This window comes from Hevea brasiliensis, chromosome 6 (assembly GCF_030052815.1).
Source record: "Hevea brasiliensis isolate MT/VB/25A 57/8 chromosome 6, ASM3005281v1, whole genome shotgun sequence".
Taxonomy (NCBI): domain Eukaryota; kingdom Viridiplantae; phylum Streptophyta; class Magnoliopsida; order Malpighiales; family Euphorbiaceae; genus Hevea; species Hevea brasiliensis.
In genome coordinates this window covers 5093829-5238007 of record NC_079498.1, presented here as the reverse complement: position 1 = coordinate 5238007, position 144179 = coordinate 5093829, and the positions used below count along the sequence as shown (strand labels likewise).

At 32.3% G+C, this 144179-nt stretch overlaps 10 protein-coding genes across 21 annotated transcripts; 3 read left to right on the top strand and 7 right to left on the bottom strand.

Annotated features, from left to right (window-relative positions):
- Positions 1 to 4152: 4152 nt before the first annotated feature.
- Positions 4153 to 6923, top strand: LOC110654449 (laccase-17). Its single transcript, XM_021810441.2, has 6 exons — positions 4153 to 4490; positions 4612 to 4763; positions 4882 to 5126; positions 5209 to 5337; positions 5417 to 6388; positions 6565 to 6923. Exons 1-6 carry the CDS (start codon positions 4374 to 4376, stop codon positions 6693 to 6695), a joined length of 1746 nt encoding a protein of 581 aa, XP_021666133.2. The 5' UTR covers positions 4153 to 4373; the 3' UTR covers positions 6696 to 6923.
- A 2271-nt stretch (positions 6924 to 9194) lies between these two features.
- Positions 9195 to 10560, top strand: LOC110654451 (chitinase 2-like). Its single transcript, XM_021810444.2, has one exon. The coding sequence runs from the start codon at positions 9328 to 9330 to the stop codon at positions 10369 to 10371; it is 1044 nt and encodes a 347-aa protein (XP_021666136.2). The 5' UTR covers positions 9195 to 9327; the 3' UTR covers positions 10372 to 10560.
- LOC110654450 (BTB/POZ domain-containing protein At5g60050) lies at positions 10439 to 14237 on the bottom strand. 2 transcript variants are annotated; one of them, XM_021810443.2, is made up of 3 exons: positions 13404 to 14237; positions 11399 to 12354; positions 10439 to 11120 (listed from the first exon to the last, which is right to left on the bottom strand). In XM_021810443.2, the coding sequence occupies exons 1-2, from the start codon at positions 13983 to 13985 to the stop codon at positions 11401 to 11403; spliced, it is 1536 nt and encodes a 511-aa protein (XP_021666135.2). In that variant the 5' UTR covers positions 13986 to 14237; the 3' UTR covers positions 10439 to 11120; positions 11399 to 11400. The 2 variants fall into 2 exon arrangements, with proteins under 2 accessions (XP_021666135.2, XP_021666134.2); XM_021810442.2 differs by lacking the exon at positions 10439 to 11120 and having other exon boundaries at positions 11178 to 12354.
- A 3714-nt stretch (positions 14238 to 17951) lies between these two features.
- On the bottom strand, positions 17952 to 27626 carry LOC110654453 (phototropin-1). Of its 2 annotated transcripts, none has more exons than XM_058148291.1 (24): positions 27030 to 27626; positions 25574 to 26282; positions 25306 to 25488; positions 24154 to 24245; positions 23292 to 23568; positions 22947 to 23172; positions 22783 to 22853; positions 22341 to 22447; positions 22051 to 22100; positions 21829 to 21933; positions 21651 to 21710; positions 21483 to 21572; positions 21202 to 21278; positions 20866 to 20950; positions 20627 to 20707; positions 20345 to 20448; positions 19990 to 20039; positions 19637 to 19743; positions 19397 to 19522; positions 18954 to 19005; positions 18716 to 18828; positions 18484 to 18624; positions 18306 to 18411; positions 17952 to 18218 (listed from the first exon to the last, which is right to left on the bottom strand). In XM_058148291.1, exons 2-23 carry the CDS (start codon positions 26278 to 26280, stop codon positions 18310 to 18312), a joined length of 3006 nt encoding a protein of 1001 aa, XP_058004274.1. In that variant the 5' UTR covers positions 26281 to 26282; positions 27030 to 27626; the 3' UTR covers positions 17952 to 18218; positions 18306 to 18309. The 2 variants fall into 2 exon arrangements, with proteins under 2 accessions (XP_058004274.1, XP_058004275.1); XM_058148292.1 differs by having other exon boundaries at positions 27012 to 27588.
- Positions 27627 to 36385: 8759 nt separating this feature from the next.
- LOC110654456 (probable serine/threonine-protein kinase PBL5) lies at positions 36386 to 39877 on the bottom strand. The gene is made up of 5 exons (XM_021810458.2): positions 39578 to 39877; positions 38609 to 38862; positions 38197 to 38386; positions 37706 to 38097; positions 36386 to 36947 (listed from the first exon to the last, which is right to left on the bottom strand). Exons 1-5 carry the CDS (start codon positions 39672 to 39674, stop codon positions 36717 to 36719), a joined length of 1164 nt encoding a protein of 387 aa, XP_021666150.2. The 5' UTR covers positions 39675 to 39877; the 3' UTR covers positions 36386 to 36716.
- Positions 39878 to 50731: 10854 nt separating this feature from the next.
- LOC110654455 (two-component response regulator-like APRR3) lies at positions 50732 to 67968 on the bottom strand. 9 transcript variants are annotated; one of them, XM_021810450.2, is made up of 12 exons: positions 67657 to 67967; positions 67465 to 67505; positions 65740 to 66208; positions 64457 to 64618; positions 64203 to 64336; positions 63540 to 63704; positions 53583 to 53766; positions 53038 to 53473; positions 52907 to 52961; positions 51544 to 52332; positions 51244 to 51317; positions 50732 to 51152 (listed from the first exon to the last, which is right to left on the bottom strand). In XM_021810450.2, the coding sequence occupies exons 3-12, from the start codon at positions 66098 to 66100 to the stop codon at positions 51074 to 51076; spliced, it is 2439 nt and encodes an 812-aa protein (XP_021666142.2). In that variant the 5' UTR covers positions 66101 to 66208; positions 67465 to 67505; positions 67657 to 67967; the 3' UTR covers positions 50732 to 51073. The 9 variants fall into 9 exon arrangements, with proteins under 9 accessions (XP_021666142.2, XP_021666146.2, XP_021666148.2 ...); XM_021810454.2 differs by having other exon boundaries at positions 51544 to 52218; XM_021810456.2 differs by having other exon boundaries at positions 51544 to 52089.
- A 15064-nt stretch (positions 67969 to 83032) lies between these two features.
- LOC110654459 (enoyl-[acyl-carrier-protein] reductase, mitochondrial) lies at positions 83033 to 87641 on the top strand. The gene is made up of 10 exons (XM_058148288.1): positions 83033 to 83311; positions 83407 to 83504; positions 83614 to 83745; positions 84126 to 84269; positions 84342 to 84444; positions 85981 to 86080; positions 86248 to 86324; positions 86420 to 86498; positions 87092 to 87210; positions 87334 to 87641. The coding sequence occupies exons 1-10, from the start codon at positions 83106 to 83108 to the stop codon at positions 87425 to 87427; spliced, it is 1152 nt and encodes a 383-aa protein (XP_058004271.1). The 5' UTR covers positions 83033 to 83105; the 3' UTR covers positions 87428 to 87641.
- Positions 87642 to 87814: 173 nt separating this feature from the next.
- On the bottom strand, positions 87815 to 92929 carry LOC110654458 (uncharacterized protein YKR070W). Its single transcript, XM_021810459.2, has 12 exons — positions 92701 to 92929; positions 92469 to 92572; positions 92319 to 92354; positions 92019 to 92092; positions 91878 to 91918; positions 91047 to 91118; positions 90724 to 90925; positions 89676 to 89771; positions 89515 to 89582; positions 89009 to 89216; positions 88831 to 88914; positions 87815 to 88253 (listed from the first exon to the last, which is right to left on the bottom strand). Exons 1-12 carry the CDS (start codon positions 92817 to 92819, stop codon positions 88197 to 88199), a joined length of 1161 nt encoding a protein of 386 aa, XP_021666151.2. The 5' UTR covers positions 92820 to 92929; the 3' UTR covers positions 87815 to 88196.
- Positions 92930 to 101660: 8731 nt separating this feature from the next.
- LOC110654460 (mitogen-activated protein kinase homolog NTF6) lies at positions 101661 to 104692 on the bottom strand. 2 transcript variants are annotated; one of them, XM_021810463.2, is made up of 6 exons: positions 104442 to 104692; positions 103577 to 103706; positions 103254 to 103391; positions 102603 to 102935; positions 102269 to 102452; positions 101661 to 102177 (listed from the first exon to the last, which is right to left on the bottom strand). In XM_021810463.2, exons 1-6 carry the CDS (start codon positions 104594 to 104596, stop codon positions 102002 to 102004), a joined length of 1116 nt encoding a protein of 371 aa, XP_021666155.2. In that variant the 5' UTR covers positions 104597 to 104692; the 3' UTR covers positions 101661 to 102001. The 2 variants fall into 2 exon arrangements, with proteins under 2 accessions (XP_021666155.2, XP_058004272.1); XM_058148289.1 differs by lacking the exon at positions 104442 to 104692 and adding an exon at positions 104232 to 104422.
- A 15358-nt stretch (positions 104693 to 120050) lies between these two features.
- On the bottom strand, positions 120051 to 122712 carry LOC110654454 (receptor-like kinase TMK4). The gene is made up of 2 exons (XM_058149258.1): positions 120606 to 122712; positions 120051 to 120516 (listed from the first exon to the last, which is right to left on the bottom strand). Exons 1-2 carry the CDS (start codon positions 122710 to 122712, stop codon positions 120161 to 120163), a joined length of 2463 nt encoding a protein of 820 aa, XP_058005241.1. The 3' UTR covers positions 120051 to 120160.
- Between the last annotated feature and the right edge of the window lie 21467 nt (positions 122713 to 144179).

Sequence of the window (144179 nt, the reverse complement as noted above, 5' to 3'; positions counted from 1 at the left end):
TGGCCTCTGATGCATTATACTTATGATACGACTAATCTGGCTATAGGACTACTCAAAATTTGGATTATGGCTCTTTCCCGAGTAGGAATGGAAGTACAACTTACATGAAGACACATGGGATAAATAAAGGTAGTCGGACGGTTTATAAAGTATTGCTATCTTTGTACTATATCAGAGTAGTATATTTTATATGATTCCATATTCAAGAATACATGGTAATTATTAAAATAGTCCAATAATTTATATTGTGTGCAATTTTCTGACAGAAAAATGGGTGCTTAATGGGCTTCCATTGGTGTTCAATTGGAAGTGTGCCATCTAAACGTGCAGGATCCTCCTCTCTCTTTTGAATTTGTCCTTAAAGCAATTTGTTTTGTGTTTCTGCACTCTAACCACATCTAGATTATGAATTATAAAAGTCAATTTATTTAAGGTAATTATACTTTGGATTGGTAATAGAAATTTGGGGTAAAAATTATACATTCATATATTTTAATTTTCTAAAAATAATTAATAAATATATATTTAGTTTCTAGTTCTTTATACAAATTATAAAGTTTTTAATATTTTAAATTATACTTTTGATAAATGAAGAGATATGCAAAATTAAAAAGAGAAAAATAGCTAGTGATCATCATAGAGACCAAGAAACACCAATTAAGTCATTTTTCAGCAACATTACCAACTCAATTGGATATATATATATATATATAAATAAAGCTGAAATTTCTGATAAAAACATCGATAAAAAATGATTTATATCGAGATAACATCACTAAAGATCAACAAACATAGCATTTTAAAGGAAACTCAATTCACATCACATTTAATACAAAAGTGTATAACCCAATTTCTTCAATTTCTATCAAAAGAACCAACACCCTTAAAGTAACACTATCCCCCATAACCATGTCCACGGTCATGGCCACCATTGTAATCTTCACCGTTATATTTGTTGCCACTTTAATCTCTCTTAATTTTTAAATTTTAATTACACTTAAGTTTATGAATTATTATATTATATTATTAGAAAAGCATGTAATTCACAAAACTATATATTTTTTTATTGACCATAGTGTATGACTATAAATTTACTAATTTTAAAATAATAGTCGAAGTGTATTTAATTTGAGATATAACTTTTATTATAAAGCAAAATTAAACAAGCAAAGCCTAATTTAATTAACGTGCATATGGAGAAGGTTTTCGGGCAGAAAGCTGTTTTCAGAAGCAGCTGTTTTCACCGTGCAACAACCTACTACTTGTTGACATGTAGCTTTTCCCAATGCGCAAATTTCCATCTGCTTTAATTAAAACTTCATTAAATGTCTGCCTTAAAATATCACCAATGCAATATAAATGACTAAAGGTGTGATAGAAAATTAAAATATGTGTATCTAATATAAATTTAAATTTATATAAGAATGAATTTAATAATTGTTGGTTTATAGATTTATAATAGGATATGTATAGAATTATTTAAAGTGTATATATAGAGTATAAGAATTTATATGTAAAAATTTAATTTAACTATTAATATATTCATCCTCATATGAGTTCGAGTTCTCTATAATACCTTCATTTAAAAAATAAAAAATCAAATGTTAATAGTTGGAGGGTAATTATTAACTTAATTTTCAAAGATTAATATTAATCCTTCAAAGGGTATAAATATTAATAAAATAAAAAATTAATTTAATTCTTTTAAGTATCTAAACAATATTAATAATAAATTAAAAGTTATAAAAGTAATAATTACTACTTTTAATATTGCACCAAATGCCTTTTAAGTGTCAATTTAACATTGAGATTAAAATTGGAGAACTAAAACTGTATTTAAGAAAAAAAAAAAAGAAATTTTAGATGTTATTAAAAAATTATTATTTTAATATTCTTATCAATAAAACTTATTATATTTAATTTTAAATTTTCTTTCAATACTTTTTAATTAATATATTTTTAAAAAAAAAATTCTCAATTGCAACTTGAACGGTTGTGCTAAACAAACCTCAAATTTAGCCATGGTTAAGCAAAGTTATGGATATTGCATGAAGGTGCAATTTTTGTTCTTGACTTCAAGACTCAATGTGACTTGTAAAATACTTAAACTTGCACTTAATTTAAAATTAATTATTCATATTTAAATTATAAATTAATTTAACGACTTATATTAAAAAATAGTTGGAAAATGAATTTAATTCAAACAAATATGAGAATTAAATAAATAAACTTCAATTTAATTTTTTTTAAAAAAATTCTAATTTAAAATGACTCATGACATGCTAATTACAACTTGAATTTCATTCCATATGTGATTCAGGGGTTAATATCCTGATATTTACTCTTAACTAAAATATTGTAAAAATTAATCATAATTGTTATATACTCGTTACCAATAATTTGGTAAAAAAGTACATATTAATCATAAGAAGTTAATCTTAATATTTTGCAATGGATTGGAAATGGATGTGACCACAATTGAAAATAAGATAGAAAGACTTGTGATGCTAACCCATTAACCCAAAAGGTCAAAACTTGCATGAGCTTGCAGCTGATAAGCATTTATAGTTGGTGGAACTACTTTCTCAGAATGGCACATACATAAAAGTCTAAATTCTAGATAAAACTGTAGAGAAAATAAATAGAGTTTAATTCCATCAAATAAGTTAGCTTAAGAGAAAGAAGTTTGTCCAAATATTATATATAGTATAAATGTCTTATTCCAAACTAATGTGGCATAACACACTCCTCTCACGTACAAACATGAACATAATGCATTTGTGAGTGGCTCAATATTGAAGCAGAATAGACTTTAATACCATGTTGAGTTAGTTTTTAGGATAGAATTAGACCTAATTCATTATCTACAAAAGCTGCTCTAACACAACACATATTTCTTTATAAATAAGCTATATAGCATGTGTTAGCTTGAGAGAAAATTGCTTCAATTGGGGTTCCCCCACTATTCATCAATATAGCCTTTATAATTCTTCATGAATAGTAAAATCACACATCTAATTATAAAACGACTTCTTGATAGCAACCCTTTATATATATTTGCTTTATCACTAAGTATTACAGTCATAAGAATGAATTTTCACATGTGTTGGTTATTTTATTATGGTTAACACTCCAAATCTTAGTCTTTAACACAAAGCCGTGCACAAAGTCGATAGGGTGAAACCTCACTTTCATTAAATATTTACCAACTTTATGTTATCTTTGTGTGCATTATCAAGAATTCCTTTTAAGGGCACTGGTCAATTTTTTGCTTAGCGTATTGATGCAATCAAGAAAAAAACTAGCTAGCTAGATGATACACAAATTAAAAAAAAAAAAAAACCCTCTCTTTGTAGGTTTTCTTTGGAAAAAAATTGTTTGTAAGAAAAAAATTTAAATAAATTTTTACACAATTATATTACTTTTAGTATGATTTTTATTTTTTTAAATAATTTTTTTAATTTAAAAAATTGAATTCTTTCATCTATTTAGATCTCTAAACATTAGAATTGACAAAAAAAAAAATCAATTAAATTAAATTCTTGCAAATTTTTAGTTTTCAAATAGGCTGATAAAAATTTGAGCTCGAGATGAACTAAAACTTCAATCAATAAGATAGAGTAAATCTATTTACCAACTAAATAAGTAATCTTCAGTTTGCCAATATTACTTTTGATTTCTTTTCGAAAATATAGGTTTGTAATATCTCAATCCGAAATCATTTATAGAAAAAAAATTTTGCTCTACAATATCCCTTTATTTGAAATGTAGAATTTTACAAGAATTCAATATAATTTATTTTTTTGCTAACTCTCATGTTTAAAATGGAAAATTTTAATTTTTTTTAACCTAAAAAAATTATTTTAAAAAAAATAGAAATAAGCATAATTTGGTAAAAATTCAATTAAATTTTTTTCTTATAAATGATTTACTTCAAAGGAAGTCTATATATTTTACCAGAAAAAAATATGAAAAAAATGCATGGAAGCAATATATATATATATATGATTTGAGGAAGAATATACAGTATAGTAATTCTATAGGCCAGGAAGATGAAAGTTTGACTTGGAAAGAAAGAAGGTCAAAAGAAATTGTCTTTGACTACACTCTTGAGTTGTTCCAACAACTGCTGGTTAGCGGTCTCCTTTAATAATAATACCCAAAAGGCCAATTCCATGAAACTAATATTCTGGTTTCATCTCCAGTTTGAACTAATTACAACAATTTTTATAATCCAATCAACCAAACCCCATTCCCTCTCTTCTATATATAGACAAGATTACAAGCATTGATCAATACTCACTTACAGAGAAGCATTTTCTTGCACCATCCACTTGCTCTTTTCTAGACTCTCTTCTCTGAAAGATAAAGAAATGGGTGCTTCTCTTCTTCCAAAACCAGCATTTCTTGGAGTTTTTCTTTTCTCATTCGTCACTTTCTGTCTCCTTCTTGAGCCTGCCCTTTGCATTACTAGGCACTACAAGTTTGATGTATGTGTCAAATTATTCATTTGAAAATGATAATTTGTCAAGCTACTTATTACAGTTTAGTTGAACTTTCTTTGTTTTTTGATTTTGTCCATTATCAATTCATTATTGAAATATTTTGTAGATCAAGTTGCAAAACGTGACTCGATTGTGCCACACCAAGAGCATGGCAACTGTAAATGGAAAGTTTCCTGGACCTCGCATTGTAGCTAGGGAGGGTGACCAACTTCTTATAAAAGTGGTGAACCATGTCCAAAACAACATCTCCCTCCATTGGTAAATCAGCAGATTTAATTAAACTCAACCATCTGATCAGATATTTTACGCTTAAATTGATCATCATTAGCCTAATTAGATTGCAAGTTAAGTATGTGGTTTGGTTTCATTGAAACAGGCATGGAATTAGACAACTTCAAAGTGGGTGGGCTGATGGACCAGCATACATAACACAATGCCCCATCCAAACTGGGCATAGCTATGTATACAACTATACAATTACTGGGCAAAGAGGCACCCTTTGGTGGCATGCCCATATTTCCTGGCTAAGATCAACTGTTTATGGTCCTATTGTAATTCTCCCCAAGCTTGGTGTTCCTTACCCATTTGCTAAGCCTTACAAGGAAGTTCCCATCATTTTTGGTAAGGATCCATCTAATGACAAGTCAATTGAGATTTATTTATCCATGCCAATATAAAGCAAATAATTGCTTTTGATTTGCAGGTGAGTGGTTTAATGCAGATACTGAAGCAATCATTAAACAGGCCTTACAAACAGGTGGAGGTCCAAATGTTTCTGAGGCCTACACGATCAATGGGCTTCCAGGGCCATTATACAACTGCTCTGCCAAAGGTATATTTCATTTCTTTCACATTTGAATCTGTATATATTTTCCCAAGGATGATGATGTGTTTACCCTTTAATTTTGCAGATACATTTAAGCTCAAGGTGAAGCCTGGCAAGACTTACATGCTTAGGATGATCAATGCTGCACTCAACGATGAGCTTTTCTTCAGTATAGCAAACCACACACTCACAGTTGTTGAAGTTGATGCTATTTATGTTAAACCTTTTGAAACTGAGATTTTGCTGATTACTCCAGGACAAACCACTAATGTTCTTCTTAAGACCAAACCCCAATTCCCTAACGCCACATTTTTCATGACTGCTAGACCTTATGTGACTGGGCTAGGCACTTTTGACAATTCTACTGTGGCAGGTATTTTAGAATATGAAGCATCCCCAAAAACAATCCATTCAAGCCTTTCTATTAAAAAGTTTCCACTCTATAAACCAGCTCTGCCTCCTCTCAATGACACTGCCTATGCCACTAACTTCACAAATAAACTCCGTAGCTTGGCAAGTGCAGAATTCCCTGCCAATGTGCCTCAGAAGGTTGATAGGCAATTTTTCTTCACAGTAGGCTTAGGGACAAATCCTTGCCCAAAGAACAAAACCTGCCAGGGACCAAATGGAACCATGTTTGCTGCTTCAGTTAATAATGTATCTTTTGCAATGCCAACCACAGCTCTACTCCAATCGCACTTTTTTGGTCAATCAAAGGGTGTTTATACTCCTGATTTTCCAATTAGTCCAATAATACCCTTTAACTACACTGGTAACCCACCAAATAATACAATGGTCAACAATGGCACCAAGCTAGTAGTTCTTCCTTTTAACACTAGTGTGGAGCTAATTATGCAGGACACTAGCATTCTTGGTGCTGAGAGTCACCCTCTTCACTTGCATGGATTCAATTTCTTTGTTGTTGGTCAAGGTTTTGGGAATTTTGATCCAAATAAAGACCCTGCAAAGTTCAATCTTGTTGATCCTGTTGAGAGGAACACTGCAGGTGTCCCCTCTGGTGGGTGGGTTGCAATAAGGTTCCTTGCAGATAACCCAGGTTGGTATAAATGAGCAACTCAATTTTAAGCAATGAATAAAAGTATCTAGATTACAATTTGAACCTCCAAATCTGCAGATAACCTAGATTAGGAATGGAGAAATAAACTAAATTGGGATTTGTTTATCTGATTTTTTTTCCTTCAAAGTTAATGATGATGGTAATGATGTTAACAGGGGTATGGTTCATGCATTGCCATCTGGAAGTGCACACAAGCTGGGGTTTGAAGATGGCTTGGGTTGTCTTGGATGGAAAGCTTCCCAATCAGAAGTTACTTCCTCCACCAGCTGATCTTCCCAAGTGTTGACATTTGAGCTGCCTATGAAATATCTTCTAACTGCTCATGATTTTTCACCATTTGTTTGACCCAGTTTTATGTACTCTTTGGCCCTTTTGTCATTGTTTTTCCATTAAGCAAATTCTTGTTCAATAACTATTTCATTATCCATGTGGAGTTGAGGAAAGGAGTGAACAATTTTTGTAACATAATTTATATTGTGAGACATCTCAATAATATTTTCATATTGTTCCTTAATTTTCTTTTTATTCAGATTGTTTCATAGATAATTCATAACCCAGGTTAACACAAATGATGGCTCAACGATTTTAACAGCTAAATTTACCTAAGGGGAATTACAGTTTGATCCCTAGTTTTTGCCTTATATTACACTTTAGTATCTGGATTTTGAGAAATTGATTATTAAGTCTCTGAATTTTGCATTATATTCCACTTTAGTCCCTAGATTTTGAAAAATAAATTATTTAATCTCTTTAATTTTAATATATAGAACAAGTTAATCACTATAATTTTAATGTTTACAATAATTTCATCCACCGACAGAAGGTTTAAATTGTTCTATATATTAAAATTGCAAAGACTAAAGTATTATTTAGTGCAAAATTCAAGGACTAAAGTGTGATATAGTGTAAAATTTATTGACTAAATAATAAATTTCTAAAAATTCAAAAATTAAAATGTCATATAGTGTAAAATTTAGAGATTAAATAATTAATTTCTTAAAATTCGGAAACTAAAATATAATGTAAAACAAAATTCATAGAATTAGCATATTGGAGTTGCCAAGTCAGTGTTGTGCACAAATCAATGGTTAAGATTGAATAATTATCTTCTTAAAAGAAATCCTAAATAAAATTAAAGGTTAAGATTGAAATTTTACAAAATTAGTCTCTTATTATTTTTTAGAAACTCCAAATTTGAAGGCTAAAATTAAGTCTAATGAAAATAAAGGGCTAAGATTTAATACAAATAATTTGTCTTTTTCACTTTTAAAAATCTTAAATCTAAAAAATCTTGAGATCAAATAAAAACAACTTGTTGTTCTTCTTTTTCCAAATCTTGAATCCAATGGCTACAACTAAATCCTTAAAATTCATGGTTAAAGATCAAGTGAAACTAAGAAGAACCTTAAATTAAAGTCAAATTTTAAAATTAAAACAGATCTTAAAATTCAAAAATTGAAAATTAAGATGATAATTGAGATTAAAATTAAAAACAAAATTTGATTGAAATTGAAAATTTAAAATTCAAATTCAAATTAGAATTTGATGAAATTTGTGTTAAAATTGGAATTGAAAATACAATCTAAATCCGATTAACTTTTAAGACTGAAATGTTAAAGCTGAAATCAAGATTAAATTAAAATTGGATTACAAACGAGATTTAATTAAAAAAAAATTAATAACCCGAATAAAAATATGGTGTCTACAAAGTCATTCTGATTATGATTAAGAAAAATAGAAAATATAAAATGCCACACAAGTAAAAGAAAACAATTTTTTAAAAAGTTTTAAACTCCATTTGTTTCACGAAAAATAACTAGTATGTGGAAAATATATATTTATAAAAATTCATAAAAATATTTTTCATTATTTTGTTATAATATTAAATTAATGATATATATATATATATAAAGTATTTTTACATTTTAATAAGATCATTAAAATCTAAAAAATGAATAAAAAATCCTTTTTTGAAAAAAAATTCCTAAATACCCTAAACGCTGGAAAACGTAAAATAATATTTTACATGAAACAAATGGAGCCTTAATTTAATGCATATTCCTTAGATTTTAGATATATTATGTAGAAATGAAATTACCAAACTAGCCCAACACTTTTTGGTTTAGTTGACAAATTAGTATTTGGCTTCATCTTGCATGTGTTTTTGTCTCTTTCTCTTAGAATGTGAATTCTCCTGTTAGATGCAGTGCAGGCTGAGGATAAATTCACATAGTATATTATGTTGTTCAAACTTGGAAGTATAAATTAATGCAGGCATAATTCAGATAGTATTTTATGTGCCTCTCATATGCCTCCGGCCGCTTTGTCTTTATTCCTTGGCATTATTCACAGGACTTGGAATCTGCCGAGTCAAATCCATCAGACAATATTTGGCCCTGCCTCAATGATCCTGGAATAATATAGTGTATTTACCTGTTTGGTTCACTGGAAAATGCTAAAAGATCATTAGATTACTGCTGATCTTTGTTTAAGTATCATGATTGAGTTCCTATGATCCTGTCTCCTTACAAGCAAAATGGTTAAATGAAATGGTTATAGAAAATTTTCGAGCTAGCTGAATTTGGTTTGCATTTCCACCATATGATGAAATCCCAACAAAGAATTCAATGATCTGATAGCTGATATGATCAACAAGAAACAGATAACAGATAACCACAAATCCAATAAATACATCTGATTTGGATGCTACAGTCACAAACTCACAGAGCATGAACTGCCAAAAATAAATAAAATGATCTTTGTAAACAAATTGCAAAGTAGGTGATTCTGCTATGAGCCAAAAATACAAAGAGATGCACAGGAATAGATTCTTTGTTTTCATGAATTAAACTAAATATTCAAATGTATCATTCAGTCTACCTCTTCTTTAGAATATCAACTCTGCATAAAATATTGTAATGGACTGCAAAAACAAGAATCAGATACCTGCAAAAAAAAAAAAAAACTACTTGGTAAACAAAGACTTCAAAGTAATCATCATCCATTCTATAAATTCCTACCCAGGAAAGGTATTTTCTGCTCAATTTCTGACAACCATGGCTGCAATATTTCCTATCCTCCTAGTTCTTGTCACCTCATTTTCATTATCCCAAGCAACCCCAACAAATTCTAGGCTCTTTAGGGAATACATTGGAGCCGAAGGAAAGGGTGTCAGGTTTTCAGATGTACCTGTTAATCCCAATATCGAGATTCACTACATCCTGTCTTTTGCCATTGACTATAATACTTCTTCATCCAATCCTTCCCCAACCAACGGATACTTCAGTGTGTATTGGGACACGGACAACCTTACTCCTTCGGCTGTTTCCTCCTTTAAAGCCCACCATGGAAATGTCAAGGTGGCTATGAGTCTTGGAGGTGACACCATAAACGACCAGTTTGTGTACTTCAATCCAAAATCGATCAATTCTTGGGTTAGTAATGCTATTCATTCAATATCAGATATAGCAAGCAATTATAGCTTGGATGGTATTGATATTGACTACGAACACTTCAGCACAGATCCTGATACATTTGCTGAATGCATTGGGAGGCTTATCTTCTATCTAAAACAACAAAGAATAGTATCATTTGCATCAATAGCACCATATGATAATGCTACCGTGCAACCTCATTACTTGGCCCTGTGGAAGAAATATGGACACCTTATTGACTATGTAAACTTTCAGTTCTATGCATATCCCAAAGGGACAAGCGTTTCTCAGTTCTTGAAATATTTTGAGATTCAGAACTCTAATTATGGAGGTGGAAAGGTGTTGGTGAGCTTTGGAACAGATGAAAGCGGAGGTCTGTCTCCTCAGAATGGATTCTTTGATGCTTGCATTAGTCTTAGAAGAATCAACAAGCTTCATGGCATTTTCATATGGTCTGCAGATGACTCCAAGAAGGATGGTTTTCCTTATGAAAAGCGGTCACAGAACTTTTTGGCCAACTCAAAATGATCTGATCTCTCTCTCCATTCTTCAATAGGAGAATTTTCTTAATGATTATTCCATAGCTGTGTTAACACATTTGAATCCTGAGCTTCTGTATTAACAAATAGGAATTCAACTATTGAGCTAATAGTTCAATAACAGTATTTTCATGATACATTTCTACATAGATGTGAAATTTATCCTTTCAACCACTGAAATAATAGCCCAATAATAATAAATTTTTACAGTATATGCATCTGTAGTTTGCGTAAGTTACTACTATTATTATTGTTATTATTATTATTATGATTTTGGTTTGGTTGCTTTATGATTCTCTGCAGCAGCAGTGTTGATCAAAGATGCAGAACAGGCCAAATAAACCAGAAGACGCGGTCTACAAGAAGCAGCCTTACATCAAGAATATAGGCCACTCAGAATGTTATTGTCATTTCCTTGTCTGATGAATCCTTGCATAAATTTATATCATCTGCTTTGTGTTCAACTATGTTCTGTTGCTCTTCTTCTATATTGTATTGGATTGGATTATGAGCTGCTTCTGTGTGCAAAACGTATGCAATTCTCCATGATGTCTGCAGCGGAGACTGTAGCCATTCATCACCAACCTCCAAATATCCAGAGTGAGCCCTTCCATTAGTGTGCTGCATATAGCTTTTCTCACATCTAAACATCCAGTGCAACCTGGGCAATAACTAGGTTTGTATGCAGAATCCATCTCATTATGAAAGGACTTGAGAGACTAGAGCACTGCTCCAATCCTACAACATAATTTTCGTTAGATTGGTAGTGCAAGACTAATTGTTTCATCCAAGGACTTCAGAGATGACATTCTTTAGTATTCATGCATAGATGTCATACAAATTCTTTTATTTCTCAATGTTGCTATGACTAGATCCTTCTCATTACAATGCTTCCAACATTCCAGAGAAAAAAATTGCATATTCATAGGGATTGACTGAAAGTATTAGAAAGTTGAATGGAAAAGAATATTACTAAATATGTACATGTGGTTTGGACTTTATATGACTTGGTGTACCTTCAGTTCGGATAATCACAAACTGTTATTTGCAACTGGGAATTATCCTGTTCACCCGCATATTGTCTGATAAAAGCTCTTCTCCACCAAACCTCAAATGCTCTTTGAATATTGGGGCAGTCATCCCCCTTGTTAAGGAATCGATCAAACCATTTCAGCATAATAGCCTGTTGTTGCAGCAATGGTAAGGTAAGAATTGTCCGCCCTAGTCCATCCTCAACTAGTTTCTTATCAACAGATTTACAAGCCCTCCTTATCCATCCAAAGTCTTCATAAAGAGCTTCCAACCAGGTTGACAACAAGGAAAACCGAGTTTCTTTTGGTACCAAGATTTGTCCTCTCCCAATGGCAATGCATAGTTGTGCAGTAATCTTGCTGATTTCATGTCGGTAAATGGTAGGAATCTTTGAATGGAGAACTGCAAGCTCCTTCTGATCTGCCCATAATTTCACGAACTCATCTGCTGCTTGTTTATCAATTAAAATATCAACAATCCACTGCAAATTTTCAGCTTCTCGAGCTATTTCACTCATTAAACCACCTCGGTCATGCCTGGTATCATCCATGCATGTAGCCTCAGATAAGCATAGGACAAGCGAACTGAGACATCCATGGCAGAGAGAATAAAGTGTATCTTTAGAAACATCAAGCCTATTATCATGATCTGATGAATCTTCTCTAAATAACCTAGAAATTACAGTTTTCATCTCTCGACGAGCCTTGTCATCTTTGGCTTGTAGAACACCATTCAGCAATTTCAGGAAGATGTCATCAGCTCTAGGAGAAGTAGATAGTTCGGTTGACACTCTTTGGAGAACTTCAGTTGCTGAGTCATGAAGCTGAAGTTGACTAAGATGAAAGATGACCTTTTCCTCTTCATCCTCAGACCATGGTACAGCTTCCAAGTATTCTAAGCATGACATAATCCCTGCATCAAACATGATAGCTGCAGATACCTACAACCAAGCAATGATATTATGAATACTTCACTACAGTAAAACCTAGCATGAAAAACCAACAAGAAAAATAAATCATTTCATATTTAAATGATAAGAGAGCAATTTGAAGGACCAAGGTAAAAATGAAGAAACAGAAGATATTTTATTTTATTTTCTTAACTACTTTTGTCTTGCTTTTTTTAGAAATCACCCGGATAAAACAAAAATGTTATTATAATTTGCACCTCTTATGTTGCACAAGTTGTCAACAATGACAGATTCAATACTGCTAAGCCAAAAAGTATTATCATTTCCTCCAAAGAAGGGCTTTTCTATTGTCCAAAACAAGAAATAGAACAAGAAGGTTTGAAATTATAAGTCCACTTGAACTACATTCTTCTAGTAGCTAAACCCACTAATATCATGACAACAAAATCACATTGTATGCCACTACTGAAGTGTAGCACCCGGAAAACAAATTTTCCATGAAACCAAAACAATAGAAATCAAAACACATAATTTTTGGTTCTATCCATGTTCTATCCTTCAAATGTTAAAATAATGTGATCAAATCGATGTTCTATCCATCAATTGAAACCCAAAGACAAAACTCTCCGTCCCCAATCTACCTCTCTTCCACTCAACACAGACTGTTTTCATTCTTCCAATGAGAATGTTTAGGTTTTCTCTTAAGTGCATTTTATCCCATTTTCCTCAACATCCTTCTTGGCAACCAAAAACATGTACAGAGGAACTGGACGACATGATAATGCATTAATCCCAACACAAAAGACAAAAAGACAAAAATATAACTCAATATAATTAGCATAATAACAACATATACAACAACAAAACATAAAACATCAACTTGCAACTTCATTCTCCTTCTGCTATCCAAAGAATACATAGAACATTTCAAAGCAAGCAAACAGTACCTTATGGCACGCATAAAAAACCAATCCAAGTAGACCAGAGGAAGACAGATAATTAAAAAAAAAAAAAAAAAAAGGATACCGAAAATCACACATGGCCATACATAAACATAGATGTTATATAATGCATCATACCTTAAGCAATGCCAAGACTTTATAGACCTCCTCACCCATCAATCTCTTCTTCAAATCATCACAATACATCAATACCAGAGTCTCCAGGTACACCTCTACATCATCACACTCACTTATCTCCACTGTATGCATAACTCCCTTCTCTCTGTCTCGTAACTTCTCCCTGAAGAATCCACTTTTCTCTATCAAAACCCACTTATGCGCATCAAATGAAACCCTATACCCATCTCTCCCAATCACAGTAAGCCTCACATCACCCAATCCCAACCCACAATTATTCAAATTGTCAAATTCTTTTAATATTTTTGATACTTTTGATTGGGATCTTTGGCGGTTCTGTTCAAGGGCTTGCTCCTCAGACATCATTTGAAACAGAGTTGGGTGGTGACCCGGGCGAGTTGGCGGTTGAGTCGACTCATTGGAGTTGAAGTGGGGTGGAGAGAGTACGGTTTTTGAGTTAGGAGAGTTTAAAACCCTAGAGAGTGTTGCAGTTGAGGAAGCTCTTGAAGGTGAAAAAGAAAGTGTTGGGTCTGAGATAAACCCTTGCTTTATCATCGTTGACACTTCTCTTGATGCTGTCATTTCAATTCAATTCAACTCGCGTTAAGAGCATAGAAAGAGAGATGCTAGTGAGATGAGTATCAACCAAATGCAGGAACCCTCTACTACTCGGAATCTTTTCCCGGGAAAATGAGCAAATGGGTTTTTCCGCGAAAATGTTTTAGGCAATAGAAAGAGGAAGAATCCAAGAAAGAAAGCAGAAAGGCGAGGGCTTTGGATCCGCTGTCGAACAACAGCGCACTAGTGCTGCCTACTGATGGCAATTATTATGGCGTTTCTTTACAAACCTAAAAAAACGGTTTATTGGAAGAAAAGAGAACGCTATTATTTTTGCTTGCACGTGCAGTCACGTGACTCTCTGCCACTGAATAATGTTGATAATCATGGAAATTAGCTGGTACAACAAACCCTAAACAGAAAAATAAATAAATTATTAATCTTTGATTTGGTGTATTTTGTCCCTATCAAATGTCACTCAAAATCAAATATATCTTATCATTAAAAAAATTAGAAGGAATTTTGTTCTTGAAGGATACTCCATAGAGTAAAGTTGAAATTATTGTAAAATTTTCATATTAAATTATAACTTTAAGATTAGAAAATTTATATCACAACAACTAAACCTTAATTTTAAATTAATTGAAGTTAGTTATATAATTAATTTTAAATTAATTGAAGTTAGTTATATAATCATTTTTTAAATCATATCATATTACTTAAAAAAATTTACTTGATGACAGCTTTTAAAATAATATTTAATAAATATTATTTTTTTATTATTTGATAATATAATATTTATATTAATATTTAAAGGTTGAGTGAGTATTTTGATTAAAATTAATAAAATAATATCATTATTTACTACTATTTTAATATTTAACGGCTAATCTAATAATTATTTTTATTAAATATTTTTACTTTAAATTATTATATAAATAATTAACTACTATCAGTCAATATTTAATAACTAATGACTAATAAAATAATTGATAATTATTAAATAATTAATAACTACTAAAATAGTTAATATTATGACTAAAGTAATCTTGATCTAACTTTTTCCTTCTCACTCTTCTCTCTTATCGAACAAATAGAAAAAAAAATAATAAAAATAAAACCTTATCTACCCTTATAATTAATACTGCCATCAACATCCTAGAGGTTGCTGGTGTGGGAATTATTTCCTTGGACATGGATGAAACAACTGAATAGACAGAATTGGCATATTGGGCTAATGGGAATGGGGCATGTGAGTGCCATTGGTGTGCACTCTTATGAAAGTGTCATGGATATGACTTACCAATGTTTGCTTCTGCTGCTCGAACCAGCATCTAGGATCTATCTATCCCTTAATTTTGTGGTCTGTTTTATTTTGACTAACTGTTTACAAGTACATGATTGCTTCTTACAAGGGAGGCATGAGGGAATGGGGATATTGGTAATGGCAAATGGCAGATCCTATCCTTCTTGAATTGCCTGAAATGACTTGCTCATGCTATGCTAGACCTAATATAGCATATGATCTTATATATTTAATGGAATGAACACCAGAAGATTATTTTCTATAAGAAACCCAAATACCCCATTTCATTTTAAGTTCGGAAATTGTCCATAACAGCTGCAAACAAGTGTAATTATATTGTGGGCAACTTTTGGGGCCACACAATTAATTCTTGTAGGTATAAGGTAGGGCAATTGACCGTACATGGGCAATTTAAAAAATAATATACTGAAACGGGGTAGAATTTTGGAAAATTACGGGAAAGGGGTGAGGAAAGCAAAAAACGTTGATAAAAATAGCGTCCCAACACATAAATGCTATTTAAAATAGCGTGCCAAAGAAAACGCTATTCAAAATAGCGTCCTCACGTAAAAACGCTATTCAAAATAGCGTTTTTACGTGAGGACGCTATTTTGAATAGTGTCCCCACGACAGCACCATGCCAGTAGCGTCCCAGCGAGCAAAACGCTACTATAAGTAGCGTCCCAAAGCGCCTCTCCGCCATGCACCCCATGCAGCGTCCCAAAGTAGAAACACGCTAATCATATTAGCGTCCCAAAGCAAAAAACGCTAATCATATTAGTGTCCCAAACCAGTACAATTTTTATATTTTATTTATTTAATTGATTTTATAAAATATATTAAATTTATAATATTTTGATCATTTAATTATATCCTTCTTGAATTGCCTGAAATGACTTGCTCATGCTATGCTAGACCTAATATAGCATATGATGTTATATATTTAATGGAATGAACACCAGAAGATTATTTTCTATAAGAAACCCAAATACCCCATTTCATTTTAAGTTCGGAAATTGTCCATAACAGCTGCAAACAAGTGTAATTATATTGTGGGCAACTTTTGGGGCCACACAATTAATTCTTGTAGGTATAAGGTAACACTCATTGGGTTATTTCAACATCTAATTGCTATGGCATCAAGGGCCTTTTAACTATTGGATATAGCTTATAATTAATACCGATAGTTATTTCTATTAGTTGATAACTGATAATTAATGATACTGATTTATATTAAATATTTGATAAAATTTTGTCAACCGCTAATGTTGGTATGTAATATATATATACATTAAAATAAATATATAATTATTAATTTATTATATCATATCATTTATTTTATTATTCAACTAAATATATAGCTTTTTATTTGCTATATTATATTTATTTTATTATTAAAATAGATAAATAAAAATTAAATAATATAAGAAAATATGAGTAATATACATTCCTAATAATATAGAAATATATTACGAGAGAGGATAAAGTAAATTTTTCACCTTAAATAGCTTTTTGAAATGCAGCAATTCAAGAAATATATCAGCTGAATAGTAATTGTTCGGTACATTTACCAAATGGGTTCGAAGTAATTATTGAATATGAAACTTCCATCGGCTACCTCAAACTTTTAATCCAAACACCACTTAAATTTTATGTAAAAAAAGTTTCAATTTTATCAAAAGAGTACTATGAGGTATCATACGGTTAAAATGTCATATATCATATGCATTAGCATGTATTGCTATGTCAATATTTTGTTAATGGATCCAAGGACAATGTAATCGCGTTAAACCATAAGATATCAATTTATCGAATAATAATGTGCTATACTACATTGTAGGTGTGCAGTTTTGATTTCGGTTTAGGGTTTGTTTAGGAATTAGAATTGAATTGAAATTTTGATACAGTTTCGGTTCAGTTTTTTATTATTTTGGCTTCGATTCGATACGGTTTTCGATTCTTAGGTTCCTATTCGGCTTAATACGGTTTTGATTTAATTCTCAGTTCTTAAAATAATTTTATATCATTATTTCTATGAAAAGTCACATTTGAATTAATACTAAAGTACATAATATATCATATAATATATCTTTTAATTATTTTTAAATTATAAAATTTTTACCTATACGGTTCATATATAATTTAATATTAGATATATTACATAATATAATAGTAAAAATATATTATATAATATACCTTTTAGCTATTTATTCATTATAAATTGAGCATATATATAGTATAATAGTACACTTATAATTAAAAATTATAAAATAATTTAATATATTTATAACTAAAATTATTATAAAAAATTAGAGAAACAAAATATAATATTATATTGTATTTAGTTTATAATTATACATATATATATATATAATATATATAATTATATTGAAAGTGTACAATACATCTAAACAATTATAAAAAAAAATACATATATAACATTGATTCTAGGTTCGATACGGTTCCATTCGATTTCGATATAATTTTGATTCGATTTTTAGTGAAAAACTAAAACCGAATCAAAGCATCAAAACAAGTTCAGTTCAATACGATTCTTGTCAATTCAAGACTCCGAAAACTGTGCACAGTCCTACTTGTACATTCTTGAAATTAGCCCTTTTTAAAACCCTCCAAAGTGAAGGATTGGATTCTCATATCTAGGGACCCACATGAGAGACTAAAAAGAAGAGAGAAAAGATGTTAAATAAATTAATTCAAATACCAAAAATTCCAAGTACTAATAGACATGGATTACAGAACATTACAGCAAACATGCATATTATTAAACAAGGCACCAACAGAAACCTCAGTTTCCTGCCTCCATTCCAGAGGTCAAACACAAGCAAAAGCAATCAGAACATCATTTACAGGACAAATTAGATGATCCTCAGAGCCTATCAGTGTCTTCTCCCAAATGCAATGCATCTGACATCCTTAAAAAATAAAAAATTCTGCAGCAGAGAACGTGAAACTACATTTAAGAATATTATCCAAAGACTGAAGTTTTGTTACGTAAACAATAAACAAAAGAAAGTTACCTCTTCAGAAAACATTGGTTTGTAAATCGAGGAGGTCAGGATCAACGACTTTCTCTTCCTTTTCTGCTTCAATCTCGAAAAGAGGAGCATCAAGCTCAGGGGGATTCTGTTACAATGATAAATATGTCAGTAACTAAGCAAATCCAAAGGAACGAAGTAGGAATGGAATTATTCTCACCAAGCAGCGAACTAAAGCCCAATTGATACCCTTGAAGAATGGATGCCTCTTAATCTCATTTGCTCCTTCGTATGAACCTAATCTTTCCTTGGGATCTCTGTGCAACAACCTGTACATTAACTGTTTTGCATTGAGACTAACCTGCACCCATCAAGATTAATTAACATCCTACATTGACTTTAAGGTATTGGTGTACATGAATAGATGCAGAGTGAGAGAAAGAGAATGTCACCTGTTTACTCCTTGGAAATTTAAGATCTTTGCGAAGAATATTAGCAAATGTTTTTTGCCTTGTCTTTCCCCTAAATGGTGTATATCCATAAAGCATTTCGTATAGAAGGACACCTGAAGGAGAAAGAATATGAAGACAAGCAGAAAAGCTATTAGGCAATTTTGTCAACTTCACACTCAATTGATGCATAAATGATGCCAAGCCAATTCAGAAAAGATCAGAAGATAAAAGTGATTACCAAGAGCCCACCAGTCCACTGCACTGGTATGGCCTGCCCCAGTTATAATTTCCTGATAAAGAATATAATGGAAATTTAGAATCACTAAACGAAATTGAAGAAGCAAAGTCATGAGAAGATACATGCAGCTTAACCCCAAGAAGAAAAAATGAAAAATGAGGGTGGCTGGAAAGTTTTAAATTTGAACCTTCCAAAATTATGTTTGGCATTTTTTTTTAACTCGATCAAGAATTATCACCTTCAGCATGGCTCAGACCAACTTGGAATATGAAAATCTTGAATTTGGAATTTCTATTATATACTTAAAGATTGACAGATGAATGACTCTTAGCCAGTAGGTGAACCTCTAGGTGTATATTGTCAGATAATGATACATGCAATCACTTTGCTGCTTGGATGACTAAGGATTATTTACAGAATAGGCAGATTGAAATAAAACGAACCGGGGCTATATACTCTTCAGTGCCAACAAAAGAATTTGAAGCTCTGATGGGTTCAGCCATAAATACTGGAGGTTGCTGCTGACGTTTATGGCGCTTTTTCTTTTCATTTATACTTGGAATCAAAAGCTGCAAGAGAAAAACAAATTTGTTGCATTTTGAGTCATTATTGACTTAATACAAACTCCAATTAGAGGAAAAGAAGATTCCAACAGAAAAATAGAGGTAAGATAGATGAAATACCTGTGGTTTGCATGATGTCAAACATGATAGATCAAAATCTGTTAAGGACACATGTCCATTACTCTGAAGTAAAACGTTTTCAGGCTTTAAATCCCTGTATATTATCCCTGCGAGAAAAACAATAGAAAGACTCAATAAAGAAATCAGTTCATTATATTCACTTGTTATTAAAATAGCAAATATTAAATAGCAAAATGCATAATTCAGTAGCAAGTATTAAATAGAAAAAATTTCCTTTACTAGACCCTTGTTATTAAAGAGTACGGATTTGAATCATCAATTGGTAGAGCAAAAAAAATACACAAATCATCATTTAATTAAATAACAGATTGATAATTTAACTCAATTTCTACCTTGACAGTGAAGGTACTCCAATGCAACAACTACCTCTGCAGCATAAAATCTGCAATGATCCAACATTTATGTCAGGGATGTAGGAAGGTCATGACATATGAGTCGAAGGACTAACTAGATCCCTCATACAGAGACCAAAAATATTTTTGAAAATAATTTGTCCTTTAACAGGATCAGAATCACATTTTGTAGGACCAAATCCAAAGAATGGTGGATATCAGAAAAACTTGAATTAAAGAACAACTTGAAAAAAGAATTAAAACGAAAACCTTATTGTAACTATTAATATTCTTTTTATTTTTTCACTCTTCATAGTGAACCTTTTAACATTTTGTTATTATGCACTTCCTTTACCTCACAGCATCCTCCTTCAGTACTTTTGTTGGTTGTCTGTCCAGAAGCATGAAGAGCTCTCCACCAGGGAAGTAATCAGTTATCAGACAAATATGTGTTTTGGTCTGAAAAGTAAGAGAACATTAGAATTTGAAGCCTGTAAATATTTCAAGTCAATGAGAGTAACTTCAGAATTGGAAACAATCACAGAACCAAGCATCTAAACTTGTCTTCACATTGCAAAGACTACAGATTCTTGATTAATAGCATCCACTATCAACCTAGCTGATGCCAGTATCTAACCTGAAATGAAGCATATAATGCAGGCAGGAAAGGGTGATCCAACATATCAAGAATTTCTCTCTCTGCACAAGCTCTATGCACCTGCATCAAAGAGAAGAAGTCATGTGAAATCTAAATTTGGATTATCCAATAACTATCTAATCCTTACACTTCGTAATCATATTCTAATTGATTGTTCTAAGTTATCAATAAGACCATCGGAGAGAATAGATGAAGTTATGATAACTCAATTCTTATACCTTATTGCGGTTGAGCATAACATTCTTATCCATAGCTTTCATGGCAAAAAACTGACCAGTTCCACACAATTCTACCAAATGCACACTGTCATGCCAATTGACAAGTCAGATAGAATATCTAAGAGACGGTAAAATATAAGAAATGGAGGGTTATTGAAAAATTCTCAGATGCATTCTATATTCTTTGTTACCACTGCATTGGAATAAAACCAATGCCACGTTTTCCGCAAATTTGAATCAGTTCTACAGAAAAATCCAAAATTACTTGATTGTGATTTACATTGTTTCAGATACACAAAACTGAAAAAGGATACAGGAAAAAGAAGAAAGACAAACCTGCCAGTGTCACCAGAACCCAAGGGTTTTATTGGCCTAAAATGTTTCAGTCCTATTTGTTCTCCATTGTCTAAGATCTGCAGGGTTATGTATATGAACCAATGAGATTAAACAGGAAAAACAAGTCCATTGGAGAACAAATTCTTTTAATGATTATGGTCATTTAGAAATATCAGAAAGATATTTTTAGGACTTATAATGCTGATGCAGTAAGATCACAAATATCAAACCACCTATGAAGCTTTCCAGGAGAAGCATCAGAAACACTGAAAGATTAATACCGTTTGAATTGCTTTCCAAGAGGGGGTATCCTTCCTATGAGGCTTTGGAATAACAACCTTTGAATGGTTTGCCCACAAATCTTCTGGTTTCTGCAGAAAGAAATACTGTTGTCACAATGATATCACAAAAAGACTTCTAAAAATATTTACTGGTATTCAGGCATTTACCAAATTGGCATCTGGAAGTTCTCTCACTGCTTCATCAACATTTTCTGCAGTTTGTTTCACCTGATAGGGGACATCAAATCAACACCTTAGCAAAAACTACTTGGGGTGCTATATGTATCTCAACCATAACTGGGGAAGTCAGTTTCAAAAGAAGCTAAAATAAGGTGGGAACTTAGACCAAATTTTCACTCTCTTGTGCAGTTTGCTCTGCAATACGGTTGGTGCGAGGCTCAACATGCTCGCTGCCATCTAGTTGTACTCCAATAAAATACTGTACTTCTCCCTGTTCACAAAAAGCTAAAATTCATAAGGAAAATTTTCCTTTTTATGGAAAAATTTGATCATCTGCCTAGGATAGAAGTCACATAACCAAACTGAGAGATTTGAATAGGCATATTACCTTCTGATCACGCATAGGCTGCAGGTGGAACAGGTTCCAGAACTTCTTGCCTGGATTAAGTGCAAAAGGAGTTAATTAACTTAAGGGGAATGAAAACTGAATAAGTTTCCACCTTCCACAAATACCATTAAATGTTTTATGTTATTCCCCATGAATTAGGCTCAGAATGTACACAGTTACAAACTGCTATGAGCAACTTAGAAATATATCCAATCGTCTATTATAATTTGATTAGGATATTAACTATGAAATTCCACACAAAATTCATAATAATTCATAAGTAAGCATACCACTCTTAGTGTAGTTAATAAGCTGCACAGTAACATCTGTCTGGCTATCAATTGCCTCTCTTATTTTCCTCACAGTAGCTGGATCAGTTTCAGGCCCTTGCAAAAATCTACATCCAAGCATCAAAAAGATTTCAAAGGATTAATTGCATCCCTGAGTTTTTATGATCTTTAAAGAATGTTTACTACACAAAATGTCTTTCTCTTTCATGTCTCGTGCAAACAGATTCAGGGATATTGATGCCAGATATTCACAAGATCTACTGAATTCACTAATAAATTATCTGAACCAATTTTTTTCAACCAGAAAGCATAAATAAAACCCTTAATATTTAACACCATATTAAAAATAAACTTGAGTGTAGATTTAGTCAATTAGGCTAAAAGTATCAGTGGATTCAGGGAAATACAAAGCCATCGTAGTTGCATGAACTCTGCAGGTTACCTGCAATTTCTTCCCAAGATTTCTTCACGACTGTACTCTGTCAGTTCTAAGAAGCTATCAGAGGCAAATATCTGAAATTTAATCAATCAAAAACATTATACATTCTTATTCCTCCAACGTCAATTTTAAAGCAAATAGATTAAATGACCAAGTAGAGTTCTGACAATGGGATTATCTGGCAGCCTCGGATCAGTAATGACAAAGTTTTTCTCTATACGTTCAAGCGTTGTAGCTAGATCGATACCCTTTCTCATTTCCTTCTTCCTTTCTTTGTCATCAACACTATCATCCCTTGAATCATCATCACTCATCTCCTCATCATCATCATCGTTGAAAAGAACGGCATCATCGAAGCTCTCATCTTTGGATTGTGTGCTTTTCCTCATGAGCCTAAACAGCAAAGACAATTTAATGCATGTCAAATAGAAGCATGTTAAGTGAAATGATTGAAAATAAAATGTATGCCTGCTTTTATAGATATAGAAGGGAGTTGAAAGAAGAAGCTATACCCCATGAAAGAGAGGCGGATAGATTTTCTTTGTTTCTTCTCTGGCAACTCGCTGATACACTGCATTGAGCTACGAGTTCCACCAAGTGAACTCCGTCTACTTGAAGAAGGTACATTGTCTGAGTTTCTCCATGCCATAGCTCCTTTTCTTTCTTCTTCTCCACCACCTTCAGATTTTCTCATCAAGGGGCGACTAGTAGATTCACTAAGCGAACGAGGTCTCTTCACTGCTTGAACAAGTTCAGTTACTGAACTTGTAGCCATCTCCCTTTGTCGTGCTGCAGAAGCGAAAGATTATGTATTGCATGTATTTGCAATAATTTTCACCAATATACATCAACAACCAAGAAACATCAAGAAATTTAACAGAATCAAAATGTTCTGAAACTGAATTCTTCTTTTCCGCTATCAAACGGACGACCAAAATAGACTATTCTGGAAGAGTACCATTCTTGTTAATTTGGTTGAATGGTTCAGATAATTCAATCTAGGTTCAAATCAATATAGATGCCACATTTCTTGATCAATGCTAACAAGGCTTGCAATTTTTTTCTTCTCTCTTTGTTCAAATAATCATCAACCTATACTTAGAGCTATTATTATTTATCAATCATGCATAAATTATATTCAAACTCTTGGCTGCCTGCACTAAAGATAACCTGTTAATGATGGGCTTTGGTTTAGTAAAACTGAAATATTTATGAGGTCTCTATTTAAACCTTACTTTTAACCTGAAAAGATAAATAGGTCTATTCATGCAACCTATAAAAAATCCTGGAGTAACAGAACGAGAAATAGACAGTAACAGACTATAAGCCCAATCAATAATCATGGAAAAGAATAAACTATGATATACATAGTACCATCATATCGGATCAAAGATTCAGACAATCCATTAGGACGCAATGTCTTATCCTTGGACCCCTCAGTATGCTTGCTAACCTCCACCTGCATTCTGCCAAATGAGCAGACAAAGAAAAGAAAATAAATAAAACAAAAGATAAAAATTGATTTCCTTATTGTGACATATTCCTAATTCCAAATAATAATTCATTGTAAAAATATTCCTGTTCTTGCCTATATGTTCATACCACATGTTAAGGAGTCAAGGTCCACAGACCATCTGTATCAAGGCATTGAATCTTTTAGCAAGTGACAAAGGATGTGGGTAACCCAGTTGGCAAAAAAGTTAAAACTATTTGCTTGATGTGGGACAATGGGGCATTTCTTGGTGTGATCAGCTTTTTCATGCGGTGTGTTTTAGGACATATGTATCTGATCACTAACACCAAGATTGCTGGATTGTTAATCACATGATATTCATCAGTGTTTTCTTTTTGCAATCATATGTTTATATATGCTTTTAAGTTGTGCATAAATTCATAAAAATAAGTGATGAAATAAGAAAAAGCAATAGGTGAATTAAGTTAGAAAATTTTTAGTAGTTCTTGGGATGATCCTGTCTGTAAGTTCCATCAAAGAATCAATCATTTTGAAAAGATCAAACTAATGGCTCCTAAAACCAAATTAATTTCCAAGTGTCCCACCATTGATGTTGTAATTTGTCATATTTTTTCATTGTTGTCACATAAAAAATTATTTGGGTAAATTATTATCAGGCTCTATATTTTGTGAAATTAACTATTTGGTCTCTATTTTTTTAAAACCCAATTAAAACATTTCTATATTTCATAAAATTAACCTCTTTAGCCATACTGACAAAAAAATGTCAGTCAACATGCTTTAGCCTTGAATATTTACACCGTTTAGTCTCTCTAATTTTAACTATCCATATTACTTAATCTCCCTGATCAAAGCGAAAACAAGTTGACTAACATTTTCTTTGACAAAAATCTAACAAAAGGACTGAAGACTTTGGTTTTACAAAATATAAGGACCTTTTAATTAATTTTTTAAAAAAAGGGACTAAATAGTTAACTTTAATAAACTACAGGGAGCTGATAATAATTTACCCAATTTATGGTATAATTCTTTGAGTAAATTAAGAAACTAACCCAATATATTTAAGGACTTTCCCAGATTCGTCCTTGATAGGAGCAATAGTAAGCAGGTTCCAAAATGGCGTCCCATCTTTCTTATAATTCAGCAGTCTCCCACAGTAACTATTCCCTGCCCGTAGGGCCTCCCTTATTTTAGCTACATCTTCTGGGTCCGTACCAGCACCCTGTAAAAACCGACTGCAAAACATGTTTCTGTTAACAAAATACCCTTTCTGTTAAAGTTTATCGTCGACCATAAATCAAATAGCGATAATAATATTACCAATTCCTGCCTATGACTTCCTTAGAGGTATATCCTGTCATTTTAAAGAAGCCAGCACTTGCATACATTATTGGGTAGTCTGGCTTTGTAGCATCTGATACCACAAATGTTTGTTGGAAGGAGGATAATGCATCTTTGATGTCTTCAGATATTCTTGGAATTCCTTTATAATCTTTCCCTCCATCATCTGATAAGTCTCCGGAACTCCGAACCGAATTATTCGAATTTCTCCGAGAAGTACCCGTTTTGTTTTCATCCCCTCCCGAAGTCCTCACCCCAACCCTTTGCGGTTTACCCGTTTCAGTGTCGGTTTCCAGCACTAAGCCCCACTCGGCCGCCCTTTTTGCTGCCAGACCCACTTCCCCAGATAATTTTGGGGTTGATTTTTCGTCATGGTCAGATGGTGACGAAAATAATGGCAGTGAAGGTGGTGGGGTAGAGTCTTTGAGAGCCATCCATGATGTGATTTCTTCGGTTCGATCTGACTTGGAAGATAAATTGGAATATGGTTCAAATTTTGGGTTGTCATGTGGCTGCTCAACAACCCAACTTTGCCAAGTGGGGTTGGAGCCAAAGGCTGGGTTAGTGGGTCGGGTCGAATAGGTAGAGGAAGGATTGAATACTTCAAGTGATCCACGAGAGTCCCTCTGCAAGGGAGGCATCACAGATGATGACTGCTTGTTGGGTGAGTTTCCAGTTGGCTCCATATCTGCACATAATACAAATAAATACAACAATGTAGCATGAACACCCACACACATATATATATAGTCTGGCTTGACACAACATGTAAGTTTCACTTTCAGTGAACACACTGGGACGGTGATATGAACTGGACTGGCACACACAGAGGATGATATTTTGGAACACTGAATATGTGGTGAGGATTGAGCAGGAAACATATAGAAGTCAATGGATGCATTATGGAGGGGCGTGAAGGTTAGGACTTTGAGCAGCTGTGACCACCTCATATCATTTAAGGGCATTTTGGTCCATAAAAGTATTCCCACTTAACCCAACTTTAACTCTATCAGGCAAGTAATATGTCTTCGGCCGACTCTGTCAAATGGTTAGGTAGGTCACTATAATTAATTAAAGCTGCACACACAGCTCTTTATTGCCCATGACCATGAGAGTGAGTGATAACAGTACACAACATAACAGAAACAAAAGTTTTCAGTTCTGCATATCATAGAAATTTAGAACCACAAAAATTACATTTAGAAAAGAAAATAATAAGTAAAAATGATAAATATACATAGTTTTGAGTAGATTAAGGATTAAAATTCAAAAAGATGAAACTTCATGATTAAGGTATGAGCCAAGAGAAACATAACTCCAGATAAGCTTTTAACTCGGTGATACTGAATTATGGAGAATTCGAGATTTCGAGTTTTTAAAATAAGAAAAAGAAACAGAATTCAATGAAGGAAAGTACCTGTGAATCAAGATATACCTCAGAGTGAAGCTAGCCGTTGTCTTATGCTGATTCAGGAGTTATCTTCTGGTCTGCAAAAGGAAGCCTTTAATGGAAGGAAGTTGACAGAAACAAAACTGAACCTGAAGGCTTAATTATATGTACACCTTGAAGAGAGAGAGAGAAAGAAAGAGAGGGAGCAGAAAGAAACGAGAAGATATGGAACACAAAGTACTTTTGATTGCAAGAAAGACTAGCCCAAAAAGGAAGAAAGCATTAAAGAATGATTGTCGAAAAAGGTTTGGAAATCTTCCATGCCTCTACCCATAAAATTCACATGGCACCATCTCCTATCCCTATGTCATGATGAAACTCTCAGCTCTGGAAATGGGTTGGCAACAAGAAAAGCAACAAAAACCGAAGCAGAATTATAAGAAGAAGATATTGGAGAGGTGATGAGTGTGTGTGTGTGTGTGTGTATCTTATCTCCACGTTGGGTGTTTCAGGCTCTACAGACCGTGATCTTTGCAGACAATGCTGCTTCTGTTTCTGTGTCTTCACTAGTGGCAAAAATTTTGGGGGATAATCTCATATATCAAACAGAGTATGTCTTCTGTGCATCCATTTGATTACATTCAGCTGAGAAGTCATGCTCACTCACTCAATTTAAAATAATTAAGTCTATCAAATTTTATTTTGTTAACAAAATAGTCCCTTTTATTTTTAAATAATTATATACTTTATATTTAAAATACAATATATACATATATTGTGTTTAGAATATAAATAGTTGTGCTAAAATATTTTCATTGTACTATAAATGTATTTTTTATCAGTGTTTATAATTTATAAATTCATGAAAAAAAATGCATATTAAAAATAAGAGGGTCGAAATAATTTTATTGCATTAATTTTCATGATTTATAAAAAAAAATAATAATCTTATATATAAATAATATATTAACTAAATTTATAAATTGCACCAATTTGATAACTTTTACTTGTATAATTTTGTAGGAAAATGGTCTAATGGCATTAAATTTTTCTATAATGCCAATTACATTAATTTTAATATAATTACGATAAAATTATGTTAATTCTCTAAATTTTAAATATTTCTTATCACACTCATATTTTTATACACACAATAAAATTATTTTTAAAAAAGACAAGGATTATATTAATAAAAATTTGTATTTTTAGATATAATATATATTATATTTAAAAGTAAATTATATAATTATTTAAATATAAAAATTGGATGGAATGGTTATTTTGTTAAATTTAAATTAAAAAATAGGTTAAAAGTATTTTCTCATTTAGCTGGTAATTAACAGTTAATTTAGATAAAAAAATTATTTTATTAATCTAAATCAAATTTCAAAAATTAATTTATTTTATTTTAAAAAATAAAAAAATTGATTCATAATTTTTAATATATCTCAAAAATTAAATATTCATGTTTATGGCGCACCCTTCATGCTTTATTATGCATTATCAAAATTATCAAAATTACCACGCAAGTATTGATAGAAGATACTCAAATTCACGAGAAATTTTTATTAAAACTCGGTTTATTATTGATTTAATATATAAATATATGAGACTCATATATTTAATAAGTGAATTTCATTATATACAGATATGGCAACAGGTTAAATTTTTTTGAGTCCTAACCCAACCGAACCCTAATAAAACGAATTTAAATAGTATATAATCAGGTTAGCGAGGGGTTTAGATTTGAAATTTAATACTCATATCGGATTCGAGTTTTACATCATTGTCATTCCTAACTATATATCTTATATCTTAAATTCATAATAGATCAAATTAGACAAAAAAAAATCTCAAATATATGTACTATATAGTATGATAAACTAGAAGGAAAAATCAACAATTCTTTTGGAAATTTATTTTTCTAAATTTAGATGGATATATACTAAAATTAATAGCATATTAGGAGTGGACACGTGGCCAAGGAGACTTGTCCTGGATTGGGAGTTGCCCTATTATTATCATCATGACATGAACCGATGTTATTGTTAGCTACAAACGAAAATCAAATTTCATTTATTTGGAGAAAGGGGAAAGTTTCCCTTTGAATTCACAAATGTCCTCTCGAAAGGAAAGATTCGAAACGGCGAAGGAAGGAAAATACTCTGTCCTTGTAACATGGTCTCTCTTTATTTCCAAGATTTCATTGAAAAAAAAAAAAAACCCTTATGGTCATCTCAATTAATACACATCGCCACTACGGCGTCAGGCATCTACCACCAGTAGGGAGAGGATAACCTGAAGTATAAGGCTAGGCCCTTGCATAGCACATTGCCTAAAAGAAGAGGACCCTAGCTAGCACAACAAACTCACATGGGAACAACGAAGTCACAGGCTTCAATCCAAATAGAGATAGCACACCATTATGGCTCCAAGAATCCTACGACACAAAGGAACATAAAAAGAGAAGGAAGAGAGAGTGCCCTTATATCATCTCATTCCCTTTTAGCCAGAGGGAGAGGCAATGATATAGGACAATACATCCCAATCGTAAAGATAATACATAAATGTTATAATAAAAATATATTTTATATTAAATTAATTATTTATATAAAAAGTTAATATAATAAATATTATCTTTAATAAAAAAAAAAAGATATTGTATATTAAATAAATAAATAGAGTTTTAATCGGATGAAGTATCGGAAAACACCATGCTGGCTAAAAGAGATTGGAAATTAAAACAGTGATTAAGATAAGCAGAGAGGATATGAAAGGTCCCACAGCCACGTGAAATAACTTTTACAGAAATCATCTTATCTGGAGATGCCATGATAGGTCACATCTTGCAGTCTCTTTGCATGATAGGCTCATCCCTCTCCTCCTCTCACAAGGAAGATTGTAACTCGTGGTGGTCCCACTCGCTCTCTCATTCAACGACAACATATCTTCCCTGTACAATTTTTTTTTTTTAATTCTAAAAATATATTTTTCATTTTTATGATTTTCTTTTTCCCGATAAATTAAGGTGTCGTTTTATTCAAAACGATCATTTTTAAAAATTCACTTTTCGAAAATTATATTTTTAAGAATTTTATTATTTTTTAAAAATATAATTTAAATACATTTAATATATAAATTAATTTTTTAAAAAGTAAATTTATTTTTAAATTGTAAAAGTAAATTATTTATTATCTAAACACTCAATTCACATAAGAATCAATATATAATTTTCTTATGACATAATAATAAAAAAAAAAAATTCTTGAATTTAATTTAAATAAATTTGTTATTTATGCAAATGCATATTGAATACAATATAACACCATAAAAATTTGTTTTCATGCAATGATATAGAGAAGTAAGAGATGTAAAGTTGGAAATAAGAGAATTTGATGCTAAGTAGGTTGAAGTTCCTTGGATTAGGCAGCGGAATTGACTTCCTCTACAAAAAATAAGTGCAACCCATCAAATTCTTGGAAAGTTAAATAATCATGGCAACCAAACAAGTTAATCTTTCATATTTTTGGGAACTTGGATCCTTTTAGCTAGTTACCTCCAATCAAATAAGCTCTTAGTCTATTTATCCCAACCAAACAAGACGTACTTAATTTGAATTAAATATAGTTACAAATAAAAATAAATTATTAAATATATTAAGAGTTTTAAATAAGTATTTTATTTTTAATTTTGACTTTGAAATAAATTATTAAGAAAAAGAATACCTTATTGTTTGAACTTCCCAACAATATAAACTTTGAAATTCTTTTTACTGTGCTCAATGATAAAAGCTTAACGGATCACGGCCTTGTATACTATGGCTGACAAATGACATGACCTCAAAGGGGCCCGTGCGATTCTGCTGCTGCGATGCCTGGTTATTTTCAGTTTCGGCCTTGAGGTTTGAAGACAAGGGAAGGAATTTCAGGTAGGCCCCTGGAGGCCCAGCTGCACCATGTTCATGAACTTGCTAGTGCTGAGAAGTTGCCGGTGAGAAGGGCTTTAAAAAGAAAATATTTGTTGTTCCCATTGCACTCATGTCGATATGCTGGTATCGATATTTTGATTGGCTGAGTTCTCTTGAAATTCAAACTTTAACATGAAGATAATTTCATTATTATTGAATCCAAATTTATTAATTATGTGGCTTAAAAGTTTGCTGATTTCCACATATCAGAGTTTGGATAAATTTAGCCTTAATTTCATTCTCAATTTTGAGATTATTTTATTATCATCTTTTAATTTTAATTTATATTAAAAATATTTAAAATTTAAATATTTAGATGAAATTAATTTAGATATATTGCAACAATCTTGTTCCTTTCCTCCTTTATTATTATTAATTTTTTTTTGAAATCAGAAAATATATATTGTCCTGAACTTTTTTCCATCAAGATAATTCATATGGATAATTTAGTGATAATTTATTTCGCATGTAATATGAGAAATCCATAATTCTAATTTTAAAAAAAATTTCCCTAAAAAATGTTAAACTGGCTTTAATAACTAAATTAACTGAGATGGTTAATTGAATTAATTAATTTCAACAGATAAATTTCAAATAATAGTGAAACACTGAGTTGAAGCGCTTAGTCTGGTTTATTTATTAATTAAAGGTACATCACTCAGTTAATAGATTCAGATTTGAATCTCTATTCTTTCAATTCTCTAGTAAAAATAAAAAATTAAATTATTTTATGTCTGAGTTCAATTATCAATTATGTTTAGGATAAGTGTAAGGAAGTAAGATAAGGTAATATAAATTAAAATAAATTTTATTTAATCATACTTTTTTAAATAAAATTTAAGAAATAAACATAAAAAAATTAATGTAATCTAACAAATGCAACGAGAAGTGCAATAACCCAATAAATTAAAAATTAATATTTATTAAAAAAAAGAAAAAGAAATGATATCAATGATTGATCCTTTGAATATGTTAACATTAGCACTATTGGAAATTATTATTTATTAAAATTTTGAAATCTACTATTTTAATGGGTGGAAAAAATAACCATCAAATCCACACCTTACCTCCAAAAATCTAAATCGTAGAAGTCATTCAAATTCAAATCATTTCAAATTTTTGTATACTCTAAATTAAGTGAATTTTGATAAATTAAAATTTGACACCTCTTTCTTCAAATAATTACAGAAGAAATTTATAAAATTCTTGAAATGTTGAATGGGTAACTTTGGTATTAACCCCTGTCCATCCAATTAAAAAAAAGGTGATTTTTTTTTTAATTTTTCTTCTAAATTTTATATAACAAAAAAATATTTTTAATCACCACATGTTGTTATAGATAAAGTTTGAAAGTTGATGGGGACAAAACACATAGTAGAAGCCTTTGTGGTCACATAAATTTATTGAAGCATCATGTTCTTGAATCCACAAATTAAGAAGACACCAAAAAGAACTTTGACTGAACTTGTTCTTGATTGCTCCAACTCTGCCCATTCCCATTTGGACTTTAACTATCATATTTGGACACTACGTCGATATGCCCTTTTCTTTCTTATCATACGTGTAAAAATAATTTTTATTGTTTAAATTTGATCTATTATAAATTTAATATATAAAATATATGGTGAAACTTATTTATTAAATACATATATATTCTACTCTCCATACTAGACTAGATAAAGTCCGTAATGAGAGTATTAGAGAAAAGGTAGGAGTGGTGCCAATTGAAGATAAGTTGAGAGAAGGGAGATTGAGGTGGTTTGGTCATGTGAAGCGTAGACATACGGAGGCTCCAGTTAGACAAGTAGAGCACATTAGGTTAGAGGATAGAAAGAAAAAAAGGGGTAGACCTAAATTGACTTGGAGGAGAGTAGTACAACATGACCTAGAAGCGTTACACATTTCTGAGGATTTAACCCAAAATCGTTCAGAGTGGAGAAAGCGAATCCATATAACCGCCCCCAAATTTTTAGAATAAAGGCTTAGTTGAATTGATTTGAGTTGAGTTGTATATATATTCTACTCTGCCGATTTCCATTTGGACTGAACTATCATATTTGGACACCATGGCAATATGCCCTTTTTTTTTCTTATCATATGTATAAAAAAAATTTTCTTGCATAATCCGGTCTACTATAGACTAAAGCCACAAAATATATGACGAGTCTCACTTATTAAATATAAATAGATTTTACATATTTATTTTTTAAATTTATACTGACAAAAATTTTCAGTGTAAAAAGAAAATCGTTGCATTTGGTAAATGAGCCCTTTGCTATATATTATAGGTAAAATTAATAAAAAAAAAATCAAATATTTATGTATATTATTAATTTTAAATAAAAATTTAGAATTTTATTAATTTCAACCTTAAATTTTAATATTAATTTTAGTTTTAGCATTGAAATCACTAGTATGCAAAATTAATTAAGTTGGACTGAATTTTTTAATTCATAAAAATATTTTCAGTAAAAATAAAATAGAAAAAATTATTACAATCAATATTTTGTGGTAGTGATTTCACATAGTTTAATTTATTAGTAAATTTAATTATATTAAAATTAAAAATCAAACTAATAAAATTTAGATTTTTCAATCATTAATTCAATATTTTGGTGTTGGAGCAACCCATGTTGTTCATAATGAAGGGCTAGAGCAGTGTAATGAAAATCCTTTTCAAATCCATGGGCCGGATTGTCCAATCAGTAAAATTAGAGTTCTGAGTTATTATTATTATTATTATTATTATTATTATTATTATTATTTCAGGATGAAATCAAACTGCTAGGAATTCTAAAAATAATTTTGAAATAATAAAAAAATTATATAATTCATAAATTCCCTCATGTTACGTTCGGAGTGTTAAATTTAAAAATTTTTATAGAATTTTAATTGTTTAAGGATAAATTTTAATTTTAATTTTAATTTATAATAAAAAAATAAAGATTACATCAGAGTGATGATTTTAAAATTAAAAGAGAATGGTGATTTTAGAAGTAAAACAAACTGAAATTAATTCAATTAAGCTGAGGAAACCATCCAAACCACTCATACTGTATCGCCAACCGTTTAAAGGAGTTGATGCAAAGTTTGAAGCTCCTAGTTGCCTATCCATCTAAATTAAAGACTCAAACTTTGCACCAGACCACCCACCCAAACAAGCTCAGAATACATAACTAGAAAACGAAAGAGAAAGTAAGCTCTTAACACCAAAATCTAAGGTATTTTAGTCTCACAATAGTCTTGGGCCAACCTTAAGACACTCTTGCCGGCTGACTCCTCAGCAACTGCACTCTCCCCTTGAGCCGGCCCACTCCATGCCAGAATTTTAACCCCACACGGGTTTAAATTAAAGCACTCTTCTAGATTGCCTAACCCACAAAAACCAACATGCAAAACATCTGTACACCCAACACAGGTGAGGGAGAGCAACCTCAGCCTAGCCAGAGAAGACCACCCAAAGGCAAGGAAAGTAACAGGGAAATGCTCGGTCAGATGCTCAATAGCATCTGGAACCAACACACCTTCACGTTGTACACATCCTGCAATTTCTGTAACTTCTCCTGCAACTACTTGTAACTTTTCTATGACTTGAACAACTTCTTTATAGTAGTTAACTTCTCCATTCTATTACTTAATTAACTTTTAATAACCATCAAAATAATATCCAGATATATGGTGGAGTTATGAACATAAAAATTCATAAATAATGCTTTCAATTTTGTAAATACACAATTTTGCAGTTCAAAGGAAAACCCAATATTGCCTTAAAAAGTTAGGAGGAAAAGTTAGAAGGAAAAGAGATAGGATAAGAATATTAAAGATTTAGTTTATGTTGATTTCATGAAAAATATTTTATATGTAAAAAATGTTTTTTTTATAAAAATTATTTTTAAGAAAAAATTTTTCATGAAAATTTTTTTTATTATTTAATTATAATATTAAATTAATAATATGTATTTATATAATACATATATAAATATTTTTATATTTTAATAAGATTATTAAAATAAAAAAATTAATTTCTCTTTTAAAAAGAGAATTTTTTTTACAAACGACTTAATTTTTATTTTAATCAGAAAAATATTATTTATTTATTTTATGAGTATTTTAAATATTAAAAAATATAAAAATATATATTTTTTAGAAATATATTTTTCATAAAAAACTTAATTACCCAATGTTCCATTAGGTTTGGTGGTCCTTAACAATGTTTCTATTGGATAGTGATTTGCTTTTCATCAACTTTTTGTCTCATTTGTCGTTAAGTTAAAATTTATTGTGTGGCACCAATCAAATATCCCCACCATTGATTTTTTTTTTTATTTAAATTCGATCTTATATAATCATATTATCTGAAAATTCAAAATTCATTTAAAATTATATGTTAAATAAAAAAAAATTAAAAGTAATAAATCTTAAAATAATAAATAAAAAAATGTTGAATGCAAAATCTCACTTTTTTGCATTTTTAAATATTTGACTCTATAAATAAAATTAAATCCATACATAAATTAGAAATCTTCGAATACATTTAATTTAATTATTTAATAATTGTGTTAAATCAATATATAAAATAGAGAGAATTAATTCTTAGTTATTTAAATATTATTAAGAGCATAACGTTGCATTTAACATAACTTTTGTTGCGAAAGAAAATAGCAAAAAATAATTAAAAGTTATTTTTTAATTTTTATTTAAAGTTTGAAAATTAAAAGATTAAAGAATTGAGTTTTCAATTCTCTACTTATAAATATATGTGAATGTGAAACTCTATTTTTTAGTGTTCTTATAAAATATTTCTAATATTCTCATAAAATTTTTCAAAATTTTCATAAATGAATAGACCTTTAATTTTCATTAAAATGAAACTAATTTTAAAAAAAATTAAATCTCTCCTTTTATCCAAATAAAAAATTCAAAATTTTCTTCACTTTTCTTTGCAATTGAACACTAAGCCCAAAAGAAGAAGAGAGAAAACGAGAAGAAGCAAAAAAAAAAAAAAAAAATTTGAGTTCGGATTATTAATCCTTCAATTCTTCATCTATCTAAGAACGTTTAGATCAAATATACTGTTATGAACTATTGAGCTCCACCATCTAATACCAATTGATATAAACTATTGAGTAGCACGTCGCTAAAATTGCATCACGTGAGAACAGACACCCAGGTAAAACTCACCCACTCACAAGAATGTTCCTTAGCAATGTGGCCGTGTGAGATTGTAACATATATTGATGTTTGGTGTCTATGGTGTATTAACAAGAAGCACCAAAAGTATGATTTTCAAAGTACCCAAGCCAAAAGTCCCATGGCAAAAGGCTGTTGTTCTCATGCTAAAATTGGAAGAATTTTCCCATTTGGACGGGCATATCATGCTTAACATACAGAATAACAAAGGAAAATTTTAAACACCAGGCAAGAGGATGGAAAATATCAAGAACCAGAAAAGGGGACTTGTTGCTATGAATAATCAAGGCTAGTCTATTGATTTTCGAAATGGTTCCTAAAGATACTAGAATCCCACCTCACATGTACACCAGAAGAGGGAAAAAAAAAAAAAAAAGGCAGAAATTTCCTGTATAAGAGGTCCAAGGATGGAACTATTGCCTGCTATCTCCATGATACAAAATTGATACCAAGAACCTTGTATATAAACACTAAAAAGCTATCAACCATTTTATTGGTTGCCCCCATTAGCCTCTGGAGAAACATTGCCCGTACTTCTATCATTATCTTTCTTCAGTCCAGAACGAGATGATGTCTTATGAGTGAGAGCCTTGTACTGGATCTACTTGGGGATCATATTTTTGGGTAGCCAGAAAATTCAGAGCCATAACCACATCCGATACATCAGGCCGCATATTAGGCTGCTCCTGAACACACATTGCAGCAATTGCTAGAGCTTGGTACAATCCTCTCACAGGATACAGACCTTGAAGTAAAGGGTCAACCATGCGTGAAAAATTCTTCCGGTCTTTGAACATAGGTCGTGCCTGCAAAGAATCCAATAGATTTCATAAGCCTCATCAGTGATGCTACTCTCAGTTAATTATAATTCCTTTGTATCTACTTCAATTCTTAATCAGATAATTCCAGAACAGACCCTCCACTAGCCAACAGATCTAAATTATCAGGAAAAAGAATTAACAATCTTCTCAAACTCCATGAAAATCTACATTTCCATGAACTCTTAGCCTATAACCTTTTTAAAAGCTTTCTATAACAAAATATCATTTTAAATGTAAAATTACAGATTCATGAATAAACATGAAAAAATTGTAAAGCAACAGACTATGGAAACAAAGTAACAAAGTAAAAGATCTTACTTTTGAAAAAAATTACTATGCATGGCACATTGTAAAGATGCTCTATCATTATCTACTCATAGAATGATCAGGTTCAGTAGTTTATAATGGAAGTCAAAAAATATTACTAACATAAGACAGAAAAGCAACCACAACTGAAAAAATAAAAATCAGTCAGCTACTTTCAACACAGTTGGAGGTCATCAGAAAGGAACCAGTTAACAAGTAGAACCATTTTGAATCAACCAACTGCACATAAATTTTATCACATAACTGGGCCACTCAATTGTAGGACACCCATATGGACTTGAAAATTGATATTTCAAGGGTTGATCTTTTGACTGACTGCTATGATGCTGGTGACGTTTAATCACGTACCACAAAATTTCACCTAGTACAACAAAGACCTTAGACTAGTATAAATAATGAGCCAGAAACTCTCTTACCCAAGCAACAAGATTCTGCTCACTACGATCCCTAGTTTGATCAATTGCTTTCCTGCCTGTGACGAGCTCCAAAAGAACTACCCCAAAGCTATAAATATCTGATTTAAATGTCAGTTGACCTGTCATTGCATAGTCGGGAGCACAATATCCATATGTGCCCATAACCCTTGTAGAAACATGGGTCTTATCCCCACTGGGTCCCACTTTGGCCAAGCCAAAATCAGATAGCTTTGGATCGTAGCCCTCACCAAGCAAAATGTTTGAGCATTTCAGATCACGATATATAACAGGAGGTTTCATTTTTTTGTGTAAGTACTCTAAGCCCTTTGCTGCACCAGCAGCTATTTTCATTCTTGTGTTCCAATCAAGTGGTTGCCTATTAGGTGGAAGATCTGCAAAAGGAAAAATATTAAAAGAAAATAAAATAGAAAATGGTAAGGTAAGAAATGAGCAATCAACACAAGGATGAGATGGTAAGGTGACTTACATACCATGCAAATGGTTTTCTAGGGATCCTAATGGCATGTACTCATACACCAGTAGCCTCTGATCCCCCTCAGCACAGTATCCAATCAACTTGACAAGATTGGGATGATCTGCTAGACTTAATGTTAATACCTCAATTACGAACTCCCTAGTCCCTTGAAGGCCATTTCGATCAAGTTGCTTAATAGCAACTACCTATATCAAATAAAAGAGCATAATTCAACTCTTAACACTAATTAAAAGCAAATCATGCATGTAGATAGACTGTAAAAGGAACTTTACAGCAAATGCTTTGAGAGAATATTAAAAGGGCACCCAATATTGTATAGTATCTACTATATTGAGCTGATTATCGATCATGGCATATAGCTATGGCATTTTTTTTATTTTGGTATCAATGAGCTGATTTGTAATGACCTGGTTGATTCTATCCAAGTGCCCCTTGTAAACTTTGCCAAAACCTCCTCCACCCAAGAAACAATCTGACAGGAAATTGCCTGTTGCGGCTGCAAGTTCCTCGAAGGTAAATGTTTGGGCGAGCTTCCCATTATTTCTCGCACCCTTAGAAACTTCATCCATCAAATCTGAATTCTTTACATCCAATGATAATTGATCATCATTAGAAGTCTCCTCTTTCTTTACATTTGCAAATGGCTTTACTTTCAATTGTCCTGTTGACACAAACGAAAGCACAAACAAGAAAATGTTAAAAATGCATGATAAAGGTAATAAGTAACAAAAAAAAATCCTAAGGTAAGGCAAATGGAGAGAAAAAGCCAAATTTAAAAAAAAAAAAAAAAAACAGATTTATATATAAGGGCATTATAGAAAAGCCAAAGCCATCAAATTTGAAAGCAAACAAAGAACATGCTAAGGACAAAATATTGAACACCCAAAGGAGGGTTTTGGACGATGGGTTGGATTTTACCAAACATTAAAAGAAAAAAAAAATAAAAGCAAAAACAAAGGGGCCATTAATATAACATCAACACCACCAACATAAACTCCAAACCAACGAACCAGAAGTAGAAATGCCTCTTCTTGAGAGAGACAATATTGAGAAAGACAGAAATATTAAACTTTAAGCTATTGATCATTTCAACCCATTTCAGCAAGAATCGAATTTAGCATTCCCTAATCATTCAGCTGACAATCTATTATTGATATCGAAAAGACCTGAAATTAACAGGGAGAAAAATCATCCCAAGAGTCCATTTGATCAATTTTCAAAGATGAAGAAAAGAGGCCCCACACTTAAAGAGAAAGACGAACCCAGAATTCACACACAAAAAAAAAAACCCATAAAACAGTGGTTACATTTCAAAATTCAAAAACAAAACATAAAAAAAAGAAAAAAGAAATGATCATCAAGCATTAGATAGATACCTGAAGCGGGTCGTGTTTGATCGTTGCGTTTAATGCTATTACTGTTGCTCCTCTCTGATCGCTTGCTTGATTGCCCAGTACAGCGAAAACACCCCATCTTGTGATTGTTGACTATTATTGTTTCTTGTTTATTATTATTACTATTACCAATTTCAACCAAAAACCCAAAAATCAAACATAAATTCTCCCACTCTCTCTCTTTCTTCCTTATTTTCCTCCTTTCTTTCTTGTCTATCCATACAGAGAGAGAAAGAGAGAGAGAGAGACAGACAGAAGAAGAGAGAGCTGCAAGAGCTAGCTTCTTTAGCGGTTTTTATATGTTTTTTATTTTTTTAATTTCTTTCTCGGCTCTGTTCCAGTGCAAACCAACGTAACTATTTTGTTAAAATACAACGAACCAGAAAATTCCACGTAACCAAAACAATAACTTTGAAAACTAATATATTTACTTAAGCAAATAAGAATCTGGCACGTAAAAGTAAGAAGCTGTTTGGTCAAAGAAGTTCAAGTAGTTCTTCTCTTTGTCTCGTCGGTTTCTGTAATGACGTGATGACGTGGAGCGTGGTTAGCAGTATAAGAGTGATTTGGTTTCGGTACACCAACGGATCTTTGTCATTTTTCCTGAAGCAAAATAATTATATAAATTAATTTTTTGTAATGTGTTACCTGCCCGTGACGTACGAAAGTCACAGCTGCCATTAATCGCCGTCCGATTTTGAAGCGAGTGAGAAGTCAAATGCTTTTTTTTTAAATTTTTTGAAAAAAGAAAAATATAATAAAGAAAGGGACCCACCCTCGATTCGCGCACCTCATGGCTGAGTAGGAAACCACATAGACATCAAAAACGCGGTTTTCTCATTTAAACTCGTTTAAACGGTGGTGATCAGATACTCGTCCAATCAGGTGCTTGAAATTTTCGTGGAGATGCGATGCAGCTGATCACATATTGGATGAGTGATTTTACCATTTTGTCCGTACAATAATAATAATTATTATTATAATAAAAATTTTTCTTTTAGTGGTCAATTTTAAGGAAAATAAATAATTGTCTTTTTTTGTCAAAATGTAGATAACTTTAAAAGAAAAATTAAAACAAGTTAATGTCTCAACTCAAATCGAATTAAAAATAAATAAATCTAAAAAAAATAAAATTAAAATCTGAAATCAGATTTAAGACCAAACCAATCTCCTGTAAATCAATTCAAGTTCATTTCATCTACAAACTGAAATTAGTCTACAGCTTTGATTAAAAAAAACTGGGCTTAAAACTCAATTATACTATTATATTTATTAGAAAATTTTAATTTAACTTATTTTTAATTTTTTATTCAAATTTAATTTAGTGCAAACATAAAAAAAATTAATAAATTAAGCTTTTTAATTTGTAAACTTAAATTAAAAAATTAAAATTTTTTATTTTTTATTTAAATCAATAAATTTAGATCATAAATTTTAATTTTTAGACTAAATTATGTTTAAATTAAAATTTCTAAACTAATTTAGATAAAAAATTAAAAATATACTAAATTAAATTTTTTCAATAAATATAAAAACTAAATTAAATATTTTGCCAAAAAATCAGTCTATAACACAGACTACACAACATATTAAACATAAATTTGCGATTCCGATCTCCATTGTTTATTTATTTATTTTTGAGTAAGAGAATTACGAGAATGAATCTCAGATTTGGGTCTTTCAGATTAGTAATATACTTTTAACTATTAAACTAAATCAGGCTAAATATCTCTACTATTTATTGTTAGAGGGCATTTAGTGCAACATTAACAAAAACTAATTGTTACCATACCACTTTTTAACCTATATTAATATTATTTGAATACTTAGATTATATTAATTTTTAATATTATTAATATTTATATTTTTTTAGAGATTAAATATTAATCTTAAAAAGAGTAAATTAATAATTACTCTCAGATTAAAATTTACAATATTAACATTTAACGATTGATTTTTTTAATTTTCTATCAAACACATCTTAAAACCATATTACGTTTTCATTTTTTTTTTTTCCTTTTTTTCATGGTATATAGTTGTAACAGTTTGATTATCACGTTTTCTTTATTTTTTTTATTTTTCATGCCATAATAAATAAATATATATATATATATATATATATATATATATATATATATATATATATATATATATATTATAATTTTTCATACAAAATAGTTTTTTTTTCCTTCCAATTTATTGAGCTTGGACATGGAGGATATGGGAAATGTTTAATATATATATATATATATAATTTTATTATAATGATTGATTATGATGAGTTTCATGTGAATTTTATTATGATCAATAATTATAATTAATTATATTTACAACAATTACCCCAAATAAAAATTCATTTTATAGTCCAATTCTCTAATTTAGCTTATAAAGCTGAATTTCTTTCCCCAAATTAACTACTGATCTAAATAATTCCTAGTTGATTAATTTTCCAACTTAAATTACTCATAAGAAATAATAAAATTAAATGGTCATCAATATATATATATATATATATATATATATATATATATTATTTTTTTTATCAAGAATCTCTTATGATTAAATTAAATTACTTTTTGTCTTTATGATTTTTGTAAATTTAAGTATTTAATAAGTTATAATCTGAATTTAGAGTGTTTAATTAATTAATTAATTATAAATAATACAGAGGTTTAAGTATATATTTGACTTTAAATTAAATTAATTTTTGAAAATTTTAAAATAATACACACACTATCATAAAATATAAACAAAATGAGGCCTTAATCACTATAGAGAAATATTTCAAGAAAAAAAAAAACCAAGATTTGACAAGTGGAATCACCTTTCCTTGTTTGTGATATAAGAAACTTAGAAACTTATTATAAATTTGGTAAACAATTTGGCCAGTGCAAAAGCAATAATATTACAATTTTTTTGGAAAAATAAAAAATAAAAAATGAGCATGATTATCTAGAAAATTTCATATATAGTACCCAAATGGATAAGAGAAAATTACAATTTGGCTCTTAAATTTTGCTTTACATTACACTTTAGTCTTTAAATTAAAAAAAAAAAATTTAGTCTCTGAGTTTTGCACTATATTACACTTTAGTAATCTAAATTTTGAGAAATAAATTTTTTAGTTTATTTAATTTTAATATATATAATAACTTAGTCCCTATAATTTTAATATTTATAATAATTTCATCTATTATTAAAAGACTAAATTATTCTATATATTAAAGTATGTTATACTACTAAATCTAGACTAAATTATTCTATCTATTAAAGTGTATTATAGTACAAAATCTAAGGGCTAAATGATTATTTTTTAAAAATTTAGAGATTAAAATGCAATATAATACAAAACGCAATGATTAAATAATTGATTTTTCAAAATTTTGAGATTAAAATATAATAAAAAATAAAATCTAAGGACTAAATTGTAAATTTCCTAATAGATAAAATTCTCACACATGGAATGCTTTGATTAGCAAATAATAAAGGGTCTAATTAAATCACTAAATTAAAATAAGCACTTGTCAAAAAAGTTAGTGATATTTATGTCATTATAAGAAAGGACTTAAAAGTATAATATGTGGCTTTGAGTGAGACACTTGAGAAAGGATTAGGTTAGTTGATAATCCACGCATGAGATTAAGCTAAATTACAACCAAAGATTTTTGTGTGTCTTTTAAGTCTTAATAAGGACACGTGCCCTAAACTCGTCCTCAATCTTGGATTAGTGTTGGAGAGTTATCTTTGAAAGACACACTCCAATCTTTTGGAGTATGGAACAATTGAAAATGGCTAATCATCTCATTTGCTTGGCTTCATTAGGAAGAAAAAAAAAAAAAAAGGTTAATCATCTTTGCAAATTATGATATCAATGATTTTAATTAAATATGTGAACCCACTTTATTTATTTATTTTTTTTACATGAGAGTCCATTCATAAAATAATTTTATTCATTTAATGTATATTACCTCCATTGATTTTTATATGTTATATTTAGATTTTTTTTATTTAAAATTATTTATCATATTTAAAAAATTAAAAAATATTAACTATTTTTATTTAATTTTACTCTTTATTTTAATTAAATATAATCAATATTTATATAATTTTTAAAATGAGATAAATTGTAATTTAATTATAAAAATAAGGCTATTTAATAATTTTTTTAATTACTTAAATGCGACATATAAACATAATAAATGAATAAATAAAAATCACTAGAACTAAAAAAATAAAGGGATAGATCCTTTTTGTGATAGGTAATCAACAAAATTTTTTAATGGTTTAAAGATAATTTATATATATATATATATATATATATATATATATATATATATATATATATTTGTTAAAAAATTAGTGTAATTTTATTTAATTTTATTAATAGAATCTTTAACTCTATTCATCAACAACTATTTTTAAGGATTGAACTTCACAGCTATTATTATTATTATTATTATTATTATTATTATTATTATTATTATTATTATTATTTCCTTTTTCAGTAGTTTAAATGATTGAATGGGCATGGTTCTGTTTGAAAGTTAATGAGAAATAATTGGTCCAGTAAAATCAAATGATTGTCCCGGGTAAATTATATACAGTATCTCAATTTAAATATATATAATTATAAAATATTTAAATAGTAATTAATTTTTAAATTATTTATATTAACATGTTATTTATTAAATTAGAAAATATATATTTTTTCAAGAATTGTTATTTTTAATATTGATCAGCGTAATTTGAATAGTCAAAATTATTAGTAGAAAAAAAATAATTAATTTTGTTTTTCTTGATAAATGTCAAGCAATAGGCAAAAAATATAATTTTATAATTTAACAAGTATCATGTCAGTAAAAATAACTTAGAAATTAGCTATTAAACGTCACAAAAGAAAGTTACTTGAATTAAAAATTATGGGGTTTATGTTATTTAAATTAAAAATTTTTAAAATTTATGTTATAAATTAAAGTTCAAATACTTTATTATTAAACATTCATAAATTGAAGTACTATCTATGTAATTTACCTGATTAGATAGGAAAATTTTTACTTAGACTAATCTACTATAAATTTAAGATATAAATACATATGACTTATATATTTAATAAGTAAGTCTCATTATACATCTTATATATATTTATAGTATATCAAATCTTAGTAAGAAAAATTATTTAAAAATTTTTTATTTAAATCTAATTTATAAATTTTAAATATAAAAATATAAAATTTAATATATTTAATCGATAAGTCTCATTACACGCCTTCTATAGTTTTCAATTACATGATTATTACAGTTACAGTGAAATTACCTAAAGAATACAATTTAAAAACTAAATTACCAAAAGGTGTTGGGGAAAAAATATTTACCGAAATGGGCATTTTCGATGACGTGGAGGAGAGAGACAGACAGACTCAATCATAAGTAGCGACTAAGGATTAATTTATAATAATAAACTTTCTTTTGGACTGAAATGTAAAAAAAAAAAAAATTAAAATAGCTGAGTGTTACCCATAGTAAAGTCTAGCTGATGATAATAGTACATATTTTCTCGTTTTACGAAAAAGCGTCTTGTTAGGCGCTGCTTATTTTTCACATACAGTGCAGATTATGTACTTACAACAGCAGCTAGATGCTACTATGGTAGCACCCAGCTGTCCTCTTGTAAAAAGAGAGAATATTCTGTACTTGCAACAGCAGGTGGGTGCTACCATCAGCTGCTCTTGTATAAAGAGAGAATTTGCATTGTTGATAGCAGTTAGACTCAACTATAGGTAGCACCCAGCGGCCCACTTTCACACAAAATGAGATATTTTTTTCAAAACAAGAGGATATGTATTATTGTCGCCAGCTAGATTCTACTATGGGTAACACCTAGCTATTTTAATTTTTTTTTTTTTACATTTCAATCCAAATGAAAGTTTATTATTACAAATTAGTCCTTAGTCGCTACTAATGATTGAGTCTGTCTCTCTTCTCCACGTTATCGAAAATGCCCTCTTTTAGTAAATATTTTTTTTTCACCCCTTTTGTTAATTTAGTTTTTAAATTATATTCTTTATGTAATTTCCCCTACACTTACATCTGCACATCAGTAACATTATGTATATAGCTAAGCTATTTATGTAATTTATCAGTTGAAATTAGGCAGTTTAATCCATTAATTGCTTGTCAACATAACAACTTTTTGTGTTTTTATAGCGTCAATTGTGTGCTGGCTTCAACCTTATGATTAAATAATTAAAAATTAATAATTTAAATTTTTAATAATATTATTATAATTTTAAATTATTAATTTTAAAATTAATCTAAAAATTATAATTTTATTTATAAAATATTTCAAATTCACCGACTAAAAGTTTATCAATAGCATTTAACTCTCAGTTGTTCAACTAAATAAATATTAAATTGAAAATTCTAAATTATCAATCTAATTTAATATTGAGTATATATTTTATGATCTTAATAATTAAATTGAGTGAAATTATCGTAAGTTTAATTTTATATAAAATTAATTTAATAATTATTAAATTAAATATTTAAATTTAAATTCATGTATTTATCATACTTATTAAAAATGTGCCTATTATAAGCTCAATTACATATAAAAATGTAATTAATAATTATTAGATTAAATATTTATATTTAAATTTATGTATTCATTAGATACATTTTTATTAATTTTGTATAACTTTCAATATAAATATTTAATATAATAATGTTTTAATTGATTATGCATAAATATTAATATTTAAGATAAATTTCTTACATCAATTCCAAGGATAAAGTGCCCAAACTAACAAACATGGATCCCTAAACTAAACGTGTATGATCCGAAAGCCACCTTTAGTAGCAGCCGACGTCAACTACTCCTTCACCAGCAGCACTTCATTGGCCTCCCAAGGGAACTCTATAAGGCAATGTGAAACTCAAACATCCAAGGGAGAATAATCATCAATAGCAAAGGGAGTGTATAAGTGCCCTACTCAAATCAAAGGTCTCCCTTGGTCAACACTTTCAAGCCCAAAGGAAATAGGAGATAAGCAAGTCGCAACAAACGTCAAAAGAGAAATAGGGATTAGGACCAATGCCGGATGAACTAAGAAATCTCTTGGAAAAACCTTGAGTCTTTCATTCTTATGTAGCCTTGACACAAGTAATAACCAAATCGATACCAAACCTCTGAAGCTGCCAGTCGTCGATTTGCTCTAAAAAGCTTCACAATAAACAGTAGGGGAAGCTGACTGTAACATACAGAGCAACCCCACAGAAACCCTATAATAAAAAGCTCCATCCAAAAGAGTGTTATTAAGACTCCAAAGCTAGAGACTAAAACTAGGAAAAATGAGAAGCGCAACGTCTAAGAAACTAAAAAATTGCAACCTAAAGAAAAGGGGTAGGGGAGAGCCGACGCTCAAACCACTAGACCTCCCCTAAGACTACATTGTGTTTAAAGCCTTAAGAGAAAGGGGGAGAAACTTATGGTTAAGCTAACAAAGAAAGATATTTCTCAATCCTTATTCTATTTTTTGTAATAGAGTTGTTAAGGGTAAAGTCTAAAGGTAAAAAGGAAGAAGAGAGAGTTCTCCTCTGTTTTTTAGGGTTTCTATCTGGGAGCGTTGTCCCCCTCACCTTTGTCATTCAAGCGGCCTCCTCTACCCCTTTGGGCAAAGGGGGCTCCCTCCTTCCTTGCCTAGTAATGGGTTAGCTCTCACCACTGCTGGATGGATTTTCGTAAGGTTTCTGGCAACTTGAATTTTAAAGAGAGAGCTTTCTTTGGTGTTGTCTAAAGGTTGCTTTGCATGGTGTTTTTGTGGTTTTGTTTGGGAAGGATGGATATTGGGATTTGTTAATCGGTGTTTCATTGAATTGATTCTCCTCATGGTTAACTAGACTAGCAGATCTCCTTTCCCCTTCATTCCTCTGTTGATTGGCTTCTGGATTGTGGGTTTCATCCTTTTCATCTAAGCTTTCCCTGTTCTTCTACTACTTTCCCTTTAGCCTCTATGTGTTTGGCTTCCATGGTCTTATTGTTTGTTGTTGTTGATTGAGTTTAAGTTCCGTTACTTAGGTTGTAAGGGTGTTGTTGTGCCTTGGGTTCTCGAGAAGGCTTATAGCCATGTGTAGCTCTAGTGTTAAGCTTCAGTTTGTTGCAACTCCCTCCTGGTGAAAGATGGTTGGCGATGAGCAGTGACGGTTGTCACTCATTTATTCTGTTGGGTTTTGAATTTAGACACATAACCCGACCCAGCTAGAATTTGTGCTTATGAAAATATTAACATCTATCTTAAATAATAATAATAATAATAATAATAGAGTTGTTGAAGCGCATTGATCATATTGTTGATTCATGTTAGTACGGTGGGCAATTAATTAGCCTTCCGACATTGCAATGATGCTTATCCATTCTCAATGTTGAAGAAGAAGAAGCTGGCCTAATGTTTGTGGTTTAAATAAAAGTTGATAAGGTCCATTATTTTAAAAGAAAGAAAAAAAAATAGTGCAGACAGATTAGACCTTCAATGGAAGTACACTTTTTGACCTTTTGGGCCTATGTTAGAGGTTGCTTGTTTCATGCAAAAACATCTCCACCGACATTTGAAAGAAAGATTACCCAAAACAACGTATATGAATTGGAAGCCAATTGGAATATGACATGTGATTGGTAATAACCTTATGATGCAACTTAGATATTCCTGTAGTGGCAACTCTTACACAGCTCCTATGGATGATGGATTCAATTTTTTGGTTGTTTTTATTTTAATTTGAATATTTAATATTTCGATTTCAATTCAATACTATATAATTTTAATTTTAATTTGAGTCTTAATTATTATTATTATATAGGATAAAAATCTGAATAATTATTTTAATTTTAAATAATTTTTTTATTAAAATTACATTTTTTATTTTTTTTCACAATATGTATAAAATAAATTATTAAATTAATATAAAATATATCAAAATTACTTCTTCTATTAATTTAAATTATATTGAATTAATCTAAAATAATTAATAACTATTAATTAAGGTCTCTACTTACACTACAAATCTACTCCATGAAATTAAATTGAATATTAACATTCATTCATAAAAAATGTACCTTTATTATTAAAATAAAATATTAATTATAGTTATTTTTTTATAATTATATATAAGATATATATTTTTAATTACACATAAATATATAGAAATTTCTTAGATACATTATATAATACAATTACCATACTTTGTAGTAATCGGCCACAATTTTAATGATTATGTCAGTTGTTAATTAGATAGATGTATACACCTTGAGATAAATAAGAAAGACTCATAATTATATACTTCCTCCATCCCATAAATATGGATTTTCTTTGCTTTTTTATCTGTCCCAAATTATAATCTACTTTTCTCTTTGAAATAGTAATTTATTTATTAATTTCTTAATATGCTCCTATTTAATATGTATTGAAAAATAAAAATTTATTAGCCTCAATAATAGTTTAGTAACATGATTTATTTAATTTTGAATAATGCTACTTAGCCCAACAATAAAATGTCCTAATTGCTCCAACTAACCCTAACAATTTAAATCCTAAAAAGCTAAATTCTAAACCTTAAAGACCTAAATTTAAAAAATCTAAGCCTAAAAAACTTAAACTTTAACCCCTAAAAACCTAAATTCTAAAAATCTAAACCTAATTTTAGAATTTTACGGTTTAAATTTTAAAGTTTAAAAGTTTGGGATTTAAATTTTTAGAATTTACATTTCCATTGTTTAGATTTTAGGTTTAAGATTTTGAGTTTAAAATTTTAATTCTAGAATTTCAAGATTTAGGTTTTTAAGATTTAAAATTTAGAGCTTCCGGTTTTAGATTATTAGAATTTAAGTTTTTATAATTGTTGGGACACAATTAAGACATGTTATTGTTGGGTCAAATTACGAGTAGAGGATACATTAAAAAAAATAAACAAAATTTATTACTTTAATTACGTTAATTAATTTTTTTAATTAATGTAAAAACAAAACTATAAATGAGATGCGAGGAGTTAATAGAAAGATAAAGTTTTGGAGAAGTACTCTAGAGTTAAAGAGCTTTAAATTAAGTAAAATGAAGACAGAATACATGCATTGCAAATTCAGTGAAGACCAAACTGGTGATAGGAAAGAAGTTAGTGTGGATAGAGTGGTACTGTCTCAAAGTAATCACTTTAAATATCTCGATTCAGTCCTTCAAGTAGATGAGGGATGTGAGGGAGGGTTAGTCAAGAGAAATTAAAAGAGATGGTTAAAGAGACGTAGCGTGAGTTGAGTTTTTTTATGATGTCAGATTATTCCAAAAGGAAAAAAAAATTTAATTTTTATAATGATGATATGTTATATATATATATGATGATGAGTGTTGGGCAGTCGTATAAATGCAGATAAGATAGATAAGCAGAATATTAGATGTTATGAGAAAAGTGGTAAATGTAAAGTAAGATAAAAGTATAATAAGTAGAAAAAGTAAAAAGAAAAGGGTGGTGAAGAGAGAAGAGAAAGAGAGAGAAGAGAGTTTGAGATTGAAGAGCGTGTAAAAAGAAGCGTACATGAGACACATAAACACAACAGACAAAACAAACAAAAAAGAAAAAAAGATAAAAAAGAAAAAAAAAAAAATGAGAGAATAAGAGAGAATAATACATATTACACATTTAGCAGGATTTTATTATTTATTATTTAACTCAAAAAAAAAAATAATAAATATAATATATCAAATAATTTTTTTTTAATTAAAAAAAAAAAAAAAAAGTTAAAAAAAAAAAAAAAAATAAAATAAAAGTATATCTATATCTACTAAGTGGATGCTCCTAATAAACTTCTGCTCAAATATCAGACAGCTGTCAAAACATGTTTGCGACCACAATAGCTTTACCAATCACTACCACTTCATGAAAATGAGAAGACAAAACTATTATTCCTGACTCCGGAGAAACAGAACCGTCTTCAGAAATCTGTTTGATTTATTGGGATTCCACGTTCACAGAAGCTATCATATCAGAATTCGGTTGATCCCAAATGCAAAACACATATTAGTGGTTGTTATTTAAGTATGAAATATCAACCATTTAGTTAAAAATTCAATAGTTGTATATAGTTAAACATGAAACTTGAGAGAATCTCAATCCATTTCATTTACTAGACAGAGAAACGAATTGACGACGCAACCAACATGAGAGTTTTTGTTCAGAAGTCACCCCATTTCTGGGAAGTTTACAAATTCATGGTAGTTTACAAGCACAAAACAGGCGAACAAAGTATCTTTTGAAGTATCATAACCATAATAAAACAAATGTTTCTTGTGTAAGGTAAAGACCCCTACCTGAAAATCTCCTCTAGTACAAACCTGGAACCCATTCCCCTTGTGCACGGCTACTTCTAGTCTAATGTTTACAAACTCACATGTGCTACAGGGACAAGGGTTGGGTTAGCAATGTACATATGTTCTGCTGCTATCTTACAAGGTCACAAGAGTTGTCTTCAGAAGTGACGTCATTGCTCTGGCAATCTCTTCCTAATATTGATTCAGACCTGAGAAACACGAAACAACACCTCCAAGTCACTAAGAAGTATAAAATGATGCAACTTAACACAATTTTCATTCCAATTTGTTGTTTCATACATCGTCTGTCGAACAAATTGTCCCTTGACACGAGGTCGCTGTTCTGCCAATTTTTTCCTGCTTTGATATCGGACCTGAAAACAAGACAGGTATCACACACTCAAGGATGTAATTCAGAATAAAATTCATAAAATAAGCACACAGAAATAGGTCAACCACAAAATCTCATTTTTAGTTATCAGTGAGCCAGCCAAGGCCTCCTTGCTATATTTGCTTATGGCAGAAAGATCACAGAGAAATTCAATAGATAACAGGGTAACTAAGCCAGCAGAATTACAGACAATAACAAAAATGGGTTACCCTTTTCTCAAAACATCTTTCTTTCCTCTTTTGGCGAAACTTGGACAATGCAGCCACTCTCTGTGCAACTCGATCTTCATCTAATGCATTCCCGCTGTTTCTCCCACTTATGCCACCTGCTCCATTATTTCCAGCTTCCCTATTGTCACTTTCCATGTATGTCAGTCCATTATTCAAAGCAGTGCTGCTTCCATTTTGCCCATTACTTCCATGGTTACTCCCTGAGACACTCCCATTCATACTGTAGTTTCCAGTATTGTCTTTGGTTCTCCCACCAAGCACATTTGACGATCCACATTGTGGAGCAACTGCTGCCATGTTCTTCAGTGAAATATCATCATGGTCTGGCAATGATTGATGCTGCTGAATATTGTGGACATGATGGTGATAATGGTGGTGGTGGTGGTGGTGGTGATGGTGCTGGTGCTGGACTTCAACTTGCTGTTTGGTATCCATAAATGGTGCATGAACAGTGTTAGACCCTACATCCTCCACCTTACCAGGTATCACTTGCTGAGGAGAACAAATACGACCATTCTGCACAGGCTGAAAGGCAGAAGACTGAAATGATTTGAAAGCTGATGTGGACACTGACTTGTCATTAAAAGCTTCGGGCTTAGGGGTGACATTTTTAGCTGTGGAAGCCATGTCATTGTTGTTGCTACTACCATTAGACTGCTGATTGAGAACATCAGTTAAATGAAATGGAATATTATGCATAGTCTCTGTCTTCATTGCAACTGAACTATTATCAAGTGGAGAAAAACTTCCTACATTCCCTATGGGACCCTGGTTGACAGCAAGAATAACATCAGGCCTGCAAAGAAACTGGGGCTTGGGCTTTTCATACTTACTTTATTGGTAGTTCTAGGAAGACCATTTTTTACCCACTTCATTCGCATTCTGCTTTCTCCACCATAAATTGAAGTTTTATTAAACCATCCAAAGGTAGTTATCAACAAACTATTTTCACTTTCTTAAGAACAAAATCACCTTAGAATTTCCCTACTCCATTTATTGTTATCAGAAGCTATGCCAATCACGTAAACTACATTACAATACAACATAGAAAAAGGATGTCACCAACATCTCTATCAAAATGATGGAGAGCCATCATTCACAGATCTTGTGATGTGAATTCAAGGGAAATGACCAATTTGCAGTGAAGACTTTTTATTGAATTCTACCTTTGCCCATGATGAAGGGTTTAAAGGATGTAGGGAGATGTCCACTACAGAGGGTAGCTCAGCTTCCCTTTATCTTGGGTGGGTGGAAAGCCCAGTCATAAAAGGGGGAATAAGAAAAGTACAAAAGGCAAATAATTAACAAAAGTTAAATATTTGAGCTGCTATAGATAATTTACCTGATTAGCAGAAGAGGCAGTATTATATCTGCAAAATATGTATACATATATAATACTAATAAGCTTAAATTTGACAGGAATGTGTTAAAAGGAACAAAATTTGTAAATTTAATCTCAAAAACTCATCTTACTTTGAGAATGGTGACAAATCTGAATGTCTTAAAACATTGCGATCATCATTCACAGCATTTCCACAGTCTCTCACTCCTTTCAGCCTTTTTAAAGTTAATTCAAGAGATGGCAACTCTCCAGAATCACAGCATGATTTATCTTTGAGTTGAGAGACGTCAATACCAGAACTACCAAATTTTTTGCTTTCAACATGTGGGTTGATAGAATTGGCATCTGTACTAGCTGTCTTTGGAGTTTGGTCCTTCAGCTTGGTGAATATATTTTCATTGTTAGGTTCCGACTTCCCATTCTCAAGTGGCTTAACATACATCTCAGAAATTTCGCTTTGCCTTATGCTTTTGGGGTAGGGAGAGAAATTCTCACATTGACAGTCATGTTGTAAACCTGGATTGCTAGATGCTCCAATTTCCAGGTCTTTACCCATTGCAATATCATCTTAAAAGTGAAATGCACAAATTATTTTTTTATTCTTTTAGAGCAAAAAAGATGCCAGGAAAACAATGATTGAACTGAGAAAAAAGAGGGAGAGGGCATTGAAGCATACCATGTTTGTCGTCCTTTTGCTGGCATTCTTTTGCTTCAGTGACATGCACCCATCTGTTACTAAATGTTTCAGGCTTTGTATGGATCACCTGTGCACAAGTGCTATCAGGAGCATCAGCTAATTGAAATGACGGTGATATTGGTCGAGGGCTGTCAAATTCAGCTGTCCTTTTGGTCCATGAACTCTGCAAGATATAAGAATTGTTAAGGAATAGATTCTATTAGCACCAGGCATTCAGATAGTTTGGTTCTTAATATATTTCAAATTTTAATTTTGGATGTAGATAAAAATAAAAAATGACTTTTTTAAACTTGTATCATGCATAAGAGCCCAACTAAGAATTGATACGTACACAGAAACACAAGAAAGATCACTGAAGATACTGCATGACATTTAGAGGTAGAACAATATTATCCACTAGCATTAGAATGCTATTTCATCATTAAGCCACTTAAACACCAAGGGAAGTGACTAGGATAGACCAGTTCCAATCCTCCATTACTAGGCGCCCCTTGAATTAGTAAGAAAAATTGGCACATGAATCATGGATCATGCAATTGAAGGTATTTTTTCACATATTCAAAGGTGTTAACACAGCTAAATATATATACAATTATCTCCTATTCTACATGGACTGAAATTTTACTTCTACATTGATTGGGAATCCTTTTCTAACAGGGATATCCTTTAATTGTCAACTTCTAATGGGAAAAGACTTCTATAACACTCCCTGGTATTGGAGAGACGATCCACTACTACAAGTATACAGTCCCCCCCATTTGATTGATCGAGACCTGTTACAAAGTCAATGAGACATCTTCCTTCCTGTTTACTATTGTTGGAAGAGGAGAAAAAAACTGTAGGAGCGGAGAGTGAGTGTTGTATTGTCGACAAATTACAAATTAGACAAGAGGCTACATAAAGTTTTATTTCATTCATTCCTCAAAAATTATCTATAAGTGCGGAATGCCCCAGCCCTCCCTCTGGTGTGGTGGAAATGAACTCGCAATAAGTTTTGATATCATCAGATTGAGCTGTAAAACATTGAGCAGTAGATTTATTGGATATTGCCTTGCTGAAATATAGGCATCGATCGGTCTTTTGCAAAAAAAAAAACTCCAACACCCTTCTGCATCACACTCTCTACAAAAAAAAAAAAAAAAAAATTAGGCATGGTTAGAAGTGAGGATAATTGCCTTCTTCTTTTAATCAAATCAAAGAATGTTGTGTTCCATTTCCATTGACTTGAAAAGAGCCTTTTTTTTTAAGTTTTGCTCAGAGGAGGTGCCCATAATTATAATCTTGGGCTGAAGAAGGATCTAACTAGGAGATAAATATAAAAGAAAGCATTTCAGATACTAGTCTCTTCATCTTCATCTTTCAATGCCATACATGCCCATCGTCGCGGACGATGCGCGGTTGCGGTGGTAAAGAACAATTTTTGGGTGGGTCCTTGTTTTGAGGTGGCAAGTTTTTTTTTTTTAAAGAAAGAGATCAGCAAATTGAGAAGCATTTTTTGTGCACTGCCCACTGGTTTTGTTATTTTTTATTTGTTACTTTATTCCCCCCCCCGAGCCGAGCAAAAGCCAAAAAAAAAAAAAAATCTTGACATCCTTAGGTTTTTTTCAAAAAAGAAAAAAAAGTAAGAGACTCAAGATGAATGGATAATAAACAGATTGGAATAGGGTTGTTTACATCTGAAGCATAACCCTTTTTGCTAAGTTCTTGATACTCTAATGTGAATACTACCTACTACCTCCTCTCTTTTTTTTTTGAGTGTTTTGAAGATTTGAGGAGAGCTAGAATATAGCTTTTTTTTTTTGGTTTGGTTATGGTATTATCCCCATCTAATTTTTTTGAACTTGGGCCCAAAAATGGGTCCGTGAAAAAGAAATTCAGACTTTTGATCCTAACCCATGTGAGGGATACTCTTCATCTCATCGGAGAAATTTATTATGCTACCTTATCTTTGGGAAGAAATGCCAACCTTGTCTCTCTCTTTCATTGTTTAAAATACTGCTTCGTTTTGCCACCCATCCTGTCCTGTCCACCCCAGCAAGCGCATTTGATCTTTCTTCTCTTCTTTAGACAAACATCCGCCAAAAAGCAATGCTCTACGTTAGACTTGGTGACTTAGGTATCCCTGATGATGATGATGGAGAGAAGATGGAGTAGATGTACCCTCCATTTTACTTTACTTTACCCTGCGCAATCATATTTTCCAATCCAATCTACCTTTTTGTTCTCGATGTTCTCGATCGATCCTCTTTCGATCAAGATTCAACCTGGCATGGTTTTCTTCTTCCAAGACCTTATCTCCCCTCAAGTTGGAGTATAGATGTTAATCATGCCTAACTTGTTACAAATGTAGTCAACCCAAGCTCCATTTAAAACTTTTGTAAACATATCTCTTAATTGCTCTCCAATTTTGATGTGTTGTGTTGAAATGATCCCTTCTTGAAGCTTTTCACAGACAAAATGACAATCAATTTCAATATGCTTGGTCCGTTCATGGAACACAGGGTTAGAAGCAATATGAAAAATGGCTTAATTATCACATTAAAATTGCGCAGGCAGAGAGCTCTTAAGGCCAACCTCATCTAATAATTGAAGTATCCACATTATTTCACATATTAATTGTGTTATAGCTCTGTATTCTGATTCAGCACTAGATCGAGAGACTACGCTTTGCTTCTTACTTTTCCAAGACACTAAATTACATCCAACAAAGACATAATATCTGGTAGTTGACCTTCTATTAGTCTTAGAACTTGCCCAATTTGCATTTGAAAAACATTCAACATTCAAATATCCATGATTAGTATATAATAAGCCTCACCCTGGAGCTCCCTTCAAAGAATACAAAATTTGTACCAAAGCTTCTCAATGAGCAATAGTTAGGAAAGACATAAACTGACTTACTACACTGACTGGGTATGCAATATCAAGACGAGTTATTGTAAAATAGTTTAATTTACCTACCAACCTCCTGCATTTTTCTGGATCTTCAAATAGCTTACCATCCTTTGCTCCAAGTTGCAAGTTTGGGGTCATTGGTACACTGCAAGGCTTAGCACCTAATTCCCAGTTTCTATCAGTAGATCAAGAACATACTTCCACTGAGACAAGAAGATACCTTTCTTACTTCTCATAACTTCAATACCCAAGAAATACTTGAGTAAGCTCAAGTCTTTTGTTTGAAACTAGATATGAAGGAAGTGTTTAAGGGATGAAATACCTGCAGATTCACTCCCAGTGATAACAATATCATCAACATACACTACCATTAAAATTAGGTAGGCCTTAAACTGCCTATAAAATACTGAATGATCACACTTACTCTTTTGCATACCAAAATCCTATACTACTTAATTGAATCTCTCAAACCAAGCCCGAGGACTTTGTTTCAAGCCATAAATAGACTTTCGAAGTCTGCAAACTTTATCCAACTCCCCTTGAGCAACAAATCCTGGTGGTTGCTCTATATACACCTCCTCCTGAAGATCACCATGAAGAAAGGCATTATTTATATCTAATTGGTGCAAAGGCCAATCATATGTAGTTGCTAGAGAGATAAACAACCGAACTGAAGCTAGTTTCGCTATAGGAGAAAAAGTATCAGAGTAATCAACTTCATATGTTTGAGCATATCCCTTGGCTACAAGATGTGCTTTTAATCTAGCTATAAAACCATCAGGATTCATCTTCACCGATAAAACCCATTGGCAACTAATAGCTTTCTTACCAGTGGGCAAAAGTACCAGTTCTCATGTACTATTTGTATCTAACGCCTCAATTTCCTCTTTCATAGTGGCACACCAATCAGGATAAGATAATGCCTTAAGACTGTTTTAGGGATTTTTATATAGTTTAAAGAGGTAACAAAACATCGAGAAAGAGAAGACAAATGATTATAAGAAATAAAAAGGAAATATGGTAAGTACATACACGTTTACCTTTGCGAAGAGCAATGGGAAGATCTAAAGTAGGGTCATGATCAGTGGTAGTAACTGAATCTTCCGATGAAGAAGATGGTGGAGGGTCTAAGTCTAGAGTCTCCAATCTCCAATCTCCTTGAATAAACATGAACAACAGGAGGTCTTACTGAGATTGAGACAGAAGAAGGAGGAGGAGGAGGAGGAGGAGGAGGAGGAGGAGGATTTTGTTTAACAGTGTATCCTCCCCATGACTCTCATACATAGATGTTTGATGAAATAATAGAGTATACTTAAAAAATATAACATCAGCTGAAACAATATAACGATTAAGAGTTGGAGAAAAACACTTGTATCCTTTTTGGAGTCGTGAGTGTCCAAGAAAAACACATTTAAGAGACTTTGGATCCAATTTAGAAACTTATGGACGAACAACCCGCACAAAACAAGTACAGCAAAAAATACAGGGCTCAACAGGAAACAATGATTTAGATGGAAACAAAATAGTATAAAGAATGTCCCCATCAAGGACAGAAGATGGCATGCGATCAATCAGAAAATATGCTGTAGAAACTGCATCAGCCCAAAATATTTAGGTACCCTCATTTGGAAGAGAAGTGCCCTACTACCTCAAGAAGACGTCAATTTTTTCTTTCGACAATACCATTTTGTGATGATGTATCAACACAGGATGATTGGTGAAGAACATCATTTTGAGTCATATAGGTTTGAAAGTGCTCAGAAAAATACTCTTTAGCATTATCACTTCTTAACATGCGTACAGAAGTATTAAACTGAGTTTTAATTTTAACACAAAAAGCATTAAAGATAAAAAATAACTCAAAACGATTCTTCATTAAATATAACCATGTAACACGAGAGTAATCATCTACAAAAATAAGAAAATATCTAAATCCAAGTTTAGAAGTAACAGAACAAGGACCCCAAATATCAGAATGAACTAATTCAAAAGGGAACGAAGCTCGTTTATTAACTCTTGTTATAGAAGGTAAACGATGATACTTAGCAAACTGACATGACTAACATTCTAGCACTGACAAAGACTAAAACTGAGGACATAATTTCTTCAAAGTAGATAAGGAATGATGACCCAATTTACAATGAACTTCAAGAGAAGTTAAGTACTGGAGCAAGCAAGAGATCACGGTTCACGTTTATCAAGGATGTAGAGACCACCTGACTCATGCCTTTTACCAATAATCTTCTTCGTCATAAGATCTTGAAACAAACAATGGTCAGGGAAAAAAGAAATAGAACAATTTAAATTTCGAGTGAGTTTACTAATAGAAAGTAAATTAAAAGAGAAGTTACGTAGACATAAGACAAATGACAAAGATATGGATGATGTTAGATTCATAGTTCCAGAACTCATGACACATGAAGTAGATCCATCAGCTAAAATGACTGTGGAGGGGGTAGTAAAAGACTGAAAATCAGATAAAAGATCAGAATTATCTGTCATATGATCTATAGCACCAGAATCAATGACCCATTTGGATGAGAAGGACACAAGGCATGTAGTGGATTTACCTAACTCAGCGATAACAGTGATTGAGGCATTGGTAGGCTTTAGAGATACCTAATACTAGGAGAACTACGCAAATTCTTCTGCAGACACTAAGATAGTTTTCTCAGAGGAGGAAGACACTGTAAAATCTTTTGCTACCATATTTGCCACTGGGATCATTGATTTTTCCTCTAAATTTTCAAACAATTACGTTTTGTGTGTCCAGGCTCATGACAATAATAACAAATGACTCCTCCCGAGTTCTGATTAGAACTAGCCTCCCCATTACGTTGATTAGTTCTGTTGTTAGTAACCCCTCCCCTATATCCTCCTCTATTTTCCTGTTGTCCACTCATATTCCGACTAATAAGAGCACGGTTAGTGGGTTGTGAAAAATGAGTATTCTCTGCACGAAGAACACGTGTAAAGGTATCATGGATGGAGGAAATCTTAGAACCAAGAGAGAATATGAGATTTAACAGTCTCATATTCTGAGGGTAAACCAGCAAGAAAACTTATAACAGCCATTTGCTCATGTTGAGCTTATTGCACCTTTACATCAGGACTGAATGGTAACAGAATATTAAGCTCTTTATAAATACGTTTAAATTCCATGAAATATATTGTAAAATTCTTATCTTACTTTTCATATTGATAAAATGCTTTAATGCTTTGCAAACATCATATATGCGAGAAATATTGTCTTTGCCAAAGTACAAAAATTCTAGATACTCCATCAATTCTTTAACATACTCACAGTGATTAATAAGACTCATTACTTCACTGTGAATTGAATTTCAAACCTGTAAGAACAAATGGGCATCTTCACTCAGCCAAGCTTGCCTGGGGTCATCATCCGGTGGATCATTTGTGAGATGATCCTCTTTATCAATGCTCCGCATATAAATCCGAACAATTTTGCTCCATTCCAAGTAATTCAAGCCATTGACTTTGTGTTCGGTAAATGTAATCATCACCGAGACTACATCAAGAATTATAGACTTAGTCTCACCCTCAACCATTGTCCTTTAACTATCCACAGTCCACAAATAACCCAAGAGACTACCTCCTATTAACAGATCTTTATGAACCAGTGACTCGAAAAAGAAGATCTTCAAGCACCATCAAGAACAAAGCCTCAAAACCAAACACAGCCTATAAGGATGGAATCACCACGTTGGGGCGACGCCAGGGGAGGAGGTCTGACCGCCAGATGTTGCTGAAGAACACCACACGCGCAGTCACGCACCGGCGCATGGAATAGGAACCAGAAACAAAAAAGTGGAGCGTAAAGGCCACTCACTCCAAGTCCGTTCACCGGACTTTCAACGAAGGTCAATTGGCACTTGGGTTACCTCCTGAGGGTGGCTGTGAGACACCATAATAAGCCTAGTCGGTTCTCCTAGGTTACAGTGTGTCAAAGGAAAGAACAAGGGAACGTGAACAAGAGAGAATTCTCAGGGAAAGAGGGCTACAGGACCAGGCTCTGATACCATGTAATTGAAGGTATTTTTTCATATATTTAAAGGTGTTAATACATAGCTCTATATATATATATATATATATATATATATACAATTATCTCCTATTCTACATGGACTAAAATTCTACTTATACATTGATTAGGAATCCTTTTCTAACGAGGGTATCCTATAAGAGTCAACTTCTAATGGGAAAAGACTTCTATAACAGATCAAAATTCTGTTTTCCTTCCATTAAGTGAAAGAAGCTCTATGGTGTTGCTGTCATGAATCAGACTGGGGTAAATTTTCCATCAAAAGGTGGATTATATGGGGCAGGAGTTCTGAAAGAACAGATAAATGGCAAATTCCATCCCATTAAAATCTAACTATTAAGGATTAAAGGATTTCAAAAATTAGTGACTTTTTCAGAATGGTAAATGCATATTCTAATATTTGCATTAATGCCAGAAGACCATTTCCATTGTGATCCTGTTGTAATAATATTGTTTTGGAAATGTACTACTGGTTGCACGAAATTCATCATTTATTTTTGTGTTTAAACCAGAAGATGTGAAATTTAGAATATGGCAAGGCTGCAAGGGGAATAGTCCATCCTATTGATTACATAAGGAAACCTAGCCAAGAACAGGAGATTAATTGTAACAAAATGCATCTCACAAACTTCCTTTCTCTTCATTCCAATTCCAAAGTTTTTATTTACTTACAAGCAGATAAAAGTAATTCAAAATTTTTACTGTAAGACCACCTACAACACTGAAGAGTAGGGTTTAGTAAAGGCACTATAATCACTATTGCGTACCCTAAAAAGATAGATAGGTTCCAATAAAAGACAAGTGGCTCACAATGTGGCAATAGAAGAAGATATGACCTCGAAAATTGCATATCAAAGACAGCTGGATGACATGGATCCTACGAAGACTGTTTACTTAATGAGAAAACCAATAATGAAAGTTAATGTTAATCTTCTATTTATTTCACATAAACTATTTACCGCAAAACATTTTCCAAACATTTTCATAATTTTACTGAAAGAAAAAAAAAATCCAATGTACTCCAAATGCTAGTATATAATTTCCAATTGATTTTCAACATTGTAACCAAACAACGAAGAGTTTTCATATTCTCAACAAATGCTTTCTTTAAGAAATTATTTTCCACAGAAAAGTTAAGTTTGGTAGAAAAACAGAGCCTAACTGAAGCCAAAAAAAACTTTGCCTCAGCAAGTATGGGGAGAACCAAGAGGCCATAAGAATAAGACTCTTTTGAGGAAAAAAAATCATGAAACTTCTCCAGTATGAATCAGAATGCATAATGCATAAAGGTAAATATTGTTAGAATTAGTTTGCAGGTGAAATACTAAACACTCAGCAATAGAATCAAATAAACATATAAAAGGAGAGATTTCTTGGGTATGACATTCTGATCAAGTTTTTGCAACCTACCATTGCTTTTTCAAGATGCATAATAATGGTCATTAATTTCAGCAGTCTTAGCTAAAATTTATAATCTGTCATCCTTCTTTGAAAACCTTTCCACATTACCTTACCTTTTTTTAGGACAACAAAAGCATTAAATAAAAGTTCTCATGCTTTATCATAAGAGCCTTTTGATTTAAACCAGGATTGCCTAATGCAAAGAAAAGCTAAATCAGTCAAAATTTCCCCAACCATCATATATTTATTTAGTCTTGTTCTAGGTGTACTTAGGTATGGTCCTGAATAATGATTAAACAGTTGGTTTTGTGGATGCTATTAAGGAAGAATGAATTTGGTAATTTTTTATGTAACAGAAACTACTATCCAGTATAGCTAAAGGGGAAAGAATAGGAAAAGAAGAGAAAGAAGTAGAGAAAAGACAGATAAGAGGAGGAAGAACAGAATTTAGAAAGTGAAGAATGAGAATTTCATTGATAATATTCTGCAATAGTTTCTCTAGTTACAATAGCTGTTATTTATATGGCTTTACATCTCTCTAATAACTGTTCCCGCCACTCTCTAACTAATTCCCTGCTGACTCTCCTAACTTCCATGCTATTCCTTTATTACAGTTTCAACCCCAAAGACCCTCTATTTATTTTCAACACCCCTTGTTTTCCTTAGTCATAACATATTGTATTTGCCAGAATATATAGTGTAAAACTGGTAATTTTATAGTCACTCCTTGTCAAGAAAAGGAGTTTCCAATAACAAAGCTAGCGCTCTTCTTTTGGATTTGGCTTTCTAATCCACCAAACATAATAAATCTACCTTTAGCCAAATGCCTGTCATGATGCAACCAAATACTAAAAATAGCAAGCTTAAATTAAAAATTTCTAAATTTATGCTCCAAATATTTAAAAAAAAAAAAAATCAGCCAAGTCAAAGATCCAATTGTTTTGGGAGATTTTACTTTGCCCATAGAATGAAAGCAAGCACCTATTAGATAAGGAAATCTGTTCACTGAGGAGTCTTATAAGGCAAAACAGTTCAAATATAGAGACAACAAAATAAACTTGAGTGTCGTCATCACAACAGTCAAAGCGGAGGCAATGGAAGACAGTTCAGACAAATACTAGGATCAATCAAAGAAAATAAAGAAGCTGAGAAAACAAAATCCATCATTGCTCATTTATGCATATTAAGGAAAAACTAAATTCTGCAAATTAGAAGCAGCAAAAAAAAGAAAGTCTTCCCCAATTGCTTGTGACACAATTCAGTATAAGTCAAACTGAATTATGTTCTGGGTCTTTTATACAGCACAAGTAAGTTTAGGAGTTTCTCCCACACCACAACATTCACACCCCCTCCCCCAACCCCAACTTCCCTCTTCTCCTCCTCAATTTATTTAGCAGGCAATTTCATCCAAAAGCATATAAAAATAATTTATGGTCATGAAATGACACGAAAATTATTATTATTATTATTATTGACCCCTCTATTACATCAGAATTTGTTCAATTTAGAAATATTATTTAAAGCAATATTCTGCAACAACAGCTAGCCATGCGATTCAAGAGGTACATTCTCATTACCTGTGTGCCACTTCCCTTATCACTTCCATCCTGATTACTCAGACCATAGCTCCCATTGTCGTAAAGCTCATTGCTGCTGTCAGAATTGTTTCCAGACTCTTCGTTACTTATTGTCTTTGTGGATTTTTTACTTTGTGTCCCACTTTCACTTCCACTACCACTAGACTGAGAAAGGATGAGAAATTAAACCAAGGTTGAGCAGTAAATTTCATGTCCCAGAGTCAACTGAATTGTCACTAATTGATCAAATGTATCATGCAGTAATCTGCTGTAAAACAGAATTACTGTAAAGCCACAGAGAAGCTGCAATAATTTGAATCTATTTCTATGGCAGTATTTAGTGTTAGTTTGGCATTGCAGTGCACCAGCTGCGCGCAAAATCCAAGAAATCAAAACAGCAACTGTGCACAAAAGTTGGAGAACAAAGCTTCTTGGTGAAGCAGCGTTTTAGTATCCTTGGCGTTTGCACACCTCAAAGCCAAACTAGGTCCTAACCTTGTTAGCAAAATCTGCTGCACTTGTACCTTCTAGGAAGGGGTACTAAATTAACCTTACATCCAATAAAGGTTAAAAAAAATTAAAATAAAATCAACCAAATAAAATATACATATTGGTTCTTAGCATTTCTTATTTTCTCTGAAGTACAAATGTGAAGGAACTCACACTGTGGCATCTCCTCCAAACGTGTTGCCATAGGTTTTTAAGTTCATTCTTCCGAATAGGTTTCACTAAAAAATCAACTGCACCTTTTGATAGACACTTAAAAACTATACCCATAGAATCACGGGATGACATCACTGCAACCACAACTCATCAAGTGTGATAATTAAATGCATCAAAATCAGCAATAATCATGGGCAATTAAGCATTACATTTCATAGAAGTACATCATCTAAGCCCAACAGAGCAATACTTACTTATCACTGGAATATTCTTGAGAGTTTTGTGGCTCATAATCTTACATAAAAGGCCAATTCCAGATAAGATAGGCATGACTACCTCTGTTAGGATGAGATCAATATGATTATTTAGATCTTCCAGAATTTTCCAGGCTTGAATACCATTTGCAACAGCAGTAACTATGCATATTAAACAGAAGACTATCAGCAACAACAAAAACAAAAAACAATTGCTCTGAGTAAAATATTAAGCAAGGCACACAATCCAGCAGATTAATAGAATAAAGCATCTAGTGGGTCAGACACGATAACTTCTTCAATTTTTTTACTAGGAGATAGATTAAAGATACATCATATTCATATTAATTACAACTAGAATTGGCCTAGGCCAAAGTACATTTGCAAAGCAAAGTAAACACAACCCTCATAATATGGAAATACAACCAACTTAACTTTATTAAGACTTGGACCTGGAACCTCTGGGTTCCAGGGTCTCGAACTTGACTAGTTTTACAACTAGATCAAGGCCTTGTTGGCAGGACAACTTTTTCATTGACATTATTGCATAATTATAAGGTATTGCTTTAAAACACCCTACTAATTTTAACTTTTCATTTCTTAGTTGGAAGCCTATTAAACATGAAAGAGCAAACTCTGCTCATAAATGGAATAGAGATCAATCACACATATAAACCATTCATCATGATATTAATGAAAAATTTGGGGTATGAGGTATCCAACCGGAACGAGCTATTATTTCTCATTCTTTCTGTGATTAGCTTTAAACCTATTCCATGTTACCTCATCGTGGTTGAACTAACTGAAACATTCCCATTACCAAAAGAATCCATGACCATCTTTATACTTCCGGGTGTGTACTGTGTACAGACTCTAGAATGGTTTAGTGAAGAGAGTGACAACATAAATTCAAATAATGGTAAAGATTTTGACCACACCCAAAGAATAAAACTATTAGAATTGCCACACAAACAACAAAATGGAATCAGAATGACACCAACTGGAAAACTCCATGTAACCATAGAGTAGATATTTGAATGAATAAATAAAATTATTATTCCCGTATGATACATGGATTATATTGAAAATTAAACATTTGACAAAAAATCAGTTGTACATACAGATCAATGGAAGATAACTACAATTAGAGCTCTGAAAATTGTGTGTGTGTGTATTAACCAAGAAAATTGATGTGATATACCAAAGAAGTGGAGCAAATATGAGGGAAGGTGAAAAGGACAGGATTCAGTGACTGTTCACTAAACTAAATGTAGAAAACTAACCTTCATAACTGCAATTCCGTAGTAGAGCACTGACAACATGACGCGTTGAATCATCATTTTCCACTAGAAGAACTTTCAAAGACCTAATAGGGAGAAACCTCTCCCAGCGTATGACAGAATTTTGAGATTGTTGTTGCGCTATCTGGCAACCATCATGGACTTGAACTGATCCTCCAGGCCCATTGTTTACTACTGCAGGTGCATCATCAACCCTAGTATCATCTTCCTCAGATGAGCCTAACCCCTGTCCATCACCCATCATTCCATTCCTATCTTCCTTCTGCTCACAACACATATTGTTCTTTCCATCTGCCAAACCTTTCTCACCCACACCTCCATTGGTCACCGCAACAGCAAACATCAACGAGTTTCAGAAGGACCATTGATGAGGAATGCATGGGATTGCATTGAGAAGATATTCTTTTATAATTTACTAAAAGTAGAGGCCGCTTTCCCCAGAAATTAACCTCTACAAACACAAGCCATTCAACTGAATCCCAATCCAAATAATGTTTTTGGCAAGCAACATTGATTATGGAAATAACAAAAAAGAAAAGATTCATCAAATGCCAATTCATGCTCCAACCAACGTAATTTCACAAAGTAACTCAAAAGTCTAATGCTTTGTTTGGGAACCAAAAGAGGTAAGAGAAAAGAAACGAAATTTTAAGAGGGAAATGAAAAGCAACAAAAGGAAATGAATTTTGCATTTACTTCCTTTTATTTGGATTCCTTCTTACAATGGGAGGGAAGTTAAATTTCCATAGATTGTGTTTTTACTATTAAGGGCTTAACAATGTTTATGTGCTTCTAAAATAAATGCTATATTGGTAATATCATAACAATTTCTCTTCATTTCCTTTGTTTTCCCACCATTTTGGAAGGAAATTATAAGTGCTCAAATTTCCTCTAATTTCCCTTCTCTTCTCTTCCCTTTTATTCCCTTCTCATTTTAAGAGCCAAACAAAAGATTTTAGAAAAATCATTTTCCTTTCATTTCTCTTCTTTCCATTTTCATCAATACCTAACTCTAGAAGAAATGAAACATATCACCTTGCATTTCTACTGTGGAGAAAAGAAGAAGAAGAGATATATAAATTCATGCCAGAGAAAGAAAATAACATTTCATACACTGACAATATACATAAATTACCAGTCAATTCAAGAGATGATTATAAGTATATGAATCATTATCTTGGAAACACACTAAATAGAATCCAATCAATCTTCAGTCATCAATATCTCTTCGATAGCAACTCAAAGCCCTAAATCTATAGGAATGGCAGCTACTAAAGACACACCCTTAAGAGTTACTCAACAAAAAGACGCAACTGACAAAGTAAAAATTTTAACTCCATCCCTACAGCTCAGTTTGGGATTGAGGTTGAGAGGCTACAAATGCGTTTTCTGAAAAAACACTATTTTAGATGCTGTTTATGTTGAAGGAAAAAAAATATTTAATTAATTTAGAGTTCATAGGACTAAAATATATTAAATTTAACTCTAAACAGATTTTTAACTTGACCCTATATCAATATTCAATACACATAACATTTGATATCAACAGAGCCTTGATTTCCAATATTTTAGCAAAGGGGAAAAGAAAGACAAATGAACAAATTATCCATTGTTTAAACAAGAAAGAAAAAAAAAATGCAGATAAAGAAAAAAAAATTTCACTCATATATCAAAAAAGTAAACAAAATTGGATCTAATGACACGTACCGTCTTTAAATCCAGGGCAAGAAAAATCTCTTTCAACATTTCTATAAAAATAAATACAAAATAAGTATTTAAATTTCCTATCTTTTTCTTAAATTTTCTCAGCAACCAAACAAACCAGATTTAAAATTAACAGAACTTCACAAATAAATAAGAATTTTAATACACTATAATCAGAATATAAGGAAATGATACCTTCTTAAGGGATTCTAGAGGGACGAAATATTCACCATATCTCCATTATTGAGCTCGAAGCAGATTAGAAAGGGGCAGAAAAACAAAATCTTCTTTCAAAAATCACAAGAACTTGAATCAAACAATTCAAAACGAATGTATTAGTGCTAAAAATCAAGATAAAAACTTCAAATCACGATTTCGAAAACTGCTTTCAGTGTTCCTCATGCTTTCAGGAAAAAAGCTTGACTGGTTAAGAAATTTCGAAAGCATAAAACCCAGAAAAAATAAAAATAAAGTTTAGAGAGAGTGAACAGTGAACTAGGTCGTTCTAGATAGAGAAAGAAGATATCATTCAAGTAGAGTGGGGATGACGTGTAACAAGTGGAGGTCCAGAGAGGCTTTGAAGTCCACGTGGAGTGGGTTCGTTCCAGCTGGGTAAACTACAACCTACGATCATTTTCTTACGTGGACAATATCAAAAGCTGGGAGTTCGTGAGCTAAGCGCCGAATCTTAGGCAATCCTCTGGATCTGTTGATGGACAGGTGGCTGATTTTCCAAGCAGTTAAAGGTCTCAACTTGGCTTGACGCTTGTAAATTACACGGCGTCGTTGCATTCTTTAAGAAAACGGATAGGCATCTGATTCAATGAAAAGACAACATTGCCCTTTTCTAACCATTCTATCCATTTTCATTTTCCTTTTATTTTGATTTTCTAAAATAGAAGACACACGACTTGACCCACGTTAGCTATTTTTATTTTTATTTTTATTTTTATTAAAAAAAAAAGAGACCATCATAATATCCATGTCATTTTCAGCTATTGAGATATTTTTTTAAAATAAATGAGACCCTTAAAAATTTAATCTCAAATTTAAATCTTGAATTTTTAAATCATAAATTAGGCACTTCACTTTTTTTATTTGTGTTATTTTGAAATCATGTTTAATATTAAAAAATTTTAAATTTAAATGAATTTTTTAAAATTATTATTATTTATTTTTATCTATTAATTAAAGTTTTTATACAATAATTAAGTTAACAATTAAATCACTTAAATTATAATAAAATATTTTTTAATTTAATTAAATTATCCTTTATCTCATCTAATTAAGAGGGATATGAGAGCCTCTTCTAAGAGTTTTAGAAATTTGCACAAATAATTTTATGTTTAGGAGAGATAAGTGTAAAATTTAAAAAAAAATAATTAATAATATTTAATGTTCTCATAATGATAAATAATTGTGTACAAAATAATTTATAAAAAAGATAAATAAAAATGGACGAAATGAAAATAATTTTCTTAAATAAATTAGGTATGTTAACATTTTTTTATATTTATAGTTCATGAAAATTTCAAGTTGGCTTAAGTGTTAAAAAATTTTAGGACACATTTTTTTAATATTGATTTAATGTATTTAAAATTATTGCTCCTAAAGTGGACAATGTAATCAAATTTTAATAAAAAAAGGAAAAAAACTTATCTTTACAAAATGAACTATTTTATTTGGAGATATTTTTTTTAATATTTATATTACTATTAATTTCAATGATTAAGTTTTTGGTCTATAATGCAAGATATTGAATTTAAATTATAAATTTTTAACTTTGTATAATTTTCAATTAATTTAATTTCTATTGAAATTTAAATTTGAGATATCAGTTTTAGAAAAAACTATAATGCTAAGTTAAAAATTCAATTATTATTTAAAATAAATTTTGAATATAATAAATAGTTCCTCAAGTATAAATAGTAATTATGGATTTTGTTTTTCATAATTATTTGCCTAAAGATAAAAGAATAAGTATGCACAAATTACATAAGCAATTGCTACTTTTTAAAAGTGGAATTTTATCAATAGTGATTCTGAAAAAATAAGTTTGCAAGTATTTATCTGTCACGACCCAACCTATGGGCCGGACCGGCATTAAGACCTGGGCCAGCTTAAAGCTCCTGAGACCCGTAGTAAGTCTAATTATTTCTTAACATAATCTTAAGGCTCATATTAAGCCCAATTTCAAGAAATTAACCGGACAGAGTCCGGCCATAATATGGACCATCAAACGGGGAGTTTTTGACTCACCCGACTTGTAAATATAATAGGGGTGTGCAGTTTTCGGTTTAAACCGAAAAATCGAATCGAACCGATTAATTCGTGTCACGACCCAACCTATGGGCCGGACCGGCACTAGGACCTGGGCCAGCCTAAAGCCCCCGAGGCCCGTAGTAAGCCTTAACTGTTCATTTACCCAATTCTGAGGCCCATTGGGCCCAAATTCAAGAAACCAAGTCCCATAAAATGGACTTTCCAACGGGGAGTTTTTGACTCACCCGACCTGTAAACACAATAAATACTCAATTGGGGAGCTCAGCTCACCCTCCACATACTCATCAACATAAAATAAATGGGAGCTCAGCTCCCTCATCCAATCCATCAAACATACATAACATATTTAAGTTTACAGGTCCAACATGATAAAAATATTACAGACCAAATTCAAATAAATACTGCTAACACATGCGGAAATTCTAGGAGTAATTAAAATTACACAAACATGGATAAACAACCTGCGAAGGATAAAGCGAGTTAACCTGAACAAAATATCCTCCTGTGGCTGTAAAAATTTTTGAAGCAGAGTGAGCGTTCGACTCGGAGTAAAATATCAATCTTAACTATAATCTCTATAACTATCTGAAACTAATGCAACCTGTAGAGTGAAATGCAACATTAACATCATATTCACATCATAGCATCAAAAAGGTAATTTGGAGCACTCACACACCCTGTAACATCATTCATAGTATATGGGAGCTGATCCCCTATACAGCTCTCTTAAATACAATCAGTGCCAAGAACTCATTTCGGACTTCCACTTAAATACCAAATCGGGTCCAAGAACTCAAGCCGTGTCTACCAAGGACCGGTCCCAGAACTCAAGCCGTGTCTACCCGTCCTATCCATAGTCCACACCACATCACACGCACGCCAACGCACTCCAAATTACCACAACAACACTCATGGCACATTTATCTATGCAAAATAATTAGTGCCTAGAGTTTAAGTACATAAATATATTCATATAAGTTATGCATGGGCATGCTTGAACATATAATAATATCGAAATTACGATTAAAATTAATATTCTACTCACGGACTTGATCATGGCGGTGGGCGGAGGAAGAAAGGTCACGACAATTATATTACAATTATTTAATACAAATGACCCAATACAAATCAAGAAAAGACCCAATACGTCCTAAGTCGTGCAAAAATCCGGCGAGTCTCCCTATACCTAGGACCTACCCAACTGCTCGCAAAAGGGCTCAAAACACACTTCTATATCCACAATCCATATATCCACAACTCAATCACATCACACCCTCCCGATCAATCATTCATCACAACATGTAAAATTTCAATTTAGTCCTTATAATTGATCATTTTTGCAAAAAGCGCTCAAATAAGCTCTAAAAATTATAAAACTTTGCCCATGGTCCTTAGAAATATTACTAAGCTATTGCAAAAAGAATCGTAATTTTCTAAGCTACCACTTAATATTTTATGGATTTTTAATCCTATTTAAGCACTAGAAAATTACGAAAAAGCAAGGTTCGGGTTTACCTTTGCCGATTCCGACTTGGATGCCCGACAATGGTGGGGTAGCCAAAATCTCGATCCAATTCGGAGACTTTTCCAATTCTCCGGACAAAATTTCCGCGAATTGAGGATACCTACGAAGCCTAATAATAATATATAAAAATCGGTGTTACATTCTTCCCCTTATAGAAAATTCGTCCTCGAATTTTACACAAGCAATAAAGTACATGATTACACATTGAACATATAAGGGTACTTGCTACACATGTCCGTTCGACTCCAGTGCACTCTTCCACTCCTCCACAAAACCTTAACCATAAGGATCTGTTTTGATCTTAGTGTCTCACTTGGTAGTCCACTATGGCTAGTTGCTCCTCAAATGTCAAGTTCTCCTTTAGTTCTATTACATCGTAGTACATGAGAAGAATCGAATGTATTTCTGAGCATAGAGATGTGAAACACGGGATGAGCGTGAGAAAGGTTGGGTGGTAGCTCCAATCCAACTCTATCGGTAACCTCAAAGGTCCAATATACCGAGGTACCAACTTGCCCTTCTTTCCAAATCTCATGACTCCCTTCATTGGAGAAATCTTGAGAATACATAGCAAACTCCACATCCCTCCGTCTGGGTGCATAACTCTGCCTTGAGTCCTTCCTCGATTAAAGGAACTATCTCTCAAGTGTCACTAGGTCTACATCATGCACCTTCGCTTCCCCATTTCGTCCAACACAGAGAGACCTACACTTTCTTCCATATAATGCCTCATAGGGTGCCATCCCTATCTTTGGAGTGGTTGTTGTTGTAGGCAAACTCCACCAAAGCTAGCTGCTCATCCAATTGACCTCCAAAATCCAAGACACTCATGCGAAGCATGTCTTCCAGTGTTTGGATTGTCCTTTCAGACTGTCCGTCTGTCTGAGGGTGGAAAGCCGTACTAAAGTTCAAGCAGGTGCCAAGTGCCTCCTGCAACTTTCTCCAAAACCGAGAAGTGAATCAGGCCCTCTGTGGATATTATGGAAGCTGGAACTCCATGCAATCGACTATTTCTTGAATGTAGAGTCAATATGTAGTTTTCACAAGAAGTGAGCTGATTTGGTCTAGCGTTCTACAATTACCCATATCAAATCATATCCTCGCATGGTACGAGGCAACCCAGTCACAAAAGCCATAGTGATCAGTTCCCACTTCCATTCTGGGATAGGGAACTCTTGCAACTTCCCTGACGGTCTCTGGTGTTCAAACTTCACCTTCGACAAGTCAAGCACTTGGACACAAAGTCGCTATGTCTCTCTTCATGCCATTCCACCAATAGCTATCTTTCACATCATGGTACATCTTGGTGGAATCGGGTGGACAGTGTAGTGTGCCTCTCGCATGATTTCATTCCCGAGGTTGTCCACATCGGGCACACATATCCTAGAACCTTGCACTAGGCGCCATCATTGGCAAATCCGAACTCACCACCTTCACCTTCTTTGCTCTTTCTATGATCTTCATCAATTGTTGGTCTCGAAACTCTAACTCTGTTGCCTCACCAAAAATGAGCCAACAATACCCCTCATCTGAAAGATCTAGGATTAAACCTTGATCCATCAACTCATGTACCTCCTGAATCAACGGCTTCTTCTCTAAATGTGCGAAGATTTTTACGCTTAAAGCATCTGCTACTATATTGGCCTTCCCGGTGAGTGCTGGATGGGGCAATCATAGTCTTCAGCTCCATCCATCTCCTCTGTCTCAAGTTTAAATCCCTCTGTTGGAAGATGTACTTTAAACTCTTATAGTCGGTGTATATCTCGCACACTTCACCATACGGTAGTGTCTCCAGTTTTTAGTGCAAAGACTACCCATTTCCAAATCATGGGTGGGATAGTTACGCTCATGCCTCTTGGTGCCTTGAAGCATAAGCCACTACTTTTCCATTCCGCATCAAAACACACCCTAGGCCAACTCAAGGCGTCACGACACGGTGTATCCTTCACCGCTCATAGGTAGTGTTAACACGGTTAGACACTCCTTATCCTCATCATTATAACGACTCTATCGAGCTCTCTTCCCGTCCTTTGGATCTTATCAACTTCCCTTTTCCTATTTTTGGTATTGTTGGTATCTTTTCAACACTTATTCCTTAATTTTAGTCCTATCTCATCCTTACACCTTTTCCTTCAAAGATGTCTATCCCATCATCAACTTTAACTTTCTTTTTATTTCTTAGTCTTATCTTGATTACTAGTTTCATTACTTGAGAATTCTAACCCTATGATTTACTCCTACCAAACATTCTTCACCTTATGTAACACTTATAATTACCCATAGAGAATTTTTTTGTACCCCCTTTTTCCAACTTAACTATCAAAACATTATCATTCCCTACCTTAGTAGGAAATTGCTTATCTGGATGAATATGAGCCCCATAAACTATAAGTTCCATCCGAACTAACACTACTGTAGGAAATATGTGTCATGCCTTAATTCCAAACAAGATACTTCACGTGTTCATTCTCCTTAATATAATCATATATACGCACTATAGCTTTCTAAACTTCAACCTCAAATTACCCATCAGAAACAAATTCATCTATAGAATCTCAACCATAAATAGAACTTCATACAGCTCATAGTTTAAAACAGTTGCAAGCCTTAGTAGCTAACTCAATTTAACTCCTGTCAGTACTCTGTTACCTTTCATACTTAATACTAGGTATGCACTTACTGTCATTCTCATATCAGGAAATTATGTATGAATTTGTGCCTACTAAACTCTCAATAACTAGGTCTCCTTGACTCAGTTTTTGTTCCTTATATAACCTTCTAGAACCAAAAGCACAAGCTAAACTTGAAAAGAAAGAAAATATCCTCTTATATTCAACTACACCCGATTGTCATATTATAACGTTTCACCTAAGTTTCTTGGTCTTTATCTCCAAATTTCATCATCTCTTAGAACAATTATGCTCTACCTATAAGTTATCATCTGCATAAACCCTTTACCGTACCATTTTCCTTCTTGACATAATATTTTATAATTTATTAACTTTACTTATACTCGACCTATGATTCATATCTATCATCGTTTTTATTGTGCCCTTAACTTTTGTTGATTCCTGAAAGATTTCTCTCACTAATAAATTCTTCCAACACTAATTCCACCCTTATCTAGGGTCATTAATTTGATCCCTTAGACGACTTTTATTCAACTTACTTACTAACTTCTCTTTCTCTACCTATTTAGGTAGTCCAATACCATCGCACACCTTCTAACATTTACTCATTATTATTGTATTCCATACCTCCATCACTTTTCTCACTAATGTGATCCCATTTTGGGTTTTCCATCCTTGTCATTCTCCTTGCCAAGAATAACACTTAGCCTATCCTATATCTTAACTTTGTTCCTTTTATTATGCGCTCTTTAGGTTGTCCTTTCATTTATTTCATTTGTCTTACTCAAAATAGAACTTGACTATTCTATCCCTGGTTCCATTCTTCTTCCTAACATAATACTTGCTAACTATATCTTTTAGAGTCTCTATCGCGTTATCATATGTCTTGGTCCTTTGACCACTCTAGCTAGTACTTCCACTAGCATTTAGATTATATTGCATCTGCAATCAATTGCCCAAACTTTCATTCTGCACTTTCTTTATCCATTGGCCTTCTGTGATTTATCTTCGCTAATTTATTACTCTTAACACTATTATAATTAGATTATACTATTGTTTTGAATAATTTGAAATTAGAAAGGAACTCAATTACATACTTTTATTGTATGATCTCTATTCTTATCCTTTAACTTACATAATACCCTTACTACCTCGAGAACCGATTCTGAATTTTATTTATTATTATTTTTATTATTATTATTATTATTATTTTCCATGTTTACTCAATTCCAAAACTTAAGATTTCGCACCCAAACCCGTCATCCAATTCAAAGGATTTACATCCATCGTGATCGATTATATATGATTCCTATAATGGAACTTGTATCCTCTCCGGGATATCCGAGCCAACTACTCTCTACCACACTCTACGGTCCATCCGGGATACTATTCCATAAGTCATTATTATCATTAATAACCTTCGATCCATTAAAGATAGGACTATATCCTAACTAACAAAGGTACTACATCTACCACCTTGCGGCAACCATGTCAAGTTAATGACTCTTTTATCATATCATAGCTCTATAAATCATCAATTCATAGTTTCGACCTTCTCTAGGTAGTAGAGTTGTACTTTATTCCATCTTGATACACACAAGGTATACTATTCTCACTCTATAAGTGTCACCTTTACTTTGCAACTAGTCCAAACCTGCAGTCCGATGGCAACTCTTGATGAAACTCTAGCTCATCTTTGGGATAACTGAGTCACGACTCTAGTTATCACCCAACCGTGACCTTTCAATATTCTAACTCTAAACTCTTAGCCAGAGTTCCCAACTCCTCTGCAAATATAGAACTGCATAAGTACCAAAAGCGAAGCCATCTCAAACACCCTCATCATGGAGCACCACGGGGATGCACGCAGCTCTACACAATAATCTCATGTGAGCGGACATCGAGAATATTGTATAGTTACTACGATACGTCCCGACAAACTAGGTCTCCTAATTTCTTATCTCTCCGAATCTTCTATTATCACAAACTTATTCTAAGGTCATCTGGTATCCTCATCCTTATCTAGGCAACTGTACTTTTAAGACTCACTTTTATGTACTCGTGTCTTACGAAATGGGCACACAATTTAAACCCATCTTGACAAAATATAACATTTCTTGGAGTATCCTCATGATAGATCTCACATGTCTACTAACTCTATTTCACATTTCTGTACTCCACGAAAATCAAGACACTAAGAGGTAATCTTATATTTCCAGGTATAACGTAGAATCTAGAAACAAAGAATTACAGAAAAGACATCCTATACTCCGCATGTGACTCCTAGTAGACTCTTCCCAACACTTAGATAATTTTTCCTATGAATCGAGCCTAAGCTCGATACCACATTTGTCATGACCCAACCTATGGGCCTAGGACCTAAAGCCCCGAGGCCCGTAGTAAGCCTTAATGTTCATTTACCCACGAGGCCCATTGGGCCCAAATTCAAGAAACCAAGCGGACAGAGTCCGCCATAAAATGGACTTTCCAACGGGAGTTTTGACTCACCCGACCTGTAAACACAATAAATACTCAATTGGGGAGCTCAGCTCACCCTCCACATACTCATCAACATAAAATAAATGGGAGCTCAGCTCCCTCATCCAATCCATCAAACATACATAACATATTTAAGTTTACAGGTCCAACATGATAAAAATATTACAGACCAAATTCAAATAAATACTGCTAACACATGCGGAAATTCTAGGAGTAATTAAAATTACACAAACATGGATAAACAACCTGCGAAGGATAAAAGCAGGTTAACCCAGAACAAAATATCCTCCTGTGGCCTGTAAAAATTTTTGAACAGGAGTGAGCGTTCGACTCAGAGAGTAAAATATCAATCTTAACTATAATCTCTATAACTATCTGAAACTAATGCAACCTGTAGAGTGAAATGCAACATTAACATCATATTCACATCATAGCATCAAAAAGGTAATTTGGAGCACTCACACACCCTGTAACATCATTCATAGTATATGGGAGCTGATCCCCTATCTGACTCTCTTAAATCCAACTGTGCCAAGAACTCATTGACTTCCAATTAAATACCAAATCGGGGTCCCATCTAAGAACTCAAGCCGTGTATACCCCGAAGGACCGGGTCCCAGCTAAGAACTCAAGCCGTGTCTACCCGTGCTATCCATAGTCCACACCACATCACACGCACGCCAACGCACGCACACTGCTCCAAATTACCACAACAACACTCATGGCACATTAACAGTTATCAATGCAACATAATTCGTGCCTAGAGTTTAACTACATAAATATATGCATATAAGTGATGCATGGGCATGCTTGAACATATAATAATATCGAAATTACGATTAAAATTAATATTCTACTCACAGACTTGATCAGGCGGAGGAAGAAACACGACAATTATATTACAATTATTTAATACAAATGACCCAATACAAATCAAGAAAAGACCCAATACGCCCTAAGTCGTGCCAAAATCCAGTCTCCCCTATACCTAGGACCTACCCAACACTTTAAAGGGCTCAAAACACACTTCTATATCCACAATCCATATATCCACAACTCAATCACATCACACAGCCCCTCCTGGGAATCAATCATTCATCACAACATGTAAAATTTCAATTTAGTCCTTATAATTGATCATTTTTGCAAAAACTGCTCAAATAAGCTCTAAAAATTATAAAACTTTGCCCCGCGGTCCTTAGAAATATTACTAAGCTATTGCAAAAAGAATCGTAATTTTTTAAGCTACCACGAATATTTTATGGATTTTTAATCCTATTTAAGCACTAGAAAATTACGAAAAAGCAAGGTTCGGGTTTACCTTTGCCGATTCCGACTTGAGATGCCCGACAATGGTGGGGTAGCCAAAATCTCGATCCAATTCGAGACTTTTCCAATTCACGAATCCGGACAACCGCCGATTTCCGCGAATTGAGGATACCTACACGAAGCCTAATAATAATATATAAAAAATCAGGGGTGTTACAATTCGGTTCAATCGGTTTAGTTTTAAAATTTAATCGGTTCGGTTCGGTTTATAATTTTGATAATTTCGGTTAATCGGTTCGGTTCGGTTATTTTCATAAAAAAATCAAAAAACCGAACCGAACCGAAATTATTAATATATATAGGAAATCAAAAAAAAATCTAATCAAATTGAATCGAACCGAACCTAAAGATTTTTTAGTTTTGATTTCTAATTTTTTTTTGTTTTTATGTTTTTATTATTTAGATTTAATGTTTAAAATATGAAATTTTATAAATTTCGGTTTGATCGGTTTAAAACCGAACCGAACAGAAATTTATCGGTTCGATTCGGTTCGATTTTCTCTTATCAATCGGTTCGGTTCGATTTTTAAAATTTTCGATTTTCGGTTTTCGGTTTTATCGGTTCGGTTCGGTTCGGTTCGGTTCGGTTCGGAACCGAACCGACCGTTTGCACACCCCTAAAATACAATATATAACAATTTGGAAAGCTCAGCTCACCCTCCACATACTCATCATGTCATAAAATCAAATGGGAGCTCAGCTCCCTCATTCAATCCAATCATACATGCATTTAATAGATTTACAAATATAACATGACATTATATTACATACCCAAATTAAATAAAATACTTCTAACACATACAGAGTTGTAGAATTTAGTAAAATTATACAAAACATAACAGACATTACTAAACAACCTACGAATGAGAGAGGCAGGTTAGAATTCAATAAAGGACCTCCTGTATCCTGGAAAAATAGGTGAACAGGAATGAGCGTTCAACTAAAAGAGTAAAATACCGATTTTAAGTACAATTTCTATAGCTATCGAAAGCTAATGTATCCTAAAGAGTGGAATGCAACACCTTCATAGTTTTCATACACAAATCTCATCATAAACAACAAAAAGATAATTTGGAGCACTCACACACCCATATAATATTCAAACAATACATATATGGGAGCTGATCCTCTATACAGCTGTCTTAATCCAACCTCTGCCAATGAGTATATCTCAAGTCGAACTTTTGCTTAATAGACTAAATGCGAGGGCCAGCGAGATCATCTCGAGCCGTGCCTACCTTGACTTATCCATAAAAGGATCGAATCCTAGCGAGTCAAGCTCCAACTGCGTCTACTCATCTGTCCATATCCAATATCACACACCACACGCACGCCAATATACACACACTGCTCTAAATTATCATAAAATAATATCTATAGCATTTCATTAATTAATAATGCAATATAAAATGTGCCTAGTATTTAACTACATAGATCTATATTTATAAGTGATGCATGGGTATGCCTGAACATATAATAATATTGAAATTATAATTAAAATCAATATTTTACTCACAGATGTAAACCGAGGTCGATATGGTAGCTGGACAGAGGAGGAAGGCTGTCCCGGTTCACCTGACAATTATATTATATTTATTTAATATAATTGACTCAATATAAATTAAAAAGAACTAAAGACACCCTAAGTTGTATCGAAAATCCTACAGAATTCTCCCAATACCTATGACTTACCCAACCTGCAAAATGACTCAAAAATACACATCTATATCCACAAGTCACATAACTCAATCACATTACATGGCCCCTCATGGGCTCATCTAAACAGTCAACAACTACAATTTAGTCTTTACAACTAACACTTTTTGCAAAAACTATCAAAATAAGCTCTAAAAATTCTAAAATTTTGCCTCGCGGTCCTTAGCAATATTACTAAGCTAATACAAAAGGAATTATAATTTTCTAACTACCCACGAATATTATATGAAATTTTATTCTAAACCCAGCACTATAAAATTGAAGAAAGTTGGAGTTCGGGTTTACCTATGCCAATTCTGACCCTTGGAACTCGTTCGAGACGTCTGAAAATGGTGGGGTAGCCTATAACTTTAACCTGGTTCCGAAGTGATTTCAGCAGCTTATCTGCTCAGCCCGAAATTATAAATCCGAGCGATGGTCAAATTGCCATTAAATAAAAGTACCTATGCAAAGCCAACAACACCAGGATTTAGACTAAAATATTTATATTTACATATAAAATAATTATTTAAAAATTAGGAGTTTTACATTATCATTTAAATGTAATAAAAAAATTAAAAAATAATATCATAATTGAAATCTTCTGAGTAGTGAACACATTGGGCTAATACCTTTAAAATGGGATCATTGTGAAATTTGTTTTACTAAATTAATAATATTTTAACTGTCATTATTGATCATGTGTTTTATTAAATTAATTGTTAATTATTTACATTTTCTTTAATTTTGTTAAGAAATTCAATTCACATTGATTAAATTCATTAACTAATAAAATAATTTAAATTTTTTCATACTTTATCAATTTTAGTTAATCCTTTTTAATTTTTATCAATTTATTCATTAATTTTATTTTTCAATTTAATTTTGATAAACTTATTATTGACAAAAAAAATTAAAAATTAAATAATATCTAATATTGTTTTTTTATTTTTTTAAATCTCTATTACTACTTATTGTTTTAATTTATATCATTGTTTTAAATTTAGAGTCTAACTAATGAAATAACTCAACAATTTAAATGTAACTAAACTGTAAAAGCACTAAACAGTCGAACTAATATTAAAATTTATTGACAAATGAAAAATTTAACTAAAAGACTAAATAATTAAATGAAAATAAAATACAATAACTAAATAATTTACTTTTCAAAATATAAGAATCAAATAATAACTTCGTTAAAATATATACACAACTCTTTATCCCAATAATTTAGAGCAGGTTATATGAATTCTCTTTCTCTATTCTAAACGATTTTAAATTAAATCATCCGAAATGTGTTCATTAAAATATATAAATTAAATAATAATTTTTTCCATAATAAATAAGTGCATTAATGGAAGTCAACCAATAAATCAAACAATAGCAATATAAGGGATAAAAAAATATACTTTGCTTTGATAACCTAACACGAGATAGAGGAATGTTATCTACCATCTTTAACTACAGTAACTTTTAATACTTGCCATATTATTAGTTTGTATTATTTATTTTCATAAATTATTAATGATGAATGGATGTATGAATAAGTAATAGAGAGCGAAAAAAAGAACTTTGTCTATTGGTGATAAATAAGAGAGAGAAATAAGAGAAAATTTTAAAAATAAATAATATAGACTAATAATATGATAAGTATTAAAAGTGACTGATATTGAAGACGATAATTAACATTCATATCAAACACAATGATTTACATTAGTTTGGCACTCAAAGCCTACATAGCCTACATTCACTTCTAAAACATTCCATTTAAGAGTTCTTTTTCATTATAAATTCTTTTATTAAGAGTTAAATCCGTTAATTGTAATCACAATATTCTTTTTTTCTTATGCATTCTTGATAAACTAGTTTATATATATAGATATTGAAATGAGGGTTAATTTGCTCCCTGTACTCATTGGGGAGATTCAATTTAGATCATTTTTAACTTTTGATCTAATTTAACCCATAAATTTTGATTTATGCTCAAATTAGCTCAATTGATTAATATGTGCTATTTTTTAATATTTAATTATTTTTTTAATATTAAAATATTATTTTTATATTGTATAATTATTTAAATAAAAAATAAAAATATTATTTTTATTTTTCAATATTATTAATTAAACTAAAAATATAAAAAATATAAATTAAAATTTTAATTAATTTTAATTATTTAAATGAAAAAAAATGATTTTTGTATTTCATGCTTTTAATTTAAAATTAGAAAATTATAATTAAATAAAACTAAAAATATAAAATATTATTTTTTTCCATATTATTAATTAATATAAAAAAAGTAAAATATAAAAATAACTCATTATAGTTAATTAATTAAGATTAAAAATAATTAATTAAGCAATTAATATTAAAAAATAATTAACTTTAAAAGTATTTAAAAAATTAAAAAAAAAATACAACTCACTCACCAGTGAATTGCATATTTCTCAAAATTGAGCTAAATTGAAAATAAACTGAAACTTCTTAATTAAATTGAACCAAAAGTTAAAATTGGGCTAAATTAAACATCCCTAATAAATACAGGGAGGAAATTGAACTTTATTCCTATAGATATAAGAGGATTTGTTTAGGAAGTGAAAAACCCTTTTAACATCTATTCAATTGTAAAGAATTTTCCATATGAAAACACAAAGAGAAAAGGCTAATCTTTCAAAGAAAAAAAGTAAATTTTCTCTTTCGTTTAAGAATTTTTTAACCTTTAATTAAAATGTATAATAGAGATAAGAGAAAATTTATTAATGAATGTTGTTCCACGTTAATTTGAGACGAGATATTTGAGTTATATATATGATTCGGATAAATCTCTCCCCTGAATTAACTTTTAAAGTGAAGTTTAAGCTCAATCTATTTTCTCCATAATGAATATCAACATATAAATTTTTCAAAGATAAAAAGGCATTCAAAAGTATATATAGTGAAAAATTATGCTTTAAATTACTTGTTTTCATCACTTTGACCAAAGAAATATAATGGCTTATATAAAGAGTCTACTAAACAATCATATAAAATGTATTAAGAACAAATAATTTTATTAATTTAATCTATATTTATTTCATAAATGTGTAAAATTTTTTATATTTGTTGTGTCATAAAAATAAAAATTTTAAGATTTATTTTGTTTGATTGTTAAAATTGATTGGGAGAAATTTAATTGTATTGAATCTAAGATTTGACCATGGTTTGGATTTTGTTGGGATGAAATAAAAGTGTTTACATGAACTGCTTTGATTGCTAAAAGCGAAATTATGAATCGAATTGAATTAATTTATTTTAATTTGATTTGTCTCGATTAATTTTTAATTTAATTCAATTTAATTTGATTTTTCATAATATGCTATATGATATTTATTTTTTCAACTTTTTAATTTCGATTTGATTAACAATTAACTGACTGATTTTTATGTGATTGTGTTGGGTTTGGTTTGAACCGACGGTAAATTCATAATTTTCACTTACCATTTGGTAAACTTACCATTTGAAATTTAATTATTAACGGAAATATTAAAAATACAAAAATGAACCATTAATGATAGCAAAGTAGAGAGAAATTAAACAGTAATTCTTTGTAAACGACGTCGTTTGGAAGAATTGATTTGGATTGGCGAACTCCAGAGTGCCCTTGGACCTGATTTTGAGTACAGGCGAAAGAGTAGCGGGAGATAGAAATGGCTTCGGTGAAGACGATGATGACGATAAAAGCAACAGCCATGAAAGCTATCGGTGGGCCATCCTCATCGTTTCTCTTCAATCTCAGGCCGGCCCACATTCCTCGGGCTCAAGCCCAAATCATCAGGGCATTCTCCGCCCTCTTATCGCCGCCGTCCAAGGCCATCGTCTACGATCAGCACGGGAACCCGGACTCGGTCACCAGGTCCCAGCACACTCCGAAATAACACGTACTTATGCCCTTGCTATGTATGCCTATACTTATTATGTATGCCTATAAAGTTAATTTTTTTGGTACAGAGTAGTAGAGATACCACCAGTGGAAATGAAAGCTAACGATGTGTGCGTTAAAATGCTGGCTGCTCCTATTAATCCCTCTGATATCAATCGAATAGAAGGTCAGGTTTGTTTAAATTGTGTTTAATTTTCAAAATTAGTAATGCGTTTGAAGTGATTTTGTGTTCTTTTGCTTTGATCTTAATTGGGTTAATGATGTTTGGGTTATAGGAGTGTATCCTGTGAGGCCTCCAGTGCCTGCAGTTGGAGGATATGAGGGTGTAGGGGAGGTGCATTCTGTAGGCTCTGCAGTTAAGGATCTTTCGCCTGGTGATCTGGTCATTCCATCTCCACCATCTTTTGGTACGTGCCCTTTTGCTTACTTTGATTATTGCAGTGATCATCTCTTCTGTTTTTCTCTTTACATGGCATTACTGCTTGAGTAAGATAATGCTGAAAAAAGGGATAAGTTAAATTATCATGAATGAAATTAACCCCTTTAGAGAATAACTTTCATAATGATTAATACAAGTTGGTTCAAAGTCTTTATCTTGATGCAGACAAACTCGCAAAGAGAATAAGTTTGCAGGTTTATTGACATTTCTAGATGGTAAATTGTAACTGAAACACATTTTCTTACTGAATACTGAACAGCATTTGCAGATGGGAATTTGAATCAAACCTCACATTCTTTTTCTTTCCTTGATTTTATTGGATGATAGTGAATCTTTTTTGTTCTCTAGGAACATGGCAGACTTACATTGTACAAGATCAGAATGTCTGGCACAAAATCAATAAAGATTCACCCATGGAATATGCAGCCACAATCACTGTTAATCCTTTGACTGCTTTAAGAATGCTTGAAGACTTCACTACTCTAAATTCAGGTATTGCTGCATCTAAATTCTGACACTTGACTTTTTTTTTTTTTTTTTTCTGATAATGGTGTGTGCTTGCAGGAGATTCTATCGTGCAAAATGGGGCTACAAGTATTGTAGGACAGTGTGTCATCCAGATTGCAAAATTTCGTGGCATCCATAGCATTAATATTTTAAGGGACAGGTACTGTTTGAACTTTTGATTTGAACAATATATAAGCTAACATGCATCTGACTTTAAATTTCGATTTCTATGATTGGCTCAAAATTTGCTGATGCATGTTTGCTTTGCTTTGCTTTTATATTCATGTCTTACTGAAACTTGCTGCATGAAGGATGAACAATAAAAAAGTAGTTTAGATCTCTTAAGTGAATATTTGTTTTTTCATATTGAGTTATTGACCAAGTGCAATTTAATTCTCAGTGTAATAAAAGGCAATAGTTGCCCTCAAGGCATTACTCGACACAATGTAAAATTAATTTTAAACTAGTTGGGGTCTACCATATGGATTATTTTTCCTCATTTCACAGAACTACATTTCAGAAAGTTTTAAGGTCACAGTTCAATTAGTCTATGGTTGCATTTTTAGAAAGATTTGATGCCACTAAATCCGTTTCACTACTTTATGTCATCTTAGGTTTTCCCCTTGCTTTCTCGTTACCTATGACTTTAATGTGCGCAATTTTTTTGCACTAGTGCATTTGCTGATCAACTACGTACTTGTCAAAACCATATCAACCTCCCTTCTCTCAATGTCCACCTTCTTATGACCACATTTATTCATCATCAAGTCCATTCTTATATTTCTTTATATCCATCTTACCCTTTGTTTGGGAAGGAGTTTTTTAAAGTAATTGAAGGTTTTTTAAGGTTTAAAAACCTTTAACTTTTGTTTGGGAGGATAGAAGGTTTTTTGGTGGGTTAGGGAGGTTTTCGCTTTAAAACTTTCAAATACTTTAAAAAAACCTTCATTTCCTCCCAAACACTAAAAAATTATAAATCTCTACAAACCATGAAAAACCTTACTTTAAAAAACTTTACTTTATAAAACCTTACTATACTATATCTCCTCCCAAACAGAGGGTTAGCATCCTCATCTCTGCCACATTAATTTTGTATGCATAAATCTTCATAACCTTCAAGACACTTTATCATTTCATTATATTGTTTTGGAAATTTAAGCTTAGACTTGTTTTAAATGTTAGGGTTTACTTTCAATCAGCCTTTCAAGTTATATGGCTAACTCTAGGGTTGCATGAGTATGAACTCTCGTAGAAAATTTTTCTTGATTTCCTTTTGGAAAGCGAAGTTTTGATGGAAGATCATATTTGCTTGTGCCTTGTCACATTTCCAACTATGTCCATTGGAGCATTGACGATCAGCTAAAAAAAAATTAATAGATAGAAGGAACATTCTAACTGATTGTGAAAAAAAAAAAAAGTGTCTTCACAGTGATTTATGCATCAGCATATAATTAAGTAGTAACATTAAATGTTAAGCATGCTGCAAGAGGGGAGATTCTGTATGATTAAGCACACTGCAAGTTTCTAAACATGGAAGGATATTCGTAGCCTTGTATTGTGTCTGAAGGTTCTTTATTTTTTGAACCTATTTTGCTGGCAGAAATGCAAGCCACCTCTTTATTATTATTATTATTATTATTATTATTATTATTATGACTGTAGCACACTTTCCCTTGTTGCCTTCTGCTTGATTTAGGCCCGGGTCAGATGAAGCAAGGGAAATGTTAAAAAAACTAGGTGCTGATGAAGTGTTTACTGAGAGCCAACTGGAAGTGAAAAATGTCAAGGGTCTCCTGGTATTGTCAGCTATGGACTCCTTATGTTTGATATATGATAGTATCTGAAGTAGGAGGTGTTTATTCCTTTCTCACATGGTGTTGTTATTCATTACTAGAATTTTATTAATTCTTAGATTTTTTTGAAATCCATAAGTTTACTGGTTTTCATCTCCTTGGCATGCTAGACTAATATACCAGAACCTTCTTTGGGATTCAACTGTGTTGGTGGCAATTCTGCTTCTTTGGTTCTCAAATTCTTAAGGTGTGACATGCAGTGACAAGTACTTGAGGAATTTTAAAATTCTTTTAGCTAAAGTTGTAATCTCTCTTAGAATACTAATAATTTCTTGTATCCAGGCAGGGAGGAACAATGGTAACGTATGGTGGAATGTCTAAGAAACCTGTAACAGTATCAACATCATCCTTCATTTTTAAGGTAAAGATTAATTCATTTCTTGTCGCAGCGCGTTGATATGGAGGTGGTGGTTATTTAAAATTAGGCCAGCACACCTGTATAAAATTCTTGCATCATGCATTTAAGATGCTTGTGTTCCATGCAAAACAAAATAAGTACCAGCCGAGAAAGTGGTCAAAAGTTGACAAACACAACTGAATTATGGATCGAGTTTTGTTTAGTGATTTATAATGTGAACTAGATAGAAATTGTAGAAGGAACTGACATAATGAATATGAAATTTTGCATCGCTTGTTATTGGTCCCTACTTGATGCCCTTTTCCAACTAGTAGAATTTCTAGAGAATGGTCAAGATGACTTAAATATCTACTTATGCTTGAAGCTGAATCACTTGGAATTACAAGATCTCAATTTTCTTTACCTGTGGAAGGGTTTGGTTTCACTGTGGGTTTGTTGAAACATGAGTGCTTTTATGCCTTAAAAGTGTTATATAACTATAGTCATTAGTATCATATGTCCAATCTGAATTGTGATTCCTTCCAAATTCACAGGTATTTGTTTATAATTACCTGCTTCTGTCCTTAGCCTCTGTTTGTCTGTTTGTTTGTTGGCAGGATCTTTCCTTGAGGGGATTCTGGTTGCAAAAATGGATGACTTCAGAAAAAGCAAAAGATTGTAGAAATATGATAGATTATCTTTTGTGTCTTGCACGAGAAGGGAAGTTGAAATACGAGTATGTTTTCCCTTATTTTGCAAATTCACTCAGCACTGTTTATTTTGGCCTCTATAGAATTATTACTTTCATGTCGGCAACATTTTGTATTTCATTAGTTGAGATGGATGACCCTCTTTGCAGGATGGAGCTGGTTCCGTTCGACAAATTTCACACAGCTTTGGACAAGGCACTTGGAAAACTAGGAAGCCAACCTAAACAAGTTTTAAAATTCTAAATCTCAAGGACCAGAGGAAGGTTGCCAAAATATTCCTGCTTTACGCATGGTTGTTCATTTCATGAACTGTGTGGAAAAAATACAATGTTGTAATTACTAAAAAGCAAAACATTTCAGTTTTCTAGGCAAACTGAACTCTGAAATATTCAAAAGTGAGTTGAGAATAAGCTGTAAACCTTATGCTCTGCTCAATCTTCTCTGTTTTTCTCTTGAATCGGTATTTTGACACAAGGCATAGCCGTATAAGCAACAAAATAAATAGCTGTCAGCCATTATGGGACGTATGGCCATCAAGAAAGACCAGATTGAGGCAGCCGACCGATATTATCTTTTCGTTCAATCTGTCGGTTCAGGTTTACTGATGATCATTAACATGCGAAACTGATATGAAACAAGCTAAAGTTTTGTTGCCATATGGTTTATTCAATATTTGTAACAATGCTGATTTCCTTCATGTCTTAAGCAATTTTTCATGTAAGCTAAAAGCCAAAAAGTGAAGCACATGCGGTCATGCACTTTATATGGACTCTACTAGCCACATTCAGCTTCACCTACCAACTAGCAAATACAGTATACCAGTCGCATATTAATGGCATTAAAAACTAATATATATGCATGAGGTAAACAATTAATTGAGCTTAAACCTGTCATCCTTTATCCAAACAGATGACATTACCAGGCTCTACCCTCCATGCTCCCCTTTTTTTTGGTGTGAAAATGAATGCCTACGTTCCAAAAAGTAAAAAGTTTGTTAAAAGCCCTTGCAGATTTAGGTACGCTCCTTACTCAGAACATACTCCACAGCGTCTTCCACGGCGTTAACAACCTGCAAAAGGAGCAATCAGCCCATAACTCAGGTACATTTGGTGCAAGGATATGTGATCCGAAATTTTCTTGTTTATTTTTCAGTATATGTTTCACAGCCCAACAAAACTGCCATGACCATTTACAGTTAAATCTCTTAAACTTCCAAAACAGATAATCTGTTAACAAATATTAATTGTGAATCAAGTCAAGGTCAAATATTGAAACTACTCAAAGTAATGATCTACCCACCAGCCAACGATTGGAGAGGTTGGACTCTCCATGGTGATGCAAGTAGAACTACAGCCAAGATATGCAGGCTATTGGGCGATTGGCTCAACAATAATCCAGTGCCCAAGTTGCAGTGCAAACAATTAGGGTTTCAATTGAAATCCCTCCACTCCATCCCTTGATAAAGGGGGAGAAAATATGGTAAGAACTCCAACCCTGACCCCCTCCCTCTTCAAACCAAAAATAAAGGCCTTTTTCATTTTCATATTCATAAAAAAGAATAAAACCAAGAGAGATTTCTGCAAGGTGTCAGTTAAAATAAATGAAATTTGACGTGGACTCATTTTAACAATTTCCCAGTTGCCTACCAAATCTGCTGGAAACTCAGTGTGATTTTCTGTTCCCTTGAAAACTCCTGTCCTTGTCAAGATTGAAAACCAGGGATGTCCAGCCTGAAATGCCACAGGAAGAAGGTACGCAAGCTATAATCAGTATTAACCAAAGTTGAAGAATTGGAACCAAATTCTAAGTCTCATGGAGACAAACCTGTCGTGCACCTCTAATATCAACTGAAGGATTATCTCCTATCATAAATAGTTTCTTGAAATGATGAGTTCCAGCATTCACATGATCCACAGGATTGGTGCCACAATGAATTGATGGAACAAGTTGCTTTAGGACAGTTTCAGCATTCCTGAATACAAATGGATTTGGCTTTCCAAAAGATGTATACTCCAGAGCATTAGGGTGAATACTGCATATTTAAAATGTTGTCACCAGGACAGTTTGTGACATTGATACTAAATTTTGACATAGTACAATATAAATTGAAATATTTTGTCAATTCATCCTGTCTATACATATGGCTCCTCTCCTCTGTCAAATGTACTGCGGTAAAATTCAGTGGAGATGAGCTCTCATTCATGACCTTTAAAACAGAGGGCTGGCTAGGGCAGCCATGACAAACATACCTTTGTTTTCTTGGAAATGTTTATATGTGCAATGAATTTCTGAAATTGTTTAATGCCAAAACCGATTTTATCTGTCCTTACCTATTGAAGACAGATTCTAATGCAATTCGGAAAGCTCCCATGCCAAGGCGTTCTGAAGGAAAAGTAGCCTACTTTTAGTGGCACCTCATCAGTATACTAGCAATTAAAAAATTACTTGATTACAAAAGGAGGTATAAAATGGATTAACAATGGCAAATAACCTGGTATGCAAGGTCATCATTTGCAAAATACAGGTGTGGTTGGTGTCCTATCTCCCTTCCAGGAAGACCTCCAGTTCTTAAAATGTCGGACAGAACCTAACACCAATATCCAAAGTTAATCAATTCGGAGTTACATCTGTAACCATTCAACGACAAAAATATCATGTTACCACATTCTAACAGAACTAGAAAGCAAGCTTACGGATGGCATACAACTTCAGTAACTCTAACATGATTATACCTCAAGATGCTAGTTGAAAATGATAGAGAAGTAGCAAGTAGCAACACCAGCCCTTTCAAATGGCTAATTTCAGTAATCAAAGATGACGGCAGTCCAATGAAAACTGGACTCTAGATACCTTTTTCACTGAAGTAGCAGAGCAGAAACAGACAATTAGGTCCTGAGTCTGCATCTTTAGAACATAGACAAGAAAGAACAACACAATTGTTCATTCTCTTCAAAAAGAAGCCAGCATTGTATCCTTTCTCTCTAGAACTCTTAGTTATATAAGCTCAAGGCAATGGTATTGGTTTACTCAGGCCATGGCTTTAAATTGTGGCAGCTCTAATGGTCAAGATGTCATGATATAGATGTTGCAACCAAAACATAGCGGTAATGGCTTTCATGTTTGTGAATTTTGCACTGAAAATTTTAGCAAAATGACTCAACAAGAAGCATGCAGCAACGAAGCCTTATTGGCCACATGGGCCAATATAGACCAATATGCATGTGAAATGACAGGCTGATAAACATGGCTTTTGCCATATTGACAGCCTTAAAAACTGATGTATTGGCTAATATGAAATAAATTGATCAATATTTGAAAACCTGATTCAGGTATCTGGTGTGGTACCACCATTGCAAAGGGAACAGTCAAATGTCGGTATTTTGGTTTTCAATCATTCAGACCAAGGGTGTTCAGAAGGAAACAAGTCAGTGCACCTTGTACACGTTTAACAACCGTGAACCAAGGAAAAAAAAAATCTTCTGTAAATCTTCATGAAAGAAATTCATAAACAATTAGACAAGTCATAGATTTCATGCAACCTGAATGTCTCTGCTCCAGTCAACAGAATCACTGACAATAAATGTCGCCTGAACTCTCTGTGAGTGGACACTGTCTCTTGTCCTCATCTGCTCTAAAGTACTACTCTGTTTAGCATCCTGCTTAGTTGTCCATGTCTTATATTGTGCAAGTGGATCAATGCCATCAAAATAAGATGCATACTCATCAATTGAGAGAACATTTCTGCATATAAAATCAATAAGCAAAATTGCCATCTAAGAGATTGAACTCAGGATATATTGAGAGTTTCGATGACTTCTGATAAATTTCAACAAAAACAAATCAGAGAGCCCAAAAAGCTTACTTAAATCCATATTCAGCCATCACAGCAGCAGGTTCTCCTTTTCCCACAGCAACAACAAATTCATTCTCAAATCTGATAATGCAAAATTGATATGAACAAAGAGATAAAAATGATGAAAATACTACTAATTAAAACATCCATCCTCTTTTTCTTTCTTCTTCCTTTTTTTTTTCTCATTTGAGTTCTGGCGATTATAACTTCTACAACTTTGTTTGGCATGTAAAGTCTTTCACTGTATCTGTAACTTACCATCCGCATCACATATTTTATTGTATTACAGCATTTCAACATATCCCCATGCAATGCCTGTGGGATGCGCAGGCTGATGCATACACTTTTCCTCATGCCATTTATTATGCACATTGATTTCCTGACTGAAAATCCACTTATCCATACTAATAATTAGTATGAGATAGGATATTCTAGACTTTGGTTATTCAATAGGAGTGTGCAGTCTAGGAATAAAGCGCAACATATTAGCAAATAAATTGGCCTAGATGTTCAGGTCGAGTTAAAACAAAGGATACGAGGTTTTGGCCAAGGGGAGGTAATTCATAGTCATAGATTCAATGAACCTGGGGGCATGATGTTCATCACAGAAAGAATCCAGAATTCCTCCTCTTATGCAAACAGCCTAACAAGTAGAAATTTTCCCTTGGTATCAATAAGCAGTTAATTGGACATTCATGCAATTCTTTTATTTGATGATGTTGATATAGCCTTAATGACACTAATGATTTCACTTGACACTTTTAGGGTCTTTATCAGCAAAAAATTTAAGTCTTTGACAACTCGAAGTCCAGGTGACTTTAATTAAGTTTAGGGGCATACCTATTCACCAGCTGTTTAAAAGGTGTATGGCCCTGTACAACCTACGAAAAATACAGTAAAAGTAGTGTTCCGTCATCATCTACAAAGCCTAAGACAGCGAAGGCAATGCTATAGATGAAAACAACAGCTTAATAGAAGTACCTGCAATGGTGAAATATCCACACCTAGAAGTTTGCTCAACTCCAAGGCTCTTTTAGATTCGGGAAAACCACCTCCTGTTGAAATTGAAATTAAGAAAACAACACATTCACTGTGCACGATTCAAAGATCCAAAATTTTGCTATAACCTCTAATTTTAAATGTTTATTCACATCTATAATCTCTCTACTTCTTTATTCTCTATACAAACTAACAAATGCCATACACCAATCAAACAGCATCATTCAATTCGAAATAATGAAAAACCATATAGGACGATTCAAGCTAAAACAGAAAGCTCACCATTGGTCAAGAAAATGTAAGGAATCCTCAAAGCACCTGTCCACAGAATTAAAGAGAAACATAAAAACATGAAAATAATCAGCAAACGGAATCACTAATATTGCAAAATTGACCAGAAATGTAGAGATCGCTATGCAGAAGATAATGTACCGGAGGAATCGTATAATCGTTTGAGCGCTTGAGGAGAGCCGCCGATGGGAGATTCGCCTCGAAGAAGGACGCCATCGATATCAAACGCGATGCCAAAAGAAGGTCTGCTTCATAAAAATTAAAAAAATGGATCGAATCCAAGAATTATAGTAATAGTAGTAGTAGCAGAAGTAGTAGGAGAGAGAGAGAGAGAGAGAGGGAGAGAATGAAGAGATGAGAGGTAGAAACGAACAGCTGAGACTGTGAGAGAAACTGCGAGAAAGAGCGTGAAAACGCGGAGAAGAGTAGCGGTGGTGGAAGTTGATTTCTATTTCGGTTCTGTAAAGCCTTTGCTATGATTGGGAGTCTCATTCTCCGGCCTTCCCTCAGCTGATCTCCTCCACGACCACCACTGGCTTCAAAATCAACGACCAATAAGCTTTCTGGGAAGTGTAGTTTTGTTGCTGCTGCTTTTTTTTTTTTTTTTTCTGCTTGGGATTTGTTATTTTATTCCTCAGTAATGGAGCTCCACAGTTATATCCAATGAAAACATGACACGATGTCAATTCTTTTTTCTCAAAATCTTATTACAATATTCATTTGGAATATTTTTAAAAAAAACTATAATCTATTTGTAAATATCAGAAATTGAAAGGACTGCAATTTTGTTTCGTATATATTTCAATCATAATAAATATAAAAATATAAATAAAATTCACTAATTCCATATAAGTTCTTAAATAATAAAAATAGGATAATTTGCAAATTAACCCTGAAACATAATAAAAATTAGGCTTATAAACATAAATTCAAATTGATAAATTATAATTTAGTTTTTGAAATTTGGTAAAACTTATAATTTAGATCATATTTAAAGTTTTTATTGTAGTGTAGTATTTTAATTAGGGTAAAAATATTATTTATCTTATTTACCATTTAGTGGCATAATATTTATATTAGTGTTTAGAAATTAAGAGAGTAATTTATAAAAAAATTATTTATCATAATTTTTTACTCTGTTCGATAATATTAGCTATTCTAATAGTTGTTAATTGTCCTAGTTCAACTGTTTTAATAGCTATTAGCCGCTAGATATTAGTCGTTAGTGGTTAACTATTTATATAACTATTAAAGTATAAGTGTTTGATAAAAATAGCTATTAGATTAGCTATTAAATATAAAAATAGTGATAAAATCTTATTAAATTTAGTCAAAATGCTCACACGAGCTCTAAAAATTAGGAGGAATAGCTTTTTATGAACTACTCTTTCAACCTCTAAAAGTTAGTATAAACATTATGTCACCAAACAGCAAGGTTTTGAATCTGGTCAAAATACAAAATATTACCTTAAAAACTGTTGTCAAACAAGGTTATGACACCCCTTACCCGTTTACAATATAGCCGAGTAAGGCATGTCATACTCGATGTCGGAGCGTCTTAACTTATCTTATTATCTTTCCTAGTATCCACATTTTAGTTTATTGGCTTAAGGTTAATTTATTAACCGAAAAAACTGACGGAGCTTCCCCTAATTTATTAATATGATGACGTTTTCCCACCTGTTAAAAGTCTCAACAATAATTTCAGTATATATACAATTTTCCCAATCTTAAACTTCATTTCAATATCTCAAACTCAAATTTTCATTCATTCCATACATAAATAAATTCGTGCTCACATTCAATAAAAAAGTACTCAAATTTTATTAATTTACATAATTTACAAATAATTCTTAAGTTCATAATTTACATGATAAAATGAATGTCTACTGCAAAATACAAAATTTCTAGCAAGCCTAGTGGATCCTACCAAGATGCACTGCAGAGAAAGTGACACCGGACACAAATGCAAATTTAGACTCTCACAATAATCCCAATCTATGGTCTACTGGGCTTGTAACACCCCTCACCTGTCTATAGTGTAGCCGAGAAAGGTGTACTACATTCAGTGCCAAAGCACCCTATCCTGTCTTGTCGTGTATAATATTAATTCAATTATATTATCTTACGTATAGAAAAAAAAATTTTTTTTTGTCACATTGCACGTTTATGGAGACCTGAACGGAGTCTCTTCTGTTTTATTAGCGTATGGTGGATTCCACTATTTACCTGTTAGAAATTTTACATCATATGTCATATTATCCATCCCATTCTTTTCCTAATTTTTTAATTAATTACATATTTGTGAAACTTTGGGAGCAAATAATTGGTCGGGATCTTTTTATTCATATATTTCATATTCAGTCTTATTAAATCCATAATAGTGATATTTTCATGTACTTATTTAAATTTAAAGTGTATTACTCATATCTGTACCCAAGTAACATATGACAAACTATAAAGACTGAATACACGGGAGTATACTAGTTAAACATCCGTATATCTAACATGTATACATCTGTCATGTTAGGCACAAGGCTAGCGGGCAGGCATGAAGTCAAAAATAAAAGTAAGCCAATGGCCAACGAGCAGGCATAAAGCCAGTAGAATAACCATTTTAGACATATATTGTCTATCAATAATTATTCATGTGGGCAGTATTGCAATCTATAGTCCCTAATTGGTATACCAATCGGTCCAAGCTATATATATAAGTCTAGGTATACTTTGGGCAAATTAGTATTATTAAGAATTTATCGTTTTATTATTTTATACTATGTACTATTAAGGGTTCATATCATGTTATTATTTCATTTCATACACTATCTATTCTTTATACCATTTTCATATCATTATAATGGGAACATAGGTCCTAACTGTATTTTCATATGATTTATGTTTTTAGCAAACTTTTTAGCTAATTTACATTTTATGTATTAAATGATTTCATGAACCTTTCTTTAAGTTCAAAGCTGGTACCTTAACTTTACCTATCAAATTGGCCAAGTTGTAAACACTGTTTGGCCACACTTCCTTTATGGAAGTTGTTCATTTATGTCTTATGTTTGTTTTCCTTTTTGATTCATGTCATTTGGAGTTTTAGAACTCAAATTATGGTCAAATAACAAAAACTGGTTCATTAACTTACTCTAGTTCTAGAACCAAACAGATCATGGAGTCAATTTTTCCTAATTATTTGGACATATTACAGCCACTTTTAGGCTTAATGTTTTTCATATAAGTTATTACCCTATGTCTTATGATCACTTAGAATTTTGAATTACAATTTTTCAAGTTTTGTAGAATTAGTTATAGCCAATTAACTGGCCTGGACTCAGATACCCTGTGTCTGCAGAATTCCAGGTTTAGGTCAGTGGATTTGACTCTCATTTTAGGGTTCTTACACTCAAAATTTGAGATAAGTTTCTAAATAAATGTTGGAGCCCTATCTCTTAGGTTTTCAAAACAGTTTGGCTTATTCCATTTGGGATTTCCTAGTGAAAGATATGATATAAACTCTATTCTAGGGTCAAGAGGTGGTTGAGGCAAATTCCAGGATTTGGTGTACTGAATTGTTCTAATAATTTGACTTAGTTCCCTTGGGTTCTGAGTTCTAGTCAAAACACCAATATTGTAGATCTATGTCTTATAAAAATTTTAACACTGGTTTCATTACATTTGCAATTTTGTAGACCAAGTTATGGCCTTTTCGCCAAAACTGGTCGAGTATGCCTAAGTCCAGAATTTTTGGGCAGTTTGGTTCTGGATAGTTTTGTTGACCTAACTTGTGCTAGCAATTTGATTTGGCTAGAGGCAATTCTGGGTTTTGTGTTCTTCATTAAAGTTGTGCTCCTATGTCTAACCTTTCCAATGGTTCAAGAACCAAGTCATTCTGACTTTTCTAGAGTAAGTTATGGCTAATTGAACATTTACTATTTATTTGGTCATTTTTCCAGGGTCAGCATTTGGTCACTCGGATTCAAGCAATTTTTAGGTTAGGTTAGGGATAGTTTTTGAGCATGGTCTCTTAATGAAAAATGGGGCATTATAACCCTAGTTTCATCTCCAATTGGCCTTATACCAATTGGAGCATCATAACTCTACTTATAGCTCAAAAACTACACTAGACTCACAGGTTCGAATTTCTGCATGAAAATTTAACACTCCCAAATTCAATTTCTCCTACTCCCAAACTTCAATTGGCATTCATAGCACTTCTAATAGGCAACAAGTCATCTCAACATTCTCAATTTCAAGTCATACACAAAATTTCCAAAATTGAGTCAAAACCCTAACTTCAATAGTCACTCTTGTAATTTCTATACAATTTTGTTTCTACCATATACAAACTCATCAACAACACTAACAAGCCAATTAATTTTATCAAAAATCATCAAATCCCAACTCATTTCATGGCTGCCAAAATTTATGGTTCCCATTTGTCCATGGTTTTTTTTTTATTTCATGCAATTTCAACCTAATTTAACATGCTTACCATACCTAAAAGAGAAAGAAAGTATAATTAGTGCACTAATCTCACTTGTGTCCAACATGCCCTTGCCTAAACTTCAATTTTCCTTCACTTCTTGGCTGCCACTATCTTCCTCAAGGTGTGGGATCAAGTTTTAGTGAAGGCAAGTATGGGTTTTAGTGTGAAGAAGAGAGGAAATCAAGCTTTGAAGCTTGAAAAAAATGGTGGAGGGATGGCTATGGGGTTCAGCCAACTTAAAATGAAAGAGGAAGATGATGGTTTTGATGATAAGAAGGGATTAAATAACTTTGTCTTATATTTATGCAAGTGTTTCAATTTAATTGGATTTAAATTTTAATGATGTCATCACAACATCATAATTCATTTAATTTTTTTTTATTTCTTTCTTTTCCTTTTTCTTTTCTTTTCTTTTATTTTCCCTTTTCCCATTGCATTTTTCATGATTTTAATTCATTTTCTGTGTTTTAATCTCTCTCATTTTAATTAACATTTAGGTCAAAAATTCAACCCCAATGGTGAAATGACCAAAATGCCCTTCGTTAAGCTTTGTCGGGTTATTTTTGTCTATACCGATTAATAAATTTTCTTGAATTTTTTGTGACATTTTTAATATCATTTATACCTCAGTAAACCTTCAATTAAGTCCCAAAAATTATTTTATAGAGTTCCTCACGGGTCAAGGGTCGACAACTGTCTTCACAGTCGCTTCCCGGTATGGTTACCCATCGCCGTGACTCCGGCTCGTTTAACTCATTTTTCATTCCTTTTATTTTTTCTTAATTTTTCTTGGTCTTTATTTAATCATCTCATGACTCTTCACTCTAGTTCGAGTATAGTTCTAGGCATCCTGGCTGTCCAAACAAACATTAGTCATCAGAACAGTAGAATGTATGGACTACCTAAAGTGAGGGTGTTACAGGGCTCTCGCTCCTGATCTCTAGTACCTATGAGTGGTAAAAAACGATGCGCTAAGCATAAAACTTAGGGGTGCCAATATAATATAAAAATAAACTAGATAATTAAATATACAGAAATTATGCTATTGATTCACACAGACTAAATTTTTGGTAACTTTTTATAATATCCATAATTTAATGGTTTTTTTTTTGTCTATTATTTAGCTGTAAATTTTTAAGACTTATTTTTAATTGCCCAAGTAACTTATACTAGTTGACCGGGCTAGAAAAACAGGTAAACTAGCACTGGGTACTAAGTACCTCGAGCCGTCACACCATAGCGTCTGTCAAATGTGCAACAGAATGGCTAACAAGCCATAAAATTAGTCGGGTATAAATCTGTGTATGTCAATGAATAGCAAAATGGCCAAATGCCATAATATTACAAAATGGCAATAAGAGCCATAAATCACGAAATGGTACGAAGCCATAAGCAGTACTGCAGTCAAAACCCTATTGGCATGCCAACCTATCCAAATCAATCATACTAGGGATACAAGGGCATTTAGCAAAGTTAGGTTTTGATTCTTTACATTTGATGTTATTGTGATTACTATTCACATTACTATTCATTCAAATTTTTTTCAACTATTTCATAAATAATAGGTATACAAATTTTAATTTCATGATAGTACCACATTTTGGGTTATAAACTTATTGGCATTAGTTGTCAATTACAATTCAAGTCTTCCTAAAAGTAATTTTAAAATTTCAGTTTTTGTCACCTATGTTTACTGTTCCATTGAACAGATCTACAGTGAAAATTTGGCTAAACTTTCTTCATCAAATTGTTCCTTAATGTCTCTATTTTAATTCCCTTTTTGAATCACTCCATTTGGAGTTTTGTAGCTCAAGTTATGATATTTTTACCATAACTGGTCAAATTGGTCAATGTTCAGAATTTCTAGGCAGTTTTTGGATCTGACAGTTTTGATAGGCTAATTTTGGTTAGTAATTTGATTAGGTTATGATCAGAATTTGAGTTTCTGTTCCTTATGAAAGTTGTTCTACTATGTCTAAGCTTTTCATGAGTTCAAGAATCAAGTCCTTTGGACCTCTCTACACAAAGTTATGGACATTTGAATAATCACTGTTCATATGATCATTTTTCCAGGTCCAGATTTTGGTTGCCCAGATTCAAGGAAATTTTAGGTCACTTTGTGTTAGTTTTCTGGGCAGGGTCTCTTCATGACAAATGTGGCATTATGTCCCTAATTTTATCTTCAATTAGCCTTACACCAATTGAAGCTACATAAGTCTACTTATAGCTGCCCAAACCCACTGGACTCAAAATCTAGAATTTCCATCATAAAGGTAACTCATCCAACTCACAATTCAATTCCGTAACCAATTTCATTTTAAGGTCAAACCACATCAAATGATCACTAATTGACTTTAATAACACCAATTAAGCATCAAAGCACAAATTTCCCAATTTGGTTCAAAACCCTAACTTTAATTTTTACAATTCTTACTACCACATGCAATTCAACACTAGCATCATGAATTTCATCTTATCCAAGCTAAAATTTAAGTTTCAATGCAATTAAACATAACATCTCTCACTTGCCTAAGCTGATCGAAATTTAGTTCTTTTAATTAGTCATCATTTTCTTTCAATTTCAACTTCTCTTAGCATGCTTAGCATGTTTAATGAAGAGAGGTAAGAAAAAGCTTGCACTAACCTTATGTTGAATCAAATTTGATTGGTAAACTTTAAGAATTTCTCCACTTCTTGGCTGCCACTAGCTTCCTCAAGGCCTAATTATTAATTTTTGTATTGGAGGTTATGAATTTTGTGGTGAAATAGGCTAGGAATTGGAGCTTGCTTAAACAAAAATGGTGGAATCTCTCAAAGAGGAGTTTCGGCCAAGGTGCTAGAAGGTGGAACATGACTAGTTTCCATCTCTTTTAATTCCCTTTTATTCCTTTTAATTAGGTTTGTCAAATTTTAATTGGATGGAGATTTTTAATTACATCATTTTGACATGTGCATGATGTCATAATTGTAATTTAATTTCATTTGTTTGTATTTTTCTTTTCTTCTCTTTCTCTACTCTTTTCTAATTAAATTTTTATCAATAGTTATTTACATTTTTATGACATAAATCCCACTTACTTAAATGGATAAATTGGTAAAAAATTATCTCTGAGGGTGAAATGACCAAAATGCCCTTCGTTATGTTCACTGAGTTAAAATTATCTGTATCGATTGACATGGATTTTTTTGTATTTTCTTGATATTCTATTGCAATCTAAACCTCAGTAATCTTTCACTTAAGTCCCAAATAATTATTTCATAGGGTTCTCCATGGGTCTAGGGTTGCCAACTATCTTCATAGTCGCTTCCCGTTAAGGTTGCCCATCGCCGGGGCTTTGGCTCATTTAACCTCTTTGCATTTCATTTCTTTAATTTCTCCTTAATTTTTCTTGTCATTATTTAGGTTATTTATGACTTCTCACTCTAGTTTAAATATAGTTCTAGACATTCTAGCTGTCTGAATAAATATTAATCATCAGAATAGTTGAATGTACAGACTACCAAAAGTGAGGGCATTATAAAGGCCTTTAGAAGTTGAAAAAATGTTTTGACTAAAATTTTGAGATTAACAAGATCTATAACTTAATCCCTTAATTTAATTTTCTATTTAAACAGTATAATAAATATATTATTCTTATAAAAATTAATTCTTCTTCTTGTCAAGAACTTTTCAGAATTGTTTTGGATTTTTTTAAATTTTTTTCTATATATTTTTTTGGTTTTTAATCGATGAAATTTTAATTTTTAGAAATAAAATAAAAAATTTTTGTGCCAAAAAATAAAGATACAATTCGATTAAGTTTACGAGTAGTGACTCGACTAAGGAGATCTCTTATTGGAGATTCGATTTTCGTGTTTCCAATATCTATAGGTTGTTTGGGAACGGGTTGATGGACAAACGTGAGTTCCAACTCGATCGCAGTCTGTGACGACTAGATCGAACGACTAAATTAGAACCGGAAAGTTCACGGCTTCCCGTTCATCTCTCTTAGAAAATATATAAAGTTAAGAATTTTTTAACTAATTTTACTATAAGTAACGATCAATTAGACAGAAATTTAAGTGAGGTGACTAAGCTATAGATTATGTCAAATTTTAGGAATTCAATTGTATGGTTTTAAAAATACTGAACTAAATTATAAGGTAGGTTTGTCAATCCTCAAAGACTAAATTATAATTTACCTATTAAAATTTTAGACAAAATTTAGATATTAATAAAATTTCTTTAATTTTAAAAAATTTGATTTAATTGTATAAAATTAAAATAAAAAATTGGATAAAATAACAATAAATGTACACGTTTAGATTTGTTAGGTATAAAAACTACAATTTAACTTCTCTTATCTTTTATTAAAAACAAATTAGTATCTGAAGTATGTTTTTGTTAACAAAATATTGAAACAATTAACCCAAATTCAAGAGATTAAAAATTATGATAATGTTAAAACTATAAAAAAAAAAAAAAATAAACTGTTAAAAAAAATTGTGATTAATGAAACTGTTATCGTTAACAACTCACTAAAGATAAAGTTTAATAGAAACATACATAAGAAATTAGCTTGTTTTTCATAAAAAAAAAAAAAGAAAAAGAAAAATAAATATATTAGACTGTAATTTTTGTCATATTGTCTAAATTATAAGTTACCCTAAAAATTATAACATAATATGCCTTGCCAATCTCTATTATATTAAGCTCAGTTTTATAAAATCAAATGCAGAATAGGCCATGCCAGGACACAGCTGTTGCTATCCAGAAACTTTAAACAAAAGTTCTGAAGATCTGAAATCCAATCAAACCAGAAGATCTGGAATTCAATTAAACCAAGGCAAAGAACATACCAAAATTACTTCAGAACAGTTTCCTTTCTTTTCATTTTTCTTCCATGTTTGATAGAATTTAGTATACAATATACAAACCAACCACAGCCAAAAACATATAGAGGCTAGGTGAATATATAGCCTTGTTGATGCATACCAAAATTATTGGGTGCTGGATTCTCCAAAAGACTGAATCCAAGAATCCTCAATATTAAAACCATGCACAAACTGCCATTCTACCCTGACAATATGGGAAGGGAGAACCTATCTCCCTAATTTCTCTGGCTACAGAGAATTTCATCACACTTCTGATATGGATACCAATCAACCAAACAATGGGCAAAAAATTATATAAATGTTGGTGATATTACTCAAGCATGACATCTGGGTTGAAGTTCATAGACTCTGCCCATATGAGCTCCTTTATATCTTCTTCATTTAACGAAATTTGCTCAAAATCAAAAATAAAAGGAGATGGGCAAGTAGGCTCTTCGTTGATTTCATGAAGACTTGATAAATATGGATGATTCAATGCCTCCTCAACTTCATGTACACCAGAAAAGATAAAGCATCTCATCAGCAAAATGGATGGGAAAAATGAAACAGTTAATTGTCGACTAAGTAAAGAGCATACCAGTTATGCGTTTGCATGGATCAAACACTAGCATTCTCTCTGCAAGATCAAGAGCCACTGCTGACACATCTGGAAACTTCTGTGCAAAAGGTCTCTTGGGGACACGTGGAAGCTGCTTGACATATCTCCGAGCATTATCACTTCGAAGGAATCCAAGATCTGAATCATCTGGTGAACCTAGCAACTATTTCAGGGAAGAGTAAAGAAAAAAATATTATTAGCATCATGAAATTCATAGGTTACCAAGTAAATTTGCAGCTTGTCAATCAGGTTCATTTCACCATCTATTACATTGATTTTAACTGGCAAGAGAAACTGTAGAGCTTATTAGTACCTCAGTTATAAGCCCCAATTGCTGAACATAGTCTTTGCCAGGGAAAAGAGGCTCCCTTCTAATAATTTCCATGAAAATGCAGCCAACTGACCAAATATCAATAGCTGCAGTGTATTCTGAACAGTTAAGCAGCAATTCTGGGGCTCGATACCATCTGGTTACTACATATTCAGTCATGAAATCTGTCTCCGAGGTGGTTCTTGCAAGCCCAAAGTCACAAATCTTAAGATCACAATTTGCATTCAGAAGAAGGTTGCTTGGTTTCAGATCGCGGTGCAAAACATTTGCAGAGTGTATGTACTTCAGTCCCCGCAACAATTGATACAAGAAATACTGCAAAAGCGAAAAAACATGCTGTTGTAAACATTGCTAACTTGCAGCCTGGAGCTTGGTATCAACTAAACTTCCCAGTGTGTATTTAATTTCACAATTTAAATCAGATATATATCATATAAAATCTGCCCTCAAATGTGCAATGAGGTGCCTAATGAATCCACTTATGTCAATCACTTCTGCCTTGCTTAACTACATTTAAAGCGAAATTTGTCAGTTTTAAAGAAATATTACAAGTCCAAATGATTGATAAGTACGTATACACATTGATGAGTAACAAGAAGTTTGCATGAAGGAGAAGGGATTCAATAGTCTTACCTGACAGTGATCATCAGTCAGGGCCTGGCTAGACTGTATTATCTGATGGAGATCAGTATCCATCAATTCATATACGACATACACATCATTGAATGTTTCCCTCTCTGGTGGTGGTATTATATCCTTGATTTTTATAATCTACAGAATACCAGTGCAGCAAATCATCAGTACTTCAGAGTTTGTCAGTGTATGAAGAAATAATCAAATCCTTGAAAGTACATCATTATGCAATTGCAAACTGCACAGTTACAAAAATTATTTGCACAACATTAAAGCAGCATATAATATGTTTAGAATGATAAGAATAAAATGTTAGAGATTACATTCTCATGATCCATATGGCAAAGGAGTTTGATCTCTCGAAGTGTTCTCTTAGCATCTATCCCGTTGTCAAATGCATTCCCAATCTTCTTAATGGCAACATCTTCTTTTGTCTCAGCATTTCTGGCACAACTGCAATACAGAATGTGGGTAATTTATAAGCATCAAATCAACCACAGCATTCTCAACGAAAAACAAACCAAATATTCTACAAGTACCCCTATATAAGCTAAACTTTAAGCATGTAAATTGTACTTCCTTTCATCAGCAAAATCTTAATTTGAAGGAATTCAGAACAAACTATTACATCTCCCTTGTTTGGAGCATCAAAACTCCTATACTACTCCTAAAACACTCAATGGCTACTGCAATATTGGACAACTGGTCCGACAGCAAATTAAGAACAACAATCTCATAGATTTAACAATTCACATAGGCTTCATTTGGAATAAATCATTTGCAATAAAAGAATTCAATTGAATTCTCACACAATCAATTGCATTCTTTCATAACATGAGAATTGACCAAAAGAAATCAATTGAATTGAATTGTCGTAAGATTCTAGTTTCCAGAACATTTTAAGAATCAAATGAAATGTTTATGAATTAGCACAGCAAAAAAAAAGCTGGAAATAAGACAAATACAATAATACATTACAGCCAAATTAGAGTTCCTCCCTCCCCCTTTTCCTTTTTAACTGCAAAGCTTCGATCTTTGATTACACACGCAAGAAACACAAGATTTACTTGCTTCAAAAAGCAAGAATCAGCATTTGAAATTCCAAAGAAATAAATAAAATGCAGGAAACCCTTTTCTAAACAGATTACTAAAACAGTTTTCTTGAGGTTTAAATCAGAAGATTATTACCAAACGATGCCATATGCGCCACGACCCACTGGTTGTATGGGAGGAACATACTTGGAGGTGACTTCGAAAAGATTACCCAATATGTTATACTGCAAGTATCTCCCACCGTTGGATGGGATTCCTCTTTCTTCTATCACCATAGATTCATTCTCCATCTCTGTCTCTTTTTCTGTGTTTGAAGATACAGGGGAGAAGAAGCTAAAGCAGGTGTGTGTATATTCTTAGCAAGTGAGAAAAGCAGAGCAAAGAGCGGTTTATTAAGCTGATGCTTTTACGAGGAAAAGAAAAGTGGGCCATTTTGGGTTGGATCCATCATCCTTTCTTTTGAATTTTTGTTTTTTCGGAATTTTATTATTACTTTTTTCCCATTTGCAACTTTCAAATTTGAATGATAGTGTGAACCAAAGCCAAATGGGGCTGACTGAAACCATCATATGGTTTAAAAATGTGAAAAAAAAAATTAAAAAAAAAAATTTCCAAGCATTGAATTCTCAAGCTTTGTGCATTTAGTCTTATTCTTTAATTCTATGTTATTTAACTTTCAATTTAATAAAAATAATGTAAAAGTAAAAATAATTTAAAAGAAAAATTACTAGTAAATCCATATATTTTAATAAAATTAATTATTTAATTTTTATATTTAAAAAAAATATATACTATTTAATTTTTTTATTTTTCTTTCGTTAAACTATTCAGTCCCTCCATCAAATTTTCTATTAATAAATATATTTTAAATTATTATTAGTTTTTTTATTTTAGTAAAACTAATTATTTTATAATTGTATTTTAAAAAATACTACTATTTTATCCTTCTAATTTAGTGAAATTAATTAATTTATCATTATATTTTGAAAAACATATTCTTAAATGAAAATTTTTTTGTATAAAGATTAAATTTAAGTTTACATTTTTTAAAGTTGTTTAAATTTTTTTCATTCAATTACTTAAACATCATTTTTGTGCTTTTTTATTGGAAAATAATTTTCCCAAACTATCATCTTAATGAATTGGAGATTTAAAGGAATTAATTAATTTTTTTACGCGTATAATTTATACTAATTTCTATCAAAAGATGACAAATAGAAAGAAAATGAGGTGAGAAGAGAGTAGTGTAAAGGGGAAGAAATAAATGGGAGAGAGAAATAAGGGAGATAGAAAAAAAAAATAAATAAAGGGGAAAGGTCAGGTAATTTAGATACAAAAATAATAGAATTAATTAAGAAATTAACAAAATTAATTCCAAGAATTAAGAAATGTGTTTTTCAAAATACATGAACTAACTAATTAGTTTTACTAAAATAAAAGGACTAAGTAGTAGTTTGAATGGCATTAAACTTTTACTAATAGAAAATTTGACGGAGAGATTAAATAATTTAACGAAAGTAAAAAAAAAAAGAACTAAATAGTATATTTTTCATAATAATGAAATAAGTAATTAATTTTGTTAAAATATAGAAAATAAATAATTTTTTTTCTAATTTTAATTATATATTTTCCCTCTAAGGAAAATAAATGATATTTTGTTGAAATTTATAATAATATAAAAGATTTAAAAAAAAACTAAAGGTTAATTTGCCCTAAATTTGGCCGTAAGATTCAGTTTAAACACAAAAAATAAAAATTGATTCAGTTATACTCTGAACTTAACAAATTAATTCAATTTGACACAACTTGTGGTTGTGCATAACACGCGCCTATGGTGGACTAAGAGTCTATTTGGTTTAACTAATATAGCTGATAACTATTAGCTGGTAGCTATCTAATAATAGCTGATTTATGTTAAGTGTTTGGTAAAACTATATTTAACCATTGCTGTTGATATGTGAAATGACCAATAAGGGTATATATTATATAATTTATTTTATTATTAAAATAAATATAAAATTATAAATTTATTATATTATATTATTTATTTTATTATTAAATTAAATATACAATTATCAAATTAATATATTGAAGGAGCGGAAGCATGAAAAACATAAGTTTAGATCATTGAATTCAAAAATTTTTCTTCTAGGGACACATGCATCGTGCAAGATTCATTTTTATCTATTTGATTTCAATGATAAACAGCATATTAAAACACTTTTAATATATTTTTTGATCTACATTTATCATTTAAGATTTTAGAATTAACAGATTAATTCATTAGAACCCTAAATTAGATCAAGAACAAGTGCACTAACATTTTTGATGCACTGCAGTTATGTTTGGCACCTTTGGGATATGCCTAGGATACTAGATGTTGTCCCTCTAGCTTGTCTACACCAAGATCACCAATGGCAGCCCCTTGTACAGCTTCTCAAGCCTTTCCAATCAATTAGAAATTCAGGTTTTGCCTTTAGAGAGATTACAGATGCATACAGGACGCTAGAAACGATTTCTAGTATTTTTAATTCAAGAGAATGTTGGCTATTCTCTTTGAATTGATGAGAGATGAAGAAGAAGAGAAGGGAGAGATGCTTTGGGTGGCAGCACCAATGAAACAAATAGCAGGGATTATTTTTCTTTTCATCCTTTCCCTTATATAGTTAGGTCACCACTTAAAACACTTGCCACATGTCACCTTTTTATTGGCTCTTAGTTTAATTGACCCAATCACATTATGCCAAGTGTCAAACCTATATTTAATCTTGACTTTGATCATCTTTCATGATTAAAAGACAAATAGCAAGCTTATGTGTAGTGCCATGTGTCACCATCTCATGGTGCCACATGTTACCCTGTGAAATGACCAAAATACTCTTGTAACTTAATTTTGAGTTCTCAACCTAAAATAATTATTTCTCTTCTTCTAATCAATTTATATCAAATATAAATTAATTAATTAATCTCTATTAATTAAATTCTCATAATTAAATTTATATTTAAACACTTTAAATATAAATTTAACTTATACTATACATTCAATAACCTAGATTTGGTTTCAAGCCATGCTAGGGACTTTGCAATCTAATTGCAAACAAAACCTAATTAATTAATCAATTAAACTCTTTAATTAATTAATTAAATCATATTTAATTTGGTGATTACTTGTGTATGTGTGTGACTCACTAGTCTCATCACTAATTGGCAATGAGATATGATATCAACTCTTAATATCATCAGAACTCTTTCTTACCATAAATGATTTTTCTAAATCATTTTATGCATCTCATAGACCATGGTTAACACCTAGCATAGCATGTCATGGCCACCCAATCAATAATAAGGTTTATCTTAAATGAACCTATAATCATATGTTACCATGCACTAGAAGCTCTCTGTTACAAAATCCCAACTCAAGCTGGAGTCATGGTTTATGTCAAACCCCATTTGCTATGAAAATTATGTTCTCTTTTAATTCCAGTTATTGATTAAAAAGATTTTCTCATCAGAAACTCTTTTCTGATGAGATCTATCTGTCCTGGTTATGAACTTGAAACATCAAGAACAATTAAATGAATATAGAATTTTCTCCCTATTTACTTAGGTTAACAGATTCCATCTTGATCAACACCTACATCCATATATAACTAGTAGGAGTCAATACATGCCCATATACCCATACACAGTACAAGTATGAAAGCAATATCAAACTCAAACCACCTATATACAAGATAACTGTACTATCTTAGGTCTACAGATTATATGCACTGATATGATTTATAACAATACATTGACAAGAGTAAACTCCATGTGCTTGTCATAAATGTCACTGGTTCGGCCTACTTATCATGTATAAGTGCCTATCATGTTTGTTATATGGCATGAGACTCACCATTCTATCTTATTTACATCTCATATAAATACATTGGGAACAAACATGAATATAATCTTTCTGGATAAGTCATGTCCTGTGTGAAATATCCTCGATTGTGAACCAATTTATGATATTTTGTGCTAGAAATACTGTCACTCATATTCTTAACAACTTAATAATAAAATTTCTAACAAAATATCAAAGGACATTTTCTATTACACATAAATATGTTATGTAAAAGGAAAAGTGAAAATGCATTTTATTAATAAAAATATGTACAAGATACATACTAAATGATATGCTCTATGACATACTACTAACATATATTATATCATTTATTATATTATTAAAATAAAAATATAATTATTAATCTATTTTATTATTAAAATAAGAAAATTTATTTTTTTTAAAAAATAATTAAATAATTTTAAAAATATAAATAAAATAATTATTATTGTTGATAAAGAAAAAACTTATAATTAATTTTAAGTTTTTAGATATAAATAAATATTTTACATTTTATGTTATTAATAAAAAATATTTTAACAAAGTTGAAATGTGTTAATTAAAATGTTAAAATTATAAATGAAAAGTATAAAAGTATTAATAATATTAATTTTCAAGTTAAATAAAAAAGGATAATATGATCAAAATAAAAAATAAAATCAAATCAGCTATCAGCTGATGAGAAACAACTTTAAAAATAGAGCTGATACAAGCCGTAGCTGATAATACCATATTAACTACCAATCAGCTATCAGCTTTATTTTTTAAACTTACCAAGCACTCTAGTTCACCTATTTGAGTGTCTATCAGCTATCAGCTGTACCCAACAGGTGAACCAAACACCCTCTAGTAAAAAATTTGGCATTTTACAATTGCCTCCAAAATTTATAAAAGTTAAAATTTGGTTATTCTCTTTCTATACTTATTATCTTTCCCCTTTTTCTCCATTACCCCCTCCATCTTTATACTTTTGCATTTTGCGCTTAATTAAAACTTCCTGCCATGTTCAAGAAGTGCGCTCCATACTTGCTGTCTGGTTCCACTCTTTCAAGTGTCCAATAATGTCACGACCCAACCTATGGGCCGGACCGGCACTAGGACCTGGGCCAGCCTAAAGCCCCCGAGGCCCGTAGTAAGCCTAACTGTTCATTAACCCAACTCTAAGGCCCATTTGGGCCCAATATCAAGAAAACAAACGGACAGAGTCCGGCCATAAAATGGACTTTCCAACGGGGAGTTTTCGACTCACCCGACCTGTAAACATAATAAATACTCAATTGGGGAGCTCAGCTCACCCTCCACATACTCATATCCTCATAAAAATAAATGGGAGCTCAGCTCCCTCATCCAATCCATCAAACATGCATAGAATATTAAGTTTACAGGTCCAAAATAATAATTTAGTTTACAGACCCAAATCAAATAAACATTTCTAACACATGCGGAAATTCTAAGATTTAACAAGTTTATACAAACAGTAATAATTGACCTGCGAGGGAGAAAGCAGGTTATCCTCAAAAAATATCTTCCTGTGGCCTGTAAAAATTTTTGAACAGGAGTGAGCGTTCGACTCAGAGAGTAAAATATCAATTTTAACCATAATCTCTATAACTATCTGGAACTAATGCACCATGTGGAGTGAAATGCAACATACACAACATTTTCACATCATAACATCAAAAAGGTAATTTGGAGCACTCACGCACCCTGTAGCATCAATCATAATATATGGGAGCTGATCCCCTATACAGCTCTCTTAAATCCAACTCAGTGCGGCACAAGAACTCAGCTCGGACTTCCACTTAATAACCAAATCGGGGGTCCCAATGAAGAACTCAAGCCGTGACTACCCCCCGAAGGATCGGGTCCCAGCGAAGAACTCAAGCCGTGACTACCCGTCCTATCCATAGTCCACACCACATCACACGCACGCCAACGCACGCACACTGCTCCAAATTACCACAACAACATCATGGCACTTTAACAGTTATCAATGCATCATAAATTGTGCCTAGAGTTTAACTACATAAATATATGCATATAAGTGATGCATGGGCATGCTGAACATATAATAATATCGAAATTATAATTAAAATTAATATTTTACTCACAAACTTGACAACGGTCACTGTGGCGGCTGGGCGGAGGAAGAAGGCTGTCCCGGCTCACCTGACAATTACATTATAATTTTTAATATAAATGACTCAATACAAACAAAGAAAAAGAGCAATACGTCCTAAGTCGTGCCAAAAATCCGGCAGAGTCTCTCTTATACCTAGGACCTACCCAACCTGCAAAAAGGGCTCAAAATACACTTCTATACTCACAATCCATATATCCACAACTCAATCACATCACACAGCCCCTCCTGGGCCCATCAAATCAATCATCCATCACAATATGTACAATTTCAATTTAGTCCCTATAATTGACCATTTTTGCAAAAACTGCCCAAATCAGCTCTAAAAATTCTAAAACTTTGCCCCGCGGTCCCTAGCAATATTACTAAGCTATTGCAAAAAGAATCATAATTTTCTAAGCTACCACGAATATTTTACGGATTTTTAATCCTATTTAAGCACTAGAAAATTACGTAAAAACAAGGTTCGGGTTTACCTTTTCCGATTCCGACTTCGGGAACGCGCTCGGGACGTTTGACAATGGGGGGCTAGCCAAAACCTCGGTGCAATTCGGAGACTTTTCCGGTAACGGGTCTAGCTGGCCGGAATTTCGCAGACCCGGTCAACTGTCGAATTTCCACGAATCGAGGATACCTACACGAAGCCCATAACACGGGGGTTAGTACATAAATTTTTCAGAATTTTCTAAGCTCATTAAATGCTCGGAAAAACACTGCGAAGTTCCGTGGGACCCATCGAAAAACGGTGTCAGAAAAATTTGAAATTTATGTCGCCGCGAAGCTCTCGACGAGTGGAGCATGCTGGTACCCTCGGTTTTCTCGTGGGATTCACGATTTTCAAGATATCTAGCCCAAAAGTCGAAATGGGCTAAAAACTTCCCGAGCAAAAATTGGACAAACCACTCGATGGATTTCGGCGTTCTTGGTGTCTGTGGAAAGCTCTCGTCGTGTAGATGATTTTAGACACAAGACCCAGTCCAATTGGTGGCCGGATCGGCCGGATTTTGGCCGGAGAAGTCCAACAGTCGCGCACGCTGCGCGTCCGTTCTAAGGCCGTTTTCCGGAGTTCCAGGCAGCGGCCGGCCGTGGGGAAGGGCCGAGGTGGGGCGCCGACGAGGTGGGGATGCAAGGGAGGCGGCGGCGCGGCAAGGGGAGGAGGGAGGAGAGAGAAAAGAGAGAGAGAAGAGGAGAAGGTCGACGCGCGCGGGAGGGAGAAGAAAAAGAGAAGAAGACCGGTCCGATTCGACCGGTCCTATCCGGTTCGGTTCGATTTGGCTGGTTCGATTCAGAATACAAAATTTTGAATTTTTACTCTGCCTCGGGACCGAAAACGAGGTCCAAAAATTCTGAAAAAAAATTCCAGAAAACTCAGAAAAATACGTAGACTCCAAATATATTTTTAGTTTTGCCACGTGGTCTTTAAATTAATTTTTAAAAATCATCAAAGTTTATATTTTCGGAAAATCGAACCCTATTTTTAAAATCAGAAAAATCTCAAAAAATTCCTAAAAATTAAATAAAATTAAAAAACCAAAAATGCTCAAAAAGTTAAAATTATAGCGGTGTTACATTAATACCCCCTTACAGAAAATTCGTCCTCGAATTTTACACAAGGCAGAATAAAGCACATGATTATACATTGAACAGATAAGGGTACTTGCTACGCATGTCCCGTTCTGACTCCCAGGTGCACTCTTCCACTGACTGACTCCTCCACAAAACCTTAACCATAGGGATCTATTTTGATCTCAGCTGTCTCACTTGGTAGTCCACTATGGCTACAGGCTGCTCCTCAAATGTCAAGTTCTCTTTTAGCTCTATCACATCATGCTTAAGTTCATGAGAATGATTGGGAATGTATTTCCTGAGCATGGAGATGTGAAACACGGGATGAACGTGAGAAAGGTTGGGTGGTAGCTCCAACCGGTAGGCAACTGCTCCAACTCTATCAGTAACCTCAAAAGGTCTAATATACCGAGGAGCCAACTTGTCCTTCTTTCCAAATCTCATGACTCCCTTCATTGGAGAAACCTTCAGGAATACATAGTCGCCCACTGCAAACTCCACATCCCTCCGTCTGGGGCCTGCATAACTCTTACGCCTCTTTGAAAGTCGTTTTGCTCCTGATTAAAGGAACTACCTCTGAAGTGTACTGCACTAGGTCTACATCATGCACCTTCGCTTCCCTCATTTCTGTCCAACACAGAGGAGACCTACACTTTCTTTCATATAATGCCTCATAGGGTGCCATCCCTATGCTGGAGTGGTAACTGTTGTTGTAGGCAAACTCCACCAAAGCTAGCTGCTCATCCTATTGACCTCCAAAATCCAAGACACTCATGCGAAGCATGTCTTCCAGTGTTTGGATTGTCCTTTCGGACTGTCCGTCTGTCTGAGGGTGGAAAGCCGCATCAAGTTCAATCGTGTGCCAAGTGCCTCTGCAACTTTCTCCAAAACCAGAAGTGAATCAGGCCCTCTGTCGGATATTATGGAAGCCGAACTCCATGCAATCGACTATTTCTCAAATGTAGAGCCGCGCGTCGTGCCACGAATATGTAGTCTTCACAGGCAAGAAGTGAGCTGATTTGGTCAAGCGGTCTACAATTACCCATATCGAATCATATCCTCACGTGGTACGAGGCAACCCAGTCACAAAATCCATAGTGATCATTTCCCACTTCCATTCTGGGATAGGGAGCTCTTGCAGCTTCCCTGACGGTCTCTGGTGTTCAAACTTCACCTTCTGACAAGTCAAGCACTTGGACACAAAGTCTGCTATGTCTCTCTTCATGCCATTCCACCAGTAGCTATCTTTCACATCATGGTACATTTTGGTGGAACCTGGGTGGATACTGTACAGTGTATAGTGTGCCTCTTGCATGATTTCATTTCTGAGATTGTCTACATCGGGCACACATATCCTCGAACCATGCACTAGGGCGCCATCATTGGCGAATCCAAACTCACCACCTTCACCTTGCTATACTCTTTCTATAATCTTCATCAATTATTGGTCTCTGTGCTGGGAAACTCTAACTCTGTCCCTCAAGTCTGGCCTCACTGAAAAATGAGCCAACAATACCCCCTCATCTGAAAGATCTAGGATTAAACCTTGATCCATCAACTCATGTACTTCCTGAATCAACGGTCTCTTCTCTACTGAAATGTGCGCCAAACTGCCAGAAGATTTTCTGCTCAAGGCATCTGCCACAACATTGGCCTTCCCAGGGTGGTACTGGATGGTGCAATCATAGTCTTTCAGAAGCTCCATCCATCTCCTCTGTCTCAAGTTTAAATCCCTCTGTTGGAAGATGTACTTTAAGCTCTTGTGGTCGATGTATATCTCGCACACTTCACCATACAGATAGTGTCTCCAGATCTTTAGTGCAAAGATTACAGCCGCCCTTTCCAAATCATGGGTGGGGTAGTTCTGCTCATGCCTCTTTAGCTGCCTTGAAGCATAAGCCACTACCTTTCCATTCTGCATCAAAACACACCCTAGGCCAACTCTGGAGGCGTCACAATACACGGTGTATCCTTCACCACTCACAGGTAGTGTCAACACAGGGGCAGTGGTTAGATACTCCTTAAGCTTCTGGAAACTCACCTCACAGTCATCTGTCCAAATGAATGGAACATTCTTCCTGGTCAACTTAGTTAGGGGAGCCGCTATCCTGGAGAAATCTTGTACAAAACGCCTATAGTAGCCAGCTAAACCCAGAAAACTTCGCACCTCAGTGACTGTTGTAGGCCTAAGCTAATCAGTTACAGCTTCAATTTTCTTGGGATCCACTTGAATACCTTCACTAGAAACCACGTGTCCCAAGAATGAGATGCTTTCTAGCCAAAATTCACATTTTGAAAATTTGGCATATAGCTGGTGCTCCCTCAACGTCTGCAACACCATCCTCAAGTGCCACACGTGTTCTTCCTCGGTCCGAGAGTATACCAAAATGTCATCTATGAATACGATGACAAACGGGTCCAAAATGGCTTGAACACCTGTTCATCAAGTCCATGAAGGCTGCTGGTGCATTAGTGAGTCCAAAAGACATCACCAAGAACTCATAATGACCATATCTTGTCCTGAAAGCCGTTTTGGACACGTCCTCATTCCTGATTCTCAATTGATGGTAGCCTGATCGCAGGTCTATTTTGGAAAAGAATCTAGCCCCTTGGAGCTGATCAAACAGATCATCGATCCGAGGAAGTGGATACTTGTTCTTCACAGTCACCTTGTTCAGCTGTCTGTAGTCGATACACAACCTCAATGACCCATCCTTCTTTCTCACAAATAGAACAGGAGCGCCCCAAGGTGAAGTGCTCGGACGTATAAAACCCTTGTCCAAAAGCTCCTGTAGTTGCTCCTTCAGCTCTTTCAATTCTGCTGGTGCCATCCTGTAAGGTGGCATCGATATGGGGTTTGTACCCGGCACAACATCAATGCAAAACTCTATTTCCCTTCCTGGTGGCAACCCTGGAAGCTCCTCTGGGAAGACATCCATAAATTCTCTGACAACAGGAACATTTTCCATGCTGACACCTTCCACAGATGTATCTCTCACCAATGCCAAATACCCTTGGCATCCACGCCTCAACATTTTTCTAGCACTAATTGCTGACACCAAATTATATGGAGCCACGCTCCTATCACCATCAAAGCTAAACTCTTCCACACCAGGTATGTGGAAATACACTTTTTTATTCCTGCAGTCTAAAGTGGCATAATGAGTTGCCAACCAGTCCATCCCCAAAATTACATCACAATCAATCACTGGTAGAGGAACCAAGTCTGCGGGGAGGATCTTTCCATCCACTACTACTGGGCTACCCGGAAAAACCATATCTACATCTATGTTGTCACTAAGTGGGGTAGCTACTGACAAAGGGCACTCTAAAGTTGTAGGGTTTCTACCCAACCTCATGGCAAACACAGGGGAGACAAATGAGTGCGTAGCACCCGGATCTATCAAAACACGAGCCTCATAAGAACAGACCAGAAGAATACCTGCCACAACTGCATTTGAAGCTTGAGCATCCTGGTGGGTCAGGGTGAAAACCCGAGCTTGACCCCTACCCTGAGTGGCAGAACCCTGATACTGACTTCTACCTCCTGATCTGCCTCCAAATCCACGTCCCCCTTGTCCTCGGCCCTGTTGGCCACTGAACTGACTGCCTGCCATGTTGGAAGTACCCGGATACAACTGGCGAGGAACATTTGCAACAGAACCCTGTGACCCCATCTGTGGCTCACTGAAAACGGGGCATTCTCTAGCAAAGTGACCTGGTTGGCCACACCTGAAGCATACTCCTGACCCCATCAAACAAGGTCCTGAATGTCCTCTTCCACACTGTGCACACGGTGCCAAAGAGGATCCTGAACCAGAGCCAGAACTGCCGTACCCTGAACTGTTACCACTGCTGGATCCGTACCCTGGTCTGAACCCTCGGGATTTGTGTCTAAAACCACTCCTCTTATTCCTGCTTCTTCCTCTGTAAGTAGTTTGGCCACCACTATCCGTAGTACCCATGTGGGGAACACCTGAAGAACCCTCCGCTCTGTTTTTCTTTGCTCTACCGCTGTCATCCACAGCATAGCTAATCTCAATCTGTCTGGCTCGATCAACCACCACATCAAAAGACTGATCAGACATCATGGCCAGGTTCGCATACCTCCTGTCAAGCCCCTTTAGGAATCTTTTCACCTTCATAGTCTCTGTAGATACTGCTGTAGGGGCATATCTGCTCAATTCCAGAAATTCTGTAGCATATTCATCTACAGACCTGCCATTCTGTCTTAAGGCCTCAAAGGCCCACTGCTTCTGATCTCTGAAGCTTTCTGGCACAAACCGATTGATAAAAAGTTCCACAAACTGAGCCCATGTCAAACCCTCCATCCGGGGTAACACGTAGTCATTCATCCATTGTCTAGGCATAGGCCCCATGACATGCTGCATACACTCTATCAGTCTTCTATCACCAATCAGACTGCTTCTGCCGTCATAGAATCCAAAAACCGATATGCATCGTCTGACACATCATAAGTACCAAGCACCAACTTCTTAAAATTTATGATCTGTTTGTAAGGTTCCCCTCTTGGTGCGGTGGACTGCTGCTGCTGTGGAGGGTGGACCATATACTGCGCCATCATGTCGATGGTCCTCTGCAACCCAGCAAGAGTAGCTGCCATGGGGTCCATGGGACCCTGTGCCATAAAGGACTGATCCTGTACTGGGGGTGGCTGCTCTTCTACTTGAGCAGCTCTAGGCCTCCTCGGGGCAGGCGCCTCATCGGGGCAGGCGCCTCATCCTGTGCCGACACCTCGTCGGGCACATCTGGTTCTGGTGCAGTGGCAGCTCTCCTGCTTCTACGCATTTTCCTGAAATTCAGTAGCATTAGCCCACAAAATTCAAAACTGCACTTTACATAGCTCTATAGACTCATGTTTACACACAATATATAAAGCAGAAACTAGAAGCAAAGATGACAATGCAAGACGAATATGGACCCTATTTTTCCGCATGTGACTCCTAGTAGACTCTTCCCAACACTTTAGACAATTGTTCCCTATGAATCTGGAGCCTAAGCTCTGATACCACATTTGTCACGACCCAACCTATGGGCCGGACCAAGACTAGGACACAGGCGACCTAAAGCCCCCGAGGCCCGTAGTAAGCCTAACTGTTCATTAACCCAACTCTAAGGCCCATTTGGGCCCAATATCAAGAAAACAAACGGACAGAATCCGGCCATAAAATGGACTTTCCAACGGGGAGTTTTCGAATCACCCGACCTGTAAACATAATAAATACTCAATTGGGGAGCTCAGCTCACCCTCCACATACTCATATCCTCATAAAAATAAATGGGAGCTCAGCTCCCTCATCCAATCCATCAAACATGCATAGAATATTAAGTTTACAGGTCCAAAATAATAATTTAGTTTACAGACCCAAATCAAATAAACATTTCTAACACATGCGGAAATTCTAAGATTTAACAAGTTTATACAAACAGTAATAATTGACCTGCGAGGGAGAAAGCAGGTTATCCTCAAAAAATATCCTCCTGTGGCCTGTAAAAATTTTTGAACAGGAGTGAGCGTTCGACTCAGAGAGTAAAATATCAATTTTAACCATAATCTCTATAACTATCTGTAACTAATGCACCCTGTGGAGTGAAATGCAACATACACAACATTTTCACATCATAACATCAAAAAGGTAATTTGGAGCACTCACGCACCCTGTAGCATCAATCATAATATATGGGAGCTGATCCCCTATACAGCTCTCTTAAATCCAACCTGGTGCCAGCGAAGAACTCAGCTCGGACTTCCACTTAATAACCAAATCGGGGGTCCCAGCGAAGAACTCAAGCCGTGACTACCCCCCGAAGGATCGGGTCCCAGCGAAGAACTCAAGCCGTGACTACCCGTCCTATCCATAGTCCACACCACATCACACGCACGCCAACGCACGCACACTGCTCCAAATTACCACAACAACATCATGGCACTTTAACAGTTATCAATGCATCATAAATTGTGCCTAGAGTTTAACTACATAAATATATGCATATAAGTGATGCATGGGCATGCTGAACATATAATAATATCGAAATTGCAATTAAAATTAATATTTTACTCACAGACTTGACAACGGTCACTGTGGCGGCTGGGCGGAGAAAGAAGGCTGTCCCGGCTCACCTGACAATTAGATTACAATTTTTAATATAAATGACTCAATACAAACAAAGAAAAAGACCAATACGTCCTAAGTCGTGCCGAAAATCCGGCAGAGTCTCCCCTATACCTAGGACCTACCCAACCTGCAAAAAGGGCTCAAAATACACTTCTATACTCACAATCCATATATCCACAACTCAATCACATCACACAGCCCCTCCTGGGCCCATCAAATCAATCATCCATCACAATATGTACAATTTCAATTTAGTCCCTATAATTGACCATTTTTGCAAAAACTGCCCAAATCAGCTCTAAAAATTCTAAAACTTTGCCTCGCGGTCCTTAGCAATATTACTAAGCTATTGCAAAAAGAATCATAATTTTCTAAGCTACCACGAATATTTTACGGATTTTTAATCATATTTAAGCACTAGAAAATTACGTAAAAACAAGGTTCGGGTTTACCTTTTCCGATTCCGACTTCGGGAACGCGCTCGGGACGTTTGACAATGGGGGGCTAGCCAAAACCTCGGTGCAATTCGGAGACTTTTCCGGTAACGGGTCTAGCTGGCCGGAATTTCGCAGACCCGGTCAACTGTCGAATTTCCGCGAATCGAGGATACCTACACGAAGCCCATAACACGGGGGTTAGTACATAAATTTTTCAGAATTTTCTAAGCTCATTAAATGCTCGGAAAAACACTGCGAAGTTCCGTGGGACCATCGAAAAACGGTGTCGAAAAAATTTGAAATTTATGTCGCCGCGAAGCTCTCGACGAGTGGAGCGTGCTGGTACCCTCGGTTTTCTCGTGGGATTCACGGTTTTCGAGAAATCTAGCCCAAAAGTCAAAATGGGCTAAAAACTTCCCGAGCAAAAATTGGACAAACCGCTAGATGGATTTCGGCGTTCTTGGTGTCTATGGAAAGCTCTCGCCGTGTAGATGATTTTAGACACAAGACCCAGTCCAATTGGTGGCCGGATAAGCCGAATTTTGGCCGGGAAGTCTAACAGTCGCGCGCGCGCTGCGCGTCCGTTCTAAGGCCGTTTTCCGGCGTTCCAGGCGGCGGCCGGCCGTGGGGGAGGGCCAAGGTGGGGACGCAGGGGAGGAGGCGCGGCAAGGGGAGGAGGGAGGAGAGAGAAAAGAGAGAGAGAAGAGGAGAAGGTTGACGCGCGCGGGAGGGAGAAGAAAAAGAGAAGAAGACCGGTCCGATTCGACCGGTCCGATCCGACCCGGTTTGATTCGGCCGGTTCGATTCAGAATACAAAATTTTGAATTTTTACTCTGCCTCGGGACCGAAAACGAGGTCCAAAAATTCTGAAAAAAAAATTCCAGAAAACTCAGAAAAATACGTAGACTCCAAATATATTTTTAGTTTTGCCACGTGGTCTTTAAATTAATTTTTAAAAATCATCAAAGTTTATATTTTCGGAAAATCGAACTCGATTTTTAAAATCCGAAAAATCTCAAAAAAATTTCTAAAATTTAAATAAAATTAAAATATCAAAAATGCTCATAAATTTAAAATTTTTGGGGTGTTACAAATAAATGGAGTTGTTGACTGTTAAAATAAGTACACTAAGGTGCACATACAATATTGTGCAATCAATTTAGTATAAAGAAGGGAAAAAAATAGATATAAAATGCCTAGAGAGTAAAATGAGAGAAAAAATTTCACTGTGATCAAAAAAAGAGTTTCATTATGATGAAAAAGAGCAATTGTTAGAAAATATAAAGGTGGAGAATAACAAGAACAAGATAAAATTTTCCTCAAAAATGACTTACTTCGGTGCTCTTGTTTTCAGTCTCCGATAACGTCAAAAATCAAAACATCCATGGAATGTGCTTGGCATGATCCAAGTTAAGAGCTTTGATACTCTTGCGAACTATATATTTGTCAATCCCACAAGTGGATGATAACCAAGCATGAGAGTCAAGCAATTCCCTTTCAAAGGAAGGCTATTTTTTCATAAATCCTCGATGTCAACATTAAAAGGATATAATGACATTGAATTGGAATTTTCTAGGAAATGCTATGCTTTTTATACTTTTTTAATAAATACATAGTTCTTTTATGATTACGCTTGACCTGATATTCTTTATTAATTACAGGGTTTTGGTACTTAATCATTTGTTCATTTTTTAATATTCTTGGCCGGCAGCCACAGGTTTCCACTCTTGTGCAAGAGGTGCCAAGATGTTGACTACCATGCCCATATCAGGTCTTTGTCTTGGTTCAGGACAAGTGCACTGCACTGCGAGCTCAGCCACCCTGTAAATGGTTGCTAACGTATCTTTGTCAGGGTTGAGTGCTTCATCAATTGCTTTTGATATTTTCTTCCTGCATATCAGGTCTTCCCGGAACCATGTTGCTAAATGCATAAACATCCATCCTTTGTCTTCCATTGTATGATCTAAAGCTTTTCTCCCCGTGATCATCTCCATCAATATCACTCCAAATGCATATACATCCACCTTTGTTGTCACTCTTCCAGTTGCTTTAGGTTCAGCCAGAATTCAAAGAAAGTAAATAATAAAAATAATAATAATTATAAGTATACTGCCAAATGTGAAAGCTTACGCTTACCAGCATACTCAGGTGCAAGATAGCCAAATGTTCCTGCCACTCTTGTCTCCAAGGAATATTTCCCAACAGGCACATTTCTAACTAAACCAAAGTCTCCTACCTTAGCTCTCATGTCGTCCCCAAGAAGTATGTTTGAAGGCTTCAGATCCCTATGAATGAAACTCTGTTGAGCTAAATTGTGCAGATATTCTACTCCTTGTGCGACATTGAGTGCAATAGTAGCCCTCTGCTTCCAATTAAGAGAAGAGTATCCTCGTTCACGCCATTCGAACAAATGCTCTGCTAGAGTCCCCTGTGGCATGTATTCGTATACCAAAAACGCCTCATCGCCATTTATGCAGTAACCCAAAAGAGAAACAAGATGCCTGTGCCTTATTTTAGTTAGCACAGCAACCTCTGCTTGAAACCCATTCATTCCTTTTGTGACCATTGCTGTAGTTTCCATCCTCTTCACAGCAATCTTAGTACCATCATGCAATTCCCCTTTATAAACCACACCAAAACCTCCCACACCCAAGATATTATTCTCATTGAAATTATCGGTCACCTGTTGAAGAACTTCAATAGGAATCACAACATTTCCGATGTTACTTGTGTGATAGCCTGCCTCATTGTGAACGATCCACTCCGCATGAACATTCGCACTTCTAGACCTTCCGAGTCTTTTATTGACTCTAAATTTGAATATCAGAAACAACAAAAGAGCAATAAAAATGACAATGCCAACAAGAAGACCGGCAATCAAAGATGGTGATACCTTGTTTTCTGTAGATGCATGATTACTTTCAAGTAAAGAATTGCCTGGTGTAGTGATCAACTTCACAGAAGCACCAAAAACTGGGATTTTTCCAGTGAGATTGTTGTTAGAGACATCAAGAACCTCAAGTTGAGTCAACTTTGTCAAGCTTTCAGGAATGGAAGCTGTCAAATTGTTATCATTCAGGTACAAGTTCCTTAATCTGGTTAGATTGGCGAAGGAAGAAGATAATGTCCCTGTGAAATTTTGCTTTCCAAAATTCACTGCAATAATCCAGTCATGTTCATTGCAGGTAATATATGACCAATTCTTGCAAGCATTATTCCCTTGCCAAGAATCAGAAAATGTCAACGGATACCCCAAAGTACTTGCAACCTCCAGCATTGTGGTCACCTGTTGATCACAACCAACGTGAGCATCTTTCACACAAAAATTATTGCCACTAAAATTAGCCTGTACATTCGTCCGAAACTCGGGGACAGGCCCTTGCAATTTGTTGTTTGATAAAATAACTGCTTTCAAATTGGTAAGTAAAACCAATGAAGTTGGTACTATCCCTGTGAATAGGTTATCGCTTAGCTTCAATTTAGCCAAATTCTGGCATTTTGAGAAATCTGGAATAGGACCTGCAAATTGATTATTCTGAAGAAACACACTCCTTAGCCTTGTCATGGAAGATAACACGTGGATGGTACCTGATAACCCAATTTTCTGATTGTTGAGATGCAAGAACTCGATTCCTGGATTTGCTAAAGATGCAGGTAAAGTCCCTGTCAAGTTGTTGTCAGACAGATAAAGACTCCGCAAGCTTGGAAGAGACGCAAATATATCAGGTATCGTGCCCATGATGTTGGCGGATCCGGCATCAAAATATACTAGCCGTCCACATTGAGTTATAGTGGAGGACAGAAACCAAGGAGCAAGATCAGCATTGAAGCTAATGTCAAAGGTTTGCAATCTTACTAGTCCTTCAAAGAAGTCATGAGGGATACTAGTGAATTTGTTATCTCCAATAAATAGTACTCTGAGCAGAGTAAGATTGGCAAGAGAAGGAAGGGAACCCGAGAGTTTGTTATGCTGAAGTGAAAGGTGTTCCAGCTTCGTAAGAGTAGAGATTTCGAAAGGGAGGGTGCCGGAGAGATTTTTCCTATCAAGGTAGATGATGATGACCCGGTCGTTGTTGTCGCATTGGACGCCATCCCAACGGCAGTAGCCGGTTGCATTCTTGGTTGACCAGGACAGCGGAGTGGGATGGAGGGCATTTGCTAGTTTTAGCATCGCGGCAGAGTCATCAATTGCTGCGGCGGAATAGAAGAGGAGGAAGAAGATATTTATGGCTTTCCAGGCCATTGAATAACACATCAGAAATCGGAATAGCATGTATATATATATATAATCTCAGAGGCTTGGGCTTGAAACAAGAACGGCTTTTTAAGTTCGATTTTCCCGAGGAAAATTTACTCGCTTTCTCATCTCATCTTTAGGTTGTCTCTTTCATCTCATCGGAAGTTGACATGGCCATATTATGAATGTGAAAATGAGTACTTCTCGCATATGTGATATGGTGACTCCTTTTTCATTTTGATTAATTATAATTTTTTAAGTATATTTATTAATTTATTAATATAATCATTTTTAATATATATTAAATAATTAAAATTCATTAATTTAAAAAAAGAATTTAGTGACAAGAGTTATTTAATTTTTAAGTAAGCAATGTGAATAAAGGATATATTAAGAAAAATTAAAAAAAAATTTACTTTAATTATATTAATTATATTTTTTAAAATTATGTGAAAATAAAAGTAGATGTATTTTTACGGGAAGGTGAGAGTATGTTTTCTTGAATAATTTATTTTTGTTTTATTTAGTTTTGATTGAGATTGGAACATGAAACACTATAAGTTTAAAAGACAATTTTAATACCATTGAAATAAAATTGAATGGTTGAATAATTTAATTCTTAATTAAAGTATAATGGTGCAACTATTATAAATAAACATAATAATTATTATATCAAATATTTATATCTAAATTCAAGCGCTCATTATATATAATTTAATTAATTCTATATAAATTTTAATATAAATATTTAATTTAACAATTGTTAAGGTCTAATAATTAATTTATTCTTTAGCTATATTTGATTCGTATTATTTCCTTTTTTTTAAGTCAATCATATGTAACTCTTAGTTTGGATTGGGTCTAATCTTGCTCGTACAGGAGAGGAGAGGACCATTGTGAGGGTAAAACGTTCTCAGCGGAGATTTTTTTCATTCATAAGATTAAATACTCGATCTTATTTAAGAAATATAGAATCTTTCATCACTTGTACCAATCTTCAGTGATTCGTATTAATTTTTTTAAATCTCAAATTTATATATAAATAAAATATATTAATAAATAAGTATATACTCTCACAATTTTATAAATACAGGTTCACATTTTTGTAAAAACCTGAAACTAAAATAAAGATAATTTTATTCGTTATTTCTCAATTTTGAGAATTGTTTCACTTTTATATTCCATTTGAAATTATTATTAAAAAAAATTTAATTTTAATTTTATTTCATAAAAAATCTCAATAAGTTTGTTAGTTTGCAAAAAAAAACTATTTTCCCCTCTTTCAAAAATGAACTTTCTTTCATATAAATTAATATTTGTTTAAATTAAATATTTAAATTATTACTAACCAAAAAATAAGATAAAATTTAATAGAAATAAAATAATTTTATTAATAAATAATTATTAATTAATTTACTCATAAATTAAGAGAAAGAAAGTGATAAAACAGTGATTTTATTAAACCTGTAAACGTATCATAGTATATTAAAAAGATATTTATGAAATAAAATTAAAATTTAGTGATTATTTCGTAACAAATTAAAAATGAAGAACCTAAATAAACAATTCTCAAAATTGAGGGAATATTAATAAAAATTATTCCTAGAATAACTTATGCTTTCAATTTCCTAATTTATTTGTTAATTTATTAATGTCCTTAATTTTTTTTAATTTATTAAAATATTTCTTTATATTCATTTTACAGTTCACAAATAATTGACCTATATTTATTAATTTATTAATGTCTATTTAACATGTTAAAAATTTATTAATATTAAGAATAGTTTAACAATAATAAAGAAATTGTATGAATGATAAAAGACTATATTATTTAAGTAAAATTGAATATTTAATTATTATAAATAAAAAAAAAATTCCTGTTAGGGAATACCATTTCCTGTCTACACCTCTCTTTTCAACAGTACGAATCCTTTTTTGGAGTCTAATAAGGGTATTATTCAGATTTTTGGATTTTTTTTTTCTTTAACTAATAATAAATTTTTAATTAAAAAATTTTAGTTAAAATTTTAAAGGCTAAATCATTTTCATTAATTAACTCAAATAAATTTTTTTTGTTGAATTTTTTTTTTTAATACTAACAAGATTATTTTTTAATACAATTGAATTCAATTCAAATTCGATTTCAAAATTTTATAATTTTGAAAATTATTTTAATATTATTAACAGATTTGTTACGCTACGCTATATAGATGAAAACAATGAGCAAGAATGCATATTAATTAGACAAAAACATTATAATCATAATATGAATGTGTTTTAAGGGTCAAAATTGTCGTTGCCGTTTAGCATCAAAATCAAATATTCCAAATTAGATAGTAATCATCATTATGGACAAAGCCACACATTTAATTTATGATTTATCAAAATTTTAATTATGAATCACTAATAAGTTAAAATAATTTCAACACTTGTTATCTTCTTGTTACATCTCTTATTAATATATTTAAAAGAATGAATCAATATAGAGTGTTAACGAATCAATTATATATATTTATATAGAGAGCTTATATATTTAATAAGTAAATTTTATAAAATTTATGATGAAAAATATTAAATTCTTTAGTCTGCATTCTTGAATGGCTATGAAAGAAGTCAAACAACCATATATGGAACAAAGCTAATGGAGTAGGATAAAATTCATTCATATATTTTCTTACTAGGACAATTAATTAATTGAGCTATGTGTATGTGTCTGTCTGTCTTTAAAAAAAAATAATAATAATAATACAAGTTTTGGATGATTGCCACGTAAAATTTGCAAGATCGAAGAAGTTTATGACAAGGAAGTGGGTCTCCTGCCTGTGAATCTGACGACAAATTACAAAAGAATAAGGAGATGCAAAGAAGTAGAATATGATATCAGATTTTGTGTTCCCTTCTTGAGTTTACAGTTCTTCTATTTCTGTAAGTTAGGTTGTACGGTGTAATTGGACAAAAGGTATCATGAAGGGGAAAGGGCACGATTAGGAGTAAGCAGATTTCAGTTTAAATCGAAAAATTGAACTTAATCGAGTCAATTTGATTCAATTAGTTTAGTTTTAAAATTTAATCGGTTTGGTTTGATTTTATATTATAAAAATTTCATTTATTTCGGTTCGGTTTGATTTTAAAGAAAAAAAATCGATAAAACTGAACCAAATTGAATAATAATTTATATATTCAAATCAAATCGAATCAAACTTAATTGATTTATTTTTATGAAAAATTTATGAATTATATTTAATTATATATATATAAATTATTTGATTTCATTGATTAATGTTTTTTAGGTTCAAACTAAAGTTAAAATTAGATTAAATAACTTGAAAATCAAGTCTAAATTAAAAAAATAATAAAAAATCAAAGCCTATCGATTTAAACCAAATCAAATCGAAATAGAACAGTTTGATTCGATTCAATTTTTCATCAATTTCTGTTCGATTTAATTTTTAATATATATAATTTAATTTTTATAATTTAATTCGATTCGGTTTAAACTGAATTCTCACCCCTATTAGCTCTAAGCCTGACCTCACGCTTGAACCTTGCATGCACGGGCCTAGGCACAATTAGTGACATAGCCTGTAGGTATATAATTGTAAGGTCATAGGTGGCCTTAGACTTGTCACTGGCTGATTCTGGTTCAAATAGACTCCAAATTGCGGATTCTGATTCACTTGAAAGGAGGAAGTGAAATCGGAACCATGAATCCTACAAGTCATTGATCTTAGTCTCAGTTCGATCGGGTTTAAATTTAATAGTCCATTTTCTTAAAGATTTTTTTAATTTTTTTAAATGGAGAAAGGCAATTTGACCTAAAATATACTATTTTTTATAATTATATAGGCTCCTTCTTCATATTTTATATTATTTTTGTCTATTTGAAAGTAGGTAAAGTAAATTTTTTTAAAATAAGGTTTTTTTTTATGATTTTTAAACTTTCATAATTTTTTTAGAATTTGAAAGAAAAGAAAAAATTTGTAAATGGTTTGATCTGAGAAATAATACTCACAGGTTTTAATCAATTTTAAATTTTACTTATTAGGTATTCATATTCAAACTCATTCATATAAATAATTAATTAAATATAAAATATATTTTTTATAAAAATTTTAATATTTTATAAAATTATTTTATTCGTAAAATATAAAAAATTAAATAATTTTAAATATTATTTAAATAATAATAATTAAATTTTGAATGAATTTAAATAATTGAGATAACAGCTTCTCCCTATTTTGTCTCATCTTGTGTATGTACCGATGAATTCTTTTAAGCCTTTCACTTCTGATTGCTGCCATTTCTGGAGAGGGGAAAATCGAATGCAAACAGTAGGTTAGGCCCAAAGTGCAAAATCCAATCGTAAACGGAAAAGTGAGAACCCAAGCATTATAAGTGGGCCTAAAATACACAAAGCCCAACATAAATTTACCTTGAAAATGGAACCAAGGAATAAGCACTGTAGTGAAGTTATAGAACCAAGAACAGAGAGAAAAAATTATACAATAAAATCAATATATATATATATATGATTTTATTATAATTATTAATTATATTAAATTTTATTATAATTAACGATTATAATAAAATTATTATATATACATCAGTTTCATCAAATTAAAAATTTAGTAGAATAAAAAGATAACCTGTAAAAATTATTAAGAGCAGACCACTATTTTCCTCTTTTGTAATTCTTTTAATCATAATTTCTTTTTTCTCAACGTGAAATTAGATATAAAATTTTTTTTATTCTTCACGTAATCTATTTAATATATAAAGAAATATTTATTTTAAAATTCTGAAAATAATCCTAATATCGTTAATTAGAACTTACTAATTCAAATGCTATTTTTGTTGACCTCATTGGTGTGTTGACCTCGTCCAACACCTATACAAAGCATATGAATTTTTTTTTTCCCCTTTTTCCTTTACTTAGAGACAAAGGAAAATAAACAATTCTTAAAAATGCTTGTGTAATGCCTTGACTTGGACATTTTTATATATTAGAGGTAGTTATAAGTGGTGGGCTGAATCATTTGACTTATATCTTGAGTCATATAAATCTACTTTGTTTATATTTAAATTAGATCATTTTAAGTTATGAAATAGCAAAATTTTAAAGGTGTTTAACTTGACTACTTAATTTCAACGTCTAACTTCTAATTTAAAATGTATTTTTTAATTCATAAGTTAATTTAAAAATAATTAACTAATTATTCAATTAAATTATTTAAAATTAACTTTTAAATAGTTTTTAATTTTTAATTAAAAGGCGCTCAAAAGTAATTTAATTTATCAAAATGATAAAAAAATAATATATCATTGAGTGTTATGAATATTAAAATAGGATAATATTGATATTTTAAAAAATTATTAGGATAATATAATATTTAATTTGATTAAAATATAGTTTTAAAATAATTAGATTAGTCATAAGTACTTCTTAATTATAACTTTTGACTTATTTTAAATAATTTTTTAACTTATAAACCAAATTAAATACTAATCTAATTATAATTTCCTACTTCTAATATAGTTTTTTACTTGCAGTATTGATATTTTAAAAAAATATAAGGATAATTTAGTCTTTTATTTGATCAAAATATAGTTTTAAAATAATTAGACAGGTCATAAGTAAATAGTACTTTACTTATGACTTCAGACTTATTTTAAGTAATTTTTTTAATTTATAAATCAAATCAAACACTAATCTATTTATAATTTTCTATTTATAAATAAGTTTGACCAATTTATAAGTCAAACCAAATATCCTCTTAAATAAAAATATTTTATAGTCTAAAGTGATTTAGTCCAATAGCTTAAACATATCATTTAACTCATAAGTGGTAGGTTCAATTTTTCACTCTCCTAATCCCTATTTTTTAAAAAAAAAAAAAACAAATCTTCACTCAATTTATAAAATAAATTTTAGATATAAAAAGATATTATTCAAAAAATAACATTCTATATATTTATGAAATTTGGTTAGGGAAGAAATCTTGCATAAGGAGCAAGAATCAAATTGTAGAACAAGTCAAATTTCTAGACTCCAATTCAAATATCCACACGTGGAAAATTAATTAATTAAATTCCAAGCAATGAATAGACTCTAGATGATGTTTTCCTTTCTAAAATTATTAATTTCTTTTTGATTTATGATTGATTCAATCCTTCCTTTGAAATACCAAAATGTTTGCTTTAAAAATAATATATTGACTTATTATTGTCTTCTAAGTCATACAAAATTAAGTTCAATCCTAATGCTTGACAATACTTACTTATCTCATTTTCTCTTGTCAATTCTCACCAAGTTTTGTTGTTTTTTGTCTGTTTTACATGCTGCAACTTGCAAGTTGCTCCAAGAATCTATCTATCTAATACTATTTTTCTTAAATATGATTTTTTGCTAATATTAAATATTAAACTCTATAATTATTGTTAATCACAATAAAAAAATATTTTTATTAATTGATTTACAAATTCATTGCTAATTCATGATGAATTAGAGATGGACTTGTCATTGATTAATCCGTTACTAATATTTTTTTAACGATGATGATTTATGCGGTGATTTAAATTTATTTGCTAATATTAAATTAATGATAAATTTAATTTGTTGTATAAGCTTTTGTTACTAAAAATTATTAGCGACAAATAACATTACTTATCCATTGTTGAATATACTTTTTTTTTTAAGTTGTAATTAATTAGTTTTCTTTTAATTTTAAAATTTAAAAATGTAAGGATTTTGAAAATATTAACGCTTTGCATACAAAATGAGGAGAAAGGAAAATAAAAAAAGAAAAATATTTTTTATTTTCTATCTTTTATTTTCTCTCTTTTTATTTGGGAATGAAAGAAAAATAATGAGAGAAAGGAAAATAAAATTTATTTTTCCTTATTTAGGAAGAGATAAGAGAGGAAAAAAAATAAGTACTATTGTTTTTAAATTTACTATTTTACTCTCAATTTTTTTAAATTATTTAAAACTGTAAATGAGTAAATAAGGGTATATAGGTAATTTTTTCAATCAAGTACACTTTTTCCTCTTGATTAGTTTATTTTATCTCCAAATTGGAGAGAAAATGATAAGGGTAAAATAAATATTATTTTATTTTCTCTCATTATTTTTCTTCTATTTTCAAACAAGAAAAAGTGATAATCTCTTCCCTTTTCACATATCCAAACAAAGGCTAAGTTTGAATTTTTTTTTTATTTGTCAATAATTAAGCTTATTATTTTATAATAAAAGATATTAACAAGAAAAGAGCTATCTTTCACCAAATTATAATAATTTTACTAATTTGATATAACATAAATCGAAAGGTAGAGAATAAATACGTTAAACCTCTTAATAAATTCATTAATTTATAAAGAACAACTTTGCTCCTAATTAAGACAATAATTTTTTTTTTATAATTAAAGAAATATAATTATTAGACTTGATAAGTAGGGATAGGCATTCAGTTAACCGAACCGAATTTTCAACTGACCGAATTATTAATCGACTCTAAAATTATTAATCGAACTGAATCAAAATCGAGAGAAAACCGAAATTAATTAAAACCGAAAATATTCGATCAGTTATAATCGAATTAATAAAAAAAATTATATTATTAATTATTTAATAAAATATTAATAAAAATATATTTATATTTTTTATTTATAAAAATAATAAATATAATTTAATATTAATAAGATAATAATTATAAGTTAAATATTATTATAAAATCATAAAAATAATAATTATAAATAATATAATATTAATAAAATTATAATTAATATATTAATTAATTGAAATTTGTTTATATTATAATTATGACTCAAAATCCTAGTAGGATTTGGAGAGACCTTTTTCTAATTTGAGTGAGAGAAATATTCCTTAATAGAATAGAGAAATATTTCCTATATAAAGTAGAACTCTTATTTTAGTATTATTCCTAAATTGAGTGGGATTCCTAATCAGATTATGATTTAGAGAATTAACACTATAAATAGGAGAATGATGGAAAATGTTACTTGACTTTCAGCTCATGGAGTGAGGCTGTGGAGAGAGGGGCCTTGCCAATTGTTGCGGATTTAGCTCTGCCCATTGATGAGGGGTTTTTACCCATTGCAGTGGAGAGAGGCTTCGGCCTAAGGGGAAATAAGGACATAGATTTTAAGATGAATAGATTCATGTCCATTGGTGAGAGGGCTCTTGCCCATATAGTTGAAGGCACCCTTTGTGGTGTAATGTTGTAATAGTAAATATGTTCAGTTATGTCTAAAGGAGACTGAGAGGGACTAACTAATATATTTACTATGAGCAGTTGATGTTGTATGGGTTCTCTTGGGTGTAATTAGATTGATGGGTAGTATAGCTATGAAATTGTAATGATGATTTATTTATTGATAATAGTGGAAGATGACATGCCCATGGATATAGCCCTATGTTGAGAAGATGAACACGTAAATATTAGTGTTTGTATGTTTGCTTTGTTTCTTTACAATTTACATACTTTCGTGGTGTACAATAGATTATTTTAGCTAATTCGGTTATCAAATCAATGGCAATCGAACTAATTACCAAAAATTGAAAATTTTTATTGTTACTAATTGAAAACGAAACCGAACTGAATTTACTCTTATCAAAATAACCAAATTTCATTAATTCAGTTTGGTTATTCGGTTCTAATCAAATAATGCACATCTCTGTGGATAAGAGTTTATATCATGCAATAATAAAAGAGGGAAAGACCCGTGGAAACTCCTCTACACATATTACAAACCACCTCAAAATTGGAGCATGTCCCCATAAAAAAAAAAATCTACAGTCAAATAAGGTCATCCCCAGGCTATTAACATTATTCTTATGATTATATTATGAAGTTTGCATATGATACTTCAACAATCAAATTCAATAAAAATAGTTTTATTCACACGAAACATCAATATTTATTAATGCTGTCACAAAATTTTTCACGGGTATAAATTCACAAAATAGGAAAGTACCAATTGGGTTAGTTGACCACCGCTTTAATACCTAAGTCAATACTGAGAATTTGGAGAATGAGAGTAGGGTTGAGAGAATAAGCGCTCCTCTGTGTGTGTGTGTGTGTGTATATATATATATATATATAAGCATTAGTTAAACTCCTATTGGGATTAGAAGTGTTGAGTCGTGATAGGAGTTGATCCCAAATATCTCAGACTATCTTGTTGATAGAATTTTTATTGGTCTAGGAGTTATCCTCTTATTAGGATTCTAACTCATTTTGCAAGTATTTCAAAATCCTGTCTTGGGAGAGAGAGGTCTCCCATGAGAGGGAGAGAGAGATGGCTCCCATGAGAGAGAGGGAGGGAGATCTCCCATGATTCATGGGCGAACATCCCATGGGAGAATAATCTTATTTCTACTGAGCGGGTTAACGTCCCACGAATGAGTAGGATTCGAGTGAGTAGTATCATTTACGTGATTTACTCTTTTAACATAGAGTTACTTTTATAGGGATACTATGTTTCACTATCAAAATTAATCAATAATTATAAGTTTAAAACCATCTATCCATTAATTCAATTACACTCAAGAAAACTCCCACATTAAACTACCCACAGTAAAGTTAGTCTCTCCCAATCTTATCTATATATAATCAAATATATTTACTACTTTAAATATTTTATACGTTATAAATAGTGTCTTCAACTATATTGGCAAGAGCTACTCGCCAATAAAGGAGAATTCTTTCATCTTAAATTCTACGCCCTTATCTATCTTATGCTGAAATCTCTTTCCTTTCATGAGAAAGCAATGAACAATAGTCTCTTTATCTTAGACTATACATTTGTCTTCATCTTAGACTGCAATTCTCTCCTCCATGGACTACAATGGCTTCATTAATGCATAAAAGCAAATAAGCTCACTACAATACTCTTATTTATAATATTAGTCCCTTTAATCTTAATCTAATTAGGAACATATAGGAAATACTCTTTTATTTAAGAATATTTCTCTTATTTAAATTAGAAAAAGATATCTTTTCAAATCTCATTAGAATTTAGAGTCATAAATTTAAGCATTTCTGAGATTTTTTTTAGTTGTGATTTTTTAGGGTTGAAGATGAAAAATAATAAATCGAAGATGCAGAAACTCTTAATAAATTCGTTAATTTCCAGAAAATAACGTTGTTCCTGATTAGTACAATATAATTGTAAGAATAAGATAAACGTGCAACTCAGAATTACAAAAAGAGTTTAATTAAATAAATTATAAGATAAAAAAAAAAGGCAAATATGCTTAGAAAAAGCATTGATTGTTTATTTGGGGTGAAACAATAATATTATTTAATTAAATAAATAAGGGCCAAAAGGTCAGGATATCTAGAAGGGTTGAATTTAAACACAGGAGAAAATTAAAAAAAAAATGTAGAAGGGAGCTCTTCACTTGATGTGAAATCTGAGCAACTACAATTTGCTTTCACACACTAAGGGTTACAATCTATGCCAAAAGCTAAATTTTAATTGGTTGTTGACTTAAGACAGTCAAAAATTCTATTATGTGGTATCTAATATTATGGTATTTTAAAATTAAATTTTAAATAAAATTAAATTTTTACAAAATTTATCTTAATAAATTAATGGTTCAATTATTCAATCAATAACTCATTAAAAATTAATTAAATAAGTTTTAATTATTTAAAATCAAATTTTAATATTTTTAATGTTATATTACAAGTATTTTAATAATGTTTCCAAATTTTACATAAAAGTATAAAATTTTAAAAATAAATATTAAAATTTTTTCATATTTATGAGTAATATATAATTTTTTTAAGATATGTAACTATCTTTTATGAAATATTAATTATATATTAAAAATAAATAAAATGTTATTTTCGTAAATATTATTATATAAATAAAAAAGATATAGCAGTTTATTTGTAAATAAGGAAAATTTAAATATATAAAAGGATACTAATGGTGGGATATGTTGTAAATGGAAGGAATTTTTTTCTAATTAAATTATCAATATTTAATAATTTATTTTTGAAATAAATTATTAAATAATATTGAAAATGAAATAAAATATATTTATTTTTATAAATTATTTAAATTTTTTTATTAAGGTTTAAAATTTAAAATTATTCATGTTGTATGGTATAGGAAAAAATTATTTAACTTTATTGAAATAAAAAAAGGCATAAAAATAAAAAAAAATATAAATTAAATAGTAAGTAAATTAATATTGACAAATTGGTGTTCATCTTCAACCTCTTAGTTAATAACTAGATTTTACCTTTCGTCCAAAACCAGCCATATTTGCTAGATTTTTGTAGAGTAATTAAGAAAATAATTAAAATATTTAAATTATAATAAAAATACTCCTTTCGTCTATTTTTATGTATTGCGTTTAGATTTTATGCTCTAATTAAACAAATAATTAATAATCTCATTTTTATATAAAAAATAATTATTATTAAATTACTTTTTATTTCCCTTTAAAAAATTATATAAATATTTATTATAGTATTTAGTAGAGATAAATGATAAAATTAAAAATAAAAATTAATACTCCTTAATTTTTTAAATGATACAGATAATTTTAAATAAAAAAATAATTCTTTTAAATTAATTAAATTACATTTTATCTCATATAATTAAGAAAATGACAAATATTAAGATGAATTTTAAAAAATAATATAAATTAATACTGTAGTATATATAAGGATAAAACAAAAGAAAAATAATTAATATAACTTAATTTTTTTTAAGTAATAAATAATAATAGATAATAATTTTTAAAAATCACAAATAAAAAATAAAGACGAGAGTGTTTCATAATTAACTATTAAATTTTTGAATTTAAACTCAAACCAAATCAAATCAACAAAAATTTGTGATAATTACAACCCTCCCCATTTTCTTAAAGTATTTTCTGTGTATTATAATTAAAATTGAATAATCAATCAATATCATTTTCAATGGTTATAAAAATTCAATCATAGAATTTTTTTTTTTCTTTTAGGGACTCCATCATAAAAGTTATGATAATAAGCTATGGAATATATACGAAAGAGGGAAACTAATACAACTATCAATTTGGTCACACATCTATATGAATATATTAATATAAGTGAAAAATGATAAAGCAAAAAATTTGCCTACGCAAATCAATTATTTATTACACATTGGTCACCTTCTCTTTATTCTTTCTATACATTAAAATCTGAAACTTTCTATGATAATTTTATTTTTTGTAAAATAAAATTATTAATAATTATTAAATAAATTATTAAAATCTAATTCAATGATAAAATATAAAAAAATAAAAATAATTAAATTAAAAAAATATAAAATAAACTTCAAAAATAGTTCAACAAATAAAGAAGTAGAAAAGTAGGCAGTCTTGATAACGATTAGAATAAAGAATTGAAGAAAGAATCTGATTAATTAATTACAATTTTTTTTTTCAAAAGAAGCATCTAAAATTATTATTATTATTACTATTTAAGTTGACTGACTCTATCGCATTGCATGCCGGCACGTGAGAAGATGGTACGTGATGATAATCCTTCGATTGTGGCGGCTCTCAAATTTTTGACTGCGTTGAAATCATTGAAAATTGTTCAAACTTGTGCATTTTCCTTGAGTAATTTAAGAATATATTTTTCTTACCTTAAAAATAAATGTGGCTATCTATATAAAAATTTTATTTTTAAGCTACAGTAAGTAATTTATATTAAAAATATTTTTTAAATTAATATTTTTATAAAAATATTTTTTATTTTTTAATTATAATATTAAATTAACAATATATATTCATATTATATATTTATAAATATTTTTATATTTTAATAAAATTATCAAAATTTAAAAAATAAAAAATAATTTTCTTTTAAAAAATATTTTCTGTAAATATAATTTGGTGTTTCTTTCTATTAGAAAAATATTTTTTATTAATTTTTTTTAAATATCTTAAATATTAAAAAATATAAAAAAATTTTAAAAAAATTTCATAAAATAAATGAAACCTATATAATTTTTTTTTAAATATTGAACTGAAGATAATGAAGATGTTAACCTTGTACAGTACTGCTCTTATCTAGTTTATCGTTCAAATGAAATATATTTTATTTTATGTACTGAGTTGGTGAGAATTTTTATGAAATTTCTTGTTGAAAAATAAGCAACCTCAAGAAAGGGACACTCGAAAAAAGGAAGGTCGATCAAAATAAATTGACTGAATCATAAATAACAACCACAAATTCTTTTTAAAAAAAAAAGCTTAATAGTTATACACTGCTTTACTGAAACGCAATATTCTAGCCAAAAGAAAAAGCTCCAACTGGGGAAAAGGGATGAGCTTTTGGAGGAAAATCTATGATGGCAGATGTGGGGAAGGGATAACTAAGACCATATTGTATTGGATTTGGGGCTTTTCTGAATGAAATACTAATCTGTTTGCCTTGAATGGGTCTCTCTCTAATTATGGTAAAATCATAATCTTCTATTAGTTTAGCAGCTGGTATTAAAGCATCTGGTTTTCTTTTCAGGATGCCACTTTAAAGCTTCAGACCCAAACCAAAAGGTGAAAACTTGAAATATTCCTATTGTCTAATTTAATTTTTCAAAAATTGAAAGTTTGACTTTATTGCTTTTCTACTTTCTCTCTCTTTTCATCCCTTTCTCTTCCTTTCTGGCGCCAAATTTACCGATACTGATGCACATGATTTGGTTATAAGGATCAATATCTGCTGAATCAGTAGAAATGGAGTACTGGTAGAATCAAATTAAAGATGGAAACTGTCATGTACCAATCCCAACATCAATATCATCACATAAGTTAGAAAGTTGTTAGATCAAACACCCAATAGAGCATACCCATTCGCTATAAATGAACAAGTACCCTTAAAAATTCTAAGACAGTAATGGAAGGAATGACAGGAAAATACCCAGGAAAAGCACTGGCAGTTCATTTATAATACTACAAGTCATCAATTTCAATTAGATATATTAACTTACAGAAAGATTCATAAACCATTTCTACACAATCCCATCTTCTATGCCCAAAGAGAAAGGGGAAAAATCTAATAAAAGAATTATTTATGAATTCAAATTGAAGCAGTAAGCCAATTTGGGGTAAAAAGAAGAAAAAAATAACAAACAAAGCTATAGTACATCATCCACCAAGAAATCCCAATACAATTGAAGGAACAGAGAGATCAGGACTCCGATGGAACATCGGAGTTATAACCACTAGAAATCGCAGCCGGAGTCGTGGAGTAAGACGTAGTAAAACCTGCTCCTCCTTCATTGTGCCTGCCCCTTTTAACAAGAGAAGCAAAGGTTGAAGAAACAGACTGAATTAGACCTTTGAAAATCTTCACTTTTATCTGGCCTCTCCTAGGAGGGAGGGATTGCTGGTGGCGGCGTTGGTGCTGTGGGGTGGAGTTAGAGGATGAAAGCTCCATTTTCTTAAAGATGGGTAGTGATCAGAATCTTGAAGAAACAGAGGAAAGCAGAACAGAGAGAGGAAACAGAGGCAAGAAGAGTCTCTCTGAGGTAAGCAGAGGGAGAGTGTAAGAGACCCAAATTCTGAGCAAGAAGGAAGAGAAGAGTGCTTTTTGACCTAGAAACAGGTGACTGTGAAACCGCAGAGGCGAGAGTGGATGAGTATATGAAGACGGTTTCCTTGGTCACCAAGTTTTGGCACTGTAGATAGCAGGGCGAGGCTACGTGTTAGAGAAGGGGCAATTTGTTTAAAAAAAAAAAATCACTATCTATACAATATGAAATTTGCAAATTTTACCTCTTAAAATTTAATATTTGCCCCTTTAAGATTTAATACGAAATAGATTACTTAAATTGATTAATTTTAAATAATTTGATACATAGCTTTTTATAAAATTATTATTATTTTTTTATGTATGTGGTGCAATTAGCCAATTTAATTGATCTGATTTTATATTTTTTAATATAATTGAAAGATCAAAATCATTTTCTTTATGCCAATTAGCCATTGAGTGGTTGTTTAAATTTATAATAGGTACCATATCATCCATTATTCGTTAGTCTCTAAAATTATTTATTTAATTTTTTATTTTAATAAAATTAATTATTTAATTTTTATACTTTTATTTCATCTATTCTTAATTTCTTTATCTAATTTAAATCAAATTATATATTTATTAATTTATTTAAATAATAGAGGACTTATCATTATAAAATTAAATAGTTAAAAACGTAAAAATAAAAGAATTATTAATTATCTTTTTTTTAAATATAGAGACTAAATAAATTAAATAAAATAAAAATATATAAATTAATTAATATTTTTTAAATATAAAATTTAAATAATTAATTATGTTAAAATAGGAAAATTAAATAATAATTTTAGTAAAAGAGGAGGGTTGTCCAAATGTAAATGGAATAACCAATTGTAACCAAGATTCAAGAATCTTTTTTTGGAAATTTCTTGTTGTTTTAAGTGGCTTGGAAGCTGGCAGCCACTCCATTGAGTTTGTTTTTTTTTCTTCTTATATATACATAATCTATAATTTAATCATTAGCCAATGGTTAAGAAAAGGAAAATAAAATTTTAATGTAATTTTGATGAGAGGAATTAAACAAATTTGAATGGATTCAAATAACATTCAGATGATATTAATTCAATTTAAAATATAAGAATAATGAAAAATAATTTTTAGTCAAAATTTATTATTTTAAAAGCTTTTTTGAGATTGTGGTTTAAGCATATATTTTTAAAAAATATTATTTTAAATGTTATTGCAAAAAAATAATATTACTGTTTTAAAATTCTCAATATATTTAAGATAACATTTTCTGAATAATAACTTTAATAATAAGACTAAACAAATTTAAAATAATTTAAACAATACAAATATTTGAAAAAAGGTTGGATATAAATAGGGGCACTTTTTGCAAGTGTCACTTGTTTCAATTTCTAGCTTATATGATTTAGTAAGAAGATATATATATATATATTATGGTATCTCTCTATGTCTATTTTGTAATTAATAGAAAATTAATTCTTTTGAAATTCATAGCTACTTCTGTCATAACCCGATTCCACGGGCTGAACCAGCACTAGGACCTGAGCCGACATAAAGTCCCTGAGGCCCGTAATAAATTTTATTGTTCTCAAATCCATGAACAGGGTAAAAATTGAGGCCCATCTTGTAAATAAAATAAAATAAAATATTATATTATATTATATTATATTATATTATATTTTTATTCGGGTCATCCCAACCCGATAACCATAAAAAACTAAAGTTAGGGGAGCCTAGCTAAACCCTGATTCCACTATTTACAAACATTTTAAATATTATAAAAATTTTGTATTTATTAAAATACCAAAACTTAAATTTACATGGTACCTGACAATATTATTACCATTGCTAATATATACGTTGTTCTAGATTACAATTTTGGAAAATAATAATACTAAATAGCTGTTAATAAACCTGTAAGGAAGAAAGCAGGTTATTCTGAAAAAGAACTCCTCCTGTAGCCTAGAAAAATAGGGTAAACATGAGTGAGCGTATAACTCATAGAGCAAGATATTGATTTTAAGTATAATTTCTATAACTATCTAGCACTAATGCATCCCTAAGGATAAAATATAACTCAGATAATCATATTCAGTCAAATTCAAACAACACTAGCAAAAAGAATAATTTGGAGTACTCACACACCTATATATCACATCAAATATATATACATATGGGAGCTGATCCCCTATACAGCTCTTTTAATTCAATACCTGCCAACAAGATCAACTCGAGCCAAACTTTCACTTAATAATCCAAATGCGGAGGTCAGCGAGATCAACTCAAAACCGTACTTACCCTGACTTTCACAAAAAGGACCTAGCCCCAAGCGAGACTAGCTCAAGTTGATTTGCCCGTCCTACTCATATCAATTACACCACACCACACGTACGTCGACACAAGCACACAGCTCTAAATTACTCTAAGGTGATACCCACAGCAAATTCATCAATTTAAAATGTAACGCAAGGCATGCCTAATATTTAACTACATACATATATTTATATGTAATGTATGAGCATGCCTTGAATATATAATAATATTGAAATTATAAATAAAATCAATATCTACTCACAGATTGGTCAACTAGACTATAGCTGATCCTGCTAGAAGTAAAAGACGGCCAACACCGACCACCTAAACATACACTGATCTCTATCAAAAGACTGATAAATTTAAATAATTGATTTAAACCATAATATCAAAATAATTTCTAAGATCTTGCTGAAATTTCAGCAGAGTTTTCTCTGTACCTAGGACCTACCCAAACTGTAAAGTAGTTCAAATAACACTACTAAATCACACATCCCATGTCTATATCTCATAAACATCACACGGCCCCTCCTGGGCCCTCCAAACTAGGCAAATTTCATAGTATCAAAAGATTCAGTTATAGCCCCTAGAACTAGTATTTTGCAAATATCATTCAAATTAGCTCTAAAAATTTTAGAATTTTGCCCCATGGTCCTTAACAAGGCTATAAGACTATTGCAAAAAGAATTATATTTTTTCTAATCATCTATGAATATTTTATGATGCTTGAAATACGTTCGGGGCATCTGAAAATGTTAAGATCGACTATAATATTGGTCACATTACGGGACGGGGCGCTGGTCAGCCGGATCTGGCCGAAAACGCAGTACCAAGTGTCGGTGAGCTATCATCGATCCGATAACACCTAAATTAAGCCAAAAAATTATTAATAATTATCATAAAATTATTTTTAATTTTTGAAAATTGAAAAAGTTCAAAAATCTTACCAAGCGATCTGGACAGTTCAATTATTGCCTTTTTCAAATAGTGTTTGATTAGAGTCCAATGGTGATTTCGGATCGTTGATTCAAAGGTCAGATCTTCGATCCAACAGTCGGAACGTCCTAGATATGACCGCAAAGCTCGAAAAACCTGAAATTTCTCTCCTCCATATCTCACTCATCCGGCCACCAAATACTGTAAAATTAGTGTCAAAAGAAAGCTCTCAGAATAAGCTTTCAAACGCCACATAAATCACCTTAATCGGACGTCGAATGAAGCCAAAATCGCACCTGAAAGTTGGGCCACCTGCGCGCGCATTTTAAGAGGAAATTCCCCCATTTGCGCCACTGCCAATGCTATTCCGGGTAGTAGACTGTAGACCCTTATTTTGTGATGAGTATGTGCATTGAGGCCGTGGGAAACCCGATGATGAAAAATTATATGACTGTAAGATGTAATTGGAGGCATTGAGCTGAATTATTAATTTCGTGGCATGATCTTGAAAAAATAAAAATAATAATAAAGTTTTGGGAAAATTAATTTAATTAAATTTAAATAAAATTTTATTTTGTTTAAATTTAATATGGGTAGTTTTTTTAAATGCATCTAATTAAGTTTAATTGAGCTCTATGGGCCTAAGAAATCCTAGTTATGAATTTTAAATGAGACCCATTTAATTATTTTCTAAAAATTAAAATAACAAAATATCTCTCTCCTCCTTGGCCCCACTCTCTTCCTCATTCCCTATTGGTGCCTTCCATTTTTTCCTGTCTTCCTATTGGTTGAAACACCTCACCCATATCCCAGTCTTATTCGAATTCTGCAATCGTAGTTGTTTAAGTCATCTAAACTTTATCACCCTAATACTCCAAATCCTACCACACCTCTTCCTCATTCCCTATTGGTGCCTTCCATTTTTTCCTGTCTTCCTATTGGTTGAAACACCTCACCCATATCCCAGTCTTATTCGAATTCTGCAATTGTAGTTGTTTAAGTCATCTAAACTTTATCATCCTAAGACTCCAAACCCTATCACACCTCTTTCCCAAAACCCTATAAATACCCTACTAGAGAAGAGAAGAAGGGGATGATGGGGAGTAAAGAGGAAGAGAAAATTCAGAGCTATAAGAAATTTAGAGATATTTAAGATTCTTTGAGTTCTTCCTTATTTTTTTTTCTTTTCTTCAAGAAGATTTCCATACAAGATTTCTGGAAAGTCAGTTTTTATTGTTTTCTTTTCAAGATCTATGCCACACAATTTTTTAATTTTATGCTCTTTGTCTTCAATTTATTTTATATGTTCATATAGATCATGTAATCATGTTTAATTTGAGGGGATACACAACTCTGCACATGTTTAGTTTCTGTCTCTTGTACTTTTATTATTTTCTTTAGTTTCTTTATTTTTTTTTTATTACAAACAAAATTGGTAAGTAGCCCTAAGGTAAGTACCAAAGAGGGCATTTGCGTGTAGCTTATATGGAGCTAAATGGGAGTAAGCCAGGGATATCATTACCATACTAGAAGAGAAGACCCTTTTTTAAGGGTAGCTTGCCCCAATGGCAACTGCATTTACCAACAAGTAAGTAGCTCTAAACTTCTCGAATAACCATTGGCATGAAATTGTAGTAATAATAGAACTCTTATTTGGTAAATTAAAATTAACCTTGTTTTTAACTTAACTGACTTTTGCATGTAATTAATTTAAATAAATACTTTGTAAATTAAAATTAATCTTATTTGTAAATTAAACTGACATTTGCATGTAAATAAATTTAATTTAATATTTGGTAATTGTAAAATAAATTTGCATGTTAGAAATCTTTATTAGGTTGTGATTGTTTGGGCCTTATGTGATATTAGAATAAATTACACATGTACATAATTAACTTAGTTCAATTATCCTTAGGGTAACTTGGTGAAAATTAATTAATTAGATTAAATAGAAACATAGGGTTATTTGAAATTGAATTTGTTTGTAAATTAAATTCTCAATAATAAATTAATTTTAGTCATCTGGTAAATATCATTTAAATAATTAGCAACCCCATAGATAGGAATTATTTGTGCATGAAAATTGTGTGTAAACAATAACCCTTTTGTGAATTACTTGCGTGTGTAGGATTAGAATTGCATTTTTAGGATAAAGTTTAATAAAGGAATAATAAACAAGACTTCTAGAAACATTAGTAGAGAACTGGCACTCGAATTAACGAGATTAGACCAGGCGTAAGGGGTGCCTAACACCTTCCCCTTACGTACCCACTATCCCGAACCTAGACATTGGGCTATGGTAATGACGGTTGTGGAAACTCTGCAAGGAGTAAGTTGCCATCCATGACCCTCGGAAGAAACATTGAATATGTCCTGGTTATTACCCGGGTGGCGACTCCTGTCTATCTATGCCTTCGTGGCATAAATTCTTAGTACCGTGGTAGTGTTATGGGAAGACGGTACTTACCAGTGGTTTGATTCTATTAGGATTGTATGAAGTGCATGTCTAGGAAATGCTGTCTAAGGAGGTGTTACTTAAGTGAGACCATTGTGACTCCACCATCTTTCCTGGGCATTACCTGGTGCATTTTATATAATTCTAATGGATGATATTTCGCCTCACGCCCCCCACCCCTACAGTTTGGCGACTCCACTGGGGACTAAATGAATAGTTACTCCAACATGTTTTTATTAGTCTAATATTATTCCTTTATTAAACTTTTTGCATTGCACTACACTATCACACGGATCACCCTTACCCTTTTAGCCTCGTTAGTACTAGCCAAGGAGACCATGGTTCTACTAGAGCTATGACGAATTGGTGAATGCTAGCACCCCATGCCCGTACCTTCGAGTATATAAAAGAGCCACAGCTCCGGCTGTTGTGCTTAATGGACAAGCTCTCGCATGGGTGACCCTTTCCCTACCCGATGAAGCCCATGAGCCATAGATTTCAGCCCTAGGTACCCCGTAGATTTTTATTGTGCTGGATTTATAACCTTACTGTTTAAACCATAAGTTCTAGTGGTAGTTAAGATAAACCTAGGCCTATGCATAAACCCAATGTGTGTATAGGCCCAAGTCCATTTTAAAACCCATGTTAAGCAAGAGGATGCTTACTTATGGTTAAACTTTAAGGATATAAATCCTTTGTTTGTGAGGGGAGGATCGTCCTGGACCACCCCCTGTTGGTGTGTTCAGTGTACCATAGCCTAGGACAGAATTTTTGCTTACCCTGTACGTGAGAGTTGAAGGTATAAGGGGGCGAAGATTCAGTTCTTGAGATTTTTTTTTTCAGTTTTGATTCAGTCTTTGGTCCGATGTTAGTTCAGTTTATATGGTCTGGTTTTGGTTCAGTTTTGTCTTATTGGTATGGTTCGGTTTTGATTTTATAAAAGTAAAAGCAAAAAAAAAAAAAAAGGAAAAAAAAAGGAAAAAATTGTCCATTCATGCCTTGCACTCATGTACATAGCATGTTTAGGTTAACCCTAAAATCCTATTTTTTGAGAAAACATAGCCTCAAAGCACACCAAAGAGACTTCCAATCAGGTCACTTAGGTTAGGGAAGGGAAGAGACTAGTAAGGATTTCACCTGTACTATTTAAGATGGAAGAAACTATGGCCGTGCTTGATGAAATATTGAACACCAAGATGTTTGAGCTAGAAGAGACA

Bases quoted from the DNA above. Each gene is read 5' to 3' on its own strand.
- LOC110654449 (XM_021810441.2), top strand. From the start codon at position 4,374: ATGGGTGCTTCTCTTCTTCCAAAACCAGCATTTCTTGGAGTTTTTCTT. The intron at 5,127-5,208 runs GTAAGGATCCAT...TTTGATTTGCAG, and splicing joins GGAAGTTCCCATCATTTTTG to GTGAGTGGTTTAATGCAGAT. The intron at 6,389-6,564 runs GTTGGTATAAAT...TGATGTTAACAG, and splicing joins GTTCCTTGCAGATAACCCAG to GGGTATGGTTCATGCATTGC.
- LOC110654451 (XM_021810444.2), top strand. From the start codon at position 9,328: ATGGACTGCAAAAACAAGAATCAGATACCTGCAAAAAAAAAAAAAAAC.
- LOC110654450 (XM_021810443.2), bottom strand. From the start codon at position 13,985: ATGACAGCATCAAGAGAAGTGTCAACGATGATAAAGCAAGGGTTTATC. The intron at 12,355-13,403 runs GTATGATGCATT...GCTTGGTTGTAG, and splicing joins AAGTCTTGGCATTGCTTAAG to GTATCTGCAGCTATCATGTT.
- LOC110654453 (XM_058148291.1), bottom strand. From the start codon at position 26,280: ATGGAGCCAACTGGAAACTCACCCAACAAGCAGTCATCATCTGTGATG. The intron at 20,708-20,865 runs GTATAAGAATTG...TCTTTGATGCAG, and splicing joins TTATGCTCAACCGCAATAAG to GTGCATAGAGCTTGTGCAGA. The intron at 20,449-20,626 runs GTTAGATACTGG...CTTACTTTTCAG, and splicing joins CATTATATGCTTCATTTCAG to ACCAAAACACATATTTGTCT.
- LOC110654456 (XM_021810458.2), bottom strand. From the start codon at position 39,674: ATGGGGTGTTTTCGCTGTACTGGGCAATCAAGCAAGCGATCAGAGAGG. The intron at 38,863-39,577 runs GTATCTATCTAA...TTGTGTCAACAG, and splicing joins TCAAACACGACCCGCTTCAG to GACAATTGAAAGTAAAGCCA. The intron at 36,948-37,705 runs GTAAGAGAGTTT...GATTCTTTGCAG, and splicing joins AGCAGAATCTTGTTGCTTGG to GCACGACCTATGTTCAAAGA.
- LOC110654455 (XM_021810450.2), bottom strand. From the start codon at position 66,100: ATGTTTGCTGTTGCGGTGACCAATGGAGGTGTGGGTGAGAAAGGTTTG. The intron at 53,474-53,582 runs GTATGCTTCAAT...TTCACTTTTAAG, and splicing joins GCAAAAGGACGACAAACATG to ATGATATTGCAATGGGTAAA. The intron at 51,318-51,543 runs GTAACCCATTTT...TCTTGTTTTCAG, and splicing joins AAAGATGTTTTGAGAAAAGG to GTCCGATATCAAAGCAGGAA.
- LOC110654459 (XM_058148288.1), top strand. From the start codon at position 83,106: ATGGCTTCGGTGAAGACGATGATGACGATAAAAGCAACAGCCATGAAA. The intron at 83,312-83,406 runs GTCCCAGCACAC...TTTTTGGTACAG, and splicing joins AACCCGGACTCGGTCACCAG to AGTAGTAGAGATACCACCAG. The intron at 84,445-85,980 runs GTACTGTTTGAA...TGCTTGATTTAG, and splicing joins ATTAATATTTTAAGGGACAG to GCCCGGGTCAGATGAAGCAA.
- LOC110654458 (XM_021810459.2), bottom strand. From the start codon at position 92,819: ATGAGACTCCCAATCATAGCAAAGGCTTTACAGAACCGAAATAGAAAT. The intron at 92,355-92,468 runs GTACATTATCTT...TTCTGTGGACAG, and splicing joins ACGATTATACGATTCCTCCG to GTGCTTTGAGGATTCCTTAC. The intron at 91,119-91,877 runs GTATGCCCCTAA...TTGCATTATCAG, and splicing joins TTTAAACAGCTGGTGAATAG to ATTTGAGAATGAATTTGTTG.
- LOC110654460 (XM_021810463.2), bottom strand. From the start codon at position 104,596: ATGGAGAATGAATCTATGGTGATAGAAGAAAGAGGAATCCCATCCAAC. The intron at 103,707-104,441 runs GTAATAATCTTC...TCTGTATTGCAG, and splicing joins GGCGCATATGGCATCGTTTG to TTGTGCCAGAAATGCTGAGA. The intron at 102,936-103,253 runs GTAAGACTATTG...TCGCTTTTGCAG, and splicing joins TGACTGATGATCACTGTCAG to TATTTCTTGTATCAATTGTT.
- LOC110654454 (XM_058149258.1), bottom strand. From the start codon at position 122,712: ATGGCCTGGAAAGCCATAAATATCTTCTTCCTCCTCTTCTATTCCGCC. The intron at 120,517-120,605 runs GTAAGCGTAAGC...CTGAACCTAAAG, and splicing joins TCTTGCACCTGAGTATGCTG to CAACTGGAAGAGTGACAACA.